The sequence below is a fragment of the Alnus glutinosa genome, chromosome 3 (genome assembly GCF_958979055.1).
Source record: "Alnus glutinosa chromosome 3, dhAlnGlut1.1, whole genome shotgun sequence".
Taxonomy (NCBI): Eukaryota; Viridiplantae; Streptophyta; class Magnoliopsida; order Fagales; family Betulaceae; genus Alnus; species Alnus glutinosa.
In genome coordinates, this window is record NC_084888.1 from 21,019,971 (window position 1) to 21,164,149 (window position 144,179).

Here is a 144,179-nt window from a genome sequence, read left to right on the forward strand (position 1 = left end):
TGTAAGATGGAAGTCGGGCGGCTATAGATGATATTTTTTTATTTTATTTATTTATTTATTTATTTATTTATTTTATTTTATTTTAAATGTAGTGAGTGCAAACGTGTTGAATGGAAATGGGGCAATTTTGGAACAAAATGTGTCTTAAACGGACACGTGCGCTGTTTACCGTCTAAAACGATGGGCATGTAGACAGAAGGTTCAAGATGGAACAAGTGTACAACATCATGAGGGTCATCTACCAAAAATTGAACATTAGGTGTCAGATTATCAATAGCTGGATACATCAGTGGGATAAAATGTAATTTCCCCTTTATTTTTTATATATCGACTCCTTTGTTACTTCATTTTGTAGTCAATGTGAATGGTTAGAATTTTTGTGTCCTTTTGATTTACAAACTCGTGAATGGATTATGATATCTTTGTCACATAATATTCATGATGATTATATTCTTAAATCTCAATGCTTGTAAGTTGTAATGAGTTTGTCATTATCTGTGACGCCCCAGCTTATACAAGAAAGCTGTAAGCAGAAAGCTTTAGTTTTCACGTGACTTTATGACATCAAAGAAGTAATCTCACAAAGGATTTTTTTTCTTTCTTTCTAAACACTAGGAATTCTTCACATAACATATCAAACCTGACTGAAATACCATAATACATAAATATTAACTTGATTTTAATTACATGTAAATGCGTACAAGATGCATCAAATAAAATTATGTGCCACAAGTAGCATTTAAGCATACATCCTTAACATAAACTGAATTATTTGTCATATTACATAAACTAGAGGAAATAAACATAAACATAACCATATAAAACTAGCTCCCCATAGGCTACTAAAAGACACGCAAAGGGTCTAGTAACCATCAAAGCTGACAAATGAACCTTTGCCCTCAACCTCGAGACCTACATCAAGGTCTATGTAAACATGACATGATCATATTTACATAGGTAAACAACTGAGTTTCATGTTTTCATAGTCTTAAAAACCGTTGATTTTTTAAGGTAGTTTTAATAACAAAAGATAATGAATGCATGCATATGCAATGTAGTGATTGTCTAGTTCGAGAAAGTATTATGTTTCATGTTCTTTCACTTCTCTCGTATCAATGCTAAATTCTAGCCCGTCTTAGCGTCCGTTAGATCATCCCCTTTATTGTTGGGATTGGTGTCTAAAACTCTAATTGCATTGATGATTTTTTTTTTTTGTTTTTTTTTTGTTTTTTTATAATTGTATAATACTGAACATTTGACATATGCATTAATGTTTTATAGGTACATATATATTTGAATATTTTCATATTATATACGTGTAAGGTCCCTAAGTTTCATTGTATTTGACTTTGGTGTGAGTAATGAGATTATCATACAGAAGATCATAGTCATAAGTCATTTTAACTTATAAAAGATTGTTCATAGTTGTAAATGGATTTAGAAAATCCATCTAGACTATAACATGTGAACCTCAATGATCTATCTTGATTAGGAGAAGCAGGTAAGGCTTCGGGTTGATATGTTGGTGTAAGAGCAAGGTAGTTCCGTGCACCAAATGGATTACGTGAGTCATCATTCTTTCAACACTGTGATAAAGAATGATGTATGTGCACGATGACTTATAAAAGTTACTTTAAATTATGAGAAGATTGTGAACTCAAATGTAAAGTGTAGGTCAATTTGATGTATGAGAGTGAGATCAGTCAATGATCAACATATTTGTGCATCGGGTGATCACATGTAACATTGTGAGAACACTTTCTTCAAGAATGAATCCAAATCCTTTGTCATGGAGTAAAGTGATAAGGAATATACCATTTGATGTAGATTTAATGGGAATGATTATCCTAAAAGCTCGAGCCTGAGTGTTTTAATGGTATTTACGGAATGATGTCATGGAGGGGTGATATGTAATAAATAAGTTACGTCACAAGGACTAATTCATTAATTTGAAAATACATATTAGAGTGTAGTCACATTTATTTAGTGAAATCAATTATGATTAATAGTATCGTATGATATTATCACAGATCTATTGAAGCTAATTGTAATTTTTTCCTTTAAGTCCCTCTTTGAGCTGATGTAAATTGACCATTTGATTCGGGCCTCGGTTATGCATTTATTTATATGGATTGTTTTATTTGATAAAAAATGGGCCAAAAGAATATAATTCCTAAGTGGCTTATTACTTAGAGATGATTGAGCTTATAAATTTATTTCCTAAGGGCTTAAGCAATTAAAGAGCTTTGAGCTCTTAAAATTTATTCCAAAAGACTTAAGTAGAGTTAAATTTGGCTTTTATCTAATTTTTTAACAAACACACAAAAACTATCATTTAACAAACTCTCTGTCAAAAGTTAGATTTAACAATTGTTAGAATCTCTCTTTAAATCTAAAGAGTCAAAAAGTGAATGTTAATTTTATATATATATATATATTGTATTGAATGCTTAAAAAGGTCTGGTTTGACTTGAATTTAAGGCGTTGAATGCTTTTAATAGTTAACTTTATTAATAAAAAGTAGTATTTATTTAAAGTAGCGAAACATTTAGAGAGTTTGTTATTTAATGGTTTTAAAAAGTGACTAGCTAAATCAACAAAATTATATTTTTAAAATTAAATTTAGATAAATTTTAAAGAGCTAATTGTGAATGCTCTTAGGACTTAAAATCCTAATCTTTCTATGACTCCAGTCCTAGTTCTACTGTGGCTTTAGTCTTGGTTCATCCATGACTCTAGCCCAAGTTTTACTACAACTTCTTATTTATCTCTTTACCCATCATGATTTTAAATTCAAGTCTATAAATAGAAGATCATAGTGAAGCATTATTCACTAATTCACTATATCAATAGTTTGTGAGTCCACACTCACGGTCATAATCAGTTATCAAAAAGAAGATCTGAAGGTTTAATCAAGAACACCAAGAACACCAAGGAAACCAAGAATGTGTTCTTAATCATTCAGTATGCAAGGAGAATCTCAACAAAAGTTAAATAGCCCTACATGACTAGGAGAGGCTGAATTCGATTGTAAGTACTACGAACTTGTGTATTTGATTTATCTAGCCCTATTTATCTTGAAGCAAAAATTTTCCTAAGATCGGTTTCTGTTGTACATACTTTGTACGTGCATGATTCCCAATAATAAAGTTTACCTATTTTTAGACTAGTAGCTCGCAACATTCAAGTCCACTGGTAGCATATAACATTTCAGTTTGTTTATTATCAATATTTATTGGCATTGGTAGCACACAACCCCGTAGTTCTTTTATTAACATATTGTTTATTCTCAATCATGAGGCTCAATATGAAACATTTCATTCAAAGCATATATTTAAAGCAGATAATGAATAAATCAACAAACTATATAGTAATGAAAAGCAATGTCATTCCCTAACAAGTACTTCCATAATTACACTTTTCAGAAAAGATCTCAAACTTCTTTTTTGCATATAAATCATATCCATACAAATAATACATGTATTAGTTATTTTCTAAATAATTCATTGTTTTAGGATCTTCATCCCTTTATATTCATTACTTCATTAGTATGAGACAATCACTCATGATAGTCTTTAATAATATTATTACCAAGATAAATATTTAAACGACCAAAATTGTTCATTTAAACATGAATATTTAGATATTAAGATATTCCACAAGGTCTAATTGGAAAGACGATCATTCACAATAGTCTAAGTACTAAGATTAATGCTTAAATGCCAAAAGACGTCTAAACATAAATCTTAGTAAAGACATACTATGAAGACAATGAATGTAAAGAACAATCACTTATAATAGTCTCATTACCAAGATTAATGTTTAAACGCCGAAGCAAACAAAAGCTATAGGAACATAACGTTTAAACATAAACCTTAACTAAGATATATCATAAGGAGTAAATATAAAAACAATCACTCAAGAGAGTCATAAAGACACTCATAAGGACAATAAAATTAAAACCGATCACTAACAATTGTCTAAACATCAAGATCAATGGTTAAACATGCAAGCAAAAGGCTACAACGCTTAAATATAAATCCTAACGTAAAGATATATCGTAAGGACAATAAAAGTAACAATGATCAACTCATGCTGTTCATGAGGACATAAAGGTAAACGCGATCAACTAATGGAAATCTTAAGGATAATCATAAGGACAAAAAGTAAAAGTAGTTTTATATCACGATTTACTTTACTTCTTTTATTTCTTAAGCTTATTGGGCATTTAAACAACTTTTAACATAAAAGAACACAATAAAAATAATAAGAGGTAATTATATTTTCCCCCCATGAACTGCTGGCCATTATCAACATGCCATCACGAACTACCACCTCGACCAAAAGAGAGCATGCAACTACTATTTTTGTACCTTTACTCCCATTTCGTTAGGAAATCTTGTTAAATTGGATGTAATATTCGATTTTTAGATGTTAAATTTTATTTAAAGACAGAAATATCCTCAGACAAAAATACCCTAAAAAAGTAATTTAATAATTTTTTTTGATAAAAAAAGGGAAAAAAAAGAAAAAATACGGGGAGGGGAGTGGCTGTGCGCCACCCCCCAGGGTGCATCTGGGGTTGTCGTGAGCCACCACTAGGGGTGGTTCACGGCTACCCTAGCTTGGATCCGGCCACCTCGGCTTGGATCGGGATGGCTCGCGGCCACCCCATGCGGCCACCCCCGGCTTCGATCTGGGGTGGCGGCTAGCCACCCCAGATGCACTAAGGGGGTGGCGTGTGACCACCCCCAGATTTGGCCACCTCTGGGGGTGGCTCGCAGGCCACCCCCTTCCCCTAAGGGGGTGGCTGCCCTCTCTTTTCCTTTTCCTTTTATTATTTATTTATTGATTGATTGATTAATTTTAAGGTATTATATGTAAATTTGAAACTTAAGTTAGGGTATTTGAGTCTTTTCATGAATTTGACTGACCAAAGGGAGTAAAGGTACAAAAATGATAGTTGCATGCTTTGTTTTGGTCAATGTGTCAGTTCGCGGTGGCATGTTGATAATGACCGGTAGTTCATGGGGGAAAAATGTAATTACCCCAAATAGTAAGGAGAGCATGATAAGGGAATCATAGAATATTTCCTAAAAAGCTCACATTCAAACCATATTTAGTGAGTTTTTGAACTCAGTAAGGTAGAAGTGATTTAATCGCTTTCTTGAGAATATTCAAGAAACACCTCCAAGCATAGAACAATTATAAAGATTGTTTTGGAAAACAAACTCTCAATCTACTCCTAGGGTGGCCGTGTGGTAGCTTGAGAGAAGCGAAGATTTTGAACTCAAAAACCTAGCCTAGGGCCGTGTGGTGTTCTTGAGAAAATGGGAGAGAAAAACTAAATGAAAGATGAACCAAAAGTTGTCTTGAAAGTGTTGAATGAAACTAAAGGCCTTAGCTTGCTATTTATAGAAAAATCCAAGCTAAAGAAGGCACCAAGCGGCCGGCCATGCAAGGGTTAAATAGGTGCACAAAAAAAACTTATTTGATAAGTAACAAAAAGTCTGAGTCCAAGTCTTTCCTAAAGTCCAAGTATTCTTGGATTTTTTACTCCATTTTCATTATGATTTGATGACACTTGATGAAATAAAGTCCAAGCAATACCATATTTTCCGGCCAATGCATGGGTGTTTAGATAGTTTTTAACTTTTGTCGACAGTTGGAAGATTTAAAACACCACTTTTTGGGCAAAAATTTAACTTTTACTGAATTGAGTTATGACTTCTACAAACTCAATTGGTAATCATCTATTAACTAGATTTGGTCCATATATGTTAAGAAACATATTTGTCAAGCCCAAATTTAGAAATAAAGTTATAGTAAAAAAGTGTCATTTTGGTAGATGAGTCACTAAACTGCTAGAAAAGTCGAAGAATGGACTTTTATCGAAATTCTATGGCAATGTAGAGAATTATGATATAAGGATAATGGAATTCAATTTGTCTCAATCTGAGTCCATTTGACTCAGTTCTGATCAAGTCAAAGTTCTAAGCTTAAAAAGTCAGCATAGACTTTAAAAGGGTTAAAACTTGATCAAAAAGTTCATAAAATTATGGGATAAAACAATTATAAAAGCTTAATGATAATGCTTTTTTCAACATTATCACTAAGTTCTATAAATGAATTTAAGAGATTTAAATTCCTGAGTGTTATATTATCTCAAGAAAACATTTACTTTTCACATTCGATCAATCTTAGTCTAGTAGTGGTTTGTTAGCATGGGGTGAGATTGTAAATGTTGTTTTTCCTTGTATTTTTGTTGAGTCTCTATTGTTTGTAAGTTTTGTTACCGAATGACCAAATGGGTAGATTGTTTGGTCTTAGAAATTGGCATAATTCAGTGTTCAAAACCTTGTGTATGAATCTTTTATTCTCTTAATTGTTTGGTGTGAAAAATATGGTTTTTGGGATCTTTTTGTTATTAAAGTCCGATAGCCGTCAGAATTCCATCTTGACGTCACCTGCCAAAACCTACCAAATGTCAGAAAGCTAGCGATTAAACCCTAGCTCCTGTCTTGAAGTCAAGTTACCGTCTTGACACCACGAGAGTTTTCAGTTGATGAAAATCATATCTTTCTCTCCATTTGGTTCACTTCTTCCTTTTCCTTTCAACTGGTAAATGACGTCCATTTTCCTTGGTGTAAAAGAGATTACCTTCCATGAACCTATATCCTTTCTAGATGTTCATCTTCCTTTACCATTGTTGACCCAAGTGAGGTTTCCAAGAAAGCTTAAAGTTTTTTGTTTTGTTTTTGTTTTTGTTTTTTGTTTTGATTTTTTTTTTGCCACTTCATATTTGTCTCTCTCAAACCACATTATATACAACCTTATACTATCAAGAAGTCTACCAGTGGGTTAGTAAGGAATGCCACTAGAAGAAGATTGGCTAGCGCGGAGCCTGTTGTTCATATGGAGTCTTAGCTTTACAAAGGGTTGTAGCTTTCTATGTCTGTATTTTGAATCTTCTTCATTATAGTGATTTCCCGGGATTGGCTACTTCATATTTTTTTTTGACCCTTGATGTGTTCAAAGGTTTTTTTTCACTTTGTTATCAAAATATTTGTGTTGGGGGGTCATGATGTTTTTCGTGTTGATTATTGCAATTTATTTATTGTAATTTTATTTTTTGTGCTTGTGTTAGGGGTAGAACTCGGTCCCTAGTTCTTTCAACATGAGTAAGCAAATTGTATCAGAGCTCATTTTTACGTGGTTTTATGAAAATAATATTTAAATACTATTTACCACAGTAAGTATATTAATATAACTACCTTTGTGATTATTACAATTTTATCATCACAACAATACAATTCTAATAACAAAAGTATTATAGTGATACTCGAGCATTATAATGACAATGTAGCTTTTCAACGTATAACTTTGTACAGGCATTACTACTACACTATTATAGTATTTACCAATTTCTTTAGAAATATTTGATAATTATAACAGCACCATAAACATATTACCTAAACTTGTTTAGACATTACAACAACGTTATTAAAATATTTAACTCTTCTTCTTTAAAATTATTTGGTCATTATAACAGTGCTATAAACACACCTAGCTATTAATTCAAAGGTACTTGGACATTGTAACAACGTATTTAAATATTTAAACAATTAAACAATTAAAAGCTGGAGTTTAGAAATTATACTCCGCAACTCTGCTTTTTGAATATTTCAAACTTCTAGATTGAGAACCACTTTCATAACACTTAGCCACTCAAGGACCCTTCCTCATACCCTTAGAAACCCTAAAAAACGTATGAGAGAGAGAGAGAGAGAGAGAGAGAGAGAGAGAGAGAGAGAGAGAGAGAGAGAGAGAGCATAAGTTTGGTGTGAGAAAAATGTAGGGAACTTCAACCTTTTTTATAGGTAGTGGCATCTCGGTCGACTGAGCATGTGTTGTGTTGGCTCATCGAATCTTCACCACGTGTCCTCTCCTCTTCATCCGAGCTGCCACCTGGTATCCCAACTTGGGCGCCAAGTGTTGCCAGCCAACAAAATTTGAGACAATTTTTCGCCTTAACATCAAACTTGAGTGCCAAGTTTTGCCACATCAGCATGTTGACCAAACAAATTTACTGTGCACCTCAGTCGACCGAGCTCCTTTTGGTAGCATGACTATTTCACATACTAGATTCAATTTCGCTCCGTTTTAAATCTCGTTTGATCCCATTTTTCTGGGGTATTCAAGTATCTTATAACCAAGTATTTTAGTAATTTATTTCATACATTTTGAACATATTTTTCTATTATTTTATGTGATTGAGTTTCTTGGGTAGTTGATAGTATTTTGGCTATAACTTTTATTACGGGTGTCGGAATTGCACGTAAGACCTCAATTCAGAAAGCTTTTTTCAGCGCGCTTGCAGTGGTTACCTAGAATAATTAGGTGAGCACATTTCAAACTTAAAATTTATTGTTTTCACCTCTAAAATCCCCTTTCAAGTTATCCTTTAGCATTTCTAAGAAAATGCATACATCCTTTAGAGGCGGTTAGAGCTACTTCTTCTCCTACTCACAATCCCTTCTTATTCTTCTTCTTCTTCTTCTTCTTTTTTAAATTTTAAATTTTTTTTTTTGCAGATATTACTTACCTGGTGCACTAAGTTCCCGAAACTGGTCATTCACCCTGTTCGCCTTAAGCCTCACATTCAAACATATTTCTTCATTGAAAACCCTAGATCCAAAACCATAGTTTCTATTTTGGAAAAGGGTCCTCCCCGAAAGCCCAAAGTGTAGAATATCTCTTGATTTTCATGTAAAACATAGGATAAAAGGAAGGCTTTACTTACCTAACAATTTGGAGGTAAAAAGGATCATGTTGGAAGAAGCCCTCCAATCACTCTACATTGTACACCCCGACAGCACCAAAATGTATTAAGACATCCAGGAGAATTTATGGTGAATCGAACGAAGAGGGCTATCGCACTATTTATTAAGGAGGATTTTAGGGTTTGGATGAGAGATAGATCCTTTACCTAAGGACTAGAAGAGGGTTATAAATTAATGAAGAATTAGGATTTGATAGTTAAATCCTAACTAACGATAAGATAAAATTTGTAAATGTCAAAGTATAACTAACAGTGAGTATTGCAAAAGCCATGACATCATGCTTAAGAAAATTGTGCCCAAAACTTCGCAGCATAATGAAATAGCAGAGAGAATGAGCAAGACCATCTGTGAAAGAATTAGGTGTATGCTCTCTCATGCAAAATTGTCAAAATCCTTTTGGGGTGAAACAATGAGGACAACAGATGTCTTGATAAATCTTTCCTAGCCAGTTCTTTTGGATTGTGACATTCCTCAAATGGTTTGGACATTGAAAGATGTTTCTTTTGAGCACTTGATAGTGTTTGGCTGCATGGTATTTGTCCACGTTTCTAGAAATGAGAGGTCCAAGCTTGATAGCAAAGCCAAGCATTGTATCTTCCTAGGTTATGGGCAAGAGGAGTTTGGTTTTAGATTGTGAGATCCAATTAATAAGAAAATCATACGGAGTAAAGATGTTGTCTTTTTTGAAGATCAAACTATTGTAGACTTGGATCAGACTAAAAAGGTGGAGTCTCTCAGTGAATACCGTATTGATTTGGGTCCAGTTGTTCTTTCTTGTGTGACGTATGATGACCACAGGAGAGATGTATAAGAAGAGCAAGTTGATACAGTTGGTGGAAATGGCGAGCCCGCAGTTGATAATGTGGAGTCAGAAGAGCACCTAGGGCAAGCTTCTTCAGAACCATTTGCTGAGATTCAGTTGAGAAGATCTACCAAAGAGCGCTAGCCTTCTAGGAGATATTCAGTTAATGAGTATGTGTGGTTTTCTGATGGGGGAGAGTCAGAAAGTTACCAAGACGTTATGCTACATGACTAGAAAAATCAGTAGCTATAAGCCATGCATGGAGAGATGATATCCTTGCATGAGACACATATGATTTAGTGGAGCTGCCTAAGGGCAAGAGAGCACTTAGAATAAATGGGTGTTCAGATGCAATATTGAATCAAACAGATCACTACCAAGGTACAAGGCGCGACTCGTTGTAAAGGGGTTCGATCAAAAAAAGGATATTGATTTTGAAGAAATTTTTTCACCCGTGGTAAAGATGTCTTCTATCACAGTTGTTCTAGGATTGGTTGCCAATATGAATTTGGAGATCAAATGAAGACTGGTTTCCTCCATGGTAACTTGGAGGAGAGAATCTATATGGAGCAACTATAGGGGTTCACAGCTAAAGGCAAGAAAATTCTAGTGTGTCGGTTGAAATAGAGCTTGTATGTATTCAAGTAGGCACCGGGATAGTGGTATAAGAAATTTGATTCCTTTATGGTTGAGCCTAAGTATAATAGAACTACTTCTGATCACTGTGTATTTGTGCAGAAGGCTTTTGTAGTAATTATTTAAAGAAAGGTAACCAAATGGGGGCATACCAAGATTTTCTAGTCAATGATATTCTTATCGCATGTATGGATTTTTTTTTTTACTAAATTGTTTCTTACTTTCTAAAAGGGATATTGTTATATGAAAAATTATATAAATAAAGATTTTCATTGAAATAAGATTATTATTTATTTATTTATTCATTTTTTTTAAAAGCAAGAAATGAGAAAGAGAACTGCTTTTACACTTGCGTGTATGAGAAAAGTTTGAGCATGTGTTTGAGTAATTAATAGTTTAAAGAGATGAAAGATAACATGGTTGAGAAAATATTGTTCAAGGTTGGTCATGCACAACCCCAGTATACGGAGTGTAATATGTGAAGCCGCAGAGTAAAAAGGGGAAGAGTATTTAAAAGGATGTTGGTGAGAACAAGTTAAGAGGTGGAATGACTAGTGTTAGGGGGAGGGAGTCTCAATGTTTATTCTCTTATGTTTTATAATATTGCTTGTTTGGTACAAAGTTTTGAAATAATTTTGTTCAATGTTCTCCTACTAGCTTGAATTATGCTTTTTTTACAAAAACCTTCAAGTCTTTTTTTTTTTTATTTTTTTTTATTTTTTTTTTATTTTTATTTTATGTTCTAGGTTTTGAAGGCGGAGATGGTTGGTAGTGATATCTTTTACAGAGGGAACAAGGACAACTTTGACAAATCAATCTATTAAAGACAAAAGGTGTTAAGAACAATTCTGAATCAATTTTAGAAGCTTTATTTATATGCTATGATTCATCAGCAAGTCTTTTTCCCCCAATTATTTGGTACTTGTGGTTTAAAAATTTTATTTTTTGGTACCCCAGTTTCAATTCGCATCATAGATGGTACTTGAATTTTGAAAAAAGACGAACTTGGTACCTCTGTCTATTTTTCCATCCAATATTTAACGGTTTGCCACATGTGGGTTGACACGTGGCACAACATAAAAACAAAATAAAAAATAGAAAATAAAAATCTTTAAAAATTAATAAAACTTAAAAAAATAAAAATATTAAAAACTTTAATTTTTTTTTTCTATTATTTTTTTTAAAAAAAGTGGCGGCCGACCCTTGGCCGACCATTGGAGGTGGTTTGGCCACCCCTAAACAGGCCGGCCTGGGGTCCTAAGGCCAAAACTCTCCCGTTTGGTTTTTTTTTTTTTTTTTTTTTTTTTTTTTTTTTTTTTTTTCCTTTTGACCATAGGGGTGGCTGAGCCTCCCCAACCTTGTTATTTTTTTATATATTGTGCTATATGTTAACCCCTGAGAGTTGACAAGCAGCAAACCCTCTAATATTAGACCAAAAAATAGACGGAGGTACTAAATCTGTTTTTTCCCAAAATCCAAATATCATTTGTGATGCGAATTGAAATTGAGGTACCAAAAAATAAAATTTTTAAACCACAAGTACCAAATATGTATTTAATCATTTTTTAAAATAAAAACCATTTCATCTTTGAGTCTCAATTATATGCTTTCAAGGTATGCAACAAATTGGTGGTAGCTTCTTAAATTTAAAAGGCCAATTGCACTGGAACGCTAAAGCAGCACTTGCCCAAAAATAAAGAACAAGTTTGTTTGAACTCGTCTTACTTTAGGCCTTGTTTGTTTCAACGTAAAATGTTCTCAACTGAAATCATTTTTCAGAATTTGGCTCGTACTAAAAATCAACAATATATATATAATCTAAGTAGCTATGAGAAAGAGAAACGGCAAAGAGAAGCTGCAGAAAAAAAGTGAGAATAAAAAGTCTTCGAGGGTGAGATTGATCCAATGCAATTGCCTACTCATATTACTTGCAATTTGGGTATGCAGTTGTGGGAGAGCCCATATAGAACCCACCTGCCCGAACACTTGCACTGTATAGCATAACTCATCATTCCCCCTGCTAACGTATAGCGGAACTCATCATTTCCATTTTCCTCCTGAAACTGAACAACCTGTGAACATCTCTTTGAAAAGGAAAATAGACAAATAAATAAATAAACCCAACCCCTAAGCCTCTCCAACCAAATGATTTGGATATTGCAAAATAAAAACATGGCGTAAGCAAAAGAAAAAGAATCTGGTATTTTAGAAGCTTCATCAGCACCATTCCTAAATCAGGAATAACAAAAGATTCCAACGAATAAGAGTAGATAGAATCAAGCACAAAATATACACAGCATATTTCAGTAGTAAATAAATATGTTATCAGACCCCGGAGGACAAACAAGAGTGGGAGTGTACATACATTACATGATGCATACAGGTATACAAACTTTTAGAGCGAGATGTGCAGTTGGACAAGAGGGATGATGTTGATATTCTTATCAAATACTTAGCAAGGAGAGTATGAATTCCCTGCTTCAATGACACCAGGATCCAAAAGAATGACAGGATTGCAGAGACTATATATTTTTTTGATAAGTAATTGAAGAGACTATATATTCATGGAGAGAGTGCACGCAAAAAGTTATACGTCAGTCTAGGAGGTGGTATTGGGTTAATGCAACAAGAATATGTAGGCTTTCACTCTCAAGTATCCCTAGCCATAGCACAGCAAACCCTGAAAAAAAGAAAAAAATCAGTGAATTTCAGACTTCCTAAATAACACACTTCTTCATTGGGGCATATTTGCAGAAAAAGGCATCTGAAAGTTTGCAAACATTGGTTGATTAAGAATTTTTAGCCATTTTATTCTCTTTTCTTCTTTATGAGAGTGAAACAGAGGCTCTCTTTCAGTAAATTGTGGCTTGAACTCCCAAGTTATTGATTCTATATTCGAGCAGAATGCTTGACGAAAGTAATGCTTCCCACATATGGAAACAACGGTGCAGGTCCATCTAGTAATGCAATCAGTCTTCTGGAAAGAGGGTTTTAGGTTGAATCTATATGTTTATGGCGTCTATACCCTATTTCAGCACAAATGAATATTGAATATACATATACATGTATTAATACATATATCTTCCGCATAACAAATAAATTATAGATATGTATCTCTGCCTATGTGTCTGTGCATGTCTGAAAGGAGGAGGAGAGAGAGGTCTGAAAGGAGGAGGAGAGAGGGATGGGGGGAGATCTTAAAAGCATCTTGTAACACTTCTCCTTCCAACCTTCCAGCACTGGCCAGGTTTCAGACTCTATACATCATGTTACCACTCAGCAGAGTCCTGTGTTGTTAATAAACAGTTGCTATCCCCTGGGGTACAGACCACTTCCCAAAGAAACATGAGGGTCAAAGCAACAGGTGTGGATAGGGAGTGGAATAATGAAGTTGGAAAGGAAGTGCCTTGACAGAAGATTAAATATGAAAAGTTATCCGAAAAAATGCAAAGAAAGTAATTTAGGTTGAATCCAAGGTGTATGATGATATCTCCTTTTGTGTGCGCAGGTGCGGGCGCGCGCAGGCGTGTGTGTGTGTGTGAGAGAGAGAGAGAGAGAGAGAGAAGGGCAGAAGGGTGATGGTGGAAGAGATAGTAAAGCAGATATTAGTTATTAGTTTACTTTCTGAGTTTAACTGCTTTCAATGATTTAAGACCTTTATTTTTTTTTTCTTTGGTTTGTAAAGTTGCCACCTGGAATTGGTGTTGAGATGGATAAGATACATCAGGAAGCCCAGACAAATTAGTTGAGAGTGGAGCTTTATTTGGCTTAAGTAGGTTTATTTGGCTTAGTTGGAACATACGGGAAAATAAATGTTCCTCATCACTTGTCCTGAGAAATTGACTTCACCAGCATCAATTCCACAATCATCACGACTAAGTCTTCAGCTAACTCTTTTAAACTAACACCAAATGCTTTTCTTTGAACACATCCGGCAATATTGTAATAATAAAGTAATAAGTTATTTGAACGAATGCAGATAACAATCAAAGCAAATGAATTCATTTCCTTCTCTGTTTTCACTCTGCAAAAGTACAGGGTGCTTAATTTAATGCAAGTATGACTGATAATGCAAAAATAAATGGAAATGGGAAAATATCAATATCATGAATAATCAAAGGGAAACATGTAGTTCAATTTCTGAATATAAAACTATGCCTGAGAATTCTTACTCACTCTGACAATCTGCAAGAGACACACAAAAGCAGAATTTCTTTCTTTTGCATTTGTTCCCCACTTTGAGACAAAGAGTCAACTATGGAGACAAGTATATAAATGCAAAATCAAACTCTCAGCAGATTAAAAAGGCCCAAATGAAACTTAGCAAAAGAACAAATCTTTGAACTCTATATTATGCTTGATTTATTTTTTTATTTCAGAGAGAGAGAGAGAGAGAGAGAGAGAGAGAGAGAGAAGAGTCAACTATGGAGACAAGTGTATAAATGCAAAATCAAACTCTCAGCAGATTAAAAAAATTGCAGGCCCAAATGAAACTTAGCAAAAGAAAAAATCTTTGAACTTGATATTATCCTTGATTTATTTTTTTATTTCAGAGAGAGAGAGAGAGAGAGAGAGGCTCACCAGAAAATTAAACGGACATATTGACTTCCAAATTAGTAGAGGCCCAACATCCTGAGCTCTGTCACATGGCTGGGATCGAGTTCGGGGACATTCCTATTATCTTCTCGGTCTTCTACCACGTACTCCTAATTTTGAACATTACCCAAAACCCACAAGTACAAATGACATATCAAGGTCAACGCTTAGAGATAAATTTTCAGTTAAACTTCTAATGAGTATCACTCAATTACAAATGGGTATGAATAAACTTTGCATGTTAACATCATAAATTCAAAGCACAAAGAGGATGCTTGTTTTAGTAATAAGTGAGACTTTCAAAAGTTCGTCCAAAGCTGCCTAATGTAAAATCAGAAAGAGAGCTAACCCCCACTATGGAGGTCAGGTATTTACCTTGAATTCTATCTTATTTCTTATGGCTTTGTTCCCAAAAGGCCTTACTTCAGAAATATTTAGTTCAATTTGCTGGATTATTATCATTATCCCAGGCATCATAAAGACTATTGGCGTACTCAGCACTTCGCTTAAGTAGTAACTTAAAACATTCAGCCATCATATCCAACAGCAGAACCTCAAACCTCAGCTGTTATCAACATAAGTAAACATTTGATACAAACTATTTTCAACATTAACTAGGACAACTACTAAAACAAACAAACAACACATAGTAAATATTTTTATTCTTCAGGACTATACTTAAATGGGAAAGTTAGAAATTGTACTATCCAAGAGACCACCTTGAAAGAACATGTAACTGAGAGTAACTAAAATGGTCCACCCAAACATCATCCTCTCCTCCACCTAAATACCATCCTCTCCTCCGGTCTCCACAACAGCAGAAGCAAATTCAGATGGGAAAATTGACCCCAGAATCATCATATACATAAAAAGTGGGACCCACTCAACATCCTCACTAGAACAATTCCAACAAGCCACTGTGACTCCACAATTTCGCAGCAGTCACTATATAAGCTGTTACAGACCTTCCCCAACACCAAACCATGCAAGATTTTTTAAGAAATTGTTTGGATAGTTGTACATCTTTGAAGTTGTAATCATCCTCTCTACCATCTCAAATGCATTGCGTAGAAAAAAAAGTGATAGAATTAATAATCTTGTATAATCTATCTCTTTAACAATGTCATGTATTAAAATGCATTTTATAATCTACATAAAACATGTGTTTCTATAAACACTTGAAGATTTAATCATAAATTAATTGTTAGCAAATATATTTTTATATTTTATTTAAGAATAATATCCGACCCCTCTAGATGAACATCCTGGTTTTGTCCTTACACATCATGTCCTCTGATAATTTGCCTAAAGTGGCTCAAATTAAGGGAAGAAAAACACCTAATAGAAGATTCCATGCATTATGTTTAGCAGTCCAAATGACAATTAAAAAGGAGTGTAAAGTATGTCAAAATCCGATGCATTAGCTAGGTCATAGTCAAACTCAAGAGTCTTGATATTTACCAAGTATTACGTATTAATTAAAACATTAATGCCAATTACTGCTTAGTAAACATAATTTTGGACTACGGTATAGTTTTTAAATCTATAAAAAGATGAGAAGCACCTTTAATCTTTCTCATTTTTCCATTTTTGTCTTCTCCTTTTCTTTTCTTCCCTCTTCTTACTCTTGTATACTCCCTTTCTAAGGAGAGCCTCTTCTTTTACTCATTTTAATAAATTATATTACGTAACAACAAAATTGGGCAATAAGCTTCTTCTAGAAGAAGGTTATTTTCACTATTGAAATCCTTATGTAAACGCTGAGGCCTTTGTTCCCTTTATATGCTTTTTCGGAGACTAAGGCTCTGCTGTATTAAGGAAAATCAATCTCTCCATTAAGAAATGGCAACTTGTTCCCTCCATTCTTGCTTTGCTGAGAACTTCAGCACTCCGTCAAGAATACATCAAAGCAACCACCTTTGGCTGCATCAGCCAAACTCAGACCAGGAATATGATCAGATTATATGGAAATCTGTCTTGTCTGCTACATAAAAATGCCTTTAGCTAGTCTTGTGTTGCCATGGCCTTAAGAGAGAGATCTAGATTCTGTATATGGTCCTAAAATTCAGCATTATTGCATGGAGTAACTTATCTACTGAATGTGGCACATTTTAAAAATCAAAAGCACATGGGGATTTGTGAATAAAACATTAAAGTCACGCCACAAGTCTAATAATTTCTTAAGTTGGTGAGACCTAAGAAGCAAAACAATTTCCCCATTAACTTGATCTGCAAATCAACTTCAGCATCTTCAATATACCAAATTCTTCAATTGTTTTGAACCATGGCATCTGTACATAGTTGCGTCCCATCAAAGGTAGAATTGTTTTATGGGAGAATGTGGAAAATCTATAGCTATTACTAAATTTTTTGGGAAAATTACAGTTTAGCCCCCCAAATTACCACCCGTTTTGCGGATAGCCCCGTAAACTGCCAACACTCCGACTCCGGCTTACCAAACTACCAAAGCCTTTGAAAAAGGCCCCATTTGGCGAAATATCTCCATATTACCCTTGCCACGTGTCATTTTTCAATTAAAAAATAAAGAAAAAACTAAAATTTTATTTTATTTTATTTTTTTAAAAAAAATAGAAAATATGGGTTTTTGGGGTGGCTGCCGAGCCACCCCCATGGGAAGGGGGGTGGCCGCTACCCCTGGTGGCCAGGAGCGGCTGCGCGCCACCCACCGAGCCTTAGGGGTGGCTTTTCGGGCCACCCCAAATGGTCGTGTGACTACCCCCAGTGGTTGGGAGTGGCGACGTGCCACCCACCGAGCCCTAGGGGTGGCTTTTCAAGCCACCCCAAATGGATTTCGGGGTGGCCCGAAAGCCACCCCAAATGGATTTCGGGGTGGCCCGAAAGCCACCCCTAGGGCTCGAGGGTTGGCGCACGGCGACCCTTGGGGCCAGGGGTGGCCGCGCAGCTATCTCCAGTGACCGGGGGTGGCCGCATGCCACCTCCCGAGCCCTAGGGGTGGCTTACGAGTCACCTCGAAATCCATTTGGGGTGGCCCGAAAGCCACCTTTAGGGCTAGAGGGTTGGCGCACGGCCACCCCCCTCCTCAAGGCGGTGGCTTGGCAGCTACCCCAAAAACCCATATTTTCTATTTTTTTTTTTTTTTAAATAATAAAAATAAAATTTTAGTTTTTAATTTTTTTAATTTTTAATTTTTAATTTATTATTTTTTAATTGAAAAATGACACATGGCAGGGGTAATATGGAGATATTTTGCCAAATGGGGTCTTTTTCAAAGGCTTTGGTAGTTTGGTAGGCCGGAGTCGGAGTGTTGGCAGTTTAGGGGGCCATCCGCAAAACGGGTGGTAATTTGGGGGGCTAAACTGTAATTTTTCCAAATTTTTTTATTAATTTTTTGATAAGTAAAAGTAAACGATCAAACTATTACTAAAATTGTTGAGAGCTAGAACTTGATGGATTAATGAACTGGAGACGTCCATATGATGAATGAAGAATTTGTACATAACTTAAAACCCATTGATCAACACAACTATAGATTTAGTGCAGGAAACTAGAATATAATGACAGATTGCTTGCTTAACTGTAGTAAAATAAATATGATAATTATAAATAAAAAGAACAATAAGATAATGCTCATATCATCATGAATCTCATCTTTCTGAGCAAATGAACCCCAAATTTTAGAGAATCACATTCTACGTTTGAAGTATGCATATACCATTTGAACCAGGGTTGAGTCCCCAAAAGGGCACACTAATTAGATCCTCCATCATTTTCTTAAACTTAGTCATTATGAGGCCAAAAGAAGAAGGGGGAGAAGAAATTAACTAGTGTCCCATCTTGGTAGTAGGTAAATAAGAAATCCTAACAGATAGAACAGCCCAAAAAATGAAAAATTGGGCCTATATGCAAAAAGACAATTAACATGTAATTTAAAAAAAAAAACACAAACAACAAAAAACAAAGGATGTCAGAAAGAAAAAGGAAAAGAAAAGAAATACTCCAGTTTATTTCATAGGTTTTACTAACATGTTATTCAACAAGAAAACTTCAAAATGAATGATTTGACAAACTGTTATATTCTCTAAGAATGAGATATCAGACCTTTGTTAGTTCTTGTTTGGCAAGAACATGGTAATGGCGTTCATTGATCCTCTGTCCGCATATTATCGCTATGAAGAAACCATAGAGTAAACCAACCAAAACGATAGCTAAAACTGCACAATATCAAGTTGGTAAATTAAACCATAATTTGTTAAAGCATGCCAAGCAGACATATTCTTAAAATCTTCTAGTTAAAACAACAAGATGGATCATAAATATACAAAAAAAAAAAAAAAAAATCAAAAGTCAAAATGTGATACATTCAGTTATATAGAACATTGGTAAGGGAATTTGAATGGCTTCGGAGTGGAGAGGTGGAGTGCTATACGCACATACACATCAACCCAAGGTCAAATATCAGTTGTTCCCAAAAGTATCACTTATTCAGAATCCAAAATGTCCAATCCAAATTCATATGCCATACGAAGATAATTTCTTCAATGGGAATGCCATGGGCAAAGAAGATCTAGTATAAATTTAACATGGATGCCTACTAGTCCATCCATATATATACAATGCAGCAGCATATACTCACAAAGTTTATTTGAAAACAGAAAAGGAAATGTCCAGAAGTTGTCCAGAAGAGAATCATGAATAACAACTTCATATCATTCTCAATTTCAGATATTATATATGTTGGTCGAAGGAGCATTGGTCAAGAAACTTCAGAGTGAAGGAATGACGAAGCTTAACTCAATATATGCATTTATAGCAGCACAGAGCACAACCAAATATAGTAGAACACTGTGCTATGTATCAGACCTTGTACCCTATTGGTACCTCTTCCCTTTTAGAAACGGTTAAGTCTTGATTCATCCCATGGGAGAGGAGGGATTCAGGAAAAGGGAGGCCATAACAAATCGTATAGCCTACTATAGCTAGTTCACCAAGAATATATACACATAGTACAATAGTCTACTTAAAAACATAATAGGGACAGGTTTATTGGGTGGCTCCTACACCCCAATCAAGTTTGGATGAGAATGATATGCCTTCGCTGAGGGGAGGGTAGGGATTGGATATGTTATTATGCCCAGAACAGTTTGAGAGTATAAAGAGTTCACAAGTTAAATAATATCTTCTTAAGACAGTTTGTTGCATGGTATCTATACATCAAGGGCAAAGGGTGAGCTCAAGGATTTCATCCTGTAGGAATGTGTAGGTTACATTTGCTTTAGAGGAAGAACTTTTGGATCGTTTTTTATTTTATAAGTAAGCACTTTTCTCTTTTACACATTATGAGTGAGTTTTTGCATTTCCAGAGCATCAACACAGTTCTACAAGTGTCATGGTGGTGTTGGGCACTTCTCTAAGAGCACTAGTAGCAGTTACCTTATATTGGTTCCCTTCCCTATATTTAGGGAAAATTTCATGAAAACATCAAAAAACCTCCCACAGTAGATGCCCTATATTTAGATAAGGGGGTTGAGAATGAATAGTAATTCCCTATGCATACATGTCTACTATTCATTCCCTATGTATTATTTTAATATAAAAAAAGTATATTTAATTGATATAGGGAAGAGAGAAAAATAATAAAAAAAATAATATTTAATTGATATAGGAAAATGTAAGAGAATATATTGTGAGGTGTTCTCTTATAGGGAAACAAAAAGTAGTTTTGTTCCCTAAATATAGGGAAAATGGTTGGGAATCTGCTGCTAGTGCTCTAAAAACAAGGACACACCTATAACACGCCTGGAAATAATTTGGATGCATCTTCAACCTACCCATGATTTAAGAATAAATTTTTAAATTTTGGACATGCTAACAATATACAAGCGGGCATAAATATGACGAGCAAGAGAAAAACTACGGATGTAGATCTTGCAGTCCAACCTATGTCAGCTGTACATGAAAAGGAATATTATTTTCTAGCTAAATTTAAGCTATTTTGCAAGTTTGCAGAAGTAGCCAATAATTTATGTTATTTTTAACTGAACTCAATTAAAATCCATTTTATTAGTTAGCCATGTTTTCAGGACTTATATAAGTTAGGAACATCCCTTTTTCTAACTGATTACATTTATTATACAAGATATGTGTGTGTGTGTGTGTGTATGTATATAACTTTTCTCAAGGTCAAGCTGGTAATTTATCTAACATATCCCCTCAGCAATTCCTTTCCCCCCTTTAGGGTAGATAGAGAGTGGAATCGAGAGTTCAAAACCCACAGGATGCATATGTAGTTGGAAGAAAAGAGTGAAAACAAAACAAAAGTCAGCAGGCAAAGAGTCTGAGAAGATAACACGAGCATTAGGGTTATCCTCCTGCTCATATTTTATTTATAGTTACTACATATTGTAAACGTTCATAAACAACCCCCCAATATTATAATCTAAAATAACATAAAATAAAAATATCAATACTCCTCCTCAAGCTGAGACAAACATCTCTTGCATGCCCAGCTTGCTTAAAATTGCATGAAAGGTGCTACTTGATACTCCTTTAGTTAAAATATCAGCAAGTTGTTCCCCTGCCTTCACATATGATGTGCAGATTATACCCGCTCGTACTTTTTCTATAATAAAATGTCGGTTAATTTTGACATGCTTAATCCGATAATGTTGGACTGGATTGTGAGCAATGTAAATCGCAACTCTGTTGTCACAATACAGTCTCACGGAATCATAATCATACCCAAGCTCTTTCAATACTATCTTCAACCAGAACATTTCACACGCCATGAGTCATGGTTCTAAATTTTGCTTCTGCACTGGATTTAGCAACCACTTATTGTTTCTTCCTACACCAAGTAACCAAATTATCCTCACAAATGTGCAATATGTCAATCCATAATAGATCCATCCCAATCTACATCTGTACAGGCTTCTATTTTTAAGTGATCATATTAAGGAAACAACTCCCTTACCTGCTGAGGATTTTTTATTAAGGAAACAACTCCCTTACCTGCTGAGGATTTTTTTAAGTAGCAAAGAATCCAGTACACTACTTCCATATGAGATTCACGCGGCGAAGGCATAAATTGACTCACCACAATAACATATGCAATATTAGGACCACTGTGAGACAAATAAATCAACCTGCCAACCAATCATTTCCATCTACCTTTGTCCACCAAATGACCCTCACTACTTTCACCCAACTTAACATTTACCTCCACTAGATTATCAATGGCTTTACATCCAAGCATCCATGTTCCTTTGAAAAGATCAAGGATATACTCCGTTGGGATATAAATATACCATGTTTTGACCTCACTACCTCAATGCAAAAAAAAAAACTTCAAACTGCCCAAGTCTTTTATTTCAAATTCATTTGCAGGAGAATTTTTTAAGTTATGTATTTCCTCACCACCCCGGCAAGACACTTTTTTAAAGATAGGTTGTTTTCTTGCAGTTGTATTAGATAAGCTTTATCTTGATAAAGGGGCGCTATTATCATTTTAAGTTTCCCGCCACCAACAAAGTTTGTCGTCTTCGCAAAGCTCTTTATGGACTCAAGCAAGCTCCCCGTGCCTAGTTCGATCGCTTTCGCTCTTTACTTTGACTAGCTTTCACTTGGTATGGTATAGCAGGTGCAGCTGACTCCAACTTCTTTCTCCACACCTCTGCTCGCGGGTCCAAGGCTCTTATTGTCGTCGTGGATGATATCTTGATACCTGGCTGTGATGAGCGTACCATTTCCGATCTCAAACAGTACCTCCACCATCAGTTCCATATGATTTCCTGTCACTACAATATTATCTACATACACAATAAGAGTTGTTACCTTTTCTTGATAGGAATGTTTGATAAAAAGTGTATGATCAACTTGACTTTGTTAGTAATTAGATCTCTGCATAGCCCAGGAAAACCCCTCAAACGATGCTCTCAGAGATTGTTTTATACCGTATATCACCCATAGAAGAGGAACATTCAAGTCCAGGAAGAACTTCCATATATTCTTCTTCTAGATCTCTATGAAGGAACGCATTTTCACATCAAATTGGTGCAGAGGCCAACGCAAATTTGTTGAGGCAAGATTTGGAGCCTATAAGACCAAGAGAGGACGGTGGTGGAACTAAATTCTTTACCTATCCTAATTTGCTTGATTGATTTTCCTGACCTATTTTTTTTTTTTTTAGCTAACTGTTTCTCTTGTATACTACACGTGTACCTAAGTTTCCCCTTTTATTGATGCAGGACAACTAAAAATTGAAAAGAAAAGTTGAAGAGAGATGGGAGAAGCAGAGAAGAGAAGTAAAAGGGGATGAAGAAAGAAGCCACGGGAGAGAGAGAAGAAAAGAGGGAGAAGACGACATACAGTCAGCCAAATTTTTAATCCCTCAATGGCTACTTACTACAATACAAAATTATGCTTAAATAGACTAAGAATTAAATCCTAACCCTAGTGACACTTGGGCTGAGAGCCCACAGAAATAACAGAAAGACCAACTAAATTAACGTCTGAAAAATAAAAGAATATAATATATCAGGGCCCAAACACATGTGTAATCACTGGCCCGTATCTGGTGTTCCCATCAACTCTCCCAAAGTGGGAAGAAGTCGACACTGTCGAGTATAGCTCCTGGTAGCTCTAGTAATACTCCCACAGATTAGGATCAAGCTGCTGCAACATGTCCCTGGCAATCCATGCATGGTTTGAGTTTGGTCGGCCCCTCCAACAAACTAGGAAACGTTGGACTCCTCCATCCTTGGCAAAAAGAACCTGCTCATCCAAAATAGCATCAATATTTTCTTTATGCGCTAGTGGAAAGGATGAATGTATGGGATCAGGTATAGAATTGGTATTGGGGACGGGAAGGCTCCTTGAAAGGGTCAGATGGGATAACAATGGGCCTGTCTAAGCAACTAGATCCTCTACATTAAATGTTTTTTTGATAAGTAATTGTAACTTAGTTCATTAAAAGCGTAGAGGGGCGCAATCCTTATACACGGAAAGTATACAAGAGAGCCCCTAAATGGGACGAGAAGAGAATAAATTTAAAAAGTCTACAAAAGTAAAAGCATTTAAGCAATGATGGGGCACTATCCAAATATACAACATATTAAGCAAACACTTCCTTAGCTCCACCATTGATGTCTCTACATCTTCAAAAAGCCGCGCATTCCAATCCCGCCAAATACACCACAATAAACACAATGGAGCTAACCGCCAAACTTCTTTATCACGACCATACCCAACCGACGCGCCCCAACTAGTCAACACCTCTAACACCGTTCGTGGCATCACCCACTCTACCCCAAATAGGACAAGAATGTAACTCCAAAGATCCCGGGCGACTTTGCAGTGAAGCAACAAATGATCAATAGACTCCCCATTCTTCTTACACATACAACACCACTTAATCACTACGATATTCCTCTTACGCAAGTTATCATGCGTCAAAATTTTACCCAAAGTTGTTGACCAAACAGAAAAAGCCACCCTAGTCGAAGCCTTAACCCGCCAAATACTCTTCCATGGAAAAGATAAGCCATTTCTTCTAATCAGTACTTCATAATAGGAGCTCATCTCAAAATAACCTTTTTTAGAAGCGTTCCAAACTAACTTGTCACCCTCTCCATATCGAACATAAGAGGAGTAAATCCGATCGAAGAAAGAAAGAACCATCTCTATCTCCCAATCCTGGATTTGCCTTGTAAAAATAACATTCCATTGAATAACTCCGTTATGAACGACCAGGTTATCATCCACCATCGCATCTTTGTTCCCACAATACTAAACAAAACTGGAAAGCACTGCTTCAAAGAACTATCCCCACACTACCAATCATGCCAGAAACTAATAAGTGACCCATCCCCCACCTCAAAATGAACAAAATTATAAAACTTCTCCCATCCCCTCCTAATATGTTTCCACACACCTACTCCATAAGAACCCAACACCTCTTTTGAAAACCACTCACCCTTTAGGCTCTTAAATTTTGCGTCAATCACCAATTGCCATAAAGCCTCTCTCTCCCTACCGTATCCCCACAACCATTTACCCAGAAGAGCTTGATTAAACTGGATGAAGTTGTGAACTCCCAACCCGCCTGAATCTCTACATTAAATGTGGAGCTAATACCATGGTCGGGTGGAACATCAATGACATACACTTTTGGTCTGACCCACTACAACACTTTGAAAAGCCCGACACTATGAGCTTGCAATTTTCGAACAGATCCAGGTGGAGATCAAACCATGACATAATCCCCTATATGAAAATCAGTGAGGGACCCACAAAAATCAGCTTCAATTTTATATTGGGTACTAGTTGCTTAAATTTATTTACTAATCTCATTATGCAAGTCATGAAAATGTCGTGGAAATGTATTGGTTGACTAAAAAACGCTAACATGCTAGGACATCAAGAAAAGGTCTCCTAGGCTTATAACAATGAACAACTTCAAATGGACTTGCGCCTATAGGCCTATTGATGCGATCATAAGGTAGTTAGGAATACCAGATAACTTGACCCTAAAGTCTAGAATATCTTTTTTGTTGGTTCCTCTTGACAAACCAGAGAAACCTCTCTAGGTTGTTCATGTGCACACGTTACCACACCCACTCTGGGTATTTCAAGGCCACTCTCTAGCTGACCTGTCTGAAATGCAGTAGCTCGAATGCAACCTAGATGGTTAGGATCACCGGAGCAATCATCATCTAGGTCCTTGAACTCATTAGGGTTAGGCTCATAGATCAGTTTTTCAACACTGTCTTCTTCACTCACATACCCTTTCCCATCAATGACAAGGGCCTTGTTGGCACAATTAGAGGCAACATGACCAAAACCTTGACACTTGAAGCATTGAACCCTAGAATGCATATTGTGGGTTTCACTAGCTACTCCCTTACCTTCATCATCCTTAACAAGCGGAGCACCATTAGAATTGGGCTTCAAAGGAGGAGGTCTTAGCAAGGAATTACTACCCCGAGGTGGAAACTTGGTGGTTGTGTTTTAGGTGTCAGTGTGCCTTGTAAATTGGGTTTTGGTGACCAACTCATAATCCTGACCAAGGCATACACTTGGTCAAGGGCGGTTACACCTCCGAGAACAAGTCCCCTCCTCATAGCTTCATCCTCGACTACAACACCCCTCATATTATACTCAGCAAATTGTGTAACGTAGTCGGTGACAGGTCTATTTCCTTGCTTCAAATTGTTCCATTGGGTCCAAAAGGTTGCCTTGATATGACCAGGGTAAATATTTCTCTTGACATTTAAGCTTCATTTCAACCCAGTCAGTGATAGGATGCCCATTCCTCCTAATGAGGAGTTCCTCGACACTCTCCCTGAAAAGCTGAGCACTCCCAATGAGTTTCATCATAGCAAACCTTGGCCCTCCTAGTCTCTGACAAATTGTACTACTAAATAAAGTGGTCCGTGTCACACAACCACTTAGTGAAAACCCATGTGTGAAGACGATCGTCAAAAGTAGGGGCCTCCACTTTGATGTGTCCTGTGGTTCTACCGTCAGGTCTAGATGATTTTGGAGATCTTGATTTTGATAGTGGTATCCATGTCCTATACCACCACCTTGGCCCCGAAGGACACACCTACGGCTTGGGAGTTTCTCATTTGGCCATGGAGGTTTTCCAATTGGTTTTACAATGGTTTGCTAAAGGTGTCGAATTGGGTGGGGTCCATGACACATTGGGATGCAGAACTAGGAAATAGATGACCACTACACAAATGAATGTAACTCTTCTATGAATCCAACTGAGACTAGTAGAAACCTTGCAATTTAAAGCCCAATACAAAATTAAAGCTAATTAGTTCTAATTTAATTTCATTTTCTCTCTTTTTTTTAAAAATAAAATAAAAAATCAGTCAAAATCCAAATAGACAAAATGCAAACAAATAGTGCCAGTCCTCCAAGTGTAGAGGGTGACCAACAAACTTTCCATGGGTCCAAGCAAGGTCCACAATTAATAAAAGGCTAGCTATTGGAAATGGATTTTTTTTTTTTTTTGGCTGAATAAGCAATTAACAATTAAAGTTCTCAGAAACAAACTATTGGGTATTTGGTTAGATGTTTAGGTGGTAGAAGAAAAGATTATGCATGTATGTTGCCCGGGAACGATGGAGACGATAGGTTTTAGTGGTGTGAAAGATTGATGGCGCTATGATTTGAGGGCAGGGGACGGCCAATTTGTGGATCGCTCGAATGTTATGGAAAACAATGGAACCTGCAAAATTGATGCAGAACAACCAGAAATTGAAAATAAAAGTTAAAGGGAGGGGGGAGAAGTAGAGAAGAGAACTAAGGGGAAGAAAAAAGAAGCCATGGGAGAGACAAGAAAAGAGGGAGAAGATAACAAACAGCCTATCAAATTTTTAATTCCTCCAAAGCTCCTTACGACAATGCAAAATTATGCTTAAATAGACTAGAGATTAAACCCTAACCCTAGTGACTCTTGGGCTGATAGCCCACTAAATTAACATAACCCAAATTCTGAAAAATAAAATAACATAACATTGAAAAATAAATAATAATAATAAATCAGGGCCCAAACACATATGTAAACACTACCCCATATCTGGTGTCCCCAAAATTTGTGCTTTTAATGATATTCCGATTACTTATCAAAAACAAAAGTGACGGAGAACAAAGCAAAGATCCTAAGCACAAACCACAAAAACACTAGTACCCAAGGTATGGACCAAAATCATTCAAAATTTTCTCCAATATCGAAATGTCTTCTATCTTATGTTTTTTGATAAGTAAGTCTTCTATCTTATGTTTATGACTAGAGATTAAATTTTAACTGAAGACCAAGATCTAGCTAGCAAGAATCTTTTGAAACTTATTGAATTCCATTTTCAATAAACGGCCTATCTTGTGCACTGAAACATTATATAACAGGTGGGGGGGGTGGGGGGGGGGGGGGGGGGGGGTGGGGGGGTTATTTAGATGGAAGAATCTAAATCCCAAATAAATATGAAAATGAAAACGATTATTATTTGAAGATAGAAAACTGGGAAGTGAACAATTCCCTGACAACGTCATGGGTTCTGAATTCGGTAGATCCTAGATATGAAAAGCAAGCACTTTAGAGCAAACATCACATAAATATCGATAGATACATACCACATACAAATATGCATGATAGGTAGTTGACTCGAAGTATTTGCTTTTCTTATTTGGAATCCCTTTTTATTATCCTACCGTTTGTGTGTGTGTATGTGTGATACAAAAAACAAAAAACTCGAGATAAAAGAAGATTAAATACCAAAAGAATCTGGAATTATGGTCTTCCTGTATTCTGTGGCCTAACTGGAGCACTCTTTGTAGGCTTATTTAGTTCCTATCGAGTGTTAGTTTTGCGTCTCTTTATTTTAAAGAGGTGTTAGGTTAGCATTTTTTTTTTATGAATAACAATTTACTAAAGATAGAAGGCAAGGCCCTAGTACACGATAGGTATACAAAAGATGCTACCACCCCAAAGATGTCTGAAATTTAACAAGATCTAAGAGATTTGAAGAGGAAAAGTTAGGAACATAGATAATAGCTAGGGGCAGAACTAGGTATAGGCTTGGGGACAGCCGCCTAGCTACACTGGCTGGTAAAGGAAAAAGGGGCAAGCAAATAGGTAAGCTAGATAACTTGCTCTTGATTAGGGTAAGGCGACCACCCTGAGACAAGTAAATCTTCTACCAACTAGCCAATCTTCTTTCCATTTTTCAACTACCCGTCCCATATGGCTTTAGATTTAAAAGCACCCAATGGAAGTCTCAAATAGGTCAAGGGCAGAAAGGAGATGTTGCAGGTGAGAATACCGGCCAGCTCTTCCTGATGCAGAACTTCCCCCACTGAGACTAATATTGATTTTCGAAGATTAACCTTCAGGCCTGAAATCGCCTCAAAACACAAGAGAATATGGCCCAAATTATAGATTTGATCCCGATCTACATCACACATGATAAGTGTATCATCTGCAAAAAGGTCTGATATTTCGATGCCTCCTCGGAATCCACATAAGTATCCACCAACCATAGCTCTAGAGAGCATCCTACTAAGAGCCTCCATGACAATCACAAAGAGGAGAGGCAAGAGAGGATCTCCTTGTTAGATGTCCTAGGAGCTACCAAAGAAGCCATGACTACCATTGATCAAGATAGAGAAGTGAGTCATGGAAATATAAGCAGTCATCTATTTCCTCCATATAGAACCAAAGCCAAGACGCCCAAGGAGATATAGGAGGAACTCCAGTTGATAGGCTTTCTCCAAATCCAGCATAGACAACGCATGGAATTCCCGATTTCAACCTGCTGTCCAGACACTCATTTGCTACTAGAGCTGAGTCTAGAATTTGTCTCCTCCTATAAATGTATTCTAACTGTTCGATATCAGTGGATAGATCCCAGCACCTGTTTCATTTTGATAGCTAGGACTTTAGCCAGGAATTTATAAATGCTCCTCACCAAACTGATGGGTCTAAAATTGTTACTTCCCGCTGCCCAATCTTTTTAGGGATGAGATGAGAGCAATGAAAGTAGTATTAAGGCTCTTTTTGAACATCTCATGCTCATGAAAATTGTGGAAAACACACAGCAGATCCTTCACTATAGCCTAACAAGACTGAAAGAAAGCAATGGTGAAACCATCAGGGCCCAACGCTTTGTCTCCATCCATACTAAGCAACACGTAAGGAACCTCTTCTTGAACGGTCTTTTCAGCCAATTCTCTTATGTAGAATATAAAAAAGGAAACTCCAAACCCATCTAATTTAGGGTTCCATCGAATTGTTTCATTAAAGAGATTCTTGTAAAACTGGATGATTGTATCATTGATCGGAAGTAAGAGTGTCATCTGCACAAAGACTGAAAATTGTTTCTCCTTTGAGAGTTCGCAATATGGTGAAAAAACCTCGTGTTGTTATCCCCCTCTTTTAACCAAGTCACCCAGGATTTCTCCAAATCTGCTGTCACATTGCCCCCCTAACTTTCTCCTCTTCTTCTATAGATCGCTCCTCTTCTAAGTGATCAAGAGACTGTATCTCCTACAATAAGGTCTTCTTCCTCTCCTCTATATTACTGAATACCTCCTTGTTCCAACGTTCCAAATCCAATTTCAGCCTTTTGTAGTTTATTAGCCAAGATAAAGCAAGGAGTACCAAGGAACTGATACGAATCCCACCTGTTTCACCATATCTACAAAACCCTATGTTTTCAGCCACATGTTCTCAAATATAAATGTATGGCCCTCTAGACAAGCCTCCACTGTCAAGCAAGATGGGGAAATGATCTGATAATGGTTGTGGAAGACAGGGCTAGATCAAATCTGGGAAATGCTCTTCCCAATCCAATGAAACTAATAATCTATCAATCCTGAACATAGAGAGAAGGGTCTTGAGTATTACCCAAGTGAAAGACCCTCTAGCCAATGGAATATCCATCAACCCATGCTCTGAAATAAAATCTTAGAATCCCACATGGCAGAGGTTACCCGAGTCGCACTAGCCCTTTCGTTCTGGAAACGAGTAACATTGAAGTCACCCCCAATGCACCAAGGGACTTTCCACCAACTAAAGACCCCTAGAGCCTCCCCCCACAAATAGTGCCTATCTACATCAGCACTGGGGCCATAAACCCTCAAAAAAGCCCAAACGAACTGATCCAGAACAGATTTGAACTTGTAGGAAATAGAGAAGTGCCCGCCACCTATTCAATGCATTCCACTACCCGTTTATACCACATGATGAGAATACCTACTGAAGCTCCTAAGGCTGGCAAAGCAATCAACCCCATGAAAGAACCACCCCACAAACCCTGGACAATACCGGCTGTAATCTGTTTTCCATTTTAGTTTCTTGGAAACACACGACATCTGACTTCCAACAATCAAGAAGTTGCTAGTACTAACTCTTTTCCTTCATCATTAAGACCCCGAACATTCCAGCTGAGAAATTTCAGATTCATTGTGCAATAGGAGCCATGCCACGAACTCAAGAAGATAGGCGGGGTTTAAAAGGGTTCCTCTTCGAATTGTAATTCACAGAGCTAGAAAAGTTCAGGAGTTCCCTAACATCCTTAACCCCGCTTCCTAGCAATTTTTTTACTACAAACCTGACGTTCCTGCAACATCCTTACAGCTGGATTCAATAGCAGCAAATAAATTTGAATCCTCTTGTTCATATCCTTCATATGAAACCCCCCAAAAAAAAATTTATAACCGAACATTTTCCTTTTGACCCCATCTGAGTCCTTACCATGTTTTGAATGGGAGGTTGAGGCACTTGAACCAATCACAAGGGCTACTACACCCTCTATGCAATAGGGTGAAGCCACAGAGACTCCACAAGAGTGCATAGGAGCTGCTACAGTATTCACCATCAATGAAATAAACATCCTTACCAATGTCGAACTCAGAACCTTGGGGAACCACTGCAAATACATCCTCTCAGAGCCACTGAAGATCCCACTTGAGAGGTCAAACAAAGGTAGAGTCTTAGTGTCAACTACTGGGGTAGGGTCTGAGCAAGGAGATAGTGGAAGGGTGCAGCAGAGGTAATAGACCTTGATGTTCCTAGCCGGTAGAGCAGACCAACCTACTGGTGAACCATTAGTCTTACTCGTGAAGTTGTTTTGCCTCTCTACCGTTGGTCTGGAAGCAATTTCCACCAACTCACCGCTTCCCGACAAAAAAAGGCACGTTAGAATGGAGATCATCGTTGATCCAATGACGATCCGAGAGAGTCCTTCGCCCGATATCGAAAACCGACCTGAAAGCCTCAGTTCGGGCCACACCTCATTTACAACCACAGGTTGTTTCCCAAATTAAAATGGGCCTCATGATAATAAAAATCAGAAGCCCAAGCATAAATAATCTTATGGAGAGATGCCCACTAGATGCACGCAGGCTGGGATGGACTATGGAGGCCCAAAAATGGGCTCGAATATACTACTAACTCATTGGAACAGGTTGACCTAAAATCAACAGGGCCTCCATGTTCCACTGGGCTCGAAACCCCGACAGCTCTACTGGCATTAGTTCCCCAAGGCCCCACCTGCGTTGGGCCATTAATGGTCTTACTTATACATGGTATCCATGAGAGAACGTTTCAAGATTTTTTTCTGAAAGGCGTGGTGTTCACCTGGCCCGTCTACACGGACCCTCAGACGGGGAGCAGTGCCAGCTCCCAAATGCCGAGAATTATAGAGACGAGGTACATTTTTGGATTTTCGTAGCTTCCATGTGGGGAAAATTATAGCACCCACCTTGTTGTCCCTTTTGTCACATTTTGGCCTTATTCAAGGATTGGATGGTAAGACGACGTTGTTAGAATTTGGTAGCTGTGCGGCAGCTCTCTAGTCGTGCCTCAGTGACCATACCCTAATGTGAGTTGCACTTGAAGAACCTCCAGGACCCCTGCCAATAGAGGTGTTCGAAGCAACGTGGCCTACTATCACCTAAGCAAAGGAGAGTTTCTCAAAAGCTAGCTAAGACACCAATTCAGGTGGTACGACTGTCGAGGGTTCCCATTTCATGGGTATGAAGGGAGACAACAGAAATTTCAACATGTCCACGAATCCTACCACCTCAACTTTTTCTTGCCCTCCATTATAAGAATAAAGCCCCTTCACCTGCCACCATTAAACTCTTTCAATCGCCATATACCTCCCATGAGGATTGCAACAACGTTGACCCAACACTACGCACTGAGCATCTCTGAACTTCCGTATGAAGCTTGCGTTGTTTTCCAGTGTAGCCACCGTGTCAATTGTCGAAAGTAGCCACAAAGCTCCATCTCTTCCCAAGAAAATTGACCAAAGATACACTTTCCCAAGTTCCACAATACATAACACAAAAGAGTTACCCCCTTGCTCTAGGAAGAATTCGAAGGGTTTTACTTATCAAAAAAAGAATTCGAAGGGTTTTGATTCTACGTGGAAGAACCTCCCCATAGGCCCTTCGAAACACTAACAGCCTCCATTAGATGTATTCCTTGCAGCAATCTCCTCAAACAACGTCAAAACCATCTTCCCAGAGACTGTTGCTAAATTTACCAAGGTACCCAAAAAGAGATTCTCTAATGGGTCAGGGCTCAGATAAGGAATTTTTTTTAAACTTAGGTCTCAAGATCAGTCCATATTGGGATATCAATGCAGATAGATTCAAGGGTAAATCTTCCAGAGATGGGGAAGCTCGGCATCACACCCAGCTCCAAGATGGTAAAATTTTTGGGTTGGCAAGGTGCAGTAGAGGAGAATGTAGTAGAACTCTTTACTTTTCTTGTTTGGTTTCTAAGAATTTTCTTTGGGAATTAGTTTTCTCAAGAAAATTTACCAGAGATTGTCTTTGTGGTTTTATGTTGCGCTCTCTCAAAGAGATCAAGTTAGCATTATTCGGTATATTGTTCACTTTTGAGTGTAAGGGATAATCTGGTAAATTCTTGATTTTGTAAGAGTTGCCCTAGGACTTATTGAGTGTAAACAATTCCTTGGGGCCACGGCCGCAAGCGAAAGCCCGAGCTTTATACGACCCATGTGGAGGGAGCGTTTTGCACAGTGTCCCAGGAACCTAGTCAGAGTGAAGCTCCGAATACCCCAATTATCAAAAATAAATAAATAAAATCTGAATTTCTTAAGTTTTTATCCATAGGGAGGGTTGACCTTGTTTATCTCCAAACCAACCTTGGCTTCAGACATTGTAGTTTTAGGCTATACCAGAACTCTCACATATTTTGGCTCATCCCTCCTCCCCCTTCCCCGACCCAGGAAACAAAAATAAGATTGAAGAAGAGAAGAATAAGTGCCGAAGAATTCATTCATGGTCAATAACTAAATTTTACACTGGCCTTCAACCTACCGCACACCCTCCTCCTTTACCCGGGCTTGGGACCGGCTGTGTAAAAAGATTAAGACACCAAACATTAACACAGGCGGAGTTAATGTAGTGATACATACAATGGAAAATTGAATAAACTTAAATCTGCCCTTATAATGGACAAATTATTGGATTAAGTAAATCACGTACCATAATGGAAATATATGGACCCAAAAATCTAGAGAAAGTAATATCTACAATGCAACACTGACTTTTGTAACAGATATACATAAGGTTAACATAAAAAGAATAACAAATAATGTATTGGAAAACTATGCACCAGTTGAAATGATCATAGCAGCCATAGTGTGAAACCACACACATGCATATAGGGCTTGTTTGACAAGTGACATTACAGAACAGAACAGAACAGAGTAGTGGGTTGTTAGTTTTTGAAATTAGTAAAAAGTGATGATGTGATATAAAATAAAAAGAATTTGTATAAAAAAGTGAAAAAGTTTTGTATTGTAGTGAATTTTTTTATTTGAATAGTAATAAAAAATTATTGATGTGATATAAAAAAGTGAAAAAAGTGAAAATGTTTTGATGTTGATTAATAGTGAAAAGTATAAAAAAAAAAAAAGTACATGAACAATACTATAATGTATTGTTCCTTGACAAACAATCCCATATTTACTCATAAATATTTGTGTGAATGTAACTTATATGTGTGCGTGTGTGTGTACATATTTATGAATGTCCTATATACATAACACATGTTGGAATATCTTTGAGTTTGTGTAGATGAAGAGAGAGAGGAGAGGGGGGGTGGGGGGGGGGGGGAGTTCACTTAGCAGCAAAGAGTTAGCATACCAGCCATTGTATAAAACCCATATGGATGTTCTTCATATCCAAACATTTCTCTTAGTTCTTCTCCATAAAATTTGTATACAAGCACCCCCAAGAATGCCACAATCTGTTAAAAGCACATATTCAAAAAATTTCATCGAGCACTTATTCAAAAAAGGAGAAATTGTCCAACCAGATTTACATGTACACCAAAAATCTACCCCAATATCTAATCAAAATAATATCTTCTAAGTAAATGTGAAGAAAAAAATGGATGTTACATGTCAATAGTTGCCCATGGAACTTCAAGAATAAAATAACTACCAATTTTAATAGAATCCACGAAGCATGAAAAATATATAAACTGCATTTTAGGTATCCAAGGGAGCAGAGATTTACAAAACCAACAAAAGGAGTTTGAGCATAAGAAATCAGCAAGCTCCAAATAAAATTATGTCTATTTTTTGATTGGGAGATGGATTTCTTTACTTTGTTCAATCAGTTGTATTCCATCCAATTGAGACGGGGTGGGGTCCTACATTGGGAAGATGAGGAGTAGCCCACACAAAGTGGGTGATTTATAAAGATAGTCATGCGTGCTAAGTCGTACATTGCTTAGTTACTAGGTCAAATTGGGCTTTATAATAGATTCTAGGGAAGCTCCAAATTGACTAGTCATTTTGGGATGATAGCGCAAATGTGGTTAGTGTTTTTCCTTAAGTCTTTACAAGTGATGACAAGCTTTGTTAGCCGCCCACCCCAAGAGAGAGTTGTTTGATGTAAGATCGTTTTATAATGCCTTGATTCCCTATGATAGTATTCATTTCCCTTGGAGGAGTATTTGATGAACTAAGGCCCCTAGAGAGTAGCTTGTTTTGCTTGTTCAGCCGCTTTAAGTAAGAACCCCACTTTGGATAGCTTAAGAAAGCTGCAGATCATTGTGGTAGATTGGTATTGCATGTGCAAAAAGAGTGGGGAAACCGTTGACCTCCTTTTACTCCATTATGATATAGCTAGTGCCTTATGTGAAACTCTATCTCCCGTTTCTTTGGATTAGCGTGGGTCATGCCTCGTCGAGTACAATTTACCAATGAATGGATGCCCATGATTGTTTTCCTACTTCCAGTTTTCATGATTTTTTATTATTATTATTATTATTATTATTTATCTTTTTCCATTTCTAGCTAGATATTTCTCTTGTATACTTTATGTGTACTAGATGCGCCCTTTTGCGTTTTAATGAAGTAAATTTACTTATAATTTTATTTTTTTTTTAAATAAGAAACCAATCTCATTAAAAAGCTTAAGGCGCCTCTTAGTACATTAGAAGTATACAAAATTCATAAAAAAAAAATATTATGATTGTAATCAAATTTAAAGCAACCAACCTAACTTCAAATTATATAGAAGCTCAACCCAAATGATATCATATTATGGAATTACCAAGTTTCATGATATTCAATCTCCAAATTTTCCAGATCTTATGGGCAACATATGGACTTCCACTCTGCAGTTAGTATTCTTGCAAAACGCTTAAAATTGATTGCCTCCTTCATAAAGCACACATGATTGACTGCAGATCTCATGCCATTAGTACATGGTGTACAAATTAGCTAGAATAAGTCACAATCAACACTGGACATAATTCAGAATTCTCTTTCAATTAAGCGCAATGATTAAATGAGCAGAGCTACATGCGAACAAGTTAGGTCTCAGCTCGAAAAAGCTCGGCTCAAGATTAGATCATTTATTAAATGAATAGGGCTTGAACATATTTTCAAGCTTGTTTATTAAACGAGCTGAATATGCCAAAGCTCAGCTTGGCTCGGATTAGCTCATGAGCAAAGTTTGTGAAAGCTCGACTTGGCTCGGTAGGCTCGTTCATATATATATATATATAATTACTAATATATAATATGTTAATTTATATATAATAATTTACATTATTATTTGTGTACTCTATATGTAACTAATAATTATATATAAATATAATATCTACGTATATGGCTGCTTATGTCATTTTGCATTTGGACCTCCATAACTAGGTACAGCTTTATTAACGAAACTACCGCACATGACTCACAGTTCAAGCGTGAGTCTTGTGCGGTGCAACATGTCCACGATTCGAATGATAGGAAACATACTCCTATCTGAAGCTCTAGCACCAGTAGATAAAGCTGTGTTATCTTAGAGTTCAAACTCTATGTTAGATAGATAAGGTATAATGTCAAGAAGAATTCTAGTTCTATTGTATATGAAGCAGTCATGTTTATCCTAGGAAGTTATGTTTATCTTCAACTCTTGTAATCTTCTATAAGTATCAATGAAAGCTCACATTGATGAGTAAGGTTAAACAGCCAAATATATCTAAGTTCTATCATGGTATCAAAGCCATATCATAGACAAACGTCTTGATCTATGGCCAATTCTGATTCCGAGTCCACTGCCTCTGCAACTTCGGTGGCTTCCACTGCCACTCAACCTCACCCACCCAACCCACAGCCGCAGCAGGTTGTCTTCACTCAACCCAACATGAACCACAACCTCAACATCAAACTCTCCAAAGGCAATTTCATGGCCTAGAGAACCCAAATCCTCGCCAATATCAAAGGCCAAGACTCATATGGTTTTCTTGACGGCTTGTCATAGCCCCCTGCTCAAACAATCCCGAATTCCACCACTGATGCTGGAGCTCCTACAACTACCATCAATCCAAAATTTCTTACGTGGAGTCAAAGGGATTAGATAATCCTCAGCGTCCTCATCCCCACACTCACCGAACCTTCTGTTGTTCATGCCATTGGTTGTGCCACATCCTTGGCTCTATACCTTGGTCACCATGTTTGCTTCTCAAGCCCGTGCTCAAGTTATGCAAATCTACTTCCAACTAGCCACGATCAAGAAGGGAAATAACTCTATCACCGAGTATTTTCAAACCATCAAGACTCTTAGTGACACACTTGCAGCCGCTGGTCAACCTCTCAATGACTTTGAGAGTGTCTCATTTCTTCTCAAGGGCCATGAATCCCAATATGATCCATTTGTTACATCGGTCACTACCCGTGTTGATCCTCTCTCCATTGACGAGTTATACGGCCATCTCCTTGCTCATGAGATGCATCTGGAGCAGCAAATTCCAGTCCTTGATATTCAACAACCTACAACAAATTTCTCCCCTCGGGCTCCCATGCAAAGGGGCCGAGGATACTGTGGCTATGGTGGACAACCATACAATTGTGGTCATGGCTCATTCTCCAACAACCGTGGTCGTGGCTCCTACTTCTTCTCTCCTGATGCAGCTTCCTCTTCCTGGCCTACATGCCAAATTTGTGGCAAACCCGGACATATTGCTATTCACTGCTACCATCGACAAGATTTGTCTCTCTCTAAATAGCAGCAGCAACCTCTTCCATAGGCCTACTACTCATCTCCAGTTCTACTAGCTGAGGAAACTTGGTACCCCGATACCAAGGCTACTCATCACATGACTAATGAGCTGCAACATCTCAACATAGCACAGGAGGATTATCATGGACAGGATCAAATCCGTGTGGGTGATGGATCAGGTATGCATATATCTCATATTGGTTATGCTTCCTTAACACTCTCTCGTCAAAATTTCATTCTAAATCAACTCCTTCGGGTTCCTTTGATTTGTAAAAACCTTCTCTTTGTTAGACAATTTGCCCTTGATAACTCTGTATTTTTTGAATTTCACTCTTCTCACTTTGTGATCAAGGACTCTCAAACCAGGATCACCCTCCATCAAGGTCGCATTAAAGATGGTCTTTATCAACTCCTTCCTTCTTCTAGTTCTTCGTTAATAAAACAAGCACTTGTAGGTGAGTGCACCTCTCCGGCTTCATAGCACAAGCGCTTAGGTCATCCTGCTTTTCGCACAGTCCAGCGTGTTCTTTCTCAATTTTAGCTTCCAGTTCTTCCAAATAAGGCATCATCCCCTTGCACCGCATGTCCACAAGCCAAGGGTCATCAATTGCCGTTTTCTGCTTCTACTTCTAGCATATGTAAACCTTTAGAATTAATCTATTCCGATGTATGGGGACCTTCCTAAAATCTTTCAATTAATGGAAATCGGTTTTATGTGTCTTTTATTGATGCTTTCAGTCGTTATACTTGGGTTTTTCCCATTTGTTAGTATTTTGGCCTTATTCTGTGTTTAGACAAAATCACTTATGTGTAATGATACGGTAAACAGGGATTCCACTTTCAGAGTGATGTCAGAAGATTCTGTCTGCGAGTCAGAAGAATTTCAAGTTCCCTGTCAGCCGTCCGGACGATGTGTCATCCTGTCTGGACGCCCATCTGTCTACTGTTCCATACGTCCGGACGACGTGTCATTCCGTCCGGACATTAGACAGACAAGCATCATCTGTCCGGACGACGTGCTTCTTCCGTTCGGACACCTACATCGTATCGAGAAGCTTTTGTACCAGCTTGCTCCGTCCAGACGTTTCAGAAGCACGTCCGGACGCCTATCAATTCTCGAACGGTTCTCTAATTCTTTCCAAGTTTCAAGAAAGGGAAGATCAATCAACCGTCCGGACGATGTGGTATCCCGTCCGGACGCGTATCTCTGTAAGGCAAGAATCGCAGTTCAAAATGGACCGTCCGGACGTCTGACAGCTGTCGTCCGGACACTGGTGCAACATCGTATATGGTAACTGCCGATTCGACTTCAACCGTCCGGACGTCTCCCCCTCATTGTCCGGACGCACGCGCATCAGATATGGAAATTGCGTGATGAAGTTTGTCCGTCCGGACGGCCATGGTTCACCGTCCGGACGGCCCCCAGGCATATTTTGCCTGACGCCCATTCTGACCCCCAGCCTATAAATAGGGGCCCCTGGCACTTAGAGCCGCAAGAATTCGGTGTGAATTCCATTAGAGCTCAGAGACGTGATATCTCCTCTGAAGCCGTTTTTCAAGTGTGTTGTGCTGTAAACTGAAGTCTATCTTAGAGGTAGACTCTAAGGTAAAGAGTTCCATTGAAGACCCTTCAGGTAGGTGAACCTAGTTGGGAAGCTTTCGTGTTGGGTTACACGTCAGAGATCAAGGTACGACCACTGCATCGGTAGATGTGAGTGTTACTGTCTTGAATCTAGCTTTGTCTTCTGAATAGTGGAATTCCTGGGTTTGGCTGCCCCGGAATGGTTTTTCTCTTAACTGAGTTTCCACTTCATCAACAAAAATCTTTGTGTCATTTAATTTCCGCTGTGCTTTAATTTTTGTTAACACTTGTTGCACACACTTTACTTTTAGAAGTCATTTCAATTTTTCAATTGGTATCAGAGCAGGCACACTCCATTGTAAGGATTTATTTCCTGAGTGTGATCCTCATCTCTTTGTGACTTCTATTTTTTGATTACACCTTTTATCATGAATTTCTCTCAGTTATCTGAAGAAAATCATGATATTGAGCTCTCTAAAGTTTTTGCAAAATTTGATAAACTTATTTCTCCAAAAGAGCTCAAAAAGGTGAAGCAAGAAAAAGAGTCATAAATTGTTCAGTTATCTGAATCAAATGCTTTAATTGACTCTTTGAGATCTGAGAATACCATGCTATTTAATATCATTGATACACTTGAGAATAAATTAAAAGAATCTGAGGATCTCTTGATAAATTTCTCAAGTGATAATTTTAAAAGCATGATTTGTATTCATTCAGATATTTCTAACAAGCCTACTTCAATTGTTGTTGATATGAGTACTTCTACATCACATGCTTCTGATTCTGAAATAGATTCTATTGATATTAAGCCTGTGATAATAGATACCGCTTGTTTAGAAAATTCTTGCTTAACTAATCATGTGATGCCAAAATCCAAAGATACAGGTACACGAGCTCATGGTAAGTTGATCCCTACTTGTCATAATTGTGGGAAGATTGGTCATATTAGGCCAAATTGTTATTTGTTGAAATCCCACAGGCCTTGGATTAAGCAGGATGCTCTGAGGAAAAGTGAAGTTGAAGATTCTTCCTTAGCAAAATATGTCCCTCCGCATAGGAGACATAAAAGGTAAGGGCAATGTCATTTGTAAGAATGCTAACCATAATTCTGCAGAGAATGTCAAGAAGCATTCAAACAAAAGAAGCTTGCCCACCTGTCATCACTGCGGCATCATCGGTCACATCCGATCCATATGTCCACATTGTGAACTAAATATTAAATTAGGGTAAAGGCTTTAGGCGCTGAATGATTGTTTATTGATATTGATGCAGTATATATAGAGTTACAGGCTGCCATGTATATATGGCATATTATACAGTAGTAATTCTATTCTATAATTACAAGGGTTTAAATAAGGAATAAATATCATGTCCTCATAGGCAATATAGCCGTTGGCTAAGGTGGAGTTAATGAGAGATATGGAGGAGATAATTGGTTGTCTAATTTAGGAAATCTTCCTAACGGCTCTAGGGTTTGTTTGTGAGCTGTAGTAGCGGCTAGGGTTTCTGTAGAGGGTTCGGCGGCTAGGGTTGTATCCTTAACACACATCTCCAGGCTCAGAAGTCGAAGGTTCAAAAGGAGCTTCCAGCAAGAGCTACATCAGGCATTCTACCTCCGACAGCACTTCAGGCTCTGCAGCATCAGCAAAGGTTTGTTCTTGCCAATCAGAGTGGCAAACCAAAGAAGAACAAATCAAGGCGCTACAAGAGAAAGCTGCAGAAGCTCAATGGCAGCCATGGCTATGAAGGATTGCTTAGCCTAATACAAGGTATGCTAAGGAGAATGGACAACATGGACAAGACCTGCAAGCCACCGCCTCGAGTCAAGCAGGTATGGGTCAAGAGTGATGAGACCATTCACCCCATGAGGGGGAACGAACGCACCTAGCAGGAGAAGGTGTTCATGCCTAGGATTCGGTTCCTAATCCTAAGGCATCAGGTTTGATTGCTTGCACATTTACTTGTTATATTTGTGTGCTTACTGTGCAATCTATGAACCAGTTTGGTGTGCCCCCTATTCTCTTGAGAGAGCATTGCAGGTACTGTTTGGGGAAGACAGAAAAAGCAGGTCGAGCGACTTTTTTTTTTTTTTCTATATTGGCATCATCAGGTTTGATCTTGCCATGCATATGATGTTTTCTTTCCATATTGCACTTGTTTTTTAATATATATATATATATATATATATATATATATATATATATATATATATATATATATATATATATATATATATATATTGGGGAGAATTTGCAGGATATTTTTTTTTGGCATATCAGATATTGCATGTATTTTCTCATGATATCTCAATTATTTGGGTATTAATTTACTTTGCTTAGATATATTTGGGAGTTTCTGACTATAATTTGCCAAGTGTTTTTCTGTATATGCAAAAGTAGGATAGCTTCTTTTCTCATGCGATGAAAATGTGCACTATCCTTGACTCTCCTAAAGGTACATCTTTCCTTCTCTGACTTTGTTTTTCTAATGGTGCGTTTGGGTATTGAATATTTCGAATATGAATAATATTCTGAATCTGTTTGTGAATTTCGAGGTAATGAAAATGTGTTTGGATGTTGAATAAAATTCAGATTCTTTTTGAATATGTGTTTGGATGTTGAATTTTGAGATTGAAAAAAAATGTTTTTTAATGATAGAAAGTGATTGGAAATAATTAGATTGTATGAAAAGTTGTGTATAATGATTGGTGTTATAAAAATAAGTGTTAAATTTTTTAGATTAAAAAAAAATATTTTTGAAAAATTGTAAATAATGATTGGTATGATGAAAATTAATCTTGAGAAAAATACCATTTTAGCCCCACAAACTGCCAACACTTCGACTCCGGTCCCCCAAACTACCAAAACCTTTGGAAAATGCCATATTTGACAAAATATTCTCATATTACCCCTGCCACGTGTCACTTTTCAATTAAAAAAATAAAACTAATAATAAAAAAAACTAAAAAAAAAGGATTAAAAATTAAAAATTAAAAACTCAAAAAACTAAAATTTTATTTTTATTTTTATTTTTGACAAAAAAAAAAAAAAAAAGGTTTGGGTTAATAGCAAAAATCTGGGTTAATAAAAAAAAAAAAAAAGGCTGCTACACTCACAAGAACAATTCGTCCCCCACAAATCATTTCTGCTACACTCACACCCAAAAGCTTATTCCCATCTTTATTTTTTGAGTTTTTTGGTTTTCTTCTCAGGCAAGATCGGTGCCCCCGAACCACCCACCCAAACCACCCGGAACACCAACCACCCGGCACCACCACCCTGGAACACGTCGGCATCGCCACCTCCAAGACAATCACCGCCGAGTGTCCATTTCCGAAGGCCATGGACGGGCGGCGACTGAGCTCGGGAAAGATCCGGCAGGAACCCACGCACACCGGCGTGGATTTGAGAGATCCAGCCAGAAACCTAGATCCGGCCAGAAAACCATGCCGTCCAGAGCCTAGATCCATCCATGCATCCCGATCCAAACCCAAATCCGACCAGAAAACCGCCTAGATCCGGCCGAGCGTCCAGACCCATCATCCCGATCCCGCCGGCCTTACAAATCCCGTCGTCCCAAGCTTCTTCGCCGGCCGGAGAGAACGAGAGAGAGAGAGAGAGAGAGAGAGAGAGAGAGAGAGAGAGAGAGAGAGAGAGAGAGAGAGTTTTGTTTTTAAAAAAGAAGAAAAAGTTGGTTTGACTGTTGCAATCAATGCTACCAGTCTGAAAAGCAGGTCGAGCATGTCATCATTTCACGGTTTTCACCTCAAAATTCAAACCATATTCAAGCATCATTCGGGTTTTATTCGGGTTGGTTCCGGGTTCCGGGTTTTTGAAAATAAAAACCCAATTCGAATGTTGAAAAACATTCGAACCAAACACACCATAAGAATTTTTGGATAAAAGAAGATGTTTTTGATAAGATGGCCAAATTGACCACATGCTAGTTGAACCTAGAACCTAAAAACTCTGGCATTCCCTCTAGATTGTAGCACCATAAGAATTAAGCAGTTATTCATATAAATTTTGTGCTTTAAATTTTCTATTCACTGTTTTTGTGCTGAATTTGCTATATGCCTTGCCCTCTACGTGCAAGTAAAAATTTACTTTGTCCTTCATGGTACAAGTAAAACAATTCGGTGCTGCATTTCAGGGGGAGTATATCATATAAGGGTGGCTAGGCCCTAGTAAGTTTTAAGGTTTGACTTTTGGCTAATCTGTCACAGATTTTCTCTCTTGTCTAGAAAATCTGGCTGCTGTCATTCCTGTGATAGTCATACCTTGTGGGTTAAGTCTTCACACACACACGTATTGCATGAGTTGAGTTGTCTATTTGAATTTTCTATGTCCAGGAAAATGTTTGTGCTGATTGAACTCTCAACTCTCTTTTATATCTCTGCTTAGTTTTGAGATGCTCCCTGATTGTGTTATCAGTGGATTATACATGTGTGTTCTGAAACTGACTTGGGAAAAATTATTTTTCTGCAAATTTTCCTCAAGTTTCAGATTTTCAGTGTGAAGTGTGTGGACGGACTTATTTTTTCGTCCAAAACGAGAGCAGTCTTGCCATATACTGACCTAGCAATTGCTCATCCGGTCAGGATCTCTATAGGTTTAAGACTTGCTTCTCTTTCTCTGCCATACACACATCTTTGCATTTTTATTAATTTATCATGGCATCTTGTGTGTTTTTCTCGTGGATTTCTCCCGAGATTTTGGCATTTTGTGCATATCTCTTCTCATCCCATGATCTTCATTGTGTCTTCCGTTATTCTTTTAAATCTTTGTGCTTTTAGAATATTGGAATATTTGTTGGGATATTTTATTGAGATAGTGTGCATGAAAATCCTTCTCTGTCTGTGTGTTGGGCTGATCATGATATATTTATGCCTTATGAGTAGTTGCATTGCTTATATTTCTCTTTGGCATCCATTTGACAGCCGTCTCAAATACCACATTATGTTTGGAACTAACAGGATCTAATGGTATTTTTGGAGATATTTCTGATTGGTTTTTCAGGAATACGACATCCAGAGGCTCCCAGCACAGTGATTGACAGATGCATCCTTTGGAAAACTGACTGTTGTTGAAGTCGGATGTTTAATGTCCAAAGGTCTTGGGATTTGAGATGAGCTTTTTCCCCTAGCTCGTGCATAGCTTTCCGTAGCAGTCCCTCAAATCTGCATAAGTCAGAGGTTCAGTGGTGAATGTCCTCAGTTATCTTGCAGACTAGTTGCTTAGAGGATGTCAATATGCGGATAACCTGGTTCAGGCTTTGCAAAATCAAAGCGACTGATGGCTTTTCAGTCCATGGCTCCCGACTTCTGGAGCTAGAAGCCGAAGTTCTACAAATCCAGTTGTTACGGATTTCTCTCCGTTACTTGATTTCATTGGATCAGCAGGATTTGGTACTTGGAGGATTTCTGTTCCTCTCTTTTGAGCCACTTGCAGACTTTTCTCTAGTTTCCTATTGTTTTGGATTTTAGAACGTTTTTGTCTGTAGATATTATTACTCTGTTTACCCTTGTGCTTCTGAGATATTAAGGGGGAGTAATTGTTGTGTGGTTTTTCTCATTACTCTGGTTTACCCTTTGTCCCTTTGTGACAAAAAGGGGGAGTAATTGTTGTTTTGGACCGGGAATGTATTTCCAAACCGGTCAAGTGATTTTTGTCCCAGAATGGCCAAAGGGGGAGTTTGTTGGTATTTTGGCCTTATTCTGTGTTTGGACAAAATCACTTATGTGTAATGATACGGTAAACAGGGATTCCACTTTCAGAGTGATGTCAGAAGATTCTGCCTGCGAGTCAGAAGAATTTCAAGTTCCCTGTCAGCCGTCCGGACGATGTGTCATCCCGTCCAGACGCCCATCTGTCTACTGTTCCATACGTCCGGACGACGTGTCATTCCGTCCGAACATCAGACAGACAAGCATCATCTGTCCGGACGACATGCTTCTTCCGTCTGGACACCTACATCGTATCGAGAAGCTTTTGTACTAGTTTGCTCCGTCCGGACGTTTCAGCAGCACGTTCAGACGCCTATCAGTTCTCGAACGGTTCTCTAATTCTTTCCAAGTTTCAAGAAAGGGAAGATCAATTAACCGTCCGGACGATGTGGTTTCCCGTCCGGACGCGTATCTCCGTAAGGCAAGAATCGCAGTTCAAAATGGACCGTCCGGACGCTGGTGCATCGTATATGGTAACTGCCGATTCGACTTCAACTGTCCAGACGTCTCCCCCTCATTGTCCGGACCCACGCGCATCAGATATGAAAATTGCGTGTTGAAGTTTAGCCGTCCGAACGCTCCTGCCCCATGGTCCGGACGCGCGAAGCCTGTTATGGAAATTACTTGCAGCGGACGTGCGTCCGTCCGGATGATCGAGCCATCCCGTCCGGACGATGTTCTTATACAAGAAAGATTTCTCCGCAAAATTTCGGAAAAACCTGTCGCATAGTTGTCCGTCCGGACGGCCATGGTTCACCGTCCGGACGGCCCCCAGGCATATTTTGCCTGACGCCCATTCTGACCCCTAGCCTATAAATAGGGGCCCCTGGGCACTTGGAGCTGCAAGAATTCGGTGTGAATTCCATTAGAGCTCAGAGACGTGATATCTCCTCTGAAGCCGTTTTTCAAGTGTTGTGCTGTAAACCGAAGTCTATCTTAGAGGTCGGCTCTAAGGTAAGGAGTACCATTGAAGACCCCTTCAGGTAGGTGAACCTGGTTGGGAAGCGTTCGTGTTGGGTTACACGTCAGAGATCAAGGTACGACCACTGCATCGGTACATGTGAGTGTTACTGTCTTGTATCTAGCTTTGTCTTCTGAATAGTGGAATTCCTGGGTTTGACTGCCCCGGAGTGGTTTTTCTCTTAACTGAGTTTCCACTTCGTCAACAAAAATCTTTGTGTCATTTACTTTCCGCTGTGCTTTAATTTTTGTTGACACTTGTTGCACACACTTTACTTTTAGAAGTCATTTCAATTTTTCACCATTCAAGCTAAATTTGATGTTATGCCAACTTTTCTACAATTTCAAGCCTTGGCCAAACGTTTACTCAATTCCAAAATAATAAGTATCCAATCTGACTAGGGTGGCGAATATCGCAACCTCCATTCCTATTTTCGGTCTCAAGGCATAACTCAATGCATTTCTTGCCCTCACACACATCAACAACAAGAATGTGTAGAAAGAAAACATCGTCATCTCATTGATACAACTCTAGCACTCTTAGCCAAGAGTCATCTACATCAAAAATTCTGGGATGAGGCCGATCTCATTTCATGCTATCTCATTAATTGTTTGCCAACACCATTTTTACACAATAAATCACCTTTTGAGAAACTATTTAATCAAACTCCTGATTATAAGATCCTTAAGGTATTCGGGTGTGCCTGTTTTCCAAACTTAAGACTATAATTCTCACAAGTTTTCACCTCGTTCAAAAGAGTGTGTATTTCTCAGGTATAGTCAAAATCACAAAGGTTATAAATGTCTTCACATTGATTCTGGCCGGATGTACATCTCTCGAGATGTCATCTTCCATGAAGATCAATTCCCTTTTGCTGCTGCTCCTATTGTATTTGATTCTCTTCCACTAGTCCAGGCACTTGTCCTTCCTCCTCTACTTTGTTCACCTCCTGTTTCCCCTCAGTCACCACCTTCAGCGACTGTCTTTCCTTCCACTTCTATTTCCAGTCCATCCCATCCCAATTCTGCAGATACCAGTATGCCTAGTTCTAGCTCCTACACAGATACACCTCCTGCTTGGATACATCCCATGCGTACAACGTCAATGAATCATATTTTCCAGCAAAGACAACTCACGAATGGCACCATCTGATACCCTGTTCCTCGGGCTTTAGTGGCAGAAACACATTCAGCACTTAGTGAACCAACTTGCTTCTCCTCGTAGTCACAATTCCAGAATGGAGAAATGCTATGCAAGTCGAATTTAATCCTCTACTTCAAAATCAGACCTGGTCTCTTGTTTCTCCGCAGCCTTCTCAGAATCTTGTGGGATGTAAATGGGTATTCAAGCTTAAAAGGAAAGCTGATGGGTCCATAGAACAACACAAAGCACGTCTTGTTGCCAAAGGCTTTCACCAACAGACCGGTGTCGATTATGGAGAGACATATAGTCCGGTTGTCAAGCTTACAACAATCCTAATGGTACTCTCTTGCCTACTCTATAGGGTGGTCACTAAAGCAAATTGATATTCAGAATGCCTTCCTTCATGGCTTTCTACCCGAGGATGTCTACATGGCTTCATTAATCACAGCTTTCCTCACCATGTTTACAAGCTTCAAAAGGCGATTTACGGTTTAAAACAGGCTCCCCGAGCCTAGTTTTCTCGCTTAAGTGACAAGTTAGTCCAGATTGGTTTCGTGGGTTCTAAGGCCGACACTTCACTCTTCATTTATCGCACCAAGACAATCAACATTTATCTTCTTATTTATGTCGATGGCATCATCATCAGAGCATCGGATCCTGCTGCAATTACAGAGCTTCTACAGCTTCTCAGTGTTGATTTTGTTGCGAAAGATTTGGGTGATCTTCACTACTTTCTTGGTGTTGAAGTCCTCAAAGTTGAGTCTGGTCTTCTTTCTCAACGACGATACATCTTGGATCTCTTGAAGAAAACAAAATGCATGAGGCCAAGCCTATTTCTTCTCCAATGGCTTCTTCTTCAAGTCTCTCTGCATTTTCTGGTGATGCAGCACTGTCGGTTCATTACAGTATCTCTCTCTCACAAGGCCTGATTTAGGCTTTGCAGTAAATCGGGTATGTCAATTTATGCATAGGCCACTTAAACCTCATTGGCAGGCTGTTAAAAGGATACTTCGGTAATTGAAACACACTCTTTCTCATGGTCTTCTTCATCCCACCTCTTCTATCAAATTGCAAGCATACTAGGATGCTAACTGGGCTGGATGTCCAGATGATCGACGATCCACAGGTGCATATTGTGTGTTTCTCGGGTCTAACTTGGTGTCTTGGAGCTTACGCAAACAGCCAACCATATCTCGGTCCTCAACTGAAGCCGAATACAAGGCTGTTGCTAACACCATTGTAGAACTTCTCTGGATTCGTGCTCCTCTTCAAGAACTTGGGATTTGGCTATCTTCTCCACCAACACTTTGATGTGATAATATTGGGGCTACCTACATGTCGGTCAATCCGGTTTTTCATGCTCGTACCAATCATGTGGAAATTGATTTCCACTTTGTTCGTGATCGTGTTGCTGACAAATCCTTGGACAACCGCTTCATTCCTAGTTTGGATCAACTGGCTGATGTGCTTACTAAGCCACTTGTCTCCACTCGGTTTCAACAGCTGTGTTTCAAGCTCAACGTGCGTTCCCCCTCGTTGATCTTGCGGGAGGGTATTAATGAAACTACCGCACGACTCACAGTTCAAGCATGAGTCTTACGCAGTGCAATATGTCCAAGATTCTAACGATGGGAAATCTACTCCCATCCGAAGTTCTAGCACTAAGTAGATAAGGTTGCGTTATCTTAGAGTTCAAACTCTATATTAAATAGATAAGGGATAATGTCAAGAAGAGTTCTAGTTCTATTGTATAGGAAGCAATCGTGTTTATCCTAGGAAGTTATGTTTATCTTCAACTCTTGTTATCTTCTATAAGTATCAATGAAAGCTCACATTGATGAGTAGGGTTAACAGCCAAATATATCAAAGTTCTATCAAGCTTTGAATATCCTTAATAATAATGCCCACAAACCTCCATAACTAAGAAAATCATGAGAAAGAGAGGCTAAGTCCGCTACTTTTGGGTGCAGAAATCAAACCCACAAAATTTAAAAGACAGTACCATGTATTTGTTGGTAGACATGATATCATCTTAAGAAACAAAAAAACAAAAAGCCTTCATTAGCAAATCGTGTATGATTCTTGTAAGATTATAAAGAAACAACAATAATATTAAAGTAATAAAGCTTGTATTCTTGAAAACGAGTGCTGAAATCAAACCCACAAAATTTAAAAGACAGTACCATGTATTTGTTGGTAGACATGATATCATCTTAAGAAACAAAAAAACAAAAAGCCTTCAATTAGCAAATCGTGTATGATTCTTGTAAGATTATAAAGAAACAACAATAATATTAAAGTAATGAAGCTTGTATTCTTGAAAACGACTGAATGACTACAGTGGGGAAAGAATATTGGAAGAGAAGTCGAGGGAAGAAGAAGAAGAAGAAGAAGATGGCAGCTTAGATGACTGTTTCCAATAGTCGGTGGTTGTAATATAGGGGTGGCAATTCGTGTTTGCGTGTCTGATTCGAGTGGTGTTGAGGCATGAATATAAAATCATATAGGTTAACCCTAACCTAACCCATTTAATTAAACGAGTCAAATCCCCCAACCCGAACTCATTAATTTCATGTTGAATTTAAGGATAGTATAATATATATATATATATATTGACAACACTAATGCAATACCTAGGGTATTATACAGAATCCAAGTCCAGTTGTGGTGAATGTGCCCAAAATATGAGAGAATGGCCATCTAAAACAGTGTTTGAAAAAGTGATAACGCATTTAATGTAAGAAAGGTGTACACGGGAATCTGTCTCTTTTCCTTTGAAGTTTCGTTTGTGTATTTCTTGGTGTAAATGGGGAATATAAAGGAAGTACAGAAAATGGGGAATCACCTGTAAAACACAAACTAATAATTGGGCATCAATGACACTTAGTCAAAGTGATTCAAAAAGGCATCTATTAAAATCTGCGATAAAACACAATCTCAGATATAGGAGTCCAATCAGCTCCTCTAGTTGTTTCCTCATGAGTTTTTCAAGAGTTGTGTTTCAGTTTTCCTTCATTTACTCAAAATGTCTTTTGCATGATATTGGGATATGGGAGCAAAAATTGAGTCTTAAGTGTGTTGACTTGCAATTTCCCTTGTGGGCTTACTTGGGAGAAATCCCACATAGAAGAGAAGAAAAGTGATCCCATAAGAGAATAGCCATAAAGCCGGGTGTTGGTCTCTTTGTCCCACACCCAAAAAAGAAGACAAAATTCCTAAAGAGAACTGCTATAAGAAGGAAGCTACTGCGTCTTTAAGCATGAGAAACACAAGCGTGCGCATCCCAATAACATTTATTGTTAATATCTTAATCACTTGTTAAAAACAAGAAATGCTAAAATAATCTCAAACGAGCTCGAGCTTTGTTTCGCAATTTTTCAAACGAGTTTGAGCTCATAAAGTAAAATCTCGTGCAGAGTCCGAACAGGCCAAGCTTGGCTCGGCTTGGCTCAATTACAGCCCTAACCATGGTAAAGTACATTTGAAGCAATTTTGTGTTTGAATATCTTATTAATATTAGTTCTAGATCTAACTCCCAAGTTTAGCATTCTGGTGGACTTTTTCTTGGAAAAACATATAAAAAACAGAAGCTCTATTAGTTCGAGTCCTTCCCTTTACAACTATTTTTGCAATTCTACAACTAGTTCATCTGAGCTTCTGATAAAGGCTCTTTTCCACTAAAAAGACAAGTTTTTTTTGTTCAGCTCAGGTCTCCACCCTTGGTCAGGGATCCTCTCCCTTTGATGGCTCCCCCTCTCCCCTTTGGGTCCTCTTGTGCTGCTTCTGCTCTTCCTGGCCCTGGCCCTCTCCCTCTTGCACTGATCCCTAAGGAGGCAGCCTCCCCCTCCCTCTCGGTGGCTGGTGGATTAGAGTTGGATTTCCCTGCTGAGGTCTATCCCACCCCTCTGGCTTGCTGCCCTCCATCCAAGCCCAAGCGGAAGTCTGGGAAAAGCTCTCCGGACTGGCTTTTGCAGATGTTAGAGGATTCCTGGTACTCTGTGGGCCTTTCTTGTGATGGTTTTGATCACAATATTATGCCCCTGTTTTCAAATTTGTTGTCTAAGCATGAAGATCCAGGGAAGTGCTCCAGTTCGAAGGTGGGTAAAAAAGGTGTTAGAGAAATTAATGGCCTCTTTTGCTCTATCAACTACGATACTCGCAGCGGCAGTGTCTCTCGTGGTAGGAACAAGAGGAGGGTTCTTAGTGATTCCCCATGAATCCCTGGTTGATCTCTTGGAATGTTAGAGGGCTAAATCAAAGAACCAAGCGATTAAAAATCGGGAACCTCCTCAGACAGTGGAAGGCTGACATCATTTGTTTGCAAGAAACCAAATTAGATCTTATCTCTAATCGTATTGTGAAAAGCTTGTGGGGTTCTCAGTTTGCGGATTGGTGCTCTCTCCCTTCTAGCAGGGCTTCCGGTGGTATCTTATTGATGTGGGATAGGATGGTTGTGGAAAAACTTGAGGCTCAAGTGGGGGAATACGTTGTGGCTTGCAGCTTTAGAAATTGTGCAGATAACTTCACTTGGGCTTTTGCTAGGGTATATGGCCCTAACCTCGATCCTCTTCGTAGGAGTTTATGGGATGAATTGGCTGGTTTGCTCAGTTTGTGGGATCTCCCTTGGTGTATTGGTGGCGACTTCAATGTCATCCGCTTTCCCTGTGAGCGTTCAGGAGCAGCACGTATTTCTTCAGCGATGACTGAATTCTCGGGCTTTATCTTAGAGCATGAGCTCATGGATCTTCCCCTTGTAGGAGGGTCGTTCACTTGGACCAATCTCTCCTCTTGGTCTAGGCTTGACAAATTTCTAGTCTCTCCGAATTGGGAAGCTAAATATCCTGGTCTCATCCAGAAGAGGCTTCCCCGCTTATGCTCTGATCACTTCCCCATCCTCCTCGTTTGCGGAGGAATTCTTAGGGGGAAAAGACCTTTTAAGTTCGAGAATATGTGGCTTCAAGAAGATGGCTTCGTGGAGAGGGTGAGGCTTTGGTGGGAGTCTTACTCCTTTCAAGGCTCCCCTAGCTTTGTCCTTGCTCATAAATTGAAGGCTTTAAAGGTTGATCTCAAATCTTGGAACGAACAGGTGTTTGGTAATGTGGAATCTCTTAAATTGGCTCATCTTGAAGAATTGTGCACCCTTGACAGTCTTGAGGTAGAGAGAGGCTTAGACTCTGAGGATCTATTGAGAAGAAACTCAATTGTTAGTGAGCTGGAAAGAACTATTCTCCAAGAAGAAATCAGCTGGAGACAAAAATCCAGGGTCCTTTGGCTTAAAGCGGGCAACAAATGCACTAAGTTCTTTCATCAGATCGCTAACTCGAACAGAAGATCTAACTCCATAGAATCCTTATCTGTTAATGACTCAGTCACTTCTGATCATCAGGCCATCAGAGACCACATTGTTCAATTCTGAGTCTCTTTTTTCTGAGCAACACAATTGGAGGCCCAAGTTGGATGGTATTGCTTTCAACTCCTTATCCTCGGAGGAGGCTGCTCAGTTGGAGCTTCCTTTTAAGGAAAGGGAGATTCTAAAGGTGATAAAATCTATGAACCGAGACAAGGCTTCTGGTCCTGATGGCTACCCCTTGGCTTTTTTTCAAGACTGCTGGGATGTATTCAAAACAGATATCATGGGGGTCTTCACAGATTTTCATGCTCATAGCAAATTTGTGAAAAGCCTCAACGCCTCTTTCATTGCATTAATCCCCAAATCCCCTGGGGCAACCGATCTTGCAAACTTTCGGCCCATCAGCCTGGTGAGTGGTATTTACAAGATCATTGCTAAAGTTCTCGCTAATAAGATGAGCCGTATTTTGGAGAAGATTATTTCAGTGCCTCAGAACTCTTTTGTCAAAGGTAGACATATTTTGGATTCGGTCCTCATAGCTAGTGAATGCTTGGATAGCCGTATCAAGTCTGGTATCCCAGGGGTTCTTTGCAAACTGGATATTACGAAGGCTTTTGACCACGTCAACTGGAAGTTCTTATTGTACATGCTGAAAAGATGCGGCTTTGGGGATAAATGGGTCTCTTAGAGTTCTCATTGCATCTCTCCGGCGCGCCACTCTATGTTGGTCAATGGTTCGCCAGCTGGCATCTTCAATAGTTCTAGAGGGCTGAGACAAAGTGATCCTCTTTCTCCCCTCCTGTTCATAGTTGTCATAGAGGCTTTGAGCAAAATGCTCTCTGGTGCTATTGATTGTGGTCGCCTCTCAGGCTTTTCGGTGGGTTCTAGGCTTACTGTGATCAACATTTCTCACTTGTTGTTTGCAGATGACATCTTGGTCTTTTGTGAGGCTAATCCTGACCATCTTCGATATCTGCGTGTTCTCCTAGTTTGTTTTGAAGCTGTCTCTGGTTTAAAGGTCAATTTGGCTAAATCTCTCTCGGTCCCTATTGGCAATGTGGACAATGTTGCAGAGTTGGCTTCTATCTTGGGTTGCGGGACTTCCTCACTATCCTTGAAGTACCTTGGCATGCCGCTTGGGGCGCACCACAAGGCTACATCTACTTGGGATGATATCGTGGTTAATATGGAGCGTCATTTGGCTAGTTGGCAAAGGTCGTATTTGTCCAAGGGTGCTAGGGTTACCCTCATCAAGAGTACACTTTCCAACCTCCCTACGTATTTCTTGTCTCTCTTCTCCATTCCTATTCGTGTGGCCAACCGATTTGAGAAGCTTCAAAGAGACTTTCTTTGGGGAGGGATAGGTGAAGAATTCAAATATCACTTGGTCAAATGCGATAACGTTTACTCTCCGATCTCTAAGGAAGGATTGGGTATCAAAAACTTGAGGACTTTCAATCAAGCCCTATTAGGCAAATGGCTATGGCGTTATGCGTCTAAGCGAGATGCTTGGTGGAGAGTCGTGGTGGACTCTAAATATGGTAGCATTAGGGGCGGTTGGTGCTCTCTCGAGCCATCAGGTGCCTTTGGGGTGGGGGTTTGGAAAAACATCAGGAAAGGCTGGATTTCGTTCTCTCGTTTCACTAGATTTGTCGTGGGGGATGGCTCCAAGATCAGTTTTTGGCATGATTTGTGGTGTGGAGACACAACCCTCAAAGAAGCTTTTCCAGCTTTATTCGGCATTGCACGTCTTAAGGACGCCATTGTTGCGGATAATCTAAAGCTGTTGGGCGACTCACTCCAGTGGAATGTGAGCTTCATCAAGGAGGCTCATGACTGGGAGGTGGATGTCTTTGCTTCTTTCTTTCAATTGCTTCACTCAGTCAAAGTGAACCGAGACAATGAAGACAGTTTGTGGTGGGTCCCCTCCAAAAAAGGAGTTTTCAAAGTCGAGACCCTTAACTAGCGCTGGTAGTATCCGCTTTCCCTGGAAAAGTGTTTGGCGTACTCAAGCTCCTCCTAGGGCTGCTTTCTTTATGTGGACTGCGGCACTCGGTAAGATTCTCACCCAGGACAACCTTAGGAAACAACATGTCATTGTGATCAATCAATGCTGCATGTGTAAGAAGACCGAAGAAACTGTGGATCATCTTCTTCTCCACTGCGACGTGGCTTCTGTCTTGTGGAATTCTCTCTTTAGCCGTTTTGGGATGTCTTGGGTTATGCCTAGACGGGTTATTGACTTGCTTGCATGTTGGTGGTCATCTGGTAGATCAAGGAGTGCTGCTGTTTGGAAAATGGTGTCTATTTGTATCTTTTGGTGCTTATGATGGGAAAGAAACAATAAGAGTTTTGAAGACTTGGAAATATCCTTAGAAGAGATCCTTTCTTTGCTCTATCACTCTTTGTATTGTTGGACTTCGGCTTATGTCCATCCTTTGCATATTTTTTTTTCTGACTTTTTCACTCACTTTTCTATTTTTAGATAGGTGTTTTCCCTGTATACTACTAGTGTACTAAGGGGTGCCTTACGCTTCTTATATAACATTGATCTCTTACCTATCAAAAATAAGGTTGCAATTTATTAAAACATCATAAGGCGCCCCTACGTACACAGATAGTATCCAATAGAGCTCTTACAAACCCACCCTAAAAAGAGCGAAAGAACCCGTCAAGCCCTCCCAACTAGAAAGCACCTATAACACCCAAAACCCACATAAAACTCAAATCCCAAAAAATAGTTGAAGCCCCCGTCAAAACCATCCCCGAAAACACCCAAATCTACCTCTAAAGCACCCCAACCCAACCAAACCCCGAAACCAAATAGAAACCCCGAAAAGCCTTCCCAAAAAACACCCACAACACCCAAAACCCATGTGAGACACCCAAAACCCGAGTCAACGGAAGCCGAAATACAAAGCAAACGCAAAATACAAAGGAAAAGCCAGAGCTACAAGGGAAAAAAATAATAATAATAATAATAATAATAAAATGTCTATAAACCAGAGCTACAGCAAACCCAATAAGATCTGCAGGTTATCTTCCATATTAAATTTTCAACTCTTCTCCTCTTCTGGTTCCTTTCCGGCCTAGGTTCTCTTAGTTTTTCTTCTTCGCTTGGGTCTTTTAGTTTTGGGGTTTTCTTCTGTTGGGTGTAGATCTCAGTGGTTGGGGGATAGTTTCTTGAGCGTCAGGTGTTTGTGGGTTGCGCTGGTTGTGCGCGTAGGGGTGTCAACCGGTGGGTTCTGTGACTGTGTGGCTCCTCTCCGACGAAAATGTGATCGTTCTCTAGGTCGGCCGTTTGGGTTCCGGGTGTTATTTGAGATGGAGGTTAGTTTTTTCGTGGAGTCGAAGACTTTTGTCTTCTCGGTTTTGGATGGGGCGTCGACGATGAGGGTGGGGGAGAAGAGAAAAAGTTTCTCCGGCAAAATTTTCATCAGTCCTTCGTGCTCTGAGTGGTTGGCTTCGACGTTGGAAGCACTTGTGGGTTTTCCGGAAGATCAAGCTTTCGTCAAATCCTTCAGGGAAGGATCGAGAGTCCTGATCGCTCGGAGAGGGTGTAACCAAGCTGGCCGTTTCATGGAGGCAGCTTCTTTCGGGATGGGTGGTCGGAAAGGGTTTATACTGATTCCTGAGGGACGTGGAGGGTGGGGTTGGATCAAATTCTCCGACGAGCTGAGGAAGGCCACTGTCTCCTTCTCTGCTTCTGTGGGCAGGGGGATTGGGTCCTTGCATAAGCTGGTGGAGAATAAGGGGAAGGAAGTTGAGGTTTGGCCGGTTTGGTTCCTTTCTCGAAGGGGCCCTCCTTTGTGGAGGTGGTGAAGACAGCCTCGGTCGCTGTCGTGAAGAAGGTGCCTGTCATGGGGGGTCATTGTTCCGGGAGTAAGGTCGTGCCAGTGGATCACTGTAAGCTTGACTTTCTTCCGACGGTGAGGGTGTTAGATGCAGATGTGAGGTCAGCGTTGGACTGTTCTACCTTGGAGCCTTTCGATCCGTTGGGTAAGGACCAGCTTCGCCGTCCGCTGGGTAGTTCTGTTCTTCCACGTGCAAGTTTGAAATTTGAAATTTCAAAGTTGCGCACGTGGAGTAAGCGGGTCATAGGTTTCAACTTGGCTTTGGGCCGGGCTGTTAAGAAGCTACTGGACCGGCTTGCAAGGATTGGACTGAGTCGAAAAGGTTTGCGCTTGGGTTGCTTCATGCCAAAACCTAGTTCTTCACGGTCGTGGTTGCCGGAGACGACTTCGGTGGCTTCTTCTGGGCTGTGCGATCTCGCTTTGTCGGAGATGGTGGTTCCCAGTGGGGACCTGTTGAGCGGAGACTGTTCTGGGGGTGGGTCGTCTATGGTTGAGTCGGCTACTCCGTTCGTCTTCCCTCCTCTGCCGACTGCGGATTTGCCGTCGCCGGCGACTTTAGCTGGTCCTCCGGCGCTGTCTGGGTCTTTGAGTGGTGAAGAGCTCTCTGTTTTTCCTTCTCTCTCAGGAGCCTCTGAGCTGGGGAAGAAGCTTCGTTCTTCCTCCTCCCCCTTGTTGCAGCCTTTTAAGCATTACTACAGGAGAGCTAGGGAGATCAGGGCAGGGCAGACTGTGGTATGGAATGATGGGTTGCTATCTGACTCTTTGGTAGCCTCAAAGCTGTCCGCAGAACCTATTCCTTTTAAGGTAAAGGGTGGAGAGTGTCATGCGAAGAAAAAGAAGAATCAGCCTCCTGCTATACAGGGGCTTTTTAGGAAGGGTTTCCTCAATCTTCCCCCGGTTGTTTCTGTCCCTCCCGTTTTGACGCGGGAGGTCATGGACGTTGGGGAGGTTGGTCCTTCCTCTCCTCCGGGAGGCTGCATCTTTCCTTGTGCCGTTGAGGGAAATGGTTTCTCCCAATCTCAGAGTTGGCCTATCGCCTTTGATCATAATGGGGAGATGGTAGTTTGGGAGGAGGAGGAAGATGATTTTTGGGATGGTTCGCCCTTGGACTGGGCTTTGGAAGGGGCTTTTGGAGAGGAGGCCTTGGCAATTAGGGATGCCATGGAAGAAGAGTTTCAGCGGGAGAAAATGATTGCGCGTCAAAAGTCTAAAGGAAAAAGGGAGCTTCTAAACCTACATAGCTCCATTAATTATGGTGATGCGGAAGTTCACTCTAGGAGGAGAAAAGGAAAGGCACACTTGTTGTAGGCTTGTGCGCTGTGGTGGGTGGTGGGTTGTATTGTTCTTAGTTGGGTTTCTTGGTGGGTGGTGGGTTGTGTTTGTTCTTTGGTGGGTGATGGGTTGTGTTGTTCTTATTGGTTTTTTTGGGCTTTTGTGGGTTCGCTTTGGTCTTTCCTATGTATACTGCCTGTGTACTTAGGGGCGCCTTACGCTTTCATTAATAAAGTCTTCTTACTTATCAAAAAAAAAGATCTGCTTTAATTCATACCAGAATATCTATTTGCCATATGTCTATAAACCACCAAAAAAATACAAATGGACTTGCCTGCAAATGTTTGCAAGAGCAAATTGGAGGAAAAACAAATACAAATACAAGCAATAGTCGTATGTCTAATAACTTCATGATACTATGTGCTACAGTGATAGTTATGCTAATCCAATAAAAGTCATTAATATGTACACAAAAGCACATAATTGACTAACGTTTATGAAATAATCAATTATCATACCAGCTGTACGATTATAAAAATGAATGCATGATCCCTAGCAACAAGAAACTGGAATTTCAATCTCAACCACCAGCGATCGGGTGGGACATTTGCACGTAATATGAACATGGCCCTGCACTCTGTACAGTGAGCAAAAGCAAAGCCCTCCTGCGACAAAGAAGGGAGTGAATAATCAATTCTGTCCCTAGGTGCTAGACACAAAAATTTATTATTTTCAAATTAGTGCAATATCATGGCTATTACTACTGCAAATGCAAGTAAGATAAAACAACATCAGAAAGATTGACTTAATTATCCGCAATCTCATGAGTCCAAAAGCAGCATTCTAGGATGCCAAAAAAATATCACCTTAGTAGACCTCCAATTATCAAGACAAGATCTATGGACATACTTCTGGGTGCCTTTGCAATGGCATGGTGCAATTAAGTCTTCTCCTGAAAATGTATAAAAATGTGCCTAAGATAAGAATATCACCTAGCTCCCTCAAATCCCCACACACCCCCCCCCCCCCCCCCCCCCCCCCCGAAGTGACAATAAAAGATAACAAGCATGATATGTAGTAAAAACCTCCACTATCAAGGCATATACGACATTGTTTTTGTTCTGTATTCACCAGATGGCGACTTTCCTCGGGATGAAGATTTTGTAAATCGTCATTAATGACAGCTAAATCCCCTCCCACAGTTGTAATCTCACATGACAATGAAGATGAAGATTCTTCAGATCTTTGCAAATTTCCAGGTCGACGTAGGATGGGTTCACTTTCTGAAATATCTTCCCTATGACTATCATTTGAGACTAATTGCATGGCGAAGAATGTTGAATCAGGACAACACTATGACATTCATTGCCAGAGCAACAGTTACTCGTGACCATTTCAACAGAAAATAAGGAACCTACAAAATAAAGGAAAAATAACATTAATCAGGATAGAGGACCTGCATCAAATGTCAAAGTGTAATTAGAAATTAAATTATCAGTAAAACCGACCACACACCAACATGTCATGTGCCAAAATTACATTTGAGACACAAATACCCCAAAATGCTCCAAGCTTTCGTATCCATATTCTTATATGCATCTCTAAAAAAAAATGAAAGTTCAACACTCAAGCACATACTGAGGAAGATATAGAATATTAACAAATATAAGAGTTTCAAAAAATCAAATTAAAACAAAGACAAAAGTCAGTAGCAAAACATGAAAAAGTATCGACAAAGATGGTAATGCACTGCTTCAATTAAAACGGAGGGTCCACAAAACTAAAGAAAATGAACTGATCAATTGAACAAACTAGACAATACCTAATTTTTTCTTTTTTATGAATAACAATAATTTTATAGAAAAAAGGGCAAAACCCTCGTACACAAAGAGTATACAAGAGAGCAAAGGCAAAATTAAGAACATATACAATAACCCAATCCAAAAGAGAGATTAGAAATGAGGATTTAAGGAAAAGCACATTGGTCTCGCTATCCTCAAAGAGATGCTGATTCCTTTCTCTTCAAATGATCCACATCAAGAGAGCAGGAATAACTTTTTAGATTGAGTCTTTGGGATGTCCCGACCCTTGAAATTTCCAGCATTGGAGAAGCTCTAGAATGTTACTAGGCATGATGCCAAAAATGTTGAGAACGAAGTGCCAGATGTCAACGGTATACTCACAATGGATGATAAGATGATTAAAAGTTTCCTTATCCTTTTTACAGAGGCAACACCAGTTAACTATGTAGAACCCCCGCCTTCTAAGGTTATCTACAGTGAGGATTCTACCCAGAGCAGCTGCCCATGAGAAGAAAGAAATGCGGGGAGGGGCTTTCACCTTCCAAATGCTTTTACAAGGGAAAGATCTATGCTCATCTAATAGTAACATATTATAGTAGTTCTTTACCGCAAAGCCATGGCAACTAAAAGGAGTCCACACCATACTATCCACTTCTTCTGGATGGGGTTTCAAAAAATATAATAGATTAAGAAAATAGTCAATAGATTCAAGTTCCCAATCATGAGTGGCTCTAAAGAAACTAGGATTCCAATGGATGTGGGGACTGGAGAGATCCAAGTAATCTGACACTAAAGCCTCCTTGTTACGAGCTAAAGAATAGAATTCTAGAAAATAGCTCTTTAGAGCCCCTTCTCCGCACCAAGTGTCATGCCAAAAGCGAATGCGGGAACCGTCACCAACCTTTTAGGAAACGAAGTTGGAAAAAGCTACCAAATCGTTCCTAATATTCCTCCAAAGACTCACCCCGTAAGGACCTCGAGCTTCCTCTGAACACCAACCCCCTCTCTGGATCCCATACTTCAACACAATCACCTGTCTCCATAAAGAATCTTGTTCATTCCCGAATCTCTAGAACCACTTATCATGAAGTGCTTTGTTGAACAACATTAGATTTTTTATGCCCAACCCCCCTCTAGGAATTGGGGAGCAAACAGTCTTTCAATTCACCAACTGCAATTTGGGATCCTCGCCTAGACCGTCCCAAAGAAAATTTCTCTGAAGGCTCTCCATTCTCCTAACTATGCTAGCTGGTAAAGGGAAGAGGGATAAGAAATATGTAGGAATACTAGAAAGATGAGAGTAAAACAAACAAGTAGATCTTTTTCCAGCTAGCCAACCTTTTTTTCCATTTTCTCAACCACCCATCCCAAATGGCTTTTGATTTGAAGAGAACACCTAAAGGAAGGCCCAAGAAATGCAAAGGAAGAGAAGAGATGTCGGAACCTACCCAACAACGACTAACTTAGATTTTTGGAGGTTAACCCTTCAATCCCGCAATGGCCTCACAACACAGGAAAATGTGATCCAAATTACAAGCAGAAATCCAACTCCATTTAGAGCCAAAACCACCATGCCTCAAAAGATAGGAGAGGTAATAGAACCCAACAACCCTTGCTGTGAATTATGATTCCAAAACCACTCAACAATCTAGCTAGCTCAGTGAATTATGATTCTAGTGGTAAACGTTCCAAACCCCGCTCTCGTGTCCGTGGTAAGGCCTCCTCCCCGTTATGAATTTAAAAATTGTTAGTTGGAATGTTGAGAGGTATTCATGATGCAGGGAAAAGATCTAGCATTAGCAATCTTCTTAAAAGTTGGAACCCAGATGTGGTTTGTTTACAAGAAACAAAGATGGAATCTATTCCTATGGGTACTATTCGGAGCATATGGCGTGGCCATTTCACTGGTTGGGTGGTTCTTCCAGCTTCTGGAACCTCTGGTGATTCTCTTGATGTGGGACAAACGTGTTGTGGAATGCATAGATGAGGCAGTAGGCACGTTCTCGTTATCTTGCAAGTTCAAGTCAGTTTTGGATCAATTCTAATGATAATTCTGAAAGACTTCTACTTTGGGAAGAATTATTTGGGACCTTACATTGGTGGGATATTCCATGGTGCATTGGAGGTGACTTTAATGTTACCCGTTTCATGAATGAGTGTGCTGGTGTTCCCCGTTCAACGCCTGCTATGGGGGAATTTTTAGACTTTATTTTTTGAGCTTGGTTTGTTGGATCTCCCATTGACTGGAAGCTCTTTTACTTGGTCCAACAATCAAGTCCCTCCCTCCATGTCAAGGATTGACAGATTTTTAGTTTCTCCTTTTGGGAAGAACATTTTCCAAATCTGCTTTAGAGTTGTTTGCCGCGCCCATTGTCAGATCACTTCCCTATCTTGCTTGATTGTGGAGGTGTGACCAGGGGTTCGAGCTTTTTTAAGTTTGAAACCATGTGGCTAAAAGTTGAAGGGTTTGCAGAGCTTGTTAAACAGTGGTGGGACTCTTATCGTTTTTTTGGCACCCCCTGTTTTGTCCTTGCTAGCAAATTAAAGCAGTTGAAGGTTGATTAGATTCGTTGGAACAAAGAGGTCTTGGGGAATATCAAAATTCGGAAAAAGGCCTTGTTGGAAGAGATTCAAGCTCTTAATGGTTCAGAAGAGGAGAGAGAGTTGGCAGGAGATGAGAGAGATAGGAAGGAAAAGGCTAAAAATGATTTGGCAGAAGTGGCCCTTATGCAAGAAATCTATTGGAGGCAGAAATCTAGGGCTACTCGGGGTTCTTTCATCGTCTTACTAACTCTCACAAAAGACAACTTTATCTCTAGCCTATGCATCAATGGCAATGTCACTTCCGAGATAGAGTTGATTAAAGAATCTATCACCCAATATTACTCGAACCTCCTCACTGAATCAAGCCCTTGGTGTCCCTCTTTAGATGGTTTAGCATTCCCTTGTTTAGATTCATCCGAAGCGGTTTGGCTAGAAAGACTATTTCAAAAGGAGGAGGTTTTTCAAGCCTAGCTGAGTATAGAGGTAGACAACGCGCCGGGTCCGAATGGCTTCACCATTGCTCTTTTTTTTTTTCGTTCCTGTTGGTCTATTGGGAAGGCTGATCTCATGAATTTCTTTCATAATTTTCATGAGCATGAGACGTTTGTGAAGAGTCTTTACGCCACTTTCATTACTCTTATTCCGAAGAAGCTTGGTCAATTGGAGACAAGGGACTTCAGACCTATCAGCCTAATAAGGAGCGTTTACAAGATCCTGGCAAGAGTTCTTGCGAGCAGATTGCAACCTATAGTGGGAACCCTTATTTCTAAGGGCCAAAACACTTTCATTGGGGGGCGTCAGATTCTAGACTCAATTCTTATAGCCAATGAGTGTCTGGAAAGCAGATTGAGATCAGGAATTCCTGGGGTTTTATGCAAACTTGACCTAGAAAAAGCTTTCGATCATGTTAATAGGGACTTCCTTTACTATATTTTGAGGCGTACGGATTCGGCCCTAAATGGAGGAAGTGGATTTGGGCATGTATTTCCAAGGCTCGCTTCTCGATCCTGATCAACGGCAGCCTGCATGGCTTCTTCAGTATCTCTCAGGGTCTTCGCCAAGGGGACCATCTATCTCCTCTTCTCTTTGTTTTAGTCATGGATGCCTTCAATAGGATGCTTTCTAGAGCAATGGAGGGGAGCTTTCTTTCTGGCTTCCGAGTTGACAATCTCAACAATTCCCTCTTGAAAATTTCACACCTATTGTTTGTAGATGATACTCTCATTATGTGTGATGCTAACGTGGATCAAATCTACAATTTGGACCACATTCTTCTGTGCTTCGAGGCCATTTCGGGTTTAAAGGTTAATCTTCAAAAATCCGAATTAGTCGCAATGGGGGAGGTCCCATACATTGAGGAGCTGGCGAATATTTTCGGTTGTAATATCTCTTCCCTTCCGTTGCATTACTTGGGTCTTCCTCTTGGTGCTCCCTTAAAATCTAAAGCCGTTTGGGATTGGGTGGTTGAGAAAATGGAAAAAAGGCTGGCGAGTTGGAAGAAGATTTACTTGTCCAAGGGTGGATGCCTTACTCTCATCAAGAGTACGCATTCAAGTATTCCCACTTATTTTTAATCTCTCTTCCCCCTACCAGTTGCCATAGCTAGAAGACTTGAGCATTTTCAGAGATATTTTATGTGGGACAGCCCAAGCGGGGACCATAAGTTACATTTGGTAAACTGGAAGACTGTTTGCTCCCCAATTGCGAGAGGGAGATTTGGTTTCAAAAACCTTATTCTATTTAACAAAGCTTTGCTTGGTAAATAGCTTTGGAGGTTCGGGAATGAAAAAGATTATTTATGTAGGTATGTGATTGCTTTGAAGTACGGGACCCAAAGAGTGGGGTGGTGCTTTGAGGAAGCGCGGGGTTCTTATGGGGTGAGTCTCTAGAGGTATATTAGGAAAAATTGGAGAGCTTTTTCCAGTTATGTTTCCTATATGGTTGGGGATGGCCTTTGCATTCATTTCTGGCATGATATTTGGTGTTGTGATAGTGCTCTAAAGTGTTCTTTTCCTGATATTTGGTGTTGTGATATTTGGAGGTACATGGATCACTCCAATCCCCACACCCTTTAGAATCTTAATTTCATTCAAGATGTTCATGATTGGGAAAGTGAATATCTGGATTCTTTGCTCACTCTTTTATACTCTATGAACCCACATCTGGGAGCTATGGATAGCATGGTGTGGACTCCTTCAAGCCGACATGGTTTTGCAATGAAGAGCTACTATACCATGTTAACTTCTCCTAGCAGTGAAGAGCATTCCCCTGGAAAAGCATTTGGAAGGTGAAGGCCCCTCCGCACATTGCTTTCTTCTTATGGGCTCCAGCTTTGGGTAGAATCCTCACGATAGACAATCTTAGAAGGCGGGGATTTCAACTGTGACGACCCATTTTTTTTATATATATACAAAACATTTCATAAACATTAATCTCTTAAAATACAAATGGATCTTCACATTGGCACGACGATATGTCGCAAAGCCAACATATGATACATACCCCATAATATGTACCTGGTAAATTAGAGTATAACATCTATCTAACTATGCAGCGGAAAACATAAATTTAATAGCGGAATTCACATCCTAAACATCTAGCACAAATTATTTACAATAAGAGCTATTTAACATCTATCTGTTTAAGTCTTTCCTCAATATAAATACATAACAGAACTGGCTTTATACAATAACAAGTAACACAGGCATCACAAGCCATAAACAAAACCTATAAAACAGAGGACGCCCATGATCTCTCAATTACGACCGTTGCGGCGAACTTCAGTCATAATATCCCAAGTGCACATTTACGAGACCATCTTATACGACTAGAGTACCTGCAACCAACAACAGAATCTGCACGGTTGCGGTGGTTGCCACATCCGCACAAGTGGAATTATGAGCCCACCGTCTCAGTATAAAACACACCAAGACCCCAATGATATTAAACTAACTGAGTTTTTGCAAAGAACCAACTTTTCCTTTTTAATCTCGCGTACACTGTAATAGCTTCCAATTTATAAACTTTTGTTTGAAAACCCCCATAGCTGATATAGCAAACACCGACTAATAAAAAAAATTTAAAGCATACTATGTAACTGTGAATATATATAGAAGTTTCAATCATCCCACCTTGAAAGTTTCTACATATCGACCCATCTACAATAATACTTTTCTGTTGGTAGCTCAAATGCACAAAGATCTAACATCATTAACTGTGATATCATCGTGCCTCAAGACATTACAACTTCATGTCTATGGCACATAGTTGTCCATGTGGTTACTAGAGTAAAAATCTGATATACAAGCACTTCTTATTGATGTACCACGACAATCCATCTACCTACTCCCAAAACACACTGATATCCCAACCAATATCGTCACATCCAAGTACACCAAGCTTAAAACATGCCATCTCGCTCTTTAGTACGAGCATACTGTCATTCCTCAAATATGGGTAACACCGACTCCTAGGGCATTACAACTTTATGTCTATGACAATCCATTTATCTACTCCCAGGACACTGTATTACTCATACTGAACAATGAAAATACCCTTGTTCGTCCAAGCTCAATGTTCTTAAATTATGCAACTAGACAATAGCAATATACACAAGCTCTTTGCCATTAAAACTCTTAGGCATACTAATACGTCTAGCAAACTATACATAGTAATTATGAAAACCACACACAATATAAATCATGCTATCTATGCTATGCATGCTGATGTGCTACTGTTAAACTGCTGAACTGGGCTGTTACTAGGCTGCTGCTTAGTTACTGCTGTGTTACTGCATGCTTTATGCTTTATGCTACATGCTACATGCTACATGCTACATGCTCTATGCTCTGTGTTTGAACAGTAAGTATTGCATTACTGTATCATGCTGTTAAATCATAATTTGCTAAACAATTCAATACTTCATCCAAATCATGCAACACACAATACTAAATTCTAAAACTATCCTTGATATATTTGAACATACTCTAAAGTACTCAAATCAGCCAAAACAGATATATTCAACATACGGTTGGTTCGGATTTGTAAAACAATATATATTTTGCAATTCTATAATACATAAAAATAATAGTTTCTCAATGAGTAGAATATCACCTTGGCTGCATTGGACTCTTGACTTGAACATCCACTTGGATTCTAGTCACTTGGACACTACATTGGAGAACCCATTGAAGTTTCCAATCCAGACACTATCCTGCAAATACTTATAACGTTAGACTATGCTATGGAACTCATTCTATGACACTTAAACTATCCGCGTGCTCACCCGTTGCGTTACTCGTGTCTAAGTCTAGTTAAATATCCTAAACTATTATTAGGTTATCATTTAGGTCTAGGTTCATATTTTTTTTTTTGAATAAGTCAAAAAATTTCATTAAAAAAGCGTAAGACGCCCCAAAGTACACAGGAAGTATACACAGGAGCAACTTAGCTAGCCCACATGAAAAACCCATAAGAAACTACATACCCACAACACCCAAAACCCACATGAAACCCAAGATACAATAGAAACCCCCCAACAAACACCCAAGATACAAAGTAACCCCCATAATAAAATAAAACCCAAAAGAACCCCCCATCTAATACCCAAAATACAAAGTAATCCCCCATAATACAATAAAACCCAAGATTCAAAAGAAACCCCCCATCAAACACCCAAGATACAAAAGAACCCCCCATGATACAATAAAACCCAAGATACAAAGTAACCCCCTCATACAAAAAAACCCCCAAAGAAGAAAACTCCCCAAACCCAAGAAAACCCCCAAACAATACCCCCAAAACCCACACAACAATACCCCAAATACAAGAAGGCAAACCAAAAAAACAAAGAAAAGTCAGAGCTACAGGAGGAAAAAAAAAAAAAAAAAGCAGTGGCGCGTGGAGCCACGCGCACCGGTGCGCCACCGGCGCGTGTAGACACGCGCAACCAGAGCGGCGCGAAACCAGCCAGAAGGACCACCGGAAGAAGCGGAAATTGCCGGAGAATCCATCGTAGAGGCGCGTGTGCAGGAGAGGTCCCATACGCCGCAGATCTAGCACCCAAAAATCAGAAACACCCACGGCCACGCGCGCCGAAATGGGGCGTGGCGGCCACCCGCAGCAGTGCCGACGGCGAAGAAGAGCCGGACCACGACGGAGAGTCCTCTGGGGAGGCACGTGGACGGCGAGGAGGCCCCAAAACCCGTAGATCTACAACCCAAGAAGCGCATGAACAAAAACAGCCACCCACAACGGCGCGGTGGCAACCATAGAGACGGCGACATCGGCAAGGACCGGAACATGCCGGCGAGGTCATGAGCGGGGCGCGAGCGCGCCAGAAAACCCAACCATTGAGGACTACCCCCAACAAAAGAAAACCCCAAAACTAAAAGACCCAAGCGAAGAAGAAAAGCTAAGAGAACCTAGAAGAGGAGGAGGGAGGGAGGATGGATCCCATCCTCCCTCCCTCACAAGCGAAGCAGAGTAGGCTAAGGGTTTTTTGAAAATAGCGGGACGAGAGAGTGTGGAGAGAGAGGGAGGGAGGATTAGGTTCATATTTTATTTCGCTTATTATCTTTAAGACATGTTTACTATTTTACTTGCCTACTTATTATTATTAAATCACATTATCATTGTTAATCCCTTTTTATAGTTTCTTGTTTATTTACCAAGTTAGCATTATATATATATATACATTTTTGATAAGTAATTGCAATAATATAAAAAAGCGCAAAGGGGCGCAACCCTTATACACGGGAAGTATACAAGAAAACCCCTAACAGGAACGAACAGAGAATAAATTTAAAAATTCAACATAAGTAAAAAAGCTCAAACAATGATGGGGCGCTATCCAATATATGCATATGCATATGTATACATATATACATATACACATACAATACTTAAACCTTTTTTTGATAAGTAATAAGCAATTTTATTAAAAAAGCGAAAGGCGCCCCAGTACACAAGCAGTATACGAGGAGCACAAACAAACCCAAAGCCCAAGAACAAGCCCAAAAACAGCAAAACGCACCAACAACACCCACAAAACCCGAAACGCCCCCAAAAAAAGACACCCACTACAACCAAACCCCAGAGGCACCCAAAGACCAAGCCTACTAAAGCCGACCGAAACCACAAGAGACACCCCAAAACCCAAGCCGACCGAAGCCGAACTACAAAGCAAAACCAAAAAGCAACGGAAAAACAACCCACAACCCGCCAAGGCCTACTTCACATGGGCCTTGCCTTTCCTACGCCTAACAGGAATAAAATCGTCGCCATAATTGATGGAGCTATGCAGATTCAGGAGCTCTCTCTTTCTTTTGGACTTCTAGCGCCCAATCATCTTATCCCGCTGAAATTCTTCTTCCATGGCATCTCGAATTGCCATAGCCTCCTCCCCATAGTCCCCAGCCAACGCGAAATCCTCATCCAACGCCCAATCCAAGGGAAATCCATCCCAAAATTCATCTTCCTCTTCCCAAACCACAATCTCCCCGTTATGATCAAAACCGACAAGCCAATTCTTGGATTTGGAGAATCCATTTCCCTCAACAGAAAAAGGAATGATGCAACCACTCGGAGGGAAGGAAGGTCCTACCACCCCGACATCGATGACCTCCCGAGGTGAAGCGGAAGGGCCTGAAACAAATGGGCGAGGGTTGAGAAACCCCTTCCCCTAAGCATGCCCTACTTCACTGGAGACTTTACAACCTTTATCGCAGGAGGCTCAACCATCAACACCTTATTGACAACAAGGCTAGCAGACAACTTCAAAGCTTCCAGAGAGTCCGATAATAACCCATCATTCCATTTCACTGAGTGACCTACCCTAAACTCCCTAGCCCTCCTGATATAATGCTGAAAAGGTTTAAAATGCAGCAAGAGGGGGGGGGGGGGGGGGGAAGAACGAATCTTCACCCCCAACTTAGAAGCCCCTGAGAGAGATGGAGCAGCAGCAGAGACGGAAGGCCCTGAACCACACAAGCTACTGGAAAAATCCGAACTCACTAACAACCCAGCCGAAGCCGAAGGAGCAGCCGACGAAAAGGGAAGAGCCCCGCCAAACTCTGCAAGGTTTGAGCCCTTCAAAGAACCAAGGGATTGAAAAACCTCCTCCGTCAAAGCAGAAGAGGAACCTTGCACAGAAGACACCGGAAAAGCAAGCACAGAAAACGCCAGGAAAAGAGAGGCCCACCCAGAAGACGCCTGAAAAGAGACCGGAGCAGAGAGCGACTGGACGGTTCCTATAGGAACTGCCGCCGACGACCACTCAACAGAAGGCGCCGGAGACACAGCCTCCGGGATGAGAGAGCGCTGAACGACTGGACTTGGAACCGCCGCCAAAGGCTACTCAACGGAGATGGCCGCCGAAGACGATGCCTCCGGGGGGAAAGAAAGCTAAACCAATCCTAGACAAGGACTCGAGCCCGGACCCGAGACCTGCCTCGAAACTGACTCAGGACCCGATTCAGCAGCCCTCTCAAAGGGCTTAGGCACCTTAGCCCCAGCCCGAAACTGGGACCCTTTGAAAGCAGACTTGCACCTCTTAAGCATCCAGCCCGCTACAAAACCCAACCTTCTTTTAAGCCGAACAGAGGACTTCAAGCCCAATCTAAGCGAAGACCCACAAGCCCAAAACAAAGCCTTGGAAAGGCGCCCAAGGATCTCTAGAATCTGCCCGAACCCTCCAGACACGCTATCCCTTTGCAGAGAAGAGTCACCCTCAACATCGGCTACCCCAGACATGCAAGCCGAGCAACAGACGCAAACTCTGGAGCTGAGACGCTCATCAACACAACGGTCCTTACCCAGGGGACCAGTCGCTTGCTTCTCCATGGCGGAGCAACCCGCTGGTGGCGGCTTCTTCTCCAAATCGCACCGACCCGAAATTAGCACCGAAGACCGGCAACCCAAGACAGAGGCGGTAGCTCCCGAGCGCACCACCTCCGCGAATGACGGAGGACCTGATCCCTTTCCCTTCTTAACACCCGTCGGAGACCCATCTGTGGCTCCCTGAAAATCCAGAGCTTTGCTCAACTCCCCCCCCTTCATAGTCCCCTCTGAAGAAGATATCCCACCACCTGGCGACCAAGCCTTTAAACCGAGAAAAGAAAGCAGCTTCCTCAACTCACCCACCACCCGAGACCAACCCCACCCACCACGGCCTTCAGGGAGCCAAATAGCCCATTTCCGACCACCCTCAGCGTAGGCTACCACCTCTAGGAAGCGACCGGCCTTGTTCCCATTCCCTCGAACCATCAGAGCTTGTGTATCCTCCCGAAAGTACTTGACGAAATCCAAACCTGGATCCTTCAAAGCCTTCTCGACCGTGGCCATCAACCACACAAAGCCCTGGACACCCAAAACAATGAACCCACCATACGCCTTCCTCCTCTCTTCCAAACGGAGCTCAAGCTCTCCTGCCATCGTCGACAAAGAGAAGCATTTTGCTTCCACGGTGAAGCAACGCTCCATCAAAGCCGATCCTGAAAGATCACAGGACAAAGCCCCGTGGAAGCATACCCATAAACCAACCCCTCAGCACCACCAGCCAAGTTACTTGGTTACCTTATTACCATCATTAGCTACTAACCATCTAAGTGATTTAAACTATAAGATCTAAGATCTTAATCTTATACAACATATTAATCTAATAACTCTTTTTAAACTAACTTATGATCACATATTGTAATATACATTCTTTAAAGCTTTAGGCATATACAAAGCCAAGCATTATACTTAGGCTTAATTTGCTATTATGTGGATCTATTCATACCACTTATTACACTTTACCATTTTATTCTTTCTTTAACTATTTCCTTTTCATTATATATCCCTTTAGACATCACAATAACCTATTCTCTATTTCAACCGTATTTGCCATTTACATAACAAGGATCTAAACACTTTAACTTCAAACCCTTAAATCCTTTTCTAACTTCCTTTACTTCACCTCAAAGCATTAGCCATAAGCTACCCTAACTAACCTCCAATTTAAATAACCCCATCAACAATAACTTCTACTAACATCTCCCAAAAATTATCGTTCTTAAACCACCATTCACTTTCAAGATCACATATGCCCATAATCCAAATTTTTACAAAGGCCTAACATATACTCATCAATTTTCAAAGAAAATCAATCCCTCAACCAATCTACACAATTCAACCCATACATCACTTAGCCATATAAATCAAGAGTTATTAAATCAACACCAAAATACTAATCAGTCAACCATAAACATTAAACACTTCATTAAACTACACCCTTCAATGTCTCTCTCTCTATTCGGCTACCACATAGAAGGGATCCTCAAAATTAACTCCATTCAAGGGTCTAGTAACCCGCAAGCATCAAAGGCCTAAGCCAACTCCTATATCAATAAAACAACACTATAGGAGCCTAATCAAAGATCCAACATCATCCGATTATCATTCCAAAGTCCAGATTTGAATCCCATCAAGAACACCCATAAAATTCACTCTCTCCATACATGGCCACCACAAGAGACTAATCAAACCTTTACACTATTTTCAATTAGCATTAGACATTCAACACAAATCCACACAACAATCCAACAATTAAATTCAATTACTAACAACAAAATATAAACCAACCTCATCAATCAGTTCCTATCAAAACCCATAAAAATAATACAAATCAACACAAATTTCAGATTTCATCAAGAATCCAATCCATAATCTCAACCAACATCATTAACCAAATTCCTTTCCAAAACCAAACCAAACCCAATCCAAACAAACATTCAACAATCCATAATAGAACATTAACCACAAACTAACACAACCAAAAAATCACAAATATCATATGGTCATTCACCTAAAATCAAACTTCAAAGATTCATTCGGCCAACAACAATTCCAGAAAATTTCACCAACAAAGCCAAGTAAAACACCCATCACTCCACTTTGTCACCAACCCAAAAATCAACATCAAAATGCCCATCAAAATCCAGCTTCAAGAACACCATCCCATTCGGTCCAAACTCCATAGAAACCCAACATAAACTTCAATATTCCACAAGCTCCATTCGGCTACATCAAACCAAAACCCTAGATTTCTCAACAATACCCAAATCCATTTTTATTCTCATTAGCACAATTCTATATCTACAAATCCAAAACAACCATAAATCGTCAAACACATACCCATAAAATTCACCCTTAATCGGTAGCTACAACAACCCAAAGAGAAAAGACCCATAATTTTCCAACCCAATCGGTCAACCGAAAATCAAAGGAAGAACAAGCAAAAATCAAAGATACAAGAGAGGATCTCACCTTGAATTTCTGCATTTCGGACCCAACAGCCACGGGTTCCACGAGCTGCATCTCTCACGATCCCAGCTCAATACTCTCTCGGGTTCTCTCTCAAAATATCACTCACGATCTCACTGAGTCACGGGTTCTCTCATAGGCTGGGGGTATGTGTGTGACGGTGAGAGACAAAGAGAAGAAAGGAGATGGAGAGAGGGGCCGGTGTGCGTGAGAAACAGGGGAGAAAGAGGGGGATAGTGCGTGAGATGCAGAAGAGAAAAGAAAGAAAAGGAAGAAGAAGAGAGGGACGTGCGGATGAGGGGGAGAAAATGGGGAAAAGAGAAAGAAAAGAAAGAGGAAGATTTTATGATATGTTTGGTTCGAATAATATTCAATATTTAAACTGGGTTTTTGAATACAAACCCGGAACCAAGCTGAATGAAACCCGAATGGTCCATATGAATATAGTGTGAATTTTGAGGTGAAATGACAGAGGCGTGAATTTTGCACTAACAATTACAGAGGCGTGAATTTTGAGTTTCGTAGCATTAAATGCTACTCTCAAACCTGTTGTTCAGTGATGAGATGGTGGGACCAAGAGCAACAGACGCATGCCTCATGCAAGACTAACGTGTATCTCCAAATAAATGCTATCTGTTTTTTTAGCTTGTGGCGACCGTTGGAGTAAATCACGATGTACAACGGTTGAATCTCGTCCATCAGTTGCATTCGTACATATCCGCGTGCACACACCCAACCACTCCCGCATTGTAATGTAATTCGAGCTTGTTTGTTTGTTTCTTTTTCAATCTCAAAAAATTAACACTTATTTTCATAACACCAATTATTATACACAACTTTTCATACAAACCAATCATATCCAATCACTTTCTACCATTATAAAACACTTTTTTCCAATCTCAAAAATTCAACATCGAAACATATATTCAAAAAAAAAATTTAATTCTATTCAACATCCAAACACATTTTCATTGCCTCAAAATCCGCAAACAGATTCATAATATTATTCATATTCGAAATATTCAATACCCAAACGGACCATAACTTTTCAGATAGCTTCTCTAGAATTTACAATATAAGATTAACTACAACTCTACCTCTTCTATGTCTTCATATTGAAGTATAACTCTTCCTCATATATACATTGAGTTTTAGTTATATTATATTACAATGTCTTCCTATCTCTATCTCTTCATGCTCTTATCCCTTATCTCTTTATCACTAGACTCACGTATAGGATGAGAAGTGTCTTGAGTGGTTGAGTCCTTCAATGATAAATCATGTGTTAATAAAAGAGGAAGTCCCAGTTGACATAGTCATAAGCCTATTCCAAGTTAAGTTTGCATAAAACACCAAGAATTCCTGATCTCAAGCTGTTGTCCAAACACTCGTTAGCAATTAGAACTGAGTCTAGAATTTGTCTCCCTCCAATGAAATCATTCTGGCTGTTAGAAATGAGAGCTCCCACCACTATCTTCAATCTACTCGCAAGAACTTTTGCCAAGATCTTATACGTACTCCCTACTAGGCTGATAGGTCTGAAGTCCCTTACCTCCAGCTAACTAATCTTTTTTTTTTTTTTTTTGATAAGATAAGTAAGAAACTTTATTAATAAAAGCGTAAGGTGCCCCTAAGTACATAGGAAATATACACAGGAGCAGCCAAAGATAGCCCACAAAGCCCAACAAAACCCGCAAAACCTAAACCCCAGAAGCTAAAAAAACACCCAAAAGCAAACTACAAAAGGACCCAACTAAGATACAAGGCAACCCACCACCCGCCAAGGCACACCAACCTACACCATGTGTGCCTTACCTTTCCTACGCCTGAAGGGATCTTTCGCGTCGTCATAATTGATGGAACTATGCAGATTCATAAGCTCCATTTTTCCTTTAGACTTTTGGCGTGCAATCATCTGATCCCGCTGGAAATCTTCTTCCATGGCATCCTAAATTGCCATGGCCTCCTCCCCAAAAGCCCCATCCAACGCCCAATCCAAAGGAATGATGCAACCTTTTGGAGGGCAGGAAGGTCTTACCACTGCGATATCGTTGACCTCCCAAGGCGAAGCGGGAGGGACAGAAACTATCGGGGGAAGGTTGAGAAACCCCTTCCTAAAAAGGCCATACTTCGCTGGAGGCTTTGTCTTCTTCTTCGTAGGAAGCTCAACACCCGTAACCTTATTGTAAACAAGACCCGCAAACAACTTTGAAGCTTCCAGAGAGTCTGATAATAACCCATCATTCCATTTCACATAATGACCTACCTAAGCTCCCTAGCCCTCCTGTAATAATGCTAAAAAGGTTGGACAAATCTTCTCCCCCAACACAGAAGCCCCTGAGAGAGGAGGAGGAACGAAGATGGAAGGCCCTACACCACACGAGCTACTGGAAAATTCCGAACTCACTAACAGCCCAGCCGGAGCCGGAGGAGCAACCAGAGTCGCCGAAGGAGCAACCAGAGTCGCCCAAGCAGACCGCTCCATAGCCGGCAAAGGGGGGAAGATGGGAAGGGAATCCAACTTGACTAGAGAAGATGCTGGGTCAGTCTTCAAACAGCTAGACGACCCAAAAACACCCCAGAAGATATCTCCTGCGACATCTCCGGCAAAAGTCTCGACAGCCGAGAGACTTTGGATTTAGGCAGGAAACAACCCAAACGAAGACCAATGCGTTTACGACCCAGGCCAAACCTTGTAATCCGGCCTAGAAACTTCCTTGCAGCCCGACCCAATACCATGTTAAAACCTATGACCAACTTACTCCACGTGCGCAAGTTTGAAATTTCGAATTTCAAATTCGAACGTTGGAGAGGCTTCTTATCCAGCGAACGATGAGGCTAGTCTTTGTCCAACAGATCAATCGTAGGAGACTCCAGTGTAGAACAGTCCACCGCTGACCTCAGATTATCATCTACAAACCTTACCACCGAAAGAAGGTCAAGAGCACACGGCTCCACCGACGAAGCCCTCCTCCTGGAATGACGACCCCCCACGATGGGCAACGACTTCAAGGCAGAGACCAAATCTGACCTCAACACCACCACAAATGAAGGCCCCGTCCAAAATGGTGCCAAGCCCGACCTAGACCCTTCTTCCTTCCCATCTTTTGCAAACAAGGAACCCAAACCGCAACCCACCGTGGCAGAGATGAATTCTATGGTCATTCTTAGCTTGTCGGAGAATTTGCGCCAACCCCACCCTCCACGACCCTCAGGGATCAAAATGAACCCTTTCTGACCACCCGAGCAATCAAGACTTTCAACCCTTCCCTGAATGATTTGATAAAATCTTGATCTTCTAAAAAACCCAAGAGAATTTCAAACGTCGACGCAAGCCATTCAAAGCACTGAGTACTCCAATATGAGCTCGCCCAAAAAACTTTTTCTCTTCTCCTTCACCCTCAACACCGATGCCCCATCCAGAACCGAGAAGATAAAAGTCTTCGACTCCACGATAAAACTCTTCTCCTTCTCAAAACACACCCAAATCTCAAGCAGCCGAGCCAAAAAAGGTTCAAATTGTCGCTGGAGGAGAAAGACCCAAAAGTGGAATCACCTACTGATTCCCCTACGCGCGAAACAAGCAAGACCCAAAGAATAAATTCGAAGCTCAAACCCCGACAGCAAACGAGAAGCTAGGAAGCGAAGAGGAAGGATCTCCTAGCTGGACGCTCTCTCACGCACCAAGAGAGAGAGAGTTTAACTATCTTTTTTGCATAGCTACCAATCTTCTTCGGTATAAGAGCAATAAAGTCATGTTCCTAATTAATAACCGAGAAAACATTTTATTTGTTGTATGTGATAAATTGAGTACATAGAAGAGCATACACAGACTTCTTCAAAATATACAATCTAAAAATGTTAAGGAGAAAGGATATCCAAATAAAATATATGGGTATGTTTGGCAAGTGACCGAACAGAGTAGAATCATGGGTCTAACATAAGGGAAAGAATTTTTTAGTTGAGTTTTTTTGGGGGCAGTAGGAAGAAGTGATAGATGTGATATAAAGTAAAAAGAATTTGTATGGAAAAGTGTAAAAGTTTTGCATTGTAGGGAATTTTTTTATTTGAATAGTAACAAAAAATTATTAATGTGATATAAAGTTTGAATGTTTTGAAGTTTATTGTTTTTGGGAAAAGTGAAAATAAAGTGGGAGAATTTTCTATCACTTGCCAAACAACCCCTATAATCTAGGTTTCCAAGAACCAATTTTTCAGAACAATCAAAAGGGCAAGAGTAAAGAACGCATGTGTGTGCAAGCATGAGTGCTTGAATGAATGTGGTCTTTCTTCTCAATGAAAAAAATAAATAAAAAAATAAGAAAGAATGAAAAAAAGGCGACTTTGAATTTTTTTTTGTGGGGGAGTTTGGGTGGGGGTTTCATCAATCTAATTATCACCAATGCATTGTGAATTTCAGCATGAAATTAACCAAGATATTGAACAAAATAATCTTAATTCAATAAAGTCGGGACAACAAGGTCTCATTTCTCAATCCATGAAAATGACATATAGTGGCTTCCACTCTCAAGACTTGTCAAGGAAGATGATGATGGTCAAGATCTTGACGTTCTTATAAGATTTAAGGCTACACCTTTAAAAGTCAAACAGATATACGGTAAATACAAGGTCTACCAGGAATGAACTTCGCCGTAGGCTTCGAAACCTAACTTGTACCAGATCACCAGATATTGAGATATTAATGTTCATACTAATTACTCCCTGACCCGATCATGGTATCAACTCCATAACCTATCCATGAGTTAGCGCAATATGGCACAAATACAACACAAAGAGCTTAATTGCAACTTTGTATAGTTCAGCATCTTCCTAATTGAAGCCACTCACCAAAACCAATTCAATACTGGGACATGTACTATGAAGCAGCCTAATTATGGTCAGAGCATTAGCAGCAGACACCCAACCATTTTCCCTAATTTAGGAAAAATTTAGGGAACCAAACCACTTTTTGATTCCCTATAAAAAAACACCCCACAATAGATTCCTTTAATTTTCTCTATATAAATTAAATACTATTTTTTACTCTTATTTTATTCTTTTTTATCTTTCATACTTTTATTTTTTTATTCTGTCTTGCTCTCTCCTTCTCCGTCCTCTCTCTCTCAAAACCCACCAACTTCGACGACAACGCCATTTCGCCAGCCATGATCGTCGTGAACCGGAGCTGTATCTCCCCAGTCAACCAGTGGGTCTCCGGCTGGACACGTTCGCCGCGCAATTTCGGGTTAGGTCAATGACGATCCAGGTCAAGGTCAAGTTCTCCTCGAGGGTCTTGAGCCACGCTTCACCCTTTCCGACGTGTCGTATCGGCATTCAAACGGACTCTTTCTTGTTAAGTAGCTTGACCCCAAAAGGCGAGAAGAGGAACCAGGCAGTCTCGGTTTCAGACTCTTGGACTTTGGAGAAGATAAGCCGCACCCAATATCCCATTTTCCAGTTCCACCCCCAACCCATCGGGATTGCCGTCTCCTCCGTCCTTTTCAGGATCGCCTTCTTCATCTGCTTTCGGTGCCAGAGAGGCCGTGAGTTCGCCGACTACAAGATGCGTACTGATTTTTCACCAACCCATCTCCCTGCTAAATCTGCTTCAGGACGTGTGAGAGCCATAGAGGAGAGAGGAGACTAGAGAGAGCCAGAGAGGAGAGAGAAGAGAGGAGAGAGATTTTTTTATTATTAAAATAAGGTATTGAGTAGCTACAGTGCTACCCAATGATGGAGCCCTATAATAGGGTAACTGCTGTGGCTTGTTTTTTTGTAACTTTTTACAAATTTTCCCTATTTTAAGGAATAGAACCACTATAGGGCATCTGCTACTAGTGCTCTCAAAGGGTGTGCTCCATTTCACTCTCCAAACATACATTTGCGAACAACTTAGACAAGTCCAAGATTGCCCATTTGCTTAATTATGTATGAAACACAAACATTGTGTCATCAGAAAAGGAATAAATAAATAAATTTGTAAGGAACATATAAAAAAAATAAAATAAAAGAACCTAATAAAGAAATTTATGAACAAAGCATAATCAATAAATAAATACCACAGTTTACTGAACAAGCCAGAAGGTCTGACTAAAATAACAGCAAGTAGAAACTACAAAAAGAACGACCATGAACATTCTCAAGAATCAATACAAAGAAAGATTCAAAACTAGAAATTCAAAATATCGCTCAAGGTTCAGCATTAGAGAGATATATACTCACAAAACTTGAAACCCAAAGAAGGTGAAATTGAAATTGAGAAAATAATCAGGGGCTTACCCGATATTTAGCGATCTTTGAAAAGCTTCATGGGTTTCAAATAGTTTAGGCATATCTCGGTGGGGTATTTTAGAAGAATAATCAAATTCTTACGATTTTCCAATTTGGCATGAACGAGAGCTCCACCCACGGGGAGAGAGAGAGACTTTGAACACACCGAAATTGAAGAAAATGTAGGTAAGTTATGGCGTTCTTATTATTCTTATTATATTATGAGTGGTGCCAAGTGGGAGCATTCTCATTTTTCTGTCTGTGAGCTCCACAACCATTTCAATGCTAAACGGGTGGTTACTAGGGATGTATAGGGGTGTGCAGCCGTTCGGAAGTCGGTTAATCGGTCAAGTCGGTTCGATTAACCGACCAAGTCTGTTAATTACCCAACATTTAACCGACAAGAAAAATTTTCGGTTAAGGCGGTTTAGGCGGTTAGGGCGGTCGGTATGCGGTCACTTAAGGTTTCGGTTAACGGTCGGTTAAGGCGGTCGGTTAATCGGTTTTGGGCCTCATTTTTTTTTTTTGGGGCCTTTTTTTTTTTGCCTCATTTTTTTTATGGGCCAAAATTCAAAAAGACTAAAAAAAAATCAAAATAATTTTAAAGCCTATAATCTTTATGCTTGATTTGTTTCCAAATTGATTCAAATTTCAGATTTGTTGTCTTGTTGATTTGTTTTCAAATTGAAATATTGGTCTGTCAGTGGTTTTTCTTTTTGTGTTTTGTGGATCATTTCTAAATTATTTGACAGAAAATGATATATGTGCATAAATGATTAAGAATGGTCTTAGCATTCCCTGTGGTTGTATTAGAGCTGCAAGCCTGCAAGTGAAAAATGGGAAAACCGAAAACGTGTTGTGGTCCTGTGGACCTGTGGTCCAATGGTCCTATTTTCACACAGCAAAATGGTCTTGAAACAAACAATAGCCAAGTCAAAAAAATTCTAATGACAGGCTTTGACAGCTGAAAAATCAAACAGACATATGAGTAAGTTAACATATATTATTCGTGTACAGAACATGGTGATGTAGGCTCCATCAAGTCAGGCTTATAACAGTAATAGAACCTAATAGCTGAAAAAAAATCCTAAACACAAGCAAGATTTGACAGATAATGCAATCAATGACTTTTTTTTTTTTTTCCCTCAAGATCTAAACAAAACAATTATAAATTGACAATTCATGAACCAAATCAACAATTGGATTTAGGGAGATAAAGAGTTTCAGAGAGAAATTTAAAAAACAGAGACTTGAAGAGTGAATGGGATATAGTTATTAGTCAGCCATACGAGTGAAGCTGTCTCCTGGGCACAAAAAATAAGACCAAAAGTGAAAAAATAAGACCAAAAAACTATCTGTATCATCCTAAAAAATGCAAGAAAATAAAATTAAAAATGCATGAAAGTATGAAACATTGAAACTGATGAAAGACAGTCTGCATTCATTTGCTCAGAAATCCTTTGCATATTTTGGTAAATCAGAATCATCAGATTATCAGAATATCAAATTCAGGATTCATCATAGCACACATCAAACAAAAAGAATATCTTTTGACTTATATCTCTATCTCTATCTCAATACCAACTCACAATAATAAGTATAAACTTATCACTTATCAAGTTTCCACCAACAGGCAACCACTCTAGAATTCCAAACATTACCAGTTCCAAAAGCTCCAGAATTTCAAACAAAAGTTACAAAACCATAATTTAATAGTAACAAGCTAAAAATTACAGTTCCAAGTTTCCAACAAAAACTCCAAAAGAGAAGAGAAATAAAAACTTCCTCCAACAGACATGTGATGAGTTTGATGACTTTCAATTTGCTTCCTTGATCAGTTGATCCTTCAATGATCAAACAAATCAAAAAACATAAGTTATAAATATAGACTATATAGTGATCAATAAAAAAGAGTAAAAGACCATTAGATCACAAACAAGTAAATGTCAAGAAATTGAAGAAAATAATAAGATGAAAAAACATACCACTTACTTTCAACGTGACAAAGTATATCCTTCAAGCCTCATTGTCAAATGTAATGGAGTCAGACATAATTTCTACCACAAGAAAATTTTAAAAGAATTAATAAAAATCAATTCAATTGAATAATTGGAACAATGAACAAATATGATTCACAAATATTACCTGAGTCAAGCTTATAGCTATCTTCATCTTCAAAAGAAGGAAGATGTAACTCATCATTCTCACTGACATAAGAAGATCTCAACCAACTCTGAGTACATATAAGAGCCTCCACTGTTTTCGGAGCTAAAGAACTCCGAAAAGGATCTATGACACGACCCCCAGTGCTAAATGCGGACTCGGAAGCAACAGTGGTGATCGGAATTGCCAAGACATCTCGTGCAACATCAGCTAGAACCGGAAACTTTGATGAATTTATCTTCCACCACGTCAAAGCATCAAAACTTTTACTTGGTGGCTTAACATCTTCCGCAAAATATCTTTTTATCTCTGTCCGACACAATGCCAAATTTTTGGATGCCCGAAATGAATGGAAGTCTGTTAAAGCATTTTTTTACTTATAGAAGTAGTAGAAGCACCCACACCCATGCCACCCACTGAGGCTGAATTTCCGCAACTCTGCTCTTCATTCGACTTGTCCCCACTTCCTCCAACGTTCGTTACATTCTTAGCATAGTGATTATACAACTGCTCCAATGTATTCTTCAATTTGGTGATAATCCTCTCTGTTTTTTCTTCACCTACATTACTTCTGAACCAAAATTCTAAAATAATTATCTTGTAACGCGGATCAAGCACAGCAGCAACAAACAACAAAGGGTTAATTTTCTCAAAGTCTCCCCAATACTTGTTGTATTTTATTTTCATCCTGATCACCATAGAACTCAACAATCATCATCACTCTCACAATACTCAATCAAAGCATTATAAACATTTTGGAGTACATTGAAATAATTGTTAGAAGTTGAGTATGAGGAACCCGATATCTCAATTGTCACCTCATAAAACACTTGCAAAAATTTAGCAAAGTTTCTAACATTTTTCCAATCTTCATCAAGCGGAACCCCCAACCCCCTTCTCCCTCCACCATCCTCACACAAGTAGTTCCCAAAACTAACATCTTCATCTAACATTAGTTCAAATGCACTTTCATACTTTTCTGCCACATCCAACATCATATAAGTGGAGTTCCATCGAGTTGGAACATCAAGAACCAATGAAGCATGATACCCAACTGTCTTCCTTTCTGCACAAGACTTGAAGATGGCCAATCTTTGAGGGGATCCCTTTACATATTTCACCATATTTCGGATCTTTACGATTGAATCATCTACATCTTTCAATCCTTCATGCACAATTAAATTGATAATATGTGCACAACACCTTACATGAATAAACTCATGGCGACAAATAACTCTATTATTGGCCATAGTTCGCTTTTTTAAAACAATCAATCGCAGTATCATTTGCACTTGCATTGTCAAGTGATATTGTCAATAACCCTGGAATCCCCCATTCCTCCAAACATTGCTCCAATTCTTTTGCAATCGTTAACCCCTTGTGATCCGACACTTGGCGAAATGCCAATATTCTTTTTTGATATTTCCAACTAGGATCAATGAAATGTCCAGTGATGCACATGTAATTCATATTTTGAATCGAAGTCCATGTGTCAGTGGTTAAACAAACCCTTTGACTAGTTTTCAAAAACTTGGTCTTCATTGTTTCCTTAGTTCGCATATACAACTTGATACAATCCCTCATCAATGTATAGCGAGAAGGAAGCCTAAATCGTGGCTCAAGAACCTTGAACAATTTCTTAAACCCCATCTTATCCACAGTTGAAAAAGGCATTTCATCCACAATAATCATCTCACAAAGCGTCTCCCTAATGATTTTTTCAGAGTACTTCGCAATCATTAGGTTCTTACAACTACTAGTACCACCATCACCCTCACTTGGCACAGACTCAAAAGTGAACTTAGATTGAGATACATCTTGATTAGCTAATAATGCTTTGTACTGTTGGCATGCTTTGACATGGTACAACATGTTAGAGGTTCCATTGCTCTTTCCGTGACATTTATACTCAGCCCCACAATAATTACAACGTGCCACAGGTTTATCTGCAGGACTTTCTAGATCCTTAGTAAAATGTTGCCACGCTATGGATGTTTTCCTAACATTTCTTTTTTCTTTTGTTCTTAGGGAGTGGTGGTCGTCCACCACGACCAGCACATCTAATCCCTTGTGTATCTGCCTCCAACTCTTCAGAATCACTTTCAACATCAATGCTTTCTTCAATACCTATTGAACTATCAATAGGAGGAGATGGATAACAAGATGCAGCTACTGATGATGCAGGTGCAGGTGCAGGTGTAGGTGCAGGTGCAGAGGTACCAATAACCATAGGTGTAGGTGTAGGTGCATCCATCTGACCATCTGGATTATGAAAAAAAAAACAATGATCAAAATTTTTTATTGAAAGGATCACATCAACTAATTGGTGTCCGGTGTTCATACTTATTACAGTATTACTTCATAGTGATGTGGTTGATGCCTTTTGGTTTTATTTTTTATTTTTTGTCAAATTTAATATAAAGTAAAAAGGTTCCAAAATTGAAAATAAATATTAAATAACCCAGTTAAAAAAAATTCAATTTAACATCCAATGACATGAGAATTGCTAGAGAAACTGAAATTTTGAATAAACTAACAATTCAATATGCTGTTGCAATATCAGAATCCTAAGTCACAGACAATCTTAGGACAAAATGCAACAATGATATATTGTGTTGTTATGCCACTAGAGCCTAGAGGGATGGGGACAATTAAGGACTGATCACAGCCACCAGTGATTCAGGACTGATCACTGACATTAGTGTTGAGTATTACAATACTTCTAGTCCTAACAAATATAAAATAAGAGGATTCAACCAAAAACCAGATTGAGTGCTTGATAAATCTTGTGCTTCATGGTCGTAATTGAATGGGTCCAAAATCCAATTAACCTATAAATGATCTTCCACTGATTAAAAAGGCCAACTCCCATCACTGGAAATTATTCAATGAACTTAGTGCAAGTATGCTCACAATTCAGACAAGACATTCTGATATCATGGAAAAGGAAAGTCATGACGGTAGTATAATGCTCAAGACAATCAGAAATTATGAGGTTAAACCGTTAAAGAACTACCCAAAAAAAAAGAATTATCTCATCAAAGACTCCATAATGTAATAACTACCAGTATATTATTTACTCGTTTGCCTCCATTTGAATTTCTACCATCAATATCATTTGTATTATAACTGTCAGACTTTGTGTTTGGTGGTGCTTAAGACTAGACAAATAGAACCCTCTTGCAAAAAGATGAAACAAAATGGTCTCCAAAAGTTCAAGCCAATAAAGACATCAAGGATTCATAGATATACACTCATTTAAGTTCTGGAAAGAAAGTATATTGGTGTAATACTTCATCTATCTAAAGAGGTTTACCTTGGAAAATAGATTCACTGCCTAAAAGCCTAAAACGAGTTGGACATAGATCCTAAAAGTTTTAAGAAATAATATACCTAAAAAATTGTTCTTGTTCAATGTTCAATACTTCAGTTCCTAACTTGCTCTGCAGACTGCAATGGCCGACTCCCGACTGGCTGTTTCAAAAAAAATTAAAAATGATACATCAAAAACAATTAAAAATGATAGTATGATTATGATACATCAAAAAAAAATTAAGACTAAGAGAAGAGAGAGAGAGCTACCAGACAGTTCACTGAGTTCAATAACTTGCTCTGCAATGGCTGGGCCCGCAGGGGAGAAGAGCCGAAGAGGGCAGTCGGCAGACTCGGCACGACGGCGTTGAGCAGTCGGCGACTCGGAGCTGGGCAGGTCACCGATTCATGGTGGCTAGGTGGGGTCGTGGGGACTCGGGGAGTCGGGGAGGCACCGCAGGCAGGACTCACTGACTCAGGCGTCGACGCCGACGCCGTGAAGCACTGAAGGTTACTAGGTTAGCCTGGTTAGGTGACTTAGGTCAAGCGACTCAAGCCGTCAAGGCCTCAAGGTCAAGGTTCACTGGTTCAGACTGAAGAGTGAAGAGGTCTGATGCGATGACTATATAGTCAGCCCAAAACGGCGTCGTTTCATCTGTAACCAAACGACGCCGTTTTGAATATTTTTTTTTTAAATGAATTGAAACGAGTACGACATCGTTTCTTTATCATTAAAACGACGTCGTTTTTGCTTAGGCGGTCAGTTAACCGACCGGCTAACCAGTCGGTTAAATTTCGGTCAAATATCGGGTCGAGTCGGTTCGGAAAGTCGGTTAACCGACTAACCGACCACCTACCGAACCGACCAGTTTTCGGTAAAAAGATTCTCTTCCGACTACCGAACCGAATTTTGTCGGTTAAGTTGGTAGGCGGTCAATTTCGGTTCGGTAGGCGGTCGGTAGGCGGTAATCGGTTAATCTGCACACCCCTAGGGATGTAAATGAAGTAAAGCTACCCGTGAGCTCGCTCGGGCTCGGCTCGATAAGGCTTGGCTTGTGCACGACTCGGTTATTAAATGAGCTACTCGTGGACACGAAACTATACTCGATTATTAAATGATACATACCCGTATAAAACCCGGCTCACTCGTTTAAAGTTTGTGAACATACTCGTAAAAAGGCTCGGTTCGCTTATTAGCTCGATATATATATATATAATTGGTACAATCCTAACTCAAGTGATTAACATCAAAATCAACAACGTGTTTCTTATAATCACAAATTAAGTATAATTATTATAATTCATATCATTAGATTAAATGATCATACATATTATCACTATAACTTATATGAAATACATATGATCTAACAATTTATATGATATTAAATATCAGGTGATATGACACATTATATCTTTATTATATAATGTAATAATTATAACAACAATACTCATTTTGTATCATTGTCTAACAATGTACTAAGATGTAATAACTAATAACAATAGGTAGTGTGATCCCAATTAATTTGATTAAATTTAAGTATGATCTAACAATTTATATAATATTAAATCTTATGTCATATGTCACAATGTATAATCTAATAATCATATCAATAATACTTGTTGTGATCTAACAACAATAGGTGATATGATCTAACAATTCATTTGATTAAATTTAAGTATGATTTAACAATTTATATGATATTAAATCTCATGTCATATGGCACAATGTATATTTATTATAGAATCTAATAATCATATGATCTTATCTCCTATGTATCTTAATTATAATGATAATGCTTATCTAGTTATATTATATCATATAAATGTTATTATTAGATACTAAGGAAGTTAGGATAACTGGATAAGTAATTAAGTATAATTCATAATTTTCGTATCATATTACAAATAATCTTATATCATATGATATTAATCATAATTCATAAATATATATATATATAATTAAAAATTAAGTTGTAACAATAAATTATTATAGCCACATAATACTGATGAGTGCCAAAAAGTATATATTTGGACCCCTTAATTTACATTAGTTAAACCTTTAGCTTTGTTATTTTCTGATGTTTTGGTTAGTTTTGGTGTTTTTGCGTTTTTGCAGGACATTAAGAGAAAAATGGTAATTTTCAAGTGAAAATACATAAAAAGCTGGAAATTCAGAATTGCTAGGAAGTCGATCGATCGAATCTCAAGTCGATCGATCGAAAATTGCCCGAAGTCGATCGATCGATTATAAAATAGATCGATCGAATTTATGCGGAGCTGGAATTTCAGAAACCCTAGCTAACTCTATAAATACCATTCTTTTCTCATTTTTAGAAGAGGAGGCCGCTTGGGAGCGCCTTAGGCGCCGTTTTCACTGTAGTTTAGGGTTTTTGGGTTGATTTTGACCTAGAACTTCAATTCTTTGTAAGTTTCTTTGATTTTTAATGCATTCTTGTTGTTTATTTATGCTTTCTTTAGTTATGTGTAGCTGAAATTTCGTCTAGGGTTGAGGATGAAACCTCACCATTGAAGAGAAACTGAGTTTCCATGCTTGTTTATGCTATTTGAGTTTATGGGTTTTGATTTCTCATTGTTCTACTTCAATTATTGAGATTATTGTTGGATATCTCTTGTGATTTTCGGATACAAGTGATGATTTGATATAGTTTCATTAAATTGATGGCTTGGGTTTTCATTTATCAAAATGTTGGATATTCATTGTGTTTCATTCCATGGATACATTTGATGATTTAGTCAAAACTAGATATCTTTTGTGATTTGTGCAAGTATGGATTCATCGAATGATTTAAATAACTTTTGAAGCAAAGTAGAGCATACCTAAGATTTGTATGAGAGAATTCGAAATATGTGTGATGAGCATAAGACTATGTTGTTGCGATTTGGTGGGTGTGGATTCCAAAACCTTAGACCCCTTTATTTTCATTATTTTTGTTTATGTTTTCTTCTGTTAAAAATCCATAAATTTGGAACTAGGTTAAAATATGATTAGTTTGAATAGAGATTAATTTTTGCAACACAATTCCCTGTGGGATCGACCTCGCACTTGCGAAACGCTATATTGCAAACGATTCGTGCACTTGCGAGTATTATAATTTGCACAACAATAACATAGTCACATAACTTATAACAATCTAACTACATAAGTTACAATTCATAAGTAACTAATATAAATTATAATGTTAAGTATCTAGTTACTTAAATAATTTTGATACATACTTGATACTTATAGCTTAAGTATAAAATAATGATTTATTATTATTATTATTATTATTATTATTATTATTATTATAGTTTAAATATAATTAATAATTTGTAGGCTTTTACTTGATACAACATATAATTATATGTATAAATATCTATACAATATATAATTTAATGATAAAATTTAATCAAATGGTAATACCATCAAACTATTAAGTATCTAATAGACTATAGTAGTTGAATCAGCATATGATATAAGTTATATAACAATTTATATGATACTAAATCTTATAAGTTGTTTCCGTTAGATAATAAGGAAGTTAGGATAAATATAATTCATAATAATCCTATGGTCCTATCTCCAATGTATATAAATTATAATGATAATGCTTATCTAGTTATATTATATAATATAACTATTATTATTAAATACTAAAAAATTTAGGATAAGTATGATTCATAAGTTTCATATCATATTATAAATAATCTCACATCATACAATGTGGATCATAATTCATAACTATGTATGATTGAAAATTAAGCTATAACAATTAACAATTAACAATAATGACCCTCAGATTTAGAGCACTCAGATTTAAAGACGCACAGATTTAACAAGGATGCTTAGATTTATTTTTTTAATTTAATTTTTTTAAATTTTAATTATCATATTTAGGACTGTCAGATTTGAATCTCCGAATAAATGTGAACAGTTGGATAGCTTTTGGCTAATGTGTATTCTAGCCGTAGAGCACGACTAACACTGGAAATTATTCAATGTTTCGCACGCACGGTATTGACTAGAATCGACGCCCAGGATTGGTTTCTCATGCGGCTGGATTTGATCATACATACCCGTTACCAAGACTTACGTGTACAGGAATCACATGAATTTTTTTCCTATTCAAACTCGCGTCGAGTGAACGTACAACTCTGTTTTCCATCACATTGACAGTGACAAGCCTTTTACGTCTCCCATGTCTTCTCAAGTTATCAAGAAAAACTTTTTAATTTTTATCTTCTCAAGAAGTGCTTCGTCTTCCCCATTATTTTTTGAGTAAAAAAATTATTTAGTTTTCTTTTTCAGATTCAATTAATTTTTCTATTCCCCTCTCTCACTCTTTTGCTTGAGCCACGTGCACTATCTTGTCTTCCCAATCTTTCATCCCCAATCTTTCATCTTCCAGATTATTCCTTCCGAGTTGTGAAGGTCTTTTCTCATTTTTGCCTTTCAAAGCAACATTCAGACATTGAGCCGTGTATATCGATCGTTTGAAGTTTGTATGCTGATAGAAACGACGTTGTGTAATCCCGCGTATAAGAACCCAGACCTCTCTTGAGCCACTGCATCAAATCGGCTTATATTTTTCTTCCACTACGTCTGGAAATGGGTACGACTGCTAAGTCTACAAACTCTTTTGCTTTCTTCTTCAATCATTCATTCATTTGCGTATGGATCCTCGTTATGCGCCACACCCAACAGGTAAATCTCAAGCTCTTACTTTCTTAGGCTTGATTTATGTTGATATTTTGAGGCTTTTGTTTTTAGCTTTCTTGCTGGTATTGGCTTAGCTTGGTTTAGGTTTCACTGAAATTTGTCCTCCCGAGCCGGGCGAGCCGCTCGTCAAAAAACCGAGTTCGAGCTCGGACAAGAATTTACTCTTGACGAGCCGAGCCAAGCTCAATATTAAATACTCATCGCAAGCTCGAGCTGAGCTCGTGCTCGTGAAAATTCTGAATGAGCCAAGCCTAGGCAACCACTACTCACCCGAGCTCGGCTCGTATACATGCCTAGTGGTTACTATGAAAGGTTTGCAACAATTATGGTCTTTTTACACAAGAGTTCTTCTATACGTGAGACAAGAGTACGGCTCTTGTCCCATGTGATATCCTTTTTTTCTTTTTTCTTTTTTTTTTTATTAAAAACACAATTAAATTTGAAATTCATTGAAAATCTCCCATTTCATTTTCACCCAAAATTTAAAATCTCGCAAAATCTCTCCCTCCATCTCCATCTCCATCTCCGTCTCCATCTCCATCTTCCCTCTCCCCCCACTGACCACGAGCAGTAAGGCCGACCCAAAGGCCAAGCATCGGTGACACAGCACCTCCATCTCTAGTAACCACGAATATCAATTTTTTTTTCCAACCGTGCCACCTCTCTTCCACCATACTCCTTCATCTCCTCCCTTCTCCACCGGTAACCATTGATTTCTGGGCTTCATTTCTAGAGGTAGATTTCTAGATTAAATTTTTTGAGTTTTGGGGTCTGGGTCCGGTGATTCATTGGTGTTAGTTTGTAATTGGCTTCATTCTATTGGACAAAATCACTTCTATGTAATGATGCTTTTAGACAGGGATTTTGTTATTTAGAGGTCTTCTAGAAGATTCTACACAGTCTACAAGTTAGAAAAATCGGATCCCTTGCAACCGTCTGGACGGTATGATATACTATCCGGACACCCAATTGTTCAAAGCATCATCCGCCCAGACGACGAGAACTTTCTGTCCGGACCATCTTCTATGTCGAGAAGCTTCGAATTGTTCCAGCTTGCATCCATCCGGACATTTCAGCAGCACGTCCAGACGACACTTAGTGTTCAACCAGCTATGGGATTTCTTTCCAAAACACAGATATGGGAAGATCGCTGCAACCGTTCAAACGATGTGGATTCACGTCCGGACGCGCTTATCCATAAGGCAAGTTGCGCATTCAAAATTCAGACGTTCGGACGACAGCCTTCATGGTCCGGACGCGCGAGCTACTTATATGGAAATTGCGTGCATCTGATCAACCGTTCGGACGACCATTCCCTTAGTCCGGACGCATGACGCCTTGATATGGAAATTGCGTGCAGCTAAAGTGCGATCGTCCGAACAACAGGGCAACACCGTCCGGACGCGGCTCAAAATAGGAAAGAATTTCAGCAAAATTTTGGAAAGTCGATCGCACAGTTGTCCGTCCGGACGTCTTATGTCTACCCTCCGGACTGCACTTAGGTTTTTCAAGCTAGACGCTCATTTGAACCTGCAGCCTATAAATAGAGGTCCCTAAGCTTGAGAACTGCAAGAATTCGGTATTGAATTCCTTAGTGCTTAGAGAGTTATATTGTAGAGTTATTGTCCTGAGTTAGTCTCTCTTAAGCCATTGCTGTGTGTGCTGTTGCTGGGTTGATTTGAAGTCTATCTTAGGGGTTGACCATAAGGTAAAGGATTCCATTGAAGACTCCTTTAAGTAGGAGACCTAGTTGGGAGGCATTCGTGTTGGGTTACACGTTAGAGTGCAAGGTATGTGAGTGCTACTACTTTGTAACCAGTCTTGTCTTCTGAATAGTGGATATCCTGGGTTTGGCTGCCCCGGAGTGGTTTTTCTCTTATTGAGTTTCCACTTCGTTAACAAAATTCTTGTATCTTTTAAATTCCGCATTGATATTGTTTTGTTAACACTTTATGCACACACACACTTGTTTTATATTAGAAGTCACTTTATTTTTTCATTTGGTATTAAAGCCTAGTACACTCTGTTTAGATTCAATTCTTGAGTGTTACTCTTTTTGACTTCTATTTGATAAAATGTCTCAAAGTCTTAATACTGTTCCTGCCTTTGATGGTACGAACTATGGCTATTGGAAAACTCGTATGCAGTTCTTTTTAAAATCTATTGACTGTTGGAGTATTGTTGAAACCGGTTGGACTAAGCCAGCGGATGCAACTCTTGAACTAGTCACTGTGAAAAACGCGCGACTTTCCAATGATAAAGCCCTCCATGCTCTTTGTCAAGCACTTTCACCATCTGAATTTGCAAGAATCTCAAATAGTGAATCCGCTAAAGAAGCGTGACAAATTTTGGAAATAACATATGAAGGCACCAAACTTGTTAAATCTGCCAAACTTCAAATGTTGATTTCCAAATTTGAAGAAATTAAAATGTTGGAGGATAAGACATTTGGAGAGTTTTACTCCAAGATGAGCGACCTAAGATACCAAATGGTGAGTCTTGGGAAAACCGTCTTGGATGTAAAACTCATCCGTAAAATTCTAAGATCTCTGCCTGAGCGTTTCAGGATCAAGGTAACTACGATTGAAAAAAGCAAAGATCTGGAAGAAATGAAGATTGAAGAGTTGGTGGGATCTCTTCAAACTTATGAGCTGTCCTTGCCCTCGATTAAGAAGCTGAAAACCATTGCCATGAAAGCTTCCAAGAAGAAGGTCGAAGTCTCATCTGGAGACGACTCTGAGGATGAAGAAAAAGCTGTGGCCATGCTAGCCAAATTTTTTGGAAGATTAATGAGAAATGAGCGGTTCAAGAAGAAGTTTTTCGAAAAAAAATGAAGAAGGTCCCCAAAGAAGCTGAACCTGAGGAAGCAGAGAAGAAAGATCCCAGAGGCCCAAGATGTTATGAATGCTCAGGGTTTGGGCATATACGGGCTGATTGTGGAAATCTTAAGCAGGGTAAGGGGAAGGCATATAACTCGACTCTCAGTGATGAATCCGAAGAAGAATAAGCTCCTGAGCAAGAGAAATTCCTACCCTTTGTGGCTCTGCATGTAGAAGAGGAAGATTCTTACTCAGAGCACAGTGATGATGGGGAAGAACTCAATTAGGCTTATAAAACCCTCTATATAGAGTTCGAAAAATTGAGGGAAGGTCGCAAGCAGCACATTCATGATTTGAACAGTTTGCAGACTGAGAAGAGTTCATTGCTGTGCAAAATACAAGAGCTAGAGGAAAAGCTACTAGAGACACAACTCTAATTAGAAAGAGTCACTGATGAAAAGCTGATTCACATGCTATCAATCCAGAAGAGCCCAATCGACAAGACTGGTCTCGGGTATGTAGCTCCTCCTTTTGATATTCCCTCTACTTCTAGGATTGTCTTTGTTAAGCCTGCAGTCCCAGAGCCTCCCCCTACCGTTGAGAGGATAAAGGGAAGGACAAAATTAATGGAGATGTTCCGGGCACTCAAAAACCCCCTTCCATTAGAAAATCTCCTACATGCCATCACTGCGGTTTAAGCGAGCATGTTTGACCCCAATGCTCCCTTCTTAAAGCACAAAAAGCAAAGGTCAAGAAAGAAGTGCCCAGACAAGCAATTATAGCACAAGACCTCTAGCCCAGCATTAGACTCCATGGCATTAGTGTCCTTACCAGACTCCATGGAATCAAGCTCCATGGGATTAGACTCTTTATCAAGCCCCATGGCATCAAGCTCCAAGGCACCAGGCGCCTCGACATCAGCGGCCTCAGCAGAGATTTGTTCCTGCCAATCATAGTGGCAAATCCAAGTTCAACAAATCCAAGCATCCCAAAAAGCCGCAGAAGGTGGAAAATGATCTATACTGCAGGGAGCCACCTATTTGGATGCAAAGCACGATGGAGTGGATGGGCCAACAGATCAAGTCTTGTCAGCAACCACCCATAGGAAGGTAGGCTTGGGTTAGAAAGAAGGAAGAAGTGCACCCCATGAGGGGGAATAGACTAACCTAGTGGTGAAAGTACTCCTGCCTAGGATTTGGTTCCTAATCCTAAGGCATCAAGTTTGATTGCTTGATCTTTTACTTATAGCTTGTGCTTACTATGCAATCTTGGAACCATACTTCTATTTTGCCCCCTATTTCTCTTGAGAGAATATTGCAGGTACTATCTGGGGAAGATAGAAAAAGCAGGTCGGGCGACAGTTTTTCTGTATTGGCAACATTGAGCTTACACAGGTTTGATCATGCCTTGCTTGCATGTTGTATGATGTTATTTCCATATAACATTCCTTTTAAATAAATAAAAAAAAAATTGGGGGAGAAAATGCAGGAAAACTGTTTTCTTTTCTTAGCATGTCAGATATTGCTTGTGTTTTTAGTTGATATCTCAATTCTTTATGCATTAATTAACTTTGTTTAGATATGATTGAGAGTTTATGACTATATACCTGCTAAGTGTTTTTCCTGTATATGCAAAAATTGGATAGCTTCTTTCCTCATGCGATGAAAATATACATTATCCAAGACTCTCCTAAAGGTACATCTTTCCTTCTCTGACTTTTAACTTCTGAAAATTCTGAATAAGAAATGAGATTTTTGATAAGATGGTCAAATTGACCAAAATGCTAGTTGAACCTAGAACCTAAAAATTCTGGCACTCTCTAGGTTGCAGCATCAAAAGAATCAAGCAGTTACTCTTATGACTTCTGTGCTATGTACGTATATTCACTGCTTATGTGCATAATTAGCAATATACCTTGTCCTTCATGGTACAAGTAAAACAATTGGGTGCTGCATCTTAGGGGGGGTGTATCAGATGAGGGTGGCTAGGCCGTAGTACCTTATAAGATTTGACTTTTGACTGATCTTTCACTGATTTTCTCTCTTGTCTAGAAAATCTAGTTGCTTCTTGTCATATCAGTGAAATTCATACCTTTTGGGAAAAGTCTTCACACACACACGCATTGCATGAGTTGAGAAATCTATTTAAATTTTTTATCTACAGGAAAATCTTTGTGCTGATTGAACTCTGACCTCTCTTTTATATCTCTGCGTAGTTTTGAGATGCTATTTGATTGCCTTATCAGTTGATTATACATATGTGTTCTGAAGCTGACCTTAGGAAAAATATTTTCTGCAAATTTTCCCTCAGTTTCTGTCTTTTCAGTGTGAAGCGTCCGGACGAGTGTGGGTCAGACGGCCGGACGGAAATGTTACACGTTCGGACGCGCGCGGCTCCAACGGCTGGATGGTAAGGTTACACGTCTGGACGCGCACGGCCTGTCCCATGCTTATGTGGCAACGCGCGTCCGGACAGGGACCCCAATGGTTTTAAAAACCCTAGCTGTCGTATCTTTCAGCTACCCCACTCAATTTCTCTCTTTCTTTTGGTGTTTAATGCATGGTTTCTCAAGATTTTTGCTTTATCTCGCCCTATTTTGTCCTCTTGTGCTTACATCTCTTCTCTCCAGGTACATTTTTTTTACCCTTCGTATTCCTTTTAGTATTTTGTTATCTATTGGAATATTTTATCTATGGAGAATGTTTTTTTTTTTTTTGAGATTATAAAGTGCATTTTTGTGATATCTGCTGTGTTGGGATTATCTTGTTTCCGTAGTATTTTGGACTGTATTGGGTTTTTGCTGGATGTAATTTTTGGAAATGTCCAATTTACTGCCATTATAATGTCGGATTTTCTTTTGGAACTAACAAGAAACTGAACTTTTTGGATTATTTTTGTAAATCTTGTTGGTTATTTGTTTGTAGAACCATGTATGCTGGCAGTCCACAACACAGGGTCCAACAGAGGACAAATGAAGAGTTGGCAGCTCTGAGAGCCAAAATCATGAACAGATCTGTCATTGCCGAATGGAACGTGGTTCGTGCAGATATTATGGCGGCCCCGCTAGACATCATTCATGATATCATCCAGACCTATCACTGGGGCTACCTCCACAACTGTGCTTGTGTATTCCTCACCAGATTGATCCGCCTGTTTTATGCCAATCTTGAGGTCGTGCAGGATGATGACCATGGGCTGGTTCTTCAGTCCTCTGTGGATGGTCACGTCATTACAGTTGATCCTTATATCATCAACCAGATCATTGGGGTACCTGTGCTTCAGTAGTCTGCCAACCCTTACAATGAAGTAGTCTTGCCTCCGTCTCTGGATGATCTCTGAGAGTTCTTTTAGGCTGTGCCTTAGGGTGAGGAACGTGCCACTTCCATCAGGATTGGTTCCCTATCTGCCCCACACCTCATGCTTGCCAAGATTGTCCAGCACAATCTCTGGCCCATTGTGAGACGTAGTGATCTGATTTTGAAGAGGGCCTAGTTCCTATATGCCATCTGCCTTCACTTGCCCTTTTGCCTGTGCAAGCATATTTTGGGAGTTATTTTGGAGGCTCATGATGAGAGCAATACCGGTCTCCCTTATGGTTGCCTGCTCACCCAGGTTATTCTACAGTCAGGCATCGGCGTCATTGGAGAGTTGAAAATGAAGATTCAGGATCCCATTAGCAAGCAGACGCTGATGAAGTCTATCGCCCAGCTGAGGCGTGATGATATGGATGATGCTCCATAGCCCCCTGCCATCCATGTCACAGTTCCTAACATGGCATCTTCTTCACAGTAGGATGCCAGCTATGCTCAGATTTTGGAGGCTTTAGCTACACTTCAGAAAGGCATGAGCACTATGCAGCTGACTCTTTCATCTTTGCAGCAGGAGGTTACTCTGTTTACCCTGGTCCTTCTGAGACATTTAGGGGGAGTAATTTTTGTGTGTTTGATTCTTATTACTCTATTTTACCTTTTGTCCCTTTGTAATAAAAAGGGAGAGTAATTTTTATTTTGACCGGGATTGTATTTTTAACCAGTCAAGTGATTTTTGTCCCAGAATATCCAAAAAGGGAGTTTGTTAGTTTGTAATTGGCTTCATTCTGTTGGACAAAATCGCTTCTATGTAATGATGCTTTTAAACAGGGATTCTGCTATTTAGAGGTATTCTAGAAGATTCTGCACAGTCTACAAGTCAGAAAAATTGAATCCTTTGCAGCCGTCCGGACGACGTGATATACCATCCGGACGCCCAATTGCTCAAAGCATCATCTGTCCGGATGACGAGAACTTTTCGTCCGAACCTTCCTTTGTGTCGAGAAGCTTCAAACTATTCCAGCTTGCATCCGTCCAGACGTTTCAGCAGCACATCCGGACGACACTCAGTGTTCGACCAACTATGAGATTTCTTTCCAAAACAGTTATGGGAAAATCGCTGCAACCGTCCGGACGATGTGGATTCCCGTCCGGACGCGCTCATCCATAAGGCAAGTTGTGCATTCAAAATTCAGACGTCCAGACGACAACCTTCATGGTCCAGACGCGCAAAGCCTTGATATGGAAATTGCGTGCAGCTAAAGTGCGCCCGTCCGGACGACAGTGCAACACTGTCCAGACGTGGCTCAAAACAGGAAAGAATTTCAACGAAATTTTGGGAACCTGATCGCACAGTTGTCCGTCCGGACGTCTTATGTCTACCGTCTGGACAACACCTAGGTTTATTAAGCCATACACTCATTTGAGCCTGCAACCTATAAATAGAGGTCCCTAGGCTTGAGAACTGCAAGAATTCGGTATTGAATTCTTTAGTGCTTAGAGAGTTATATTGTACAGTTATTGTGCTGAGTTAGTCTCTCTTAAGCCATTGCTATGTGTGCTGTTGCTGCATTGATCTGAAGTCTATCTTAGGGGTTGGCCCTAAGGTAAAGGATTCCATTAAAAACCCCTTCAGGTAGGAGATCTGGTTGGGAGGCGTTTGTGTTGGGTTACACGTTATGAAAAAATAATATGGACTTCTAATTTTAACAAGTGTGTGTGAACAGTGTGCAACAAAATATTAAATGCGGAATTAAAGGAGACAAATATTTTGTTGACGAAGTGGAAACTCAATTAAGAGAAAAATCACTCCAGGGCAGCCAAACCCAGGATATCCACTATTCAGAAGACAAAGCTAGATACAAGATAGTAACACTCACATACACCCAATGCAGTGGTCGTACCTTGATCTCTAATGGTAACCCAATACGAACGCTTCCCAACCAGGTCTCCTACCTGAAGGGGTCTTCAATAGAATCCTTTACTTTAGGGCCAACCCCTAAGATAGACTTCACAGCTGATCAAATCACACACTGGCAAAGCTAGAGAGCTAGCAGATCTTCAATATCTCCCTAAACACCCTCTCTAAGCTGTGGAGAATTCACCACCGAATTCTATGTTGAAAGCATGCCTAGAGCCTCTTATTTATAGGCTTAGGAAACCCAAAATCGACTCAAAAATGGATTCTGAGACACGCGCGTTCGGATGGGAGCCAAGGCCGTCCGGACGGGCAAATCTTTCCGTCCGGACGCTTATAGGGGCCGTCCGGATGCTTATATGGGCCGTCCAGATGCTCAAATTACAGAATTTTTTCTAAGCTTTCCAATGACGCCGATTTCGTCCTAATCCGATATTTGAGTAAAAAGTTATGACTAAAATACCGGAAGGTGTCCGGAAGGCTTGTCCGAGCGTCCGGACGGTCAACTGCAACCGCCTCTCCGCTGAAAGTTTCCATAATAAAGCCGTGTCCGGATGGTGTTGCCCTAGCGTCTGGATGGTTGCACTTTGGCTGCACGTAATTACCATAATAAGGCTTTGGAGCGTCCGGACCCTAAAGGGTGACGTCCGGACGGTTGAATTGGTGCACGCAGTTTCCATATATGAAGCTTGATCGTCCGGACCATGAAGGTTGACGCCCGGACGGTTGAACTTTGTATGCACGTCTTGCCTTATGGAGAACATCGTCCGGACGGTAGCAACTGTCTTCCCATAACTATGTCTTGAGGCAGAAACCCTAATTCTTGTCAAACACTGAATGACGTCTGGACGGTATAACCACGTCGTTTGGACGGATGCACTGAAACACTGGGATTTTCTCGAACTCTAAAGAGCGTCCGGACGGAAAGATCTCGTCGTCCGGACGGATGTTTCTGACTGATGAGTGTCTGGACGGAATACCACGTCGTCCGGACGGTTGACAGGGAACCCAAATAAATCCTTGAAAACTTCACAGAATCTTCTCGAAGAACATAGCTGAAGAGTAGACTCTGGATAAAGCAGCATCCCTGTGAAAGCAGCAACATTACATAAAAGTGATTTTATCCAACAGAATGCAGCCAACACAAAAACTAACAAACTCTCCCTTTGGCCATTCTAGGACAAAAATCACTTGACCGATTAAATATACAATCCCAGTCTAAATAAAAAATTACTCCCCCTTTTTGTCACAAAGGGACAAAGGGTAAAACAGAGTAATGAGAAAAACCACACAACAATTACTTCGGACGGGATACCACATCGTTCGGACGGTTGATCGATCTTCCCTTACTTCGGACGTGCTGCTGAAACGTCCGGACGGATACAAGCTGGATAGAACCTTCTCGACATAGTGGAGGGTCCGGACGGATGGTGCTTGGTCTGTCTGGAGTCCAGACGGTATGGCACGTCGTCCGGACGAATGGAACAGTGACAGATGAGCGTCTGGACGGGATGGCTCGATCGTCCGGACGGCTGACAGGGAACTGAAAATCTTCTGACTCTGAAGCACTTCTGAATAGTAGAATCCCTGTGAAGTATCTTTACACATAAGTGATTTTGGTCAAACACAGAATGAGGCCAAAATACTAACAAACTCCCCCTTTGGTCATTCTGGGACAAAAATCACTTGACCGGTTTGGAAATACATTCCCGGTCCAAAAATAAAAATTACTGCCCCTTTTTGTCACAAAGGGACAAAGGGTAAAATAGAGTAATAAAAACCAACTGTCATAAAAATTACTCCCCCTAACGGTCTTAGAAGGACTCGGGAAACAAAGTAATATAAGTCAACCGGTTTTACAAACAAAAGTTTTAAACAACAAAACAAAAAGACAACAAAAAAACACGAGGGAATCAAACATCCTCAGGCAGGGGTAGAGTCCGATCTGCATCATCCTCATGGATGATGAAACTTCAGGCACTCCTGAAGGTCCAGCTGGTTCTGCTCTACACGCAGGTTGATGGAGTGCACTTCTAGCTGCATAGAAGTGATGGACTGCTGCATGGAGGACATGGACACCTGCATATTGCTCGTCCCCCCCCTGAATGGCAGCAAGGGCCTCTATGATCTGGGAATAGTTGACCTCCGGCTCAGGGGGCGAGACGGTCTGGGAGGATGAAGCCATCTCAGGAAATCCAACAGGCATGGCAGCAACTACGGGCACCTCATCATCGGAGTCATCCCTCCGCAGCTGCGTATTGGACTTCATCAGTGTTTGCTTGCTGATGGGCTGCTGGATCTGCATCTTCGGTTCGCCAGTGACATCGACTCCTGACTGAAGAATAATCTGAGTGATCAGGCAGCCAAACGGGAGACCGGCATTTCCCTCATCACGGGCCTCCGTCATAACACCTAGAATGTGCTTGCACAGGCAGAAGGGCAAGCCAAGGTGGACTGCATAGACGAACTGGGCCCGTTTCAGGATCAGATCACTGCGCCGAACAACAGGCCAGATTTTCTGCTGAATGATCTTGGCCAGCATGCGGTGGGAGGGAGACAAGGCGCCAATCCTGATGGAGGTAGAGCGCTCCTCGCCGTGGGGAATGGCATGGAAGAATTCCCTGAGATCATCCAGGGAAGGAGGAAGCACCACCTCATTGTATGGGCTGGCTGAAATCTCGAGCACTGGGACTCGGATGATGTGACTGATGACCTGGGGATCAATAGTGATGATGTGGCCTGCCATGGAAGACTGAAGCACCACTCCACGATCATCGTTCTGCACCACTTCCAGGTTGGCGTAGAAGAGCTTCACAAATCTGGTGTACACCACACATGCACAATTATGGAGATATCCCCAATTGTACGTCTGGATAATGTCAAGAATGTTGTTTAGTGGTGGCACCATGATATCGGATCGAATGACGTTCCGCTCAGCAATGACAGTGCGGTCCATAATCTTGGCTTTGATTGCAGCTCTATCTTCCATAGTCCTCTGACGGACCCTGCGAGGTGGATTGCCGGCTGACATGATTCTGCACAAGAAACCAACAAGATTTGTGGCAAAAATCCAAAATAATATTCTTGTTAGATTAAGAAAAATATTGGGCAGAATAACAGCAGTAAAAAGGACTTTTGCAAAAATATAAGCAGAGTGTATCACAATATTAGTCCAAAAAACATCTTTGCAAGTACTCCCAATACAGTAGATATGCATCACATAATTCCAAAATTTAAAAAAAAAAAAGAGAGGCTAGAAAAATACCTGGAATGGAGTGAGAATGCACAAAAGACAAGGATGAAATTACTCCAATAACTCCAAAAACACTCACTTACAAAATGCCAAAAAGAGGAGATTGTGTGGGGTATGGAGAAAAAAATGCGGTCAACTGAGGTATATATAGCCTCTGTGGGGTCCCTGTCTGGACGGAGCATTACGTCGTCCGGACGCGCGCTGCATTGTGAACATGCGGACAGGTCGCGCGTGTCCGAAAGGTTTTACTAACCATTCGTCCGGTGGTTGCAGCGAGCGTCCGAACTCAAACAGGTCCCGTCCGGACGATTGGGCTCCATTCCCGTCCGGACTCCAAAAGAGTACCGTCCGGACCACTAATCCGTCCGGACGTCAATAGAGACCGTCCGGACACTTCACACTGAAACAACAGAAAAATTGAGAAAAATTCACAGAAATCAATTTTTTCAAAGTCAGTTTCAGAACACGCATGTATAAACCACTGATAACACAATCAGAGAGCATCTTTATACTAAGTAGAGATATAAAAGAGAGTTGAGAAATCAATTAGCACAAATAAGTTCTTGCACATGCAAAATTCAACTATTCACCTCAACTCATGCAATGCGTGTGTGTGTGAAGACAGAAACCATCAAGGTAAGACTTTCGATGACATGACAAAGAGTAACCATATTTTCTAGACAAGAGAGAAAATAACTGGAAGATAAGCCAAAAGTCAAACCATATAACTTACTAGGGCCTAGCCACCCTCATCTGATACACTCCCCCTGAGATGTAGCACCTAAATGATTTACTTGTACCATGAAGGACAACGTAAATGTTTTACTTGCACGTAGAGGGAAAGGCATACAGCAAATGTAGCTCATAAGTAGTGAATATATACTCAAAAACACAGAAATCACATGATTAACTGCTTGTTTCTTACGGTGCTGCAATACTAAAGGGAATGCCAGAGTTTATAGGTGCTAGGTTCAACTAGCACGTGGTCAATTTGGTCATCTTATCAAAAACTTCTTCTCTTATCCAGAATTTCTAGAAACAAAAAGTCAGAGAAGGAAAGATGTACCTTATAGGGGAGCTGTGGATAGTGCACATTTTCATCACATGGGAAAAGAAGCTATCCAATTTTTGCATATACAGGAAAAACACTTGGCAAATTATAGTCAGAAACTCTCAATTATATCTAAACAAAATAAATTAATACCCAAGGAATTGAGATATCAAGAGAAAATACATGCAATGATTTGATAAGCCAAGGAAAAAAATTATCCTGTAAATTCTTCCCAATTTATTTATTTATTTTTTTTATTATTATAAAAAAAAAGCAATATGGAAAAACATCATATGCAAGGCAAAATCAAACCTGATGATGCCAGTACAGAAAAATAGTCGCTCGACCTGCTTTTTCTGTCTTCCCCAATAAACACCTACAAAGATCTCCAAACCAACTAGGGGGCAAAAATAAAAATACCACTGGTTCCTAGATTGCAAATATAACAGCAAAATAAGCAATCAAACCTGATGCCATAGGATTAGGAACCAAATCCTAGGCATGAACACCCGAAACTGCTAGGTGCGTCTGTACCCCCTCATGGGGTAGCTGTCCTTCTTGACCCAAGCTTGCCTTCCAGTGGGTGGTTGCTGGCAGGACTGCATCATCCACTCCATCATGTTCTACATCCAGATAGGAGGCTCACTGGAGTATTGCTCTTCTTTCATCTTTTGAGGCCTTTTAAACTGCTTGGGTTTGCTCTTGTAGGTGCCACTGTGATTGGCTAGTACAAACCGCTGTTGAGGCCGCTAATGCTGATGAGCATGAGACCAAGTGGCTTGATACTGATACCTTGGTGCTTGGTGAGGTGCCTGATGCCATGGAGTCCGATGCTGAGCCGCAGGTCTAGTGCCATAATGAGCTTGTCTGGGCACTTCTTTCTTGGCTTTGGCCTTTTGTGCCTTCAGAAGAAAGTACTGGGGGCGAACATGCCCACTGAGACCGCAGTGATGGCAAATGGGAGGTCTTCTGATGGAATGAGGCTTCTGAATGCCTGGAACATCATCGTTGACCTTTTCCTTCTTTTTATCTTCAACAGTGGGAGGAGACTCTGGGACTGTAGGTTTCACAAACATAGTCTTTGAGGAAGGAGGAATATCAGAAGAGGGAGCAACATACCCGAGGCCAGTCTTGTCATTTGGGCTCTTCTGGATAGACAGCATACGAGTCAACTTCTCATCAGTGACTCTTTCTAGCTGGAGCTGCGTCTCTAGTAGCTTTTCCTCGAGCTCTTGTACTTTGAGCATCAATGAACTCTTCTCGGTCTGTAAACTGTTTAGATCATTCAGGTGCTGCTTTCGGCTTTCCCTCAGCTTCTTATACTCTATGTAGAGTGTCTTGTAGGCCTCCTTGAGCTCTTCCTCACTGAGAGTCACATTGTATACTTTCCCCTTGCCCTTTCTAAGATTCCCGCAATCGGCCCGGATATGCCCAAAGCCTGAGCATTCAAAACATCGGGGTCCTCTGGGATCTTTCTTATCTTCTTCCTCAGGTTCAACTTCTCTGGGAGATTTCTTTACTTTTTCAAAAAACTTCTTCTTGAACCGATCATCTTTCATCAGTCTTCTGAAATTTTTGGCTAACATAGCCACAGCCTTTTCTTCATCCTCAGAGTCATCTTCAGATGATGCTTCTACCTTCTTCTTGGAAGCCTTTAGAGCAATGGTCTTCAACTTCTTGACCGGGGGCAGAGACAGCTCATGTTTGAAGAGATCCTACCAGCTCTTCAATCTTCATCTCCTCAAGTTCCTTGCTTTCTTCAATGGTGGTCACCTTGATTCTGAAACGCTCAGGCAAAGATCTTAGAATCTTTCGGATGAGTTTTACATCCGAGATAGGTTTCCCAAGACTCACCATGGAGTTCCTCAGGTCACTCATCTTGGAGTAAAACTCTCCAAAGGTCTCTTCTTCCAACATCTTAATTTCTTCAAATCTTGAAATCAACATTTGAAGTTTGGCAGATTTAACAAGTTTCGTGCCTTCATATGTTGTTTCCAAGATTTTCCATGCTTCTTTGGCTTATTCACAGTTTGAAATTTTGGCGAATTCAGAAGGAGAAAGTGATTGGCATAGAGCATGGAAGGGCCAGGAGGGCTTTTTCATTGGAAAGTCGGGCGTTTTTCAGAGGGACTGTCTCGAGTGTTGTATCCTCTGGTTTAGTCCAATCAGTTTCAACAATATTCCAACAATCAATAGATTTTAAAAAGAATCACATCCAAGCTTTCCAATAGCCATAGTTCGTACCATCGAAGGTAGGAACAGAATTAAGAGTTTGAGACATAGTAGCAAATAGAAGTAAAAAATAAATGACACTCAAGAATTTAATCTTCTCAGAGTGTACCAAGCTCTGATACCAATTGAAAATTGAAATTGACTTCTAAATTTAAAGTGTGTGCCTAAGTGTCAACAAAAATTAAGCATAGCGGAAAGTAAAAGACACAGATTTTTGTTGATGAAGTGGAAACTCAATTAAGAGAAAAACCACTCCGGGGCAGCCAAACCCAGGAATTCCACTATTTAAAAGACGAAGCTAGATACAAGATAGTAACACTCACATGTACCGATGCAGTGGTCGTACCTTGCTCTCTGACGTGTAACCCAACATGAACGCTTCCCAACCAGGTCTTCTACCTGAAGGGGTCTTCAATGGCATCCTTTACCTTGGGGCCAACCCCTAAGATATACTTCAGTTGTAGCACAGCACACTTGTAATGGCTTCAGAGGGATCTTGAACTTCTTTGAGCTCTTGTGGAATTCAATACTGAATTCTTACAGTTCTCAATGCCTAGGGGCTTCTATTTATAGGCTGGGGGCTCAAATGAGCGTCAGACAAAATATACCTGGGCGCCGTCTGGACGGACAACTGTGCGACAAGATTTTTCCAAAATTTTTGCGGGGAAATCTTTCTTGTTTAAGATCCTCATCCGGACGGGATGGTACATCGTCTGGACGGTCGCACGTCAGCTGCAAGTAATTTCCTTATAAGGCTTCGCGCGTCTGGACCATGGGGGATGAGCATCCGGACGGCTGAACTTCAACACGCAATTTCCATATCTGATGAACGCGTGTCCGGACCACAGCTGTCAGACGTCCGGACGGTGATATATGAATTGTGATTCTTGCCTTAAGGAGACGTGAGTCCGGACGGGATACCACATTGTTCGGACGGTTGATCGATCTTCCCTTTATTGGAACTTGGAAAGAATATGGGACTGTTCAAGTACTGAGAGGCGTCCGGATATGCTGCTGAAACGTCCGGACGGATGCAAGCTGGATAAAACCTTTTTGACACAATGGAGGGTCAAGACGGAGAGACACATCGTCCGGACGGATGATGCTTGGTCTGTCTGGAGTCTGGACGGTATGGCACGTCGTCCGGACGTATGGAATAGTGACAGATGGGCGTCCGGACGGGATGGCTCAATCGTCCGGACGGCTGACAGGGAACTGAAAATCTTCTAACTCTGAAGCACTTCTGAATAGTAGAATCCCTGTGAAGCATCTTTACACATAAGTGATTTTGTCCAAACACAGAATGAAGCCAAAATACTAACACTTGGTGAAAGCTTGAGGTTCCGGTGGAGAGTGACACTCATCTGGCTGTAAGCTAGGAGTCTAAGGAAAACCCAGTCGCCCACTTCAAACTCCTGGAGGGTTCGATGTCGATATGCAAAATGCTTCATCCTTGCTTGCGCGTCTTGAAGATTCTCTCGGATGAGTGTCAGAATGAAGTCACCGCTCTTCAATTCGTCTTCCATCGCTTGCACTTTGGTTGTACCTGGCTCGAATGGCATCAACCGTGGGGATGGGTAGTAGTACAAAGCTTCGAACGGGCTTATTTTGGTCAAGGTGTGCACTAAGGTGTTGTAAGCCCATTTTGCCAAGGAAATCCATCGCATCCAGTTAAGAGGACAATCACCGGTAAAGCTCCATAGATACCCTTCCAGCTCTTTATTCATGATTTTCGCCTGACTATCGGTGTCTGGGTGATAGGTCGAACTCGTCAACAACTCTGTGCTGGTTACTCGAAAGAGCTCCTTCCAAAAGTTGCTGGTGAATACCGGATCCAGGTCACTGAGGATCGATTTGGGCAACCTGTACAGTTTGAAGATGTGATCCACAAATAGCTTGGCCACCAAATTAGCAGTGTAGGGATGGCTTAAGGGAATGAAGTGAGCGTATTTGCTCAACAGATCGACCACCACCAAGATGACATCCATCCCCTGTGAAATAGGTAAGCCTTCAATATAATCCATGCTTACCTCTATCCAATTTTGTTCCGGAATTGGTAATGGTTGTAATAATTCTACAAAGTGGATGTTTTCTGATTTGTTGCACTGGCATACATCGCATTCCTTGATGAACCTTCAAACTCCTTGTCGCATTCCAGGCCAATAGAACTCCTTTAATCTGGAATATGTTTTCTGTGTTCCAATATGGCCGGCTAACGGGCTATTGTGGAATTGTTGTAGGACTTGTTGCTTGAAGTCTTCGAGGTTACCCAAATGGATTCGCCCTTTGTAGGAAAGGAGCCTATTGTGAAACTGGTACTTCACCTAATCCAAGTCTCCTTGCTAGAGCTGTTGGTCTTCTGCATAACTTTTGGTGAGTTCCCTGGTCCATGATGGTTGTAATGTACTGATGGCTTGGCTAATCATGTTGTCTGCTGCAATGCTTGTTGTTTGCTCATCTGCATTTGGGCCTTCAGATTGTTGATTAGTCTTTGAGTCAATCTCTGGCCACTCCATTTGGGATAAAGCATCTGTAGCCTGATTTTCCCTTCCCTTCTTATACTAGACTGTGAAATCAAATCCTAGGAGTTTGGACACCTATTTTTGCTGGGCAGGGGTTCCAATTCTTTGCTCAAGTAGGTACTTGAGGGCTTGTTGATCAGTTCTAACCTTGAAGCTGTGGCCCAGTAGGTAATGCCTCCACTTCCTGATAGCCATGACTAGGGCTAGTAATTCCTTCTCATAGGTAGATAGACTCAAGCTTTTACCTTTAAGCCCTTGGCTAAGGTAAACCAGTGGTTGCCCAATTTGCATCAGTACTGCACCTATTCCCTCTCTTGAGGCATTACACTCAATGATAAAAGGTTTAGAGAAATCATGTATGCCTAGAACTAGGGGAGTAGACATAGTTTTCTTGAAGAGGTTGAAAGCGTCCTCTGCCCTTTCATCCCACTTGAAGGAATCCTTCCTTAATAGCCTAGTCAGTGGAGTAGCTATTCCTCGATAGCCTTTTACAAATTTCCTATAGTACACGTGTAAAGACCAAGAAAATAAATAGGTAACTTAGCAATTAATAAATTACATTTACGAAATAAATGGGATTTATAATTATATTTTAGATAATAATATTTATATTACCAAAATAAAATAAGCCTAAGGTAAAATAATAGGGAAATAATTATAGTTATCATAGTGGGTCTAGTTGAATAAATAATTAATTACATTAACAAAAGTGTGGTTTAAATATGAGGGGCCAAATATTAAATTGTTAAATGATAGAATTATTAGAAATGAGGGTCCTGATGTAATTATCAGAAGTTGGGGTTTTTTAAAATAAAATGGAGATTCTCCTTGCCACATGTAAGCACACGATTGGTTAGGAGGAGATAACATTATCTCCTCCCAATCACCCAAATTGGACACGTGTCCAACTTTTGTCCTTTTTTTTTTTTTTTTTTTTTTTGGGATCCCCTCCCCCACGCACGCCTCACTCTCCCTTTCTTCCTCTTTCTTTCTTCCTTCTCTTTCCCCTTTCTCTCACGCCGCACGCCCCTCTCTTCCTTTCCCTGTTCTACACGCACAGCCCGACCCCCCCTCCATTTCTCCTTCCTTCTTCCATCACACAACACCCCTTCCCATTTCTCTCTTCCTCTCTTCTCCTCACACACATGTTGATGATAAGAGAACTACTGAGAGAGTTGTAGAGACCGACGAATAGAGGGAGAACCGAATTTGGTGACCAACGCACAGCGTGGAGAAGGAGAATCAAGGCTGTAAAAAATGAAATGCCTAACCCTGTTTCCTTTTATTTTTGGATTACCTATTGTCTAAATAGCATGAAATTGTAGGGCTTTGATTTGGGTTTCATTTTAGATGAAATCTAGGGTTTTATATAGGGTTGGCCGAATCATTGTGGGTTTTGGAGCGTAATCTATTTCTCCCATTTTGGTGATTGAGAGGAGATGGTTTAGGTGTTGTTTGAACGATTTTATGGTGTTTTGGTTGGATTGACAGAATAGGTCATCCTCTTTGGGTTTTTGTGTCAACCGGTTGGAGTTTGATTTTGGGTTACTTGGTTTATTCTTTTTAAAATATGAATTGGGCGTTGTGGATTAATGGGTTTCTGTTGATGTTTTGCTGGTTGATTAATACCGATTTGTTTGGGGATTTGGTTATAATTTCTGTTTAGGGTTTTTGATTTGCAAAATTCGAATGGGTCTTTGGATTAATTTTCTGTTTTGGTTGATGCTTATGGTTGGCCGAATGTTGTTTGGAGAGAAATTGATGGTTATCGAATCTTCTTTGAGATAGGGCTGAATACATGTATGTGAAGCAAGTGATGCAATTTTTGTTGAGTTAGAATTGTGGTTTTGATTTTTGGATTTTCATGTAAAGTTAATTATTAACTTAAGGATGGATTTTAGTGAAGATTTTAGAAAGTTTGTAAAAGGATTTTTGAGTTTATTTGTGTTGGATTGATTATGAATTGGTGTATGCCTTATAGATATGGCTATGTGATTGTGTGAAGTTTTAGTTATTTGACTTTCATTGAATGTTGATGAATTGGTATTGTACATTGGTGGATTGGTTAAGCTATGTAGTTTTGGAATGTTGAAATTTTGGTTTAGGCTTCCAAGGGGAAACCGATTGGTTGTTTCTCTTGGGGTCTTTGACTTCCAATGGTTATTTGAGTGTTTTGATTATGTATTGAGGCCTTCATTTAGTAGGAAGTTATATATGAATTCATATTGGATTGGTTGAGAGGACTTTACCTTGATTTGGGTATGTGGTCGTTGGAGGATATAGATTGCTAATTATTTGATAGATTGTTGATGGTGGTGGTGTGATGGATGATTTGATGATGTTTTCTTGAGTCTTGTTGGTGGAGCTTGGTTGAGGATGTGTTCCAGTTAATGTGTTTGGAAATGGTTAAATTTGATAGATTGGCTGAGTGTTGGTGATAGCCGTGAGAGTTGGTTTTCATAGTAAGATTCATGTATATGCATCAGGCTTTGGTGAAAATTGGATTATGAAGCATAATGGAATTTAAAATTAAATGGTGGTTTAATTATGATAGTTGCTATGAGATTTTGGCTATGTGTTTGATAATATTGAATCGATTAAAGTTAGATTCTTTAATATGTTTCATTGGAGTTTAAAGTGAAGGAATGGTTGGTTAGTATTTAAGTCCTCACCTTGGTACTAAATGAGAAATAAGATAAAGAATAAAGTTGTTAGTATTTTGGCCTCATTCTGTGTTTAGACAAAATCACTTATGTGTAAAGATGCTGTAAACAGGGATTCCACTTGTCAGAGCATTTTCAGAAGACTTTGCACTGCGAAAAAGATAGAAGATTTCAGACTCCCTGTCAGCCCGTCCAGACGTCCATCTGTCCACTGTTCCATCCGTCCGGACGACGTGTTCATCCCGACCGGACGCCAGACAGACCAGCATCATCCGTCCGGACAACGTATCTTTCCGTCCGGACCCTCCACTGTATCGAGAAGCTTCTATTCTAGCTTGCATCCGTCCGGACCTCTCAGCAGCCCGTCCGGATGTCCATTAGTGATCGATCAGCTTCAGATTCTTTCCAAGTTCAAGATATGGGAAGATTGATGCACCGTCCAGACGATGTGGTTTCCCGTCCGGACGCGCTCATAAATAAGGCAAGAATCACAATTCGAATATCACCGTCCGGACGTCAGTCAGCCTTGGTCAGGGAGCGCGTGCAACTAATATGGAAATTGCCGATTCGACTTCAACCGTCTGGACGTCTGCCTCTCATGGTCCGGACGCACGCATAGCAGATATGGAAATTGCTTGTTGAAGAATTGCCGTCCGGACGTTCATCCCCTAGGTCCAGACGTGCGAAGCCTTATATGGAAATTACTTGCAGCGGACGTGAGACCGTTTGGACGTCAGTGTCTTACCTTCTAGATGCGGATCTTAAACAAGAAAGATTTTCAGTGAAATTTTCGAAAAATCTTGTCGCACAGTTGTCCGTTCAGACGGCTCAGGTTCATTGTCCGGACGGCGTCCGTACATATTACAGCAGTCGTCCATTATGCACCTTAGCCTATAAATAGAGGCCCCTGGGCGTTGAGAACTGCGAGAATTCGGTATTGAATTCCACAAGAGCTCAGAGAAGTTCAAGATCCCTCTGAAGCTGTTACAAGTGTGCTGCGCTACATCTGAAGTCTATCTTAGGGGTTGGCCCTAAGGTAAAGGATTCTATTGAAGACCCCTTCAGGTAAGAGACCTGGTTGGGAAGCGTTCGTGTTGGGTTACACGTCAGAGAGCAAGGTACGACCACTGCATCAGGTTAATGTGAGTGTTACTATCTTGTATCTAGCTTTGTCTTCTGAATAGTGGAATTCCTGGGTACGGCTACCCCAGAGTGGTTTTTCTCTTGATTGAGTTTTCACTTCGTCAACAAAAATCTGTGTGTCTTTTATTTTCCGCTGTGCTTAATTTTTGTTGACACTTGTGCACACACTTTACTTTTAGAAGTCAATTTCGATTTTCAATTGGTATCAGAGCTTCGTACACTCTGAGAAGATTAAATTCTTGAGTGTCATTTATTTTTGACTTCTATTTGCTACTATTTCTCAAACTCTTAATTCTATTCCTACCTTCGATGGTACGAACTATGGCTATTGGAAAGCTCGGATGCGGTTCTTTTTAAAATCTATTGACTGTTGGAGTATTGTTGAAATTGGTTGGACTAAACCAGAGGATACAACCCTCGAGACAGTCCCTCTGAAAAACGCCCGACTTTCCAATGATAAAACCCTCCATGCTCTATGCCAAGCACTTTCTCCTTCTGAATTCGCCAAAATTTCAAACTACGAATCAGCCAAAGAAGCATGGAAAATCTTGGAAACAACATATGAAGGCACGAAACTTGTTAAATCTGCCAAACGTCAAATGTTGATTTCAAGATTTGAAGAAATTAAGATGTTGGAAGAAGAGACCTTTAGAGAGTTTTACTCCAAGATGAGTGACCTGAGGAACTCCATGGTGAGTCTTGGGAAACCTATCTCGGATGTAAAACTCATCCGAAAGATTCTAAGATCTTTGCCTGAGCGTTTCAGAATCAAGGTGACCACCATTGAAGAAAGCAAGGATCTTGAGGAGATGAAGATTGAAGAGCTGGTGGGATCTCTTCAAACATATGAGCTGTCTCTGCCCCCGGTCAAGAAATTGAAGACCATTACTCTAAAGGCTTCCAAGAAGAAGGTAGAAGCATCATCTGAAGATGACTCTGAGGATGAAGAAAAGGCTGTGGCTATGTTAGCCAAAAATTTTAGAAGACTAATGAAAGATGATCGGTTCAAGAAGAAGTTTTCTGAAAGAGTAAAGAAATCTCCCAGAGAAGCTGAACCTGAGGAAGAAGATAAGAAAGATCCCAGAGGACCCCGATGTTTTGAATGCTCAGGCTTTGGGCATATCCGGGCTGATTACGGGAATCTTAAAAAGGGCAAGGGGAAAGCATACAATGTGACTCTCAGTGATGAGTCAGAAGAAGAAGCTCCAGAGTCTAAAAAATTGCTGGCCTTTGTAGCCCCACATGTTGAAGAAGAAGACTCGTATTACTCGGAGCATAGCGATAATGAGGAAGAGCTCAAGGAGGCCTACAAGACACTCTACATGGAATATGAGAAGCTGAGGGAAGGCTGAAAGCAGCACCTTAATGATCTGAATAGTTTTCAGACCGAGAAGAGTTCATTGCTGCTTAAAGTACAAGACCTCGAGGAAAAGCTACTAGAGACGTAGCTCCAGCTAGAGAGAGTCATTGATGAGAAGTTGACTCATATGCTGTCTATCCAGAAGAGCTCAAATGACAAGACTGGCCTCGGGTATGTAGCTCCCTCTTCTGATGTTCCTTCTTCCTCAAAGACTGTGTTTGTGAAACCTACAGTCCCAGAGCCTCCTCCCACTGTTGAAGATAAAAAGAAGGAAAAGGTCAACGATGATGTTCTAGGCACTCAGGAGCCTCATTCCATCAAAAGACCTCCCATTTGCCATCACTGCGGTCTCAGTGGGCATGTTCGCCCTCAGTGCTCCGTTCTGAAAGCACAAAAGGCCAAAGCCAAGAAAGAAGTGCCCAGACAAGCTCATTATGGCACTAGACCTGTAGTCCAGCATCAGACTCCATGGCATCAGGCGTCTTACCAAGCACCATGGGGACAAGCACCAAGGCATCAGTATCAAGCCCCTTGGTCTCATGCTCCTCAGCATCAGTGGCCTCAGCAGCGGTTTGTACCAACCAATCACAGTGGCACCTACAAGTGCAAACCCAAGCAGTTTAGAAGGCCTCAGAAGATGAAAGAAGAGCAATACTCCAGTGAGCCTCCTATCTGGATGCAGAACATGATGGAGTGGATGATGCAGTCCTGCCAGCAACCACCCACTGGAAGGCAGGCTTGGGTCGAGAAGGACAATCACCCCATGAGGGGGAACCGACGCACCTAGCAGATTCAGGTGTCTATTCCTAGGATTTGGTTCCTAATCCTATGGCATCAGGTTTGATTGCTTATCTTAACTTGATACATCTTTATATGCAATCTAGGAACCAGTTGTGTTTGTCCCCTATGTCTCTTGAGAGAACTTTGCAGGTATTTTTTGGGGAAGATAGAAAAAGCAGGTCGAGCGACTGTTTTTTTGTATTAGCATCATCGAGCATCCTCAGGTTTGATCTTGCCTTTGCATATGATGTCATTTCCATATTGCATGTTTTTGTTTGTTTTGTTTGTGTTCTTTTTTTTTTAAAATAATAAAAAAAAAATGGGGAGAGTTTGTAGGATATTTTTTTCTCTTGGCTTATTAGATATTGCATTTATTTTTGCCTGATATCTCAATTCTGTAAGCATTAATCTACTTTGCTTAGATATAATTGGGAGTTTATGACTATATTGGCCAAGTGTTTTTCCTGTTTTTGCAAAAGTAGGATATCTTCTTTCCTCACACGATGAAAAAGTGCACTATCCCGGGCTCCCCTAAAGGTACATCTTTCCTTCTCTGACCTTTTGCTTTTAGAAATTTTGGATAAGAGAAGAAGTCCTTGATAAGATGACCAAATTGACCTCATGCTAGTTGAACCTAGAGCCTAAAAACTCTGGCACTCCCTACAGTTTGCAGCACCATAAGAAACAAACAGTTAATCGTATGAAATCTATGCTTTAAAGTATATATTCACTGCTTCTGTGCTACATTTGCTTTATGCCTTGCCCTCTACGTGCAAGTAAAACATTTACGTTGTCCTTCATGGTACAAGTAAATCACTTAGGTGCTACATCTCAAGGGGAGTGTATCAGATGAGGGTGGCTAGGCCCTAGCAAGTTATAAGGTTTGACTTTTGGCTAATCTGTCACTGATTTTCTCTCTTGTCTAGAAAATCTAGTTGCTCTATGTCATGTCATCGAAAGTCATACCTTGTGGGAAAAGAGTCTTCACACACACACATGCATTGAGTGAGTTGAGTTGTCTATTTGAATTTTCTATGACCAGGAAAAATATTTGTGCTAATTGAAATCTCAACTCTCTTTTATATCTCTGTTTAGTTTTGAGATGCTCTCTGATTGTGTTATTAGTTGATTATACATGCATGTTCTGACACTGACTTGAGAAAATTTGATCTCTGTCAAATTTTCCTCAGTTTTTTTTTTTTTTTTTTTTTTCTTGGTGTTTCAATGTGGAGTGTCCGGATGGTCTCTCATGGCGTCCGGACGGGTAGAGTTCAGCTGTTCGAACGGTTCCTTTTTTGGAGTCCGAACGGACGGCGTTTTATAGTCCGGACGGGATCTGTTACACGTCCGGACGTGAGCTGTCACCTTGGGGCGGACGAGAAATTTAATTCGTCCGGACGCGCGTAACTGTTTTGCTCCTTTCTGAGGCAACGCGCGTCCGGATGTCATCAAAACACCGTACAGACGAGGACCCTACAGAGGCTATAAAACCCCATGTTCGCTGTTCTCTCCCCATACCCCACAAATCTAACTTTTGGCTGAGTGTGAGTAAGTGTTTTTTGTGAGCTTTTGGGTGTCTTTTTGCATATTTATCTCACATTCCAGGTATTTTTTCTTGTCTTATTTCTTTCAGTTTATTTTGCAACTATTAGAATTTTTTTTTGGAATGTTTTTGGGATGCATATATCTGCCATCCTGAAATTCTTTGGACTTAAATTGTGATATTCTTTGTCTTTATTTTTACAAAAGTCCTTTTTACTGCTGTTATTCTGCCAAATTTTTGTTACCCTAACAAGAATATTTTTTTGTGGATTATTTTTTGGCAAAATTCGTGTTGGTTCTTTTGCAGAATCATGTCTGCTATCAGCTCCCAGTGCCGGGTCCGCCAGAGAACAGAGGACAGAGGAAGAGCAGAGTGCATTCCAACCCAAAATCATGGACCGCAATGTCCTCGCTGAGCGGAATGTGGTCCGTGCTGACATCATGGTGCCTCCATTGGATAGCATTTATGAGACTATCCAGTCCTACAATTGGGGGTATCTCTAAACGTGTGCCTACATCGTCCTCACCAGGCTAGTCAGGATCTTCTATGCCAACCTTGAGGTGGCTCAGGATGATGAGTGTGGGATGGTACTGCAGTCCACTTTGACGGACACATCATCACTGTAGATCCCCAGATCATCAATCAGTTCATCAGGGTACCAGTCCTTGATCTGCCTGCTAGTCCTTACAATGAGGTGGTGCTTCCTCCCTCTATGGATGATCTCCGAGAGTTCTTCCATGCAGTTCCACAGGGTGAGGGGTGTCATACTAACATCAGGATTGGCGCACTTGCTCCGGCTCATCGTATGTTGGCCAAAATTGTTCAGCACAATCTCTGGCCAGTTGCCAGGCGTAGTGATCTGACACTGAAGAGGGCCCAGTTTGTTTATGCTGTTCATCTTCGCTTGCCTTTCTGTCTTTGCAAGCACATTCTGGGAGTCATGCTCGAGGCTCGTGATGAGAGCAATACTGGTCTCCCCTTTGGCTGCCTAATCACTCAGATCATCCTTCAGTCGGGTATCAATGTTAATGGAGAGCCTAGGATGAAGATCCAGCAGCCCCTCAGCAAATAGACATTGATGAAGTCGAATGCGCAGCTGCGACGAGATGATTTTGATGATGACATGCCTGCTGCTATGCATGTTGCTTTTCTAGATGTGGCTTCATCCTCTCACACCATCCCGCCATCTGAGCCAGAGGCAAATTATTCTCAAATCATGGAGGCCTTAGCCGCCATTCAAGGAGGAATGTCCACCATGCAGCAGTCCATCTCCTCCTTGCAGCTAGAGGTGTGGTCTATCAATAAGCGGGTGGAGTAGACCCATTTGGAGCTTCAGGAGTGCCTTCAAGTCCATCACCCTGGCAGCAGTGATGATGAGGATGATGCAGCTCGGACTGTACACATGCTAGAGGATGTTTGAGTTTCCCTCTGTTTTATTGTCTCTTTTTGTGTTATTTTGAGACTTTTTGTTATTTTTGGTTATTTTGTTAAACACTTAAACTTATAATACTTTATTTCCCGGGTCCTTCTGAGACCGTTAGGGGGAGTAATTTCTATTACAGTTGGTTTTTATTACTCTGTTTTACCCTTTGTCCCTTTGTGACAAAAAGGGGGAGTAATTTTTATTTTTGGACCAGGAATGTATTTCCAACCTGGTCAAGTGATTTTTGTCCGAGAATGGCCAAAGGGGGAGTTTGTTAGTATTTTAGCCTCATTCTGTGTTTGGACAAATCACTTATGTGTAAAGATGCTGTAAACATGGATTCCACTTGTCAGAGCATTTTTAGAAGACTCTGCACTGCGAAAAAGATAGAAGATTTTAGACTCCCTGTCAGCCCGTCCGGACGTCCATCTGTCCACTGTTCCATCCGTCTGGACGACGTGTTCATCCCGACCGGACGCCAGACAGACCAGCATCATCCGTCCGGACGACGTATCTTTCCGTCCGGACCCTCCATTGTATCGAGAAGCTTATGTTCCAACTTGCATCCGTCCGGACCTCTCAGCAGCCCGTCCGGATGTCCATCAGTGATCGATCAGCTTCAGATTCTTTCCAAGTTCAAGATATGGAAAGATTGATACACCGTCCGGACGATGTGGTTTCCCTTCCAGACGCGCTCATAAATAAGGCAAGAATCGCAATTTGAATATCACCGTTCGGACGTCAGTCAGCCTTGGTCTGGGAGCGCGTGCAACTAATATGGAAATTGCCGATTCGACTTCAACCGTCCGGACGTCTGCCTCTCATGGTCTGGACGCACGCATAGCAGATATGGAAATTGCGTGTTAAAGAATTGCCGTCCGGACGTTCATCCCCCTAGGTCCGGACGCGTGAAGCCTTATATGGAAATTACTTGCAGCGGACGTGCGACCGTCCGGACGTTAGTGTCTCACCGTCCGGACGCGGATCTTAAACAAGAAAGATTTTCAGCGAAATTTTTGGAAAATCCTGTCGCACGATTGCCCGTCCGGACGGTTCAGGTTCACCGTCCGGACGGCGTCCGTACATATTACAGCAGTCGCCCATTCTGCACCTTAGCCTATAAATAGAGGCCCCTGGGCATTGAGAACTGCAAGAATTCGGTATTGAATTCCACAAGAGCTCAGAGAAGTTCAAGATCCCTCTGAAGCCGTTACAAGTGTGCTGCGCTACATCTGAAGTCTATCTTAGGGGTTGGCCCTAAGGTAAAGGATTCCATTGAAGACCCCTTCAGGTAGGAGACCTGGTTGGGAAGCGTTCGTGTTGGGTTACACGTCAGAGAGCAAGGTACGACCACTGCATCAGGTTAATGTGAGTGTTACTATCTTGTATCTAGCTTTGTCTTCTGAATAGTGGAATTCCTGGGTTTGGCTGCCCTGGAGTGGTTTTTCTCTTGATTGAGTTTCCACTTTGTCAACAAAAATCTGTGTCTTTTATTTTCCGCTGTGCTTAATTTTTGTTGACACTTGTGCACACACTTTACTTTTAGAAGTCAATTTCGATTTTCAAAAGTGTTGAAGAGAATAGTTGAAAATGAAAATGTCATGGGATTTATAGTTTAATCCAATTAGGTCCATAACCTACTAAATTAATTAAGTTCTATAACCTAAACTACTTGAATAGTTATAAACTAGTAAGAGTAAAAGTATTAAATGGGGTGGTTAAAATGAGAATGTCGTTGAATCGTAAATAGCTTAAAATAACTTTAACATAACAAATATAAGTTAGTAATAATAATAGTAGGTGAACAAAATAGTAAATATATTTAGGGTTAATAAACATGATAAAGGTGAATCGAGAAACAATGATTAACCTAATAATAGTCTAAGGTATCCTAACTAAAATTAGACAAGGGTAACGCAATGTGTGAGCTCGCAGGTAGTCTAAGTGTCATAGAATGAGTTCCATAGCATAGTCTAATGTTATAAGTGTTTGCAGGATAGTGTCCGGATTGTAGACTTTAATTGATTCTCCAATGTAGAGTCCAAGTGACTAGAATCCGAGGGGATGTTCAAGTCAAGAGTCCAATGCAGCCAAGGTGAGTATTCTACTCACTGAGAAACTATTATTTTCATGTATTATGGATTTGCAAAATATATATTGTTTTATAAATCCAAACCGACTGTATGTTGAAATATATGTTTTGGATGATTTGAGTAGTTTGATTATGTTCAACTATATCTATGATGTTTATGAAATGATGCATGAATGAATGATGTTGATTTGATTTTGAGTGTTTGAATGGTTGCTGCGGTTGGGATTTAAATTATGTAAAGTAGAATGATAACAATGCATGTTGATTGATTTATTGTTTTGAAGAAAGCATAATTTGCAAAGAGTAGGTTATAGAGTTTAAATTGTAAATCATAAAGCCTCATAATAACGAAAGAGAGAATAAGCCTCATAATAATGAAAGAGAGGGTAAGCCTCATAATAATGAAGAGAGGGTAAGCCTCATAAAGAATAATAAGACTATCATGAGCATGCATAACATAGTTTACATGTGTGTGTTGTTTTTATGATATGTACATTTCTATTTGCATGATGTAAAGGCATTGAGCTTTAATATACTTAGATTAATACGCTACTGGATTTGAGTAATGTAAGTGTCTTGCAGTAGGTAGGTGGAATGTCATTTGTTCTTCAGTAAAGATGTGCTTGCATATTAGAGTTTCACTCTAGTGCTTGCATGATCAGCTGTTGTTCAAAGGCACGAAGCTGTAATGCACTCGACACGAAGTTACTCACATTTGGCAACACTGTATCTTTGTATTGCTGAGTAAGATGCCATTGATTTGTGCTTGATGTACTTAGATTACTACGCTACTGGATTTGGGTAATGTAAGTGTCTTGCAGTAGGTAGGTGGAATGTCATTTGTTCATCAGTAAAGATGTGCTTGCATATTAGAGTTCCACTCTAGTGCTCGCATGATTAGCTGTTGTTCAAAGGCACGAAGCTATAATGCACTCGACACGAAGTTACTCATATTTGGCAACGTTGTGTCTTTGTACATTTGAGTCACCAAATACAAAAATATTATAGTAGGTGAGAATTTATGTAGTTGCTTCCAAGGTGGGATGACTGGAACTTCTATATATGTTCACAGCTACATAGTATGCTTTAAATGTTTTCTATTAGTCGGTGTTTGCTATATCAGCTATGGGGGTTTTCAAACAAAAGTTTATAAATTGGTAGCTGTAATAGTGTATGCAAGACTAAAAAGGAAAAGTTGGTTCTTTGCGAAAACTCAGTGAATAGTATACCTCTAAGGTCTTAGTGTATTTATTTATGCTAAGACGGTGAGCTCATAATTCCACCTATACGGATGTGGCAAACCCCCACAACCGTATAGATGATGTTCCTTTGGCTGCAGGTATTCTGATTGTAGTTGATGGCGTTGTAGACGTATACTTGGGGTATTATGACTGAAGTTCGCCGCGACAGTCGTAATTGCTAGACCATGGGTGTCCGTTGTTTTAGGTTTGGTTTATGGTTAGTGACGCTTGTGTCACTTGTTCTTGCAAAACCATTTTTGTTATGTATTTATATTGAGGAAACATTTAAACAAATAGATGTTAAGTGGCTCTTGTTGTTAATTTGTGATAGATGTATAAGTTGTGATTTTCGCTATTACGTTTATGTTTTCCGCTGCATAGTAGATAGATGTTATACTATAATTTACCAGGTACATATTATGGGCCATGTGCCATACGTTGGCTTTGCGACATATCGTTGTGCCACTGTGAAGATCCATTTGTATTTTAAGAGATTAATGTTTATGATATGTTTTGTATAAAAAAAAAAAAAAAAGGGTCGTCATAACCCGGTTAACCCTAGGAATCCTCTCAAGGCCTTGATGGTTCGAGGAATTGGGTTAACCCTAGGAATCCTCTCAAGGCCTTGATGGTTCGAGGAATTGGCCAGTTGAGCATGACCTCAATTTTTGATGGATCAAATGACCTAGGTATTCTACCTCTTGGCACCCAAATTGACACTTATATAGCTTAGCATACAACTGGTGTAACTGGAGTAGTTCTAGGACAACCTTCAAGTGTTTTAAATGGTTTTGGATGTTCTTACTGTAGATCAGGATGTCATAAAAAAAATACTAGGACACACTTCCTTAGGTATGGCCTAAAAACATCATTCATGAGGCCTTGAAAGGTTGAGGGTGCATTAGTCAGGCCCAAGGGCGAATTCACAGTGACCTGCATGGGTCCTAAATGCAGTTTTTGGGATGTCTTCCAGCTCTATCCTAATTTGATGATAGCCAAACCTAAGGTTGAGCTTAGAAAATGTTACAGACCCATGTAGTTCATCTAGGAGTTCATCAATGTTGAGTATGGGGTACTTATCTTTGATGGTGTTTTTGTTGAGGGCACGGTAATCCACACACATCCTCTAGCTTCCATCGGCCTTCCTCACTAGCAAGGCTAGAGAAGAATAAGGATTCTGGCTAGGCCTTATAATTCCAGTAGATAGCATTTCCCTGACCAACTTTTCGATCTCTTCCTTTCGATAGTAAGGGTACCGGTAGGGTTTGGCACAAGTGGGTTGAGCTCCCTCTATCAACTAGATCTTATGGTCGAAGCTCTTGCTTGGTGGCAACTATGTTGGTTCCTTGAATAGCCCTTTGAATCCCTCTAGTAGCTCGGCTATTGCTGGATGTTGTAGCTTTTTAGGTTTTGTTGCCTCGGTACCTATGAGCTATAGCCAAATTCCCTTGCATTTTGCCCCTTCCTTCCTTAGAATATCCTCTCCCATTTCCAAATTAGTTGCGGCTGGAATCAAACCCTGCGGCAACCTCTCGGCTTTGGTGTTTGAATTTCATGGTAAGTTCTATGAAGTCCCATAAGAAAGGACCTAGAGTACTTAGCCAATCCACTCCTAACACCATGTCACAACCCCCTAAAACCAATAGATGTAAATTAGTTTCGAAGTCATACCCTTGTAAGCTGAAGGCTACTGTTGTACAACACCCTGGACAAGGAATAATTTTCCCATTGGCCACCACAACAGTCAATTGGCTCCTTTCCTAGCTGGTAGATGAATCCTCTTGGCCAAATTTTGATCCACAAAGTTGTGTGTACTACCTGTGTCTATGAGGATCACCATAGGCTGCTCTTTTATTCTTCCCATTAGCAGCATAGTCCTGGGAGCTGGAGCTCCTACCAATGCATGCAGAGAAATGCCTAGCAATTCTGCTTCCTGAGGTTCACATTCGGGTTCTTCTTCCTGCACTATTTCTTCTACCCTTATTTCTTCAGGTTCACTCAACTTTACACCTTCCAGCAAGAATAGCCTAGGTTGGCTACACGTATGGCCCGGCTGGAACTTCTCATCACAATTGTAGCACAGTCCCTTTTCTCATTGAAAAATTAAATGACTTCTAATTTAACCGTATGTGTGTGCAACGTGTAACAAAATAATGTAAATGCGGAATTTAAAGAACACAATTATTTTGTTAATGAAATGGAAACTCAGTTAAGAGAAAAACCACTCCGGGCCAGCCAAACCTAGGAAATCCACTATCAGAAGACAAAGTTGTACATAGACAGTAACACTCACATACCTGATGCAGCGATCGTATCTAGCATTCTGACACGTAACCCAACATGAACGCCTCCCAACCAAGTCTCCTACTTGAAGGGGTCTTCTATGGATTCATTTACCTTAGGGCTCCTCCCAAAGATAGACTTCAATAGCTAACACAGCAACAGCACACAACGGCAACGGCTTAAGAGCTAGCAGATCTTCACAATTTCTCCCTAAAATATACTCCCTAAGCTATAAATAATTCAATGCCGAATTCTGTAAATTGTACATGCCTAGAGGCCTCTATTTATAGGCTAAGAAGACCTAAATCGAATCTGCCTTTGATTTCTCTAGGCGAAGTCCAGATGCAAGCTGAGGCCGTCGGGACGGACAACTGTGCAACTGGCTTTCCATAACGCTCATCATGCAATACCATATCATGGCCGCTTCCGGAATGTGTTACCTTAGCATCCAAATGGTTGCACTTCTGTTGCACGTGCAACCGGCTTTCCATAACACGCTTCACGCAATATCATATCAGGGCCACGTCCAGATGGTGTTGCCTTAGCGTCCAGACGGTTGCACTTCTGTTGCACGTAAATACCATAATAAGGACTGCATCCGGACGGTGTTGCCCTGTCGTCCGAACAGTTGCAATTCTTCTCCACGTCTTGCCTTATTAAGGATAGCGTTCGGACGGTGTTACCCTGTTGTCCGGACAGATGCAGCTGTCTTCCCATATCTGTGTCTGAGAAGGAAATCCGATTTCTGGTCAAACTTTGATAAGCGTTCGGACACATTGCTGTGACGTCCAGACGAAAGCAACTTTGAACTATTCGAAACTTCTGGACATTGATGGGCATCTGGACGCATGACTATGCCGTCCGGACGGAAGCTTGGGATCCGACTTCTCTGACTTGAAATCTGCACAGGATCTTCTTTGAGCATCTTGAACCATTTTTCAGAGATGAAGACTCTGAAATAAAAGGCATCCCTGATTATGTAGCAACATTACATAAAAGTGATTTTGTCAAACAGAATGCAGCCAATCACAAACTAACAAACTCCCTCTTTGGCTATTCTGGGACAAAAATCACTTGACCGGTTTTAAAAATACATTCCTGGTCCAAAGCGAAAAAAAAAAAAAAATACTCCCCATTTTTGTCTCAGAAGGACAAAGGGTAAATAGAGTAGAAAAAAACCACACCCAAATACAGTTTCAAAGTCCAAAGGAAAAAGAAAATTGTAAAAAGCCATAGAAAACGTCTTGCTGAAAAGGAAGATGAAGACAACAAGGTTAGTCCTTTCACAAGAAAAACAACACACGCATGTATCTAAACCTGAGAAAACAGTCAGATAGCAAGTCAGATTTATGCAAACATAGAGTTGAGAGACAAGAATAAAACAAGCAAAAATCTCCTTGCACATACAAAATTTTTAAATAGCTGGCTCAACTCATGCAATGCGTGTGTGTGTGTGAAGGCTTTCTCAATAATGTATGAAGTTCACTAATATAACTTAAAGCAATTGAATTTTCTAAACAAGAGAGAAAATCAATGATAGATTAGTCAAAAGTCAAACCTTATCTTACTAGGGCCTAGCCACCCTCATCTGATACACTCTCCCTAAGATGCAACCCTTTTCTTTTACTTAGTTCTTTAGTGACCGTTTATTTTCGCAATGATTTGGTCACTAACTGTTTCTATAGGGACAAGTTCAAGAACAGATTTATAGCACAGTAAGCTGTAGATCTTTTTATTTATCCATATTTATTGATTTTTGAATGCTTTTTATCACTTGGTGCTGCATTCTAGAAAGAATGCCAGAATTTATAGGTTCTAGGTTCAACTAGCTAGTTGGTCAATTTGACCATCGTAGCAAAAAAAAAAAAAAAAATTCTATTTATCAGAATTTTCAAAGGACTAAAAGTCAAAGAGAAAAAATGTACCTTAGGGGAGCCTTCGATAGTGGACAAAATCATTGCATGAGAAAAATAACTATCTAGCATAAAGAGGTAGCAGGAAAACTTAGCAAATCTCAAACTTATGATCTCAACCATATGTAAGCATAATTCATCAACGCACAATGAACTGAGATATCAGATTAAGAAACATGAGATAGCTGAAAAACTTTAAAAGGAACAACCTATAACCTTACTCCCCAATATTATTTTTTTTAAAAATAAAAAACACAGCATGCTTTCAGAGGAAAAGACTAAAGAACACAAAGAAGTCTAATCCTAGCATGAAAAGACATGTCTAGGACATGTCATAAACATCAATGACTTTTCTAAGAGACTCAAACCTGCTTCCAACAAGAGGTTTGGTAAGAATGTTGGGTTGTCAGTGGGTATGAAAGAAAGAGATACTACTCAAAATTCCACAAGATCACGAATGAAGTGATGTCTGATGCCAATGTGCTTGGTATGAGAGTGTTGGACTGGATTCTTGAAAATATTGATGGCACTTGTATTGTCAAATTTGATAATCATGGTATCCTGAGTGAATCCATAATCACACAACAACTTCTTCATCCATAGCAATTGAGTGCAACAGCTTCCAGCAATAATGTATTCAGCCTCAGTAGTGGAGAGGGAAATAGAAGATTGTTTCCTACTCATCCAAGCCACTAAGATGCAGTACAACCCGTCATAAAGAAGAGTAATCTGCAATCACAAGATTTGTTTCCCTAGAATACCAAATGTCATAAAGAAGAGTATCATTTTCATACCTGATGATATGCTTGACTACAGTGAGGTGAAATTCTTTAGGATTTGCTTGAAATCAAGCACAAACTCCAACACTGAAGGCAATATCTGGTCGATTAGCTGTGAGGTAGAGAAGACTTGATGTGGTCTTTTGTTTACCAAAATATATCAATAATAATTAACCACTCGCAATAGAACGAATCCTTGTAGGATAAGGCTATAGAGAGGGTGTCAAACCTCAAGAACTACATGGGTATTGTTATCAAGTTTTTTGAGATTAAATATAACTTAATTAAAAAGATGTTTGATTTTTGTTTTCTAAAAATAAATGCATAAAAGTAAAAGACATAAATTTAAAGAGAGTAGGGATGAGATAAAGAATAGGGGATTGATTTCACCATTCACTACATAACAATGGTCAATCATAAATTAACAAGGGAAATTCATTCTTTGCATGATATAGGGATTGTCTCACTCGAGTAGTCAAGAAATTACCTCTAAAGAATAAGTATAATCCACCTTCGGTTGGCACGGACTGTCCACCTAACCACTAAGATGCAGTACAACCCGTCTTCCCTAGGTATGAATTAGTTACGTCTTTAATAGGATACACAAAATCAATAGAAAAGTATAACCCATCTTCGGTTGGTACGAAATGTCTACCTAAATTACACTAAACTAGGATGTAGTACAATCCGTCTTCTCTAGACATGGCCTATCTAACCCTCTTGATCATATGTCAATTAAAAACGTTGTATAACAATCATTCACATAATCATAGAAAATATGAAGGATTGCGTTCAATCAATATAAAAGACTTTCTAAGACAAGATAAGAAATTCATAATGATTGAATATAGAAAATACAGTTATGCAACCATCATGCATATAGAAAATACCAAATTAAAATACAATTAAACTATTGTTACTTGGAAAGGGCTACATCAATACCCTTGTAAGAATTAAGCCGCTCATTGTGGTGTTGGGATGGCCTTCTGCCATGTTCTTCTCCTCTCCAACTTGTCAAGCCTCCAAGAAGAATTTTATGTCTAAAGCTAAGCACAAGCACAAGCACGTTTCTCTTGAAGCTTAGGGGTCTATTTATAGAGACTAGGAGAGGACTAGAAGCTCTTGAAATTCCAGAAAAATTGTCTCTTGAGTCTTCTTGTCCAAGTAGGAGATTGAAACTTCAATCCAAGTAGGAAAAGGATTCCAAATTTGTCCAGAATTGCGGTCTTTCATTGCAGGGCGATTTTGGCATAGTAAATATCTGAATTGGGAAAAATATATTTCTAACATATTTGTTTCAATTTTTATTAGCTTTCCAACGCCACCAATTTCATTACAATCTGATATCTGAACCAAAAGTTATGATTAAAACACTAAGACATGTGCAGAATCCAAATTTGAATCCAATCCGATTTTGACTCTTAGTGGAGAAATTCTGATTTAATCATTCACTTGATTTGATTAAACTTAACCACATCATATAGGTCTTCTATTATGATTGGTTAAGCTTAAACATATCTTTTAGGTCTTCTCAAAGTGCACTTTAAGCCTAAAATTAATGGAATTAATTGCATCTTTATTTACAACTTGAAAACAATGAAACAACATAAAATCAAACCAATAACAATGCTAAGGAATTAACATATATAAGTTAAGGGGCTTGAATGTGCAATATTTGACGCTTATCAAGACTCCCTATCATACTTCTGTAGAGAGTAGGATCAACTTGCTTGCCTGTAAAATCAACACTTATCTTGACACTAGTGCTCATGGGAGTACAAGCATGACTCTTCCCATCTAGACCAAACCACTTGACCAAATCCTTAGCATATTTGGATTGAGAGATGAATATTCCTTCAGAATTTTGCTCGACTTGAAGCCCCAAAAAGTAGTTCAACTCACCAATCATGCTCATCTCAAACTCTTGCTTCATCTCCTCAGAAAAATCATGAGCTTGGGAATCTAGAGTTGCTCCAAATATGATATCATCAACATAAATTTGAGCAATGACTTTTTGATTACCTTGATTCCTGATGAAGTGAGTTCGATCAGCCTGTCCCCTTGTAAACCCTTTAGCCAAAAGTTAAGTAGTCAGTCGCTCGTACCATGCTCAAGGAGCTTGCATAAGGCCATACAGTGTTTTCTTCAGCTTGTAGACATGTTGAGGATGATAAAGATCTTGAAATCCTTTTGGCTGTTTTACATACACCTCTTCCTGAAGTATGCCATTTAGAAAGGAACTTTTAACATCCATCTAATACAGCCTGAATCCAACATGACAAGCAATGGCGAGTAGAATTCTGATGGATTCTAAACGGGCAATTCGAGCAAAAGTTTCATCAAAATCTACCCCTTCATTCTTAGTGTACCCCTGAGCAACAAGACGAGCCTTGTTTCTGATCACTGTACCATGTTCATCTGATTTATTCTTGAAGATCCACTTCGTGCGCGCCAAAGACATTGTGATCAGTAGGTTTGGGAACAAGGGTCCATACATCGTTTCTGGTAAACTGATGTAATTCTTCATGCATGGCAGTGATACAACTACCATTCTGTAGAGCTTCATCAACCTTCTTCGGCTCAGTCTGTGCAAGATAGCACCTGTAAGATACTTGATTGGCTACTTCAATTGATGGCTGGATCACTTTGTTTCTCAACCGATGCCCATCTTCAAGATTCCCAATGAGCTGTTAGGAGGGATGATTAAGCTTGACCCATGACCTTTTAGGAGGATTTATGGATTCATCCTCATCTTTAGATGCAATAGCAGTATTTCTAGAAGTCACAATCTCTGGAGGACCTGGAAGAGAGTTAACAACTAAAAGAATGACAGGTGTTTCTGAAGAAGATGGCTTGATCATGTCGGCTGAAGGAGTAGGCATCTCTTATGGAATATATTGAATTTCCACCCCCTTACTAGATGCCCCAACTTCTTCATCATCAATTACCACATTGATTGACTCCATCACAGTTTCTGTTCTTTTGTTAAAAACCCTGTAAGCACGACTGTTGGTGGAGTAGCCCAAGAATATCCCTTCGTCACTTTTGGGATCAAATTTTTCCAGATTCTCCTTGTCTCAAAGAATATAACATTTACTTCCAAAGATCTGGAAGTACTTGACTGTGGGCTTCAGTTTTGCTCAATCTGAATTTTCTTAAATAATTGTTGAGCTGCATCAAAAACATCAGATTTTTCCCGGAGAAGAAGAGCCCATGTGAACTGGGAATAGTCATCCACAACCACCAGTATGTACATTCTTCCACCTAGACTAGCAGTTCTAGTGGGACCCATGAGATCTATATGTAGTAATTCTAAGTTTCTTGAAGTGAGAATACCTGAAGTTTTCTTGTGAGCTGCTTGAGTTTGCTTTCCCAGATGGCATAGACCACACACTCCTTTCCTAGTTTTCTCCATCTTGGGTAGATCTTTGACAATCTCTTTGTTGGCGATTTTGAGCATATCTGTAAAGTTTAGGTGTCCCCACCTTTGATGCCATAACTCACTGTCATCAATGGTTGCATTGTTACAAATTATTTGAGGCTTTGAAGTGAGGCCTAGAAGGCCATAGCAGTTGTCAACAGTCCTTTCTCCTCCCATTAGCCATTTCCCTCTGCTGTCAAAGATATTGCATTCCTTCCAGGAGAATTGAACAACTAGGTTGTTGTCACAGAATTGACTGATGCTGAGGAGTGAAAATTAAAGGACTTCTAATTTTAACAAGTGTGTACGAAAGTGTGCAACAAAATATCACAATGCGGAAAATAAAGAGACAGATATTTTGTTGACGAAGTGGAAACTCAATTAAGAGAAAAAACACTCCGGGGCAGCCAAACCCAAGGTATTCACTATTTAGAAGATAAAGCTAGTTACAAAGCAATAGCACTCACATACCCTTATGCAGTGGTCGTACCTTGAACTCTAACATGTAACCCAACACGAACGCTTCCCAACCAAGTCACCAACTTGAACGGGTCTTCAATGGAATCCTTTACTTTAGGGCCAACCCCTAAGATAGACTTCCGTTCAGCACAATAACAACACTTGGCAACGGTTTCAGAGAGAAGACTTCAGCACAATAATCGTCTCAATAAACTTTCTAAGCTTTACGGAATTCAATACCAAATTCTTACAATTCTTAAGCCTAGGGGCCTCTATTTATAGGCTACAGAAGACCTAAATCGCGTCTGATTAGGTTTTCCTAGGCCCTGTCCAGACGGTAAACATAAGGCGTCCGGATGGACAATTGTGCGATCGACTTTCCAAATTTCGCTGAAATTCTTTCCTGAATTGAGCCGGTTCCTGATGGTGTTGCCCTAGCATCTGGACAGTCGTACTTTAGTTGTACGCAATTTCCATATCAAGGCTTGGCGCATCCGGACCATAACAACCGTTATTCGGATTGTTGATCTAATGCACGCAATTTCCATTTATAAAGTTTGAGCGTCTAGACCATGAAAACTAATGTCGGACGTCTGAATTTTGAATGCACGACTTGCCTTATGAATGAGCGCGTTCGGACGGGAATACACATCGTCTGGACGGTTGCAGCTGTCTTCCCATATCTGTATTTTTAGAAAGAAATCCCATAGTTGATTGAACACTAGATGACGTCCAGACGTGCTGCTGAGACGTCCGGACAGATGATTGTGTCGTCCGGACAGATGATTGAGTCTTCTAGACAGAAGCTTGGGATTCAACTTCTCTGACTTGGAATTTGCACAGGATCTTCTTCGATCATCTTGAACCACTTTTATGAGATGAAGACTCTGAAATAAACGGCATCCTTGATTATGTAGCAACATTACATAAAAGTGATTTTGTCAAACAGAATGCAGCCAATCACAAACTAACACTCTTCTTTCTTGCATTTAGGTTGGGGTCAATCTTTTAATGGGAATGCTTGGCCGCCTATTGAAGTTGGTATTGTATGGGGGTGAAAACTACTACATATCATGAAAACAACTTACACACTTCAGTTAAACAATGCTATGCATGCTTGTTGTCGTTCTCTCTCTATTTCTGTTTCTTATTCTGTTGTCTGATTACCATGGGACGTGATCTCCCATTACTCCTTTCCAAATAGCATGGGAAGTGATCCCCTGAAAAATTAAATGGACTTCTAATTTTAACAAGTGTGTGTGAACAGTATGCAACAAAATATTAAATGCAGAATTAAAGGAGACAAATATTTTGTTGACGAAGTGGAAACTCAATTAAGAGAAAAATCACTCCGGGGTAGCCAAACCCAGGATATCCACTATTCAGAAGACAAAGCTATATACAAGATAGTAACACTCACATATACCCGATGCAGTGGTCGTACCTTGCTCTTTAACGTGTAACCCAACACGAACGCTTCCCAACCAGGTCTCCTACCTGAAGGGGTCTTTAATGGAATCCTTTACCTTAGGGCCAGCCCCTAAGATAGACTTCAGTTGTAGAGCAGCAACAACACACTTGCAATGGCTTCAGAGGAAACTAAATCAGCTCAACAATCTTCAAAATAACTTCTCTGAGCACTTGTGGAATTCAATACCGAATTCTTGCAGTTCTCAATGCCCAGGGGCCTCTATTTATAGGCTGAGGTACAGAATGGGCGACTGCTGTAATATGTAAGGACGCCGTCCGGACGGTGAACCTGGGCCGTCCGGACGGACAACAGTGTGACAATTTTTTGAGATTTTCACTAAAAATCTTTCCTGTTTAAGAGCCACGTCCGGACGGTCGCACGTTCGCTGCAAATAACTACATCGTCCGGACAGATGCACTTGAACACTGGGATCTTCTCGAACTCTGAAGAGCGTCCGGACGATTTGCCATTACGTCTGGACGGATGCAAAATTGAACTCTTCGAAGCTTCTAGACACTGATGGACGTCCGGACGGAAAGTTCTTGTCGTCCGGACGGATGTTGCTGACTGATGAGCGTCCGGACAGGAGACCACGTCGTCCGGACGGCTGACAGGGAACCAAAATAAACTTTCTTGAAAACTTCACAGAATCTTCTTGAAGAACATAGTTGAAGAGTAGACTCTGGATAAAGCAGCATCCCTGTGAAAGCAGCAACATTACATAGAAGTGATTTTGTCCAACAGAATGCAGCCAACACAAAAACTAACAAACTCCCCCTTTGGCCATTCTGGGACAAAAATCACTTGACTGGTTAAAAATACAATCCCGGTCCAAATCAACAATTACTCCCCCTTTTTGTCACAAAGGGACAAAGGGTAAAACAGAGTAATGAGAAAACCACACAACAATTACTCCCCCTCAATGTCTCAGAAGTATAAGGGTAAACAGAGTAATAATATCTATAGACAAAAACTTTCTAAAATCCAAAACGATAGGAAAATAGAGAAAAGTCTGCAAGTGGCCCAAAAGAGAGGAACTGAAATCCTCCAAGTATCAAATCCTGCTGATCCACTGACATCAACTAACGGAGAGAAATCCGTATAAAAAGCTGGATTTGTGCTACTTCGGCTTCTAGCTCAGAAAGCCGGGAACCATGGACTGAAGAACCTTCAATCTCTTGATTTTACAAAGCCTGAAACTGATTATCCACAGATTGACATCCTCTAAGCAACTGGTCTACTAGATAAATGAGGAGATTCACCACTGAACCTCTAACTGATACAGATCTGAGGGAATGCTACGGAAGGCTCTGCATGAGCTAGGGGAAAGGCTCATCTGAAATCCTGAGACCCTTGGAAATTTTGAACACATGACCTCAAACATTTCCAAAGGATGCATCTGTCAAACACTGTGCTGGGAGCCGCTGGATGTCGTATTCCTGAACCAAAACCAATCAGAAATATCTCCAAAAATACCATTAGATCCTGTTAGTTCCAAAAATAATGTGGTATTTAAGACAGTTGTCAAATGGATGCCAAAGAGAAATATAAGCAATGCAGCTACTCATAAGGCATAAATATATCAAGATCAGCCCAACACATAGACAAAGATGGATTTTCATGCACACTATCTCAAGAAAATATCCCAACAAATATTCCAATATTCTAAAAGCACAAAAACTTAAAAGAATAACGGAAGACACAATGAAGATCATGGGATGAGAAGAAATGTGTAAAGAATGCCAAAATCTTGGGAGAAATCCACTAGAAAAACACACAACATGCCATGAGAAATCAATAAAAATGCAAAGATGTGTATATGGCAGAAAAAGGAACGCAAGTCTTAAACCTGTTGAAAACCTGTCTGGACAAGTCACTTAATCATCCGGACGACTATTGCTAGAACAACGTAAGGCAAGACTACGCTCATCTGGACATAAGAATTGGTCCGTCCGGATGCTTCAAACTGAAAAACAGAAAACTGAAGAAAAATTTGCAGAATTTAATTTTTCTCTAGTCAGTTTCAGAACACGCATGTATAATCCACTAATAACACAATCATAGAGCATCTTAAAACTAAGCAGAGATATAAAAGAGAGTTGAGATTTTCATTAGCACAAATATTTTCCTGGACATAGAAAATTCAAATAGACAACTCAACTCATGCAATGCGTGTGTGTGTGAAGACTTAACCTACAAGGTATGACTATCACAGAAATGACAAAGAGCAACCAGATTTTCTAGACAAGAGAGAAAATCTGTGACAGATTAGCCAAAAGGAAAACCTTATAACTTACTAGGGCCTAGCCACCCTCATCTGATACACTCTCCCTGAGATGCAACACCTAATTGTTTTACTTGTACCATGAAGGACAAAGTAAATTTTTTACTTGCACGTAGAGGGCAAGGCATATAGCAAATTCAGCACATAAGCAGTGAATGATTAAAGCACAGAATTAATATGATTTACTGCTTGATTCTTATGATGCTGCAATCTAGAGGGAATGCTAGAGTGTTTAGGTTCTAGGTTCAACTAGCATGTGGTAAATTTGGCCATCTTATCAATGGTCAACACTTCTGGGCATTGGGTGATCGCATATAGCATTGTGGAAACACCTTGTTCAAGAAGGAATCCAAATCCTTTATCATGAAACAAAATGATAAATGAATATTCCCCTTAATGTAGATTTAATGGGATTGATTATCCTAAAGCTCAGGCCTGAGTGTTTTAGTAGTATTTATTGAAACTTTATTTTGTTAAGGTGAGATGAAAAACTCACAAGGTACAAAAATGATATATCATGTGATTAAATCAGGAGTATCATGGAAAAGAGGTAGTGAACTAAGTAATAGTGTATTGACTTTAGTTCGACTATGGAATGATTCCATGGAGGGGTAATATGTAATAAATAAGTATGTCACGGGGATTTATTCATTAATTTGAAAATACATATTAGAGTGCAATCACATTTGTTTAGTGGAATCAATTGTAGTTAAAGAGCCGTGTGATATTGTCACAACCCTATTTAAAACTAATTGTATTTTTTCCTTTGGGTCCCTCTTTTTATTTTCTAATTTTTCCCTAGACTTATTTAGGCACCAAATTACTTTTCCAGCCATGCAAATCCCCAAAAAGATCGAAATTTAATACCTCCTTCAAGTTTGTCACGTTGACATGAGACACAGCCTGACCTTTGTCTATTAAAACTGTCATAACTTTCTTTAGAAAAATTATTTTTACGAGCGGTAAAATTCTACAGAAAATAGGCATCTGGATATTTTTAAGAATATATGGCTCATCTCCGGGTTATTTTTGAATCAATACAGTTTAATCCGCAAAGATGACTGATATGTACATGCAATTCTAAGAACTTAGTGAGGTTCCTTTTCACCCTTTGCTAGTGACAACATGACTTAGCAAAATGCTCAATTTATCTTTAATGATCCTGAAAAATAAATTTGAATTCTAATTTACCAAGTGTGTGATAGTGTGCAACAAAATATTTAAATTGCAGAATTTAAAAGAGACAAATATTTTGTTGACGAAGTAGAAACTCAATTAAGAGAAAAATCACTATGGGGCAGCCAAACCCAGGATATCCACTATTTAAAAGACAAAGCTAGTTACAAATCAATAGTAGTCACATACCCTTATGCAATGGTCGTATCTTGAACTCTTACGTGTAACCCAACACGAACGCCTCCCAACCAAGCCACCTACTTGAAATGGTCTTCAATGGAATCATTTCCCTTAGAACTCCTTCCTAAGATAGACTTCACACGAATACAGTAAAGACACTTAGCAATGGCTAGAGAGTAAGCGGATTAGCACAATGACTCCTAAAATATTCTCTCTAAGCACTATGGAATTCACTACTGAATTCTTACAAATTGCATGCCTAGAGGCCTCTATTTATATGCTACAGAAGACCTAAATCGACACTGATTCACTTTTCTCTAGGCGGCGTCTGGACAGTAGTTAAGGGCTTCCAGACAACTATGCAACCGGCTTTCCAAATTCGCTGAGATTCTTTCCTGATTAGGGCCGCGTTCGAACGGTGTTGCCCTAGCATCCAGACGGTTTCACTTATGCTGCACGCAATTTTCATAATAAGGTCTGAGCTTCCAGACAGTGTAGACTGACATCCGGACGGTTGAATGACTTCTGCACGACATGCCTTATCAAGGATAGCGTCCGGACGGAATAACCACATCGTCTGGACGGTTGCAGCTATCTTCCTATATCTATGTTTGGAAAGGAAATCCTTTTACTTGTCGAACACTGAAAGGCGTCTGAACGTGTTGCTGAGACATCAGGACAAATGCAACCTGGAACAGTTCGAAGCTTCTGGACACAGAAGGGAGTTTGGACGGAAAGTTCTCATCGTCCGGACGGATGATGCTTGACAGATGAGCGTTCGGACAGAATATCACATCGTCCGAACGGATGCAAGGGACTTGAACTTCACTGTTGAATTCTGCACAGAGTCTTCTTGAAGTACAAAACCGAGATGTAGACTCTGAATGTAATAGCATCCCTGTTTAATAAGCATCATTACATAGAAGTGATTTTGTCCAACAGAATGCAACCAATCACAAACTAACAGAACCAAAAATGATAGGTTTGTTGAACTTCTCTTGGGAAACCTAAAAGCATGTAAAACACTACAAAAGATCAAATTGTAACCAGGCTAAATGATTAACATATGCAAATTAAAAGGCTTGACTGTGTAAAATTCAGCGCTTATCAGCATCTTAGATTTTGTCTCGAGTATGCCCAAAGATATATTGAGTCTTCGACTCAAGAATGCCTGACAAGGTCATAAGTCGTTAGCCGAATCCCAGAAGGTTGAAGGCAGTTGAAGACCGAGTGCCATATTCAATGATTGGGGTCATTCCAAAGAAGGCTATGAAATGTGATGAGTGCCAAATAATGTATATTTGGACCCCTTAATTCACATTTGTTAAACCTTTAGCTTTGTTATTTTTTAATTTTTTTGTTAATTTTTGCATTTTTGTATTTTGTAGATCATGGAGAGAAAATGGTAGTTTTAAAGTGAAAAATGCAAAATTTGGAAATCAAAATTGGATTAGATTAAATTTCAGGTTCTGCACAAGTCATAGTATTTTGACCATAACTTTCAGCTCAAGTATCAGATTAAAGTGAAATTAGTGGCGTTAGAAATCTAATTCAAAATGCTACAATAATTGTGAAATAGAATTTTTCTAATTCGTATGTCTACTACGTCATAAGTGTCCCGCAATATCAGAACACGAATTTCCTTGTTCCTGACGGCTGCAGACACTCCAAACCCTAGCATTCTTTTTCTCTTATTAGGGTTTTTTAGGGGTAGAAGTGCCATTTTGAAAATATGGCCCTAAACCCTAGCGTTCTTTTCTCCTATTAGGGTTTAGAGGGGTAGAGGTGTCATTTTGTAAAAGTTAAGTTTAACCTAATCTTCTGCTATAAATACCCCATGCTAGGCACCACTTAAGACACATCCCAACATTGTACATAGCAGCAGCTGGGTTCTTTGGCTTCTATTCTTTGTAAGTTTTTATTTTTATATTCTTAATAAAATTTAGTATTTTCTTTTTAGTGATGACTAAGGTTGAGGATGAAACATCACCTATGATAAGACTTTCATTCTTGTTATTTTATCTTATGCAACTCCGATATTTATCAAATTATTGTTCAAGTCCAATATTCAATTAATTGATTTATGTCTTTTGATTGAATGATTATTTATGAAAAGAGGATATTCAATGTGTTTCAACCGATGGATACATCGAATGATTTGGTTGAAAGAGGATATCCATTGTGATTTGTTTGTCAAAACGGATACATTAGATGATTTGATTTCAATTGGGTATTCGTTGTGATTTGTTATTAAGTTGGATTCATTGAATGATTTAATATAATTTTTATGGAACCTTGAATAATGAATGTCTTAATTGTTTATCAGGTGTATGAATAAAATACAAGAATGTGTTATTTGATATGGTGAGGTGGATTCTAAAACCTTAGTGCTTTTTATTTTATTTTATTTTTCTTTTATTCTCAAAACCCTGAAATTCGGAACTAGGTTAAGATAAAATTAGTTTAAGTAGAAATTAATTTTTGCAACACAATTTCCTGTGGATTCAACCTCGCACTTGCACACACACTATATTGCAAACGATTTGTGCGCTTGCGAGTATTAAAATTTGCACATCAAGTTTTTGGCGCCGTTGGTGGGAAATTATTTTGTTTGCGAAAATTGATTTTTGTTTGAATTGATTTTATCTTTCTACTAGTTTAGGTAGATTTTTGTTTTATTTTTCTTCTTCCAATTTTTGCTTCTTTTTATTTTTATTTGCTTTTGCTTTATCGTTTAACCAAAAAAAAAAAAAAAGAAGAAGAAGAAAGAAAGAAAGAAAGAAAAGAAAAGAAAAGCAAGGATTTCTGTTATGTTGTTATTTCAGGTTGTGCGGAATTTTGAGAAGTCGATCGAGCGACCATCAAAGTCGATTGAGCGCTTCATCGATCGAGCGACCTTCGAAGTTGATCGATCGAACCAACACTGGAGGCGTTACCTAGAAAAGTTCAGTAGCAGAAATTTTTTGCCAAAAAAGTTATTTTTGGTCCAAGCTTGTAAGTTTTAATTCTTACCTTTCTGGTGTCTTTGTTTGTTGTATGCATTCGTGTTCGTCTTCATTTTTTTTTTTTGTGCAATTTTTCTTTTAATCTTCAAAAAAAAAAAAAAATTGCTAGTGTCGTCTTACGACGCTTTCCAAGTGTCTAGGCAAGTTCTAGCTAGGAAAGTCTTGGGATTTAAGTGTATCCGGTGTGACCCCCCTCACTTTCCTGGGAACGAACCTGGGCTCTTAAAGAATTCTGTCTACCCCACTTTCATTTTCTTTTAGCAAAAAAAAAAGGGGGTTCATATTTTTAGTAGGATAATTGCATGTTAACAAGTGATTGTAAAACATGAATTATCACCCATATGGACCATGTTCATGTTGCTCTGATCCTCATCATTGTGCCAGTAATTGTCCATCTAGGGGACAATTCCATAATTTTTCATATGAGCAAATGAACACAAATTTCTCCAGCCCGGGATTTGATTCAAATTCCAATGTTTACAATCCAGACTGGAGCAACCATTCTAATTTCTCATGGCAAGCTCAAGCCATGGGAAATTGTGCTCCCCAATTTCATGAACTGCATCATCCTGAATATCTGCAATTTGATACCCAATCCTCCCATCATTCATCCTTCAATCAACCGGCACCACAGTCATCATTGGAAGACACTCTCAAGGCCTTCATGCATCTCACAAGCCAAGCTATTAGTGATATGAAGAATGCTACTGTGGAAAACACTTAAGCGATTGCCCGAATAGAAGGACAGATGAAATATCTGGTTGCTGAAGTCGCCAGAATAGAGGAAGAAGAGCTTCAGGGTCAGTTGATGGTTGACGGGCACTACATGATTGATGAGGATGACTCCAACAATCTTCATTATGAGCATGTCCAAGCCGCCACCACACTTGGGAGTGAGGTAGTTTTTGAAAAGGTTGTTAATGAGCCAAGTCTGGAAGATCCTTTTGAAGAAAGCTGTGCTGACCTTCACTTGGTACCTAAGCAAGATGAGGCTTTATTGGATTCCACTCCCGAGATACAACCTGAGAATGGGGAAACCACTAAGATATCATTCCCCAACACATATTATTCAGCAGTTGAGGAGGAAGAGAAAGGAGAGCACTTGGAATCTGTTGAGCACCTTGAGCACACAGAGCCCCCTCCAAATCCACATGTGTGCAATGACAAGGAAGTGAGTACTGAAGCACATTCCTTCATCACAATCCCTTTTGAGACATTTCATGAGCCCCAAGCTTCAGTTATTCAATGTCTCCAAAAGCCATCTTCTGCTAAAAGCCTCAAGGATCGATGCACACAAGATCAAAAATCTAGGAACCATCATCCTACGAAGATCCTTCGAAGCAAGCAAGTTGGCTACATAAGAAGGCGACACATTCTTCTAGAAGGGTATCAAATTTCAAAGAAGAAAGGGTGGAAGGGATTGGTTGGACATCCACGTGATCGGGGAAGGCGTTGTAAATTTTCTTTTCCCTTTTACTTTCTATACATTTGATTTTTTGTTATTTTATTTTTGTTTCTGACAGCAATTAACCTTTTGATTTTTGTTTCTATGAGAAAATGTTGTTGTTAGTTTTTTTTGACAGGTCTTTAGTGTTTAAATTTGGGGGGGCTCCTTGGCCTTTTTCACACCTCGGATATCCATTCCCTTCTGGTAACGTATTTCTACACTAAATATTGAGGACAATGTGTAGTTCAAGTTTGGGGGTATGGAAAAAACACTTTGTTTGGTTATTTTTAGTTGCCTTTTTGTTCTTAAAATTTTGTAAAAAAAAAAAATTGTTGTTTTCAAGTTTGAGTTAAACCATAGCTATAGTTTACATTTCATTGGCTTGCTTATAGTTTTGAACACATCATGTCATTAGGAATCAGAGTCTTTTGACTTATTTTTGGGCTAGTAAGACTTCACTTATTTGAGTTGAATTATCACGAGCACATTAGCATGCAATCCGTGGAGTATGAATTTGTACTTAATCATTGTGTATTTTGAGGATTGTTGGATGATCTATTGATAAATAACCTTGACTTGCAATATATATATATTAAAAAAAGAAAGAAGATCATTTTGAGTTTTTCACTGAGTAACCGGGCCTCTTGCCTCACTAAGCATTAAGTGTTCGCGTCAAAAGGTGAGAATTTCAATTTGGTTGATTGTATGGCTAGTTTGGCTTCGTAGCCTTTTTGACTTGAGTAATTAAGCCATTAGCGATGTTTCTATATCTAGTGCCCTAAGACCATTTAATTTGGGAGTCACTGACTCAACACTCGTTACATCGGTCAATTTCAAAGCTTAAGGGAGTCGAGCATTGCACACAGCCTACATAAAAAAAAAAAAAAAAAAAAAAAAAAAAAAAAAAAAAAACTATAAATAAAATAATTGACATATCTTGCCTTGGTTGTTTCATTTGATAGGGATTCCAATGATTTTTGAGGTACTTATCTTGAGATTAAAATGAAACCTCATGATTGTATGTTAATTTCACTCTACACTTTTGAGAACAGGTGATGTCTTAATTGTCCATTTATGAGTGATTCGATGTTGGATCTCCTATTGATGTTGATGATGGTGTTTGTCTTTTTAAGCATGCTAATCACGTATGAACCGTGGTTTGTGTGAAAATTCTTTCTTGTTGACAAAATAGTGTTTCAATGTTTGTGGGTATCATTTTTGGCAAACCCTCACGAGACTTCACTCGTCTTCTAGGGAGTCCTAGAGATTTAAAAGGTTTGTTGCATACGCTAAATGCAATCATCTCTCGCATGAAAGCGGATTTATATTTCTTGCTTTGATTTTATTTTTCATTTTGTTTTGCTAAGGGACTAGCAAAATGTAAGTTTGAGGGTATTTGATGAGTGCCAAATATTGCACATTTGGACCCCTTAATTCACATTTGCTAAACCTTTAGCTTTGTTATTTTTTTAATGTTTTTTGTTAGTTTTTATATTTTGGTATTTTGCAGATCATGGAGAGAAAACAATAATTTTAAAGTGAAAAATGCAAATTTTGGAAATCAAAATCGGATTAGATTAAATTTCAGGTTCTGCATAAGTCATAGTATTTTAACCATAACTTTTAGTTCAAGTATCACATTAAAGTGAAATTAGTGGCATTGGAAAGCTAATTCAAAATGCTACAAATCATTGTGAAATAGAATTTTCCTAATTCGAATGTCTGCTACATCATAAGTGCCCCGCAATATAAGAACACGAAATTCCTTGTTCCTGACGGCTACAGACACTCCAAACCCTAGCATTCTTTTCTCTTATTAGGGTTTTTGAGGGGTAGAAGTGTCATTTTGAAAATATGGCCTTAAACCCTAGCATTCTTTTCTCCTATTACAGTTTAGAGGAGTAGATGTGTCATTTTATAAAAGTTAGGTTTAACATAATCTTCTGCTATAAATACCCCATGCTAGGCACCACTTAGGACACATTCCAACATTGTATATAGCAGCAACTAGGTTCTTTGGCTTCTATTCATTGCAAGTTTTATATTTATGTTCTTAATAAAATTTAGTATTTTCTTTTTAGTGATGAATAGCTAATTTTTCAACTAATGTTGAATATGAAACCTCACATTTGACAATACTTTCATTCTTGTTATTTTATCTTATGCAACTCCGATATTTATCAAATTATTGTTCAAGTTCAATATTCAATTAATTGATTTATGTCTTTTGATTGAATGATTATTTATGAAAAGTGGATATTCAATGTGTTTCAACCGATGGATACATCGAATGATTTGGTTGAAAGAGGATATCCATTGTAATTTGTTTGTCAAAACGGATACATTGGATGATTTGATTTCAATTGGGTATTCGTTATTGAAAATATTTATTGACTTCTAATTTAAATCAAGTGTATGTGTTTGTGTGCAAACAAATATCTTAAAATGCGGAATTTAAATAAGACAAGATATTTGTTACGAAGTGGAAACTCTATGAAGAGAAAAAAACCACTCCGGGGTAGCCAAACCCAGGAAATCCACTATCAAAAAATAAAGCTAGTTACAAGACACTCGTACTCACATAACTCTATGCAGTAGTCATACCTTTAACTCTGACGTGTAACCCAATGTTGTGCAAATTATAATACTCGCAAGTGCATGAATCATTTTGCAATATAGCGTTTTGCAAGTGCGAGGTCGATCCCACAGAGAATTGTGTTGCGAAAATTAATCTCTATTCAAACTAATCCTATTTTAACCTAGTTCCAAATTTAGGGATTTTTAACAAAAGAAAACATAAACGAAATTAATGAAAATAAAGAGGTCTAGGGTTTTGGAATCCACACTCACCAAATCGTAGCAACCTATTCTCATGCTCATCACACATATTTGAAGTTTTCACATGCAAAACTTAGGTATGCTCTACTTTGCTTCAAAAGTTGTTTAAATCATTCGATGAATCCATACTTGCACAAATCACAAAAGATATCTAGTTTTGACTAAATCATCAAATGTATCCATGGAATGAAACACAACGAATATCCAACATTTTGATAAATGAAAACCCAAGCCATCAATTTAATGAAGTTATATCAAATCATCACTTGTATCCGGAAATCACAAGGGATATCCAACAATAATCTCAATAATTGAAGTAGAACAATGAGAAATCAAAACCCATAAACTGAAATAACGTAAACAAGCATGGAAACTTAGTTTCTCTTCAATGGTGAGGTTTCATCATCAACCCTAGACGAAATTTTAACTACACATAACTAAAGAAAGCATAAATAAACAACAAGAATGCATTAAAATCAAAGAAACTTACAAATGATTGAAGTTCTAGGTCAAAATCAAACCAAAAACCCTAAACTACAATGAGAACGGCGCCTAGGGCGCTCCCAAGCGGCCTCTTCTCGGCCTCCTCTCCTAAAAATGAGAAAAGAATGGTATTTATAGAGTTAGCTAGGGTTTCTGAAATTCCAGCTCCGCATAAATTCGATCGATCGATCGACTTAGGGCAATTTTCAATCGATCGACTTGAGATTCGATCGATCGACTTCCCAGGAATTCTGAATTTCCAGCTTTTTATGTATTTTCACTTGAAAATTACCATTTTTCTCTTAATGTCCTGCAAAAACACCAAAACTAACCAAAACATCAGAAAATAATAAAGCTAAAGGTTTAACTAATGTAAATTAAGGGGTTCAAATATACACTTTTTGGCACTCATCACCCAACACGAACGCTTCCCAACCAGATCTTTCACCTGAAGGGGTTTTTGATGGATTTCTTTTCCCTAAGATAGACTTCACACGAACAACTGAGCACACACCGGCAATGACTTGAGAGCTAGCGGATATTTGATTCTCCCTAAACACCCTCTCAAAGCACTATGGAATTCACTGTCAAATTCTGTACAAAACACTAGCCTAGAGCCCCCTATTTATAGGCTTCAAGAGACCTCAAAAACTGCTGAGATTCGAACTCTGGCTGGCGAGCGTCCAAGCGAAAGTTAGCCACGTCCAGACGGTTTTTTGTGATATCTTTTCAGAAACAGCGTAATTCATTTATCAGGTTCACGTCCGGACAGCTTGACCGAGCGTCCGGACGGTCTTCGCTAAAATCCTTTTCACGTTTGAACGGAACTCTAAAATATTCTGAAATACTAGACATCGTCCGGAAGGCTTGCAGAGACTTCCCAAACAGTGTCGACTTCTCAAATCAAATTCCTTGTTGAATACTGATTGACCCATCGTCCGGACGATGTTGCTTTGACGTCCGGACGTCTTTAATGTTTATCTGTAAGACACTGCGGGGCGTCCAGACGTTTTCAAAGGCCTGTCCAGACGGTTGCACAGGAACTGGTTGTTTTGTCTTGGATTTTGCAAGGTCTCTTCATGAACATTTTGTAGAAGCTTGTGATCAGTTATAGTCTTTGATTTGATCATTGTTTGGATATATGAAGATTCTGAATTGAAAACCGACTATCCTGTTAAAACAAAAACACTTTATAACGCAATCATTACATAAAGTGTTTTTGTTTTATCCAGAATGTGGCCAATAAAAATACTAACAGTTGTGATTTGTTATTAAGTTGGATTCATTGTATGATTTAATATAATTTTTATGGAACCTTGAATAATGAATATGTCTTAATTGTTTATCGGGTGTATGAATAAAATACAAAAGTATATTATTTGATATGGTGAGGTGGATTCTAAAACCTTAGTGTTTTTTTTTTTTTTTAATTTTTTTTCTTTTATTCACAAAATCCTAAAATTCAGAATTAGGTTAAGATAAAATTAGTTTAAATAGAAATTAATTTTCGCAATACAATTTCATGTGAATTCGACCTCGCACTTCTACACACACTATATTACAAACGATTTGTGCGCTTGCGAGTATTAAAATTTGCACATCAAAATGCCCCAACGAAAAGATCACCTCTCATTAAACCTGGCTTGGGGAGGGGCCCAAGACCATAAGGACTCCCCTCGAAAATTTTCAAGAAAGAAAGAATCTCCCTCGAATCATTTCCGACAAAACACTTTGTCGGACCTTAGACCCTCTCCTCGTAAGTTCATACTTGGCCGCTCGTATAAAACTTTCAAAGGGGGCCTTCCTGAATCGCTTCAAAGTCTTAGGTCATTGACACTCATTTTACCCAAGAACAAAAAAAAGAAGCAAACCAAAATCAGATTCCCAATGCTCTGTAGTTGGACAGTTTGACCATTGGGGCAACTGTTGTGGATATAACTTATCGTAGCCCATAATCAGATTGCTACCAGCCTCCCACGTGACAAGCATTCAAAAACCATCTTTAAATATTATCTCCTTAGAAGGAGCACGCACATTTTGAACCATTATCTCTTACTCTTTTTCTACAGTTTTCTCTTGAGAGTCATTTGTTGACTTAAGCATCGAAATGTAATGAGTATATTAGTGAATAATGCGCTTTGGCCTGCCATAATAGCTTAGTGAATTGGGCTTAATTTACTTTTAGTGATAATGTGCCTGAATTATGTGTACATAAAGGCCAGTAACCTAATTGTAGAGGACATCTTATTAGTGAATTGTTTACTGTGATAAACTGGAAGTTGAGTACCTCGAATACTCTAGACACCAGACAAAAAAAAAAAAAAAAAAAAAAATACTACAGTAATCCTCCGTATGTATATGTGAAGCATCATATATTCCATTATCTCTTTCTCTCTCTCTATGTCTCTTTGTCGCTCAGCCATTTTCGTCTATTAGAGGCTGCGTTTGCGGGTAGGATAATGAGGACTTGGGTGTGGGTTTTTGATGCTCTTGTCGTTTATGGTTTTGTTTTGAGGATTAATGTAAGTGGAATTCTAAGCTGTAGCGATGATAAACAATAATAGGCCGTACAGTTTTTTTTTTTTTTTTTTTTTTTAAATTATTTTTTTTAAGAAAAAAAAAATAAAAAAAAATGAAGAATCAATATATGTGAATCCTATAAGCATAAGGCATCAAAGTTAAAGAATTAAGCAGACTTTTTGTTCTTCTAGCAATTATATTAATTGTTTTTTGCAATTATGTGGAGACCACCAAGGGTGAAGGCTCCCCTTGTTGTCATGCCTCGTGCCTAAATTGTGATACAAGCAATGAAGAATGTCATTATTATCTTTTACATACTTTCTCACTTAATACGTACCCAACAATCTTCCTCAATACACACACCCTCTTTCAATCATAATTATTTTCTATACATAATCATTAACTGGACTATGTGAAGGATCCACCTACCTTGTAATGAAATGCTATTATATCATTTGTTCCAAATAATAGTTATGGTGGATAATGACCTATTATCCCTAATTACTTAATAAATAACTTTGCACATATTAAATCTTCATGGATAATTTACAACAATTTTCGTGTAAGAAAAAAAAAATCAAGGTTCATTACACGAGTATGAATTAACAACATGCATGTACATAGTCCTATTACAATCATTATTTTCTCTAACAAGCTAGGATCTATGATACAACTTATCCTAGCTAAGAGAGGATAATGTGGAAAAATATAATTTGGGAGTTACCATAACATTTCCAAACCATTTGTGATTATGGCCTAAAAGAGAAATCATAACAATAACAATAAATTAAATTATAAAACAAACAATTTACACATCTCTAATTGTTAGCAATTTGAGCAGCTAATGTAAGAATGTCTATATAAAACTTACTTGTCTGAATAAATTTTGAGTTATTCGACTGCCTATCCAAATAGGCAGGTCTGCTCCCTCACATCAGCTGCGCAAATTATTAACAATTAAGACAACTAGTTGTTGTGAATTCTGTTAAATCACTACTTGTTCCAAAAGTTCAAGCTGATAAAAAAAGATAAATTTAATCATTTAATTGATACTTTAATAAATTCAAATCGCATGAACCCAAGATAATTCATTGGTAAGTAGGGTAATACTAGATTTTTTAAGTGTGCTTGATGGCCAAATGAGATACTTGCATCTAATGTTTGTTTTTAGGTAAAAGACAGTTGTTGTTGTTGCATTCAAAGTATTTATTATCATCTGCCCTGCCCCATGAGCCTCTTCTTTTTTCGAGCCATCATTAGTGTCTAACAAGTAACAACCCACCAAACTGCTGCAACCTATAAAACATTTTCTCTCCAACCACTTCACTTACAAACTATTCCTCTTTACATTTTCCAAATTACATTTAAGAAAAATATAAATTTTCTCCCCACGTAATCCCACAATTTTAATTTACTCACTCAATTTTTTAATTTTAATTTTTTTTTTTTGCGCGTTTTTCACTTTACTCATTCTATCCAAAACCGTCTTAAACACGTGTAAATGATATGTAAGCAATTTTGCCCCGTTAGTTAATTTTTTTGTTTACTTGATTAAAAAATTAAAATTTGTAAAAAAAAGATGTAAACATAAAGGATAGATGGGGAGAAGTAGAGTTTAGGATGGCTCTTGAAGTCAACCTCTACTAAGGGCTGGCCAC

At 39.4% G+C, this 144,179-nt stretch overlaps 2 protein-coding genes across 14 annotated transcripts; one reads left to right on the forward strand and one right to left on the reverse strand.

Moving 5' to 3' along the window:
- Positions 1–11,898: 11,898 nt before the first annotated feature.
- On the reverse strand, positions 11,899–72,791 carry LOC133864644 (uncharacterized). Of its 13 annotated transcripts, none has more exons than XR_009899539.1 (10): positions 72,453–72,791; positions 66,258–66,357; positions 58,884–59,212; positions 58,665–58,750; positions 58,317–58,463; positions 34,549–34,651; positions 18,958–19,070; positions 14,863–14,987; positions 14,458–14,536; positions 11,899–12,338 (listed from the first exon to the last, which is right to left on the reverse strand). XR_009899539.1 is itself a non-coding variant. In XM_062301036.1 (10 exons), the coding sequence occupies exons 4-9, from the start codon at positions 59,122–59,124 to the stop codon at positions 14,895–14,897; spliced, it is 783 nt and encodes a 260-aa protein (XP_062157020.1). In that variant the 5' UTR covers positions 59,125–59,212; positions 64,872–64,999; positions 66,258–66,357; positions 72,453–72,790; the 3' UTR covers positions 11,899–12,344; positions 14,863–14,894. The 13 variants fall into 13 exon arrangements, 8 of the variants coding, with proteins under 8 accessions (XP_062157020.1, XP_062157027.1, XP_062157023.1 ...); XR_009899536.1 differs by having other exon boundaries at positions 11,899–12,344; XR_009899538.1 differs by having other exon boundaries at positions 11,899–12,365.
- LOC133863254 (uncharacterized) lies at positions 63,242–63,718 on the forward strand. The gene has a single exon (XM_062299212.1). The coding sequence runs from the start codon at positions 63,242–63,244 to the stop codon at positions 63,716–63,718; it is 477 nt and encodes a 158-aa protein (XP_062155196.1).
- Positions 72,792–144,179: the final 71,388 nt, after the last annotated feature.

Excerpts from the sequence above, each read along its gene's own strand:
- LOC133864644 (XM_062301043.1), bottom strand. The coding sequence starts at position 59,124 with ATGCAATTAGTCTCAAATGATAGTCATAGGGAAGATATTTCAGAAAGT. Across the intron at positions 58,751-58,883 it reads TATATGCCTTGATAGTGGAG|GAGAAGACTTAATTGCACCA; the intron begins GTTTTTACTACA and ends ATACATTTTCAG. Across the intron at positions 19,071-34,548 it reads TGGGTTTTATACAATGGCTG|TTTTAGCTATCGTTTTGGTT; the intron begins GTATGCTAACTC and ends GATATTGTGCAG.
- LOC133863254 (XM_062299212.1), top strand. The coding sequence starts at position 63,242 with ATGGATGCCTTCAATAGGATGCTTTCTAGAGCAATGGAGGGGAGCTTT.